Source organism: Numenius arquata, chromosome 12 (genome assembly GCF_964106895.1).
Source record: "Numenius arquata chromosome 12, bNumArq3.hap1.1, whole genome shotgun sequence".
In the NCBI taxonomy this organism is placed as follows: domain Eukaryota; kingdom Metazoa; phylum Chordata; class Aves; order Charadriiformes; family Scolopacidae; genus Numenius; species Numenius arquata.
In genome coordinates, this window is record NC_133587.1 from 10821195 (window position 1) to 10944816 (window position 123622).

Sequence of the window (123622 nt, forward strand, 5' to 3'; positions counted from 1 at the left end):
TGCCGATGGGACCAGCCCTGGTTTCTCACACCATCGCTGTGCCTGGGTCTCCGCTCACTGCTGGGATGCGTGGGAGAGCACGGCATGGCGCTGGCTGCGTTACTGCTGTGTCTGCAGCCCAGGCACAGCCCAGGCCATGCCTCTTCTTAGCCTCCCAAAAACCAAAGTCTAAATTCTCCCGCTGCAACTCATCCCTCCTCCCTCCAGCCCCACACCTCCTCTGCTCACCCCAGACTAGGATTTCCCCGGCATCATGCCACCATCGTCACCAGCTGACTGTCCTCTTGACCCAGGCCAACATGATTCTCGGGCAGATTTGGGGGTGCAGGGGCAAAAGGCTGAATGGCAGAGGGAGATCTCTCCTGGCCAGAGGGAAGACTCCCTACAAGCAGCAGGAAAGGCAGCAGGATGAAGGACGCCATTCACCTGCTCCCCCAGCCCCTGCAAATGCTGAAAATAAAATTAAAGTCAAGGATGCTTTTCAGGTACCTCTTGGCAGGAGGAGGGGAGAGAAAAGAAAAAATATATCTCATTGCTCATGCAGTAAAACATTGCTTACAAAGAGAATTATTTACTGTGATCATCTGGTGCTCTACCCGAATACAAATCACTAATTCAGCTTGATACAGGGGACGTGGTGAACCTCTGGCAGGCAGCGAATCACAGAATGAACATGGCCTGGTCTGCAGCTCTTGTTGACTTATTTCACCTCCGCAATGGCTGTGCCAAAAAAAGTGGTGACACGAGGCTCACGTAGACTTTAAAACCACAATGTTCCTCGATTGACACGGATGAGACATGAGACATGTCCTGTGTACTGAAAAACCTGTTTTTAAGCCAGTTTATATTTAAGCATATTGGGACACAGCCACCAAGGCAGGGTGAGCTGCCAGCAGGGAGTGCTGCCGGGCCTCTCACCCCCTTCCCAAATCCTGCCCAGCCACCTCTGGGTGATGGTAAAAATCAAAAGGTCACTTTTTAAGCAGCAACCTGTAATTTTTATCTCAAACAGAAATGACTCAATGCACCTCTGCTATAATTTTCTTTTTTTTTTTTCTGCAAAATGTCATTTCTCCCCGATTCGCTGAGCAGAAAACATCTAAATAATGAATTAATGAATCCAAATAAATCAGAGTTATTTTTCCCTAAGAATACAGGGAAATCAACTCTTGCAATTTGATTGCCAGTCTCACAATATTTGCTATTCCTTCTAAAGCTCTGCTACCCTGGAAACATGGTTATTTGAGGATCGGGTTTATTGCAGCCTCTGATACAGTGGGTCCCAGGCTCTGCCTGCTCTTGTGGGGCAATAGAGAAATACTCTGCCACCCCCAGATTATTATGGTCACCTGTAAAGATAAAAAAATAAACCCAAACCAGAAGACAACTCACCTCTGTCCTCAAGGCATACTGGCACATCTGCACACATAAATGGCATGTGATTTGACAACCATATTCCTGGACCAGCGGTGAGCAATAGATCACAGCTCATTTCGGTGTAAGAACACTCAGCAGCTGAAGGAGAAACCGTGCTACTGCATGAGTAAACAACATGCATCAGAATTTTTTTTTCCCCAAGCCATTCTCATGACTGATGATTTTTAAATGCATGGAGTTGGCTGAGAAAGGCCTGGATGAGTCCCTCATTAAAGCTAACCATTTTCAGCTACCTCCCCAAGCACAGGAATGCAGCGCTCGATAAAAAATAGTAGATCAAGGCGCTTTTTTTGCTGTTGAAGAGCCTTGAATTGGTTGCCTGAAAGCCCCATCACTTATGTTTGCTACCCCCAGGATCTATCCAAGCCCCATGCTTTCACACTGCCCTAGATGCGCTGGCAGCAGCATCGCTGCCGTGTGCCAGGGCACTGGAGGGGAGCATCCTGATATGGGATGATCAGGAAAGAGCTGGGTGGTAGCACCTCTATTGCAAGTGAAATCATGGGTCAAGAGGACACTTTAAACACACAAGAGGCAAGCACGGGAGAGGAGAGGAGCTGTGCCGCTACGTGAGTGCCTCCAACAGGTCCAGGGAGCACGCAGGAGAGCACGGGGCTACAGCCAGGCACAGGCAGTGCTCCCTGTTCCCTGACCTGCTCCTCTCTTCCCATGGCAGGAGGTATCTAGCACCAAGCCTTCATTTTGGGGACCCAAGACAGTTTTTCCCACACTGCTGAGGGCAGCTTGTGACCCTTCCCGTGATTACAGCAGTCTTCCCAGCCAGCTGCTCTCTCTGCCTCAGTTTCCCCAATGGTTGCTGGTCTGGGACAAAGGGAACCATCCCAGTTTGTTCCTCTCATCTTGCTGCACTTCCACATCTCCATAAAGTTGCTCTGCAAGTGCCACCCTAACCCCAGGCAGCAGGAGCAGCTGAAACACATGGAGGCAAAGGGGGCAGGAGCAGGGCAGGATGGAGGACTGCTTTCCTGAGGGGTGAGCCCCCATGGACCCCCTCCTCTGCCGCTGCCGCAGGAGCACAGTCCCACCAGAGCCTCTGCAAACCTCAGAAAAGCCATATCCTCACCCCATGGAAACAGCTTTTAAGCTTCACCTCTTGGGGTGAGATTTTTATCATGTAGGCAGGAAATAATACACAGCCTTTCCTGTCATTTATCAATCATCTCCATCGAGCGCTTTTTGGAGTCAACACGCACCGATACTCACAACACGCAGCTACCACCACCCCACATCTTGGGCTTCCCTACGCTGTCGCCGACCTGCCGTGCCTGAGCACGGTCCAGCAGTGACCTTCGGCTGCTTCTAAGGAGGGAAGGGCAGTCAGGATGGCTCAGCAGGACTTACCCCACTCCTTCCCCGCTGGCAAATGAGATACCAGCCTCTATCCACCCCCTGCCCTAGATTAAGTTCCAGGAAAACAGGTGGCCACAGCCCTTCTTGGGCCCAGCCCATCAACTGAAGTTGTTTTGCGAAGGTCATTTCCCTATGGCTTGCCAGGGTAAACCTTCTCCCTTCTGAACGCTGGCATGTTTACTCCTGCGTCTGAAGATAAAGTTATTTCTGGCCTCATTTACACAGCAGCAGCTGCTCAGCAATGCAAACGGGGGCTGGCTTCCCTTGGGGGTCCTCCTTGGGGTCCCTGGTTTTAGCTCTTGCCCCAACCTTGCAGCAGCTGGGGTGTCTTCTGCATGACATCCCCTGCGACAGGGAAAGCAGGAGAGGAAGGTCACAGCCTGGGATTCCTGCCCCACTTGGGTCAAAGAGCCGGGGGCAGGGAGAGGATTTTTGGGTAGGGATATAGAAGGCAGCTGCAAGAGTAGGATGTTACTGTGTCTTTAGGGGAGTTCGGCAGGGAGCAGGGCTGCTGGCATGGCTGCCTGCTGGAGTGGGGCTGGCAGCACGAGCCCCATGGAAAGCTGCCAGCCTCCACCTTATCCCGGTTCCCGGTGCTCCGGGATGAGCAGCGGGGCCAGGAGAGTGGCTGTCAGGAGTGAAGTGAGGGGCAGCTCATGGGGTGCTGGCTTCCAACCGCCCCCCCATCTGGAGGGATGGGGGGGGCTCTCCTCACCCCGAGCGGGACAGAGCAGAAGCAGGCTGAAAGCTCTGCCCCCCCCCTCTCCCCGCATTGTCAGGCATCTCCCCCCTTCCCTGAGGCAGAGCCCCCTCTCCTTGCTCCCTTCCTCCACAGCGTCCAAAATAGCCGTGGGCCTGCGCGTCCCCGGCGTCCGGCTCAAAATATCTCAAGTGGGCTGGCGGCAGGCGCCGGGGGGAGCCTGCGGACACCGGGGCTCCCGGCTGAGCCACATCCTCCCTGGGCTCCAGGGAGAGCCCTGCGCCCCAAAACCCCCCAGCTGGGGCCCGGCAGGAGCGGGGAGCGCAGTCCCGGGGAACTTGGGGCCGGCTCTGGGCCGCCCCGCCCCTGCCACCACCGTCACCGCCCCGGCAGCAGCCACCCCGCTGTGTGGGACCGGCCGCCACAGCACCCGATGGCCACCGAGGCTCTCAGCTGGTGGCCCGGCAATGGCAGCGGGGCCCTGTGCCCCGTGGACACCGCCTTCGCCCAGCGCTTCTTGCCCACCGTCTACCTGGTGGTGATCCCCCTGGGGCTGGCGGGGAACGGGCTGGGGCTGTGGCACCTCTGCACCGGGCCCCGGCGGGGCACCCGCCATCCCCTCAGCCTGCTGGTGGGCAACCTGGGCACGGCCGACCTGCTGTACGTCAGCACCCTGCCCTTCCTCGTCAGCTACTACCTGCGGGGCAGAGCATGGCTCTTCGGGCAGGGCTGGTGCCGCGTCACCCGGGGCCTCTTCCACCTCAATCTCTATGCCAGCATCGGCTTCCTCACCTGCATCAGCGTCCACCGCTACCTGGGCATCGTGCACCCGCTGAAGGTGCGGGGCCGGTACCAGGGGGCAACCTCTTCTGCATGGCTCAGCGTGATGGTCTGGCTGTGGGTCATCGCACAGGTAGCTCCCGATTTCGCCTTCAGCAAGATGGACAACACGGGGACGCGGTGCCATGACACGACGGGGCACGAGAACCTGGGCCTTTACTTGCCATACAATGTAGCCATCACCGTGACTGGGTTCGTCATCCCGTTCCTCATCATCATCGGATGCTACTGCCATGTGGTGGTGGTGCTCTGCAGAAACGACACCGTGGACCTCAGCCTCAGGAGAAGAAGCATCAGACTGGTGATTCTCGTGATGGTCCTCTTCTCCATCTGCTTCCTGCCCTACCACATCTTCAGAAACCTCAACTTGTTGTCTCGAAGCTGGCAGCTGCAAGGATCCTGCACACAGGCTTTAAAGAACATCTACATTTCCTACCAGGTGACCCGGGGCCTGGCCAGCTTCAACAGTGCCCTCAACCCCCTGATCTATGTGATGACCAGTGAAGACTGCATGACACGTATGAGGACCATCCGCCAAAGAGCCAGCCGGTCCCTGGGGTTCACCTCCAGCAGGAAAACCTCTTGCCAGGCGGATGAGAAGAAGATGAACATCATTCTTTGTGAGGAGGAAGCATCTGATGAGCTCTGAGGTACCCAACACCCCCTCCAAAGGATGGCACCACTTCAGTTTGCGTTTGGCCCCTTCTCAGTAGCAGCCCACCTGCCTTGACGCCTGTTTTGCGGAGAGATGGTGATTGCAGCATCGCTGGCTCCAGTCTCACACAAGGGACAGACAGGACTGCTGGCGTCAGAGAGCAAACTGGGACCAGGTTTGGAAGCAAAGCTACTCAGCCCAACCATTTTGCCTGTAGTATGCCTGGAGATGGAAAGATATGAACATTGCGTTTGCTCCAGTCCTGAAGAGTTTCTCAGTCCAGCCTCCAGTGCAGTGACCTGAGCTGGTTAACACCCCCCTAGCTCCCTGGAGGCTCATCGAGCTCCTCAGTGAGTGAAGGATGGGGATGAACGATGCCCTGTCCCTGCACTGCGTCCCCTCTCCCCCAATGGGTTTGAGACAGGATTCCACTCTTCACTCAAGGAGAGGGCACCAGGAATTAACCACCTGCATCGCAGAACAGCTGAGAGGGTGAATTTTTACAGGGGGAAGTGCTTTGGAAATGGAAATATTCATAAAAATATCAGGTTTTGAATATATGACTAAGCTGTGCCAGTTCCTGGGTTAGCTGTTCCTGGGTGAGTGAGCTGCTTCAGGATCTGTGTTATCCTCTGCTGCCCACATCCTTCACAGAAGAAAAAAAAAGTATTTTGGCATTACTCACTCTTTTTTGGAAGAGCATACAGCAGACAACAAATTGGCATTTTAAAGTTTCTGGAGGCTGTTGGTTGGGGGTTTTTTGCAAAGCGAATGACAGCAGTAGCCCAAACCACTGCTTTCAGCAGGCAAATCCCAGGAGAGTTTTGAGATCTTTGGGTGGGTGGCTGCAGTTTACTCTTGCATCCAGCCTTGCGAGGGGATTAGACACATTTATTAAAAATTAGACCTGCAAAAAAAAAAAAAAAAAAAGAGAGAGGCAACGCTGCTTTGAAGGGTTGTGGAGGCAAGATTCAATGGTAAGGGCAGTGCGTGTGGCATCGCTGGGGGGCCGTGGGGATCTCTGCTTCGGAGGGGGAGCAGAGGCTCCCAAGCAGCATTTTGGTTTTTGCTCATGATGCTCGCCACCACAAACAGCTTGAACATTTCAGACCTTGTGAAAGGAGCAACGTGATTTGCAACAGCAGATCTTGCAGCTCAGCTGAAGGAAGTGGATTGTGAGTTAAAATCAGCTGGGAAAGTGCCGACCCACAGATGCTGCACTCTTTGGACCAAAGCCCGATATTTATCACGCTCAGCCACTCCTCGCACTGACCCACCTTTGCTGCTGCGCAGAGGGAGCCGCGGCTGACTTTCAGATGGAGTTAATGTCTAAAGTGCAAATAAACACCTAATGCTTTCAGTTGTGAGTTGTCTGGCTTCTTTTAAAGCTTTATAGGAACTCAGGAGCCAGCTGGCCTACGGGGTGGAGCAGGGGCCCGCCTCCTGCAGGGAGTGGTGATGAGTTTCCCAGGTCTCTGCAGATGGGGAGCTGCAGGGAGCCCTGCCTGCACAGCCAGACCGCAGGCAGCTGCTGGAGAGCAGTGCTGGGCCAGGCATGCACTAAGGTAGGTCCCCAAAAGCTACTCAGCGAAGCCCTGAAACTTTCAGCTCCCACCTCATCCAGAGGAAATCAAAAGACAAAGCTAAAATACCCAAATGAGATGTTCTTCTATCTCTGCAGTAGGGAAGATCTTTGGGATGTTAGGAACGGGTCTGGCCTCTGCTGCTTGCGCACACTCCACAGACCTGGGCTTCTCCAGAGCTCTGAACTCTTCTTCTTTCCTGAAAAAACACCCACACTTCCAAAAGCTCTCCAGCTCTTCCATCTTCACACACGGATCCCATCCATGAGGTTACAGCTCCCCACAGCCCACCTGAGCTGCAGCACCCTGTCACTGCACCCACTTTGGGCATGATTAATAGAAATAAAGCATCTCGGCATCCTGAGGCCGGAGCGCTGGGTAGGAAGCGTCAGCAAACTCTGCTCTCACCTCCTGCATTGCTGTCCCCAACTCTGTCTTCTCCAGTGCCCCCTCACGTCATTGGCAATGATGATTTAAAGAGCTGTATCCCAAGAAGCACCTCTGAGCCCCAGGGACAGTAGCAGCCATAAAGCTGCTCATCTTTCTGTGTCCTGCTTCTGTCAAATCAGCAAAAGCCATTAAGGACCTGCGTGTTGGGATGATGGCCCCAAGATACAGGCAGTTTTTGGTATCTCATGCTTTGCAATCCCCTTGATTCTCAGATGCTGCTGCTTCCCCTTGTGAACTAAAGAAATGAGCTCCTTCCCTTTATTAGCTCTATGTGTAATTAAGGGCCAACTGCTGGCACATGAGCCTGTGGCCAGCTTTTGCAGCTGGTGATGGAGCAGCAGAGCAGCCCTCCTTCCTCCAGCCCTTGCCATCAAGGGAGGCTTCTTCTCTCGCAAAGAGCAGCTGCTGCTCTCTGCAGGACACTGCAGGTGCATGGTCCCTGCTGGGGGCCCCCCAAAACACATGGGCACTGCTGACTCCTCCAAACCTCTTTATCCCTTGGGAGAAGAGGGGTGGGATTCTACCTGGAGCAACAAGCACAGGCAGGTCTTGCTCTGTGCCGGTCCCCACTCGTGGCATGGGGAAGCGAGGAGGCAGCACATGTTTCAACAGTGAGTGAGGGGACAGAGAAGGTGGGGAGCTGCCATATTCCTCCTCCCCCTTCTCCCAGCAGCTCTGCCAGCCCTTGGCAGGGCCATGCACAAGCTTTGCTGCTGGCAGGAGGGGTCAGTGCCCACCGGAGCTGCTGTGCATCCTGACCCAGGCATCAGCCTCGGCTCCTGGCTGGCACAAGCGCGGGGAGAAGACCCGAGCAGAAGACCTGTGGCAGTGCCTCGGGGGCCGGCTTTGAGCGAGGTCCTTTCCCCACTGCTGCAGAAACCTTCCATTGCTGTCAGGTTCCTTCACACGAGCTGCATATCCTCAGGGGGTGAGATGGCTCCGTGGGAAGAAATAAATTAATTTCACCTTCCTTCTGGGCTCCTGGCTTAAGATGATCTGAACATTCCTCTTTCCCTCCCCCGGCTATCTGTTGCTGGACTTGAAGATGCCTAAAATCAGGCAAGAGGAGTCCCACCTGTACCATCTGCTTTTGTCACGGACTCTCTGGCCCAGCCAAGTGGAGCAATGAACTTGTCTGCAAATCCAACCCAGACGCAGATTTTCAACTTCCTTATGCAGATTAGACCCAACCAACAAACCAAACATGGTGGGAACTCTCCCGCTGACATTAATGGGATCGGGATCAAGCCTGGAAATTTGGCAGCATTTTTTGCTTCATTAAATAAACGCCTCTTGGTTGAGGATTTGTTGCAAACACAGTCAAGCTTTGTTACTTTAAGGAGAACTTTTGAGCTGACAGCCCCAGGAAGCCATTCAGGCAGAATTAACAGGCACACATACAGATGCACAGATGTACCACCACTTTCTTTCCCTAAAATGCAAAACTGTTTTTCTTGGCATGCAAAGCACTCTGCAAGAAGAAAATATCGCTATCGGCAGCAGCTGAATGCTTAGGTCTCAACTCTGTTTAATTCTTTATTCCACTTCACACAGATTTCTAAAAAGAGACTAAACGCATCACGTTTCCAAGGTCTTTTTGTTTCCGGAGGCACACAGCAAAGCGAAGGGCGAAGGCTGCCCTGTGTGAGCTGGGGGGGAGCAGGAGTGAGCAGGGAGTACCGCAGGAGGCGCAGAAACGCCTCGAGTTCAGCCAACTGACGGCCAGTTTAAGAGCTGCTGGCTGCAGAGGTACCAGGCGTTAGCCCCCAGCGGCGAGTACAGAGTTCATGGCATGTGATACATGGCCTCTGGCTGGAATCTGGCTCTGACCGAGCTGCCCACCTCGCTTCAGGGGGGTTGGTATGGCCAGTAAAGCCCTGCTTGCTAAACAAGCGTGGGTTGGCTGCCCCTCTGCTGGAAAAACACAGGCTTGCGCATTTGTATCAGAGATTTCCACAGCCTGGGGGAGCGGGAGCTGCTGCTCGGGCAAGGGCTGGGGACTGAGATGATGCATGGGGTCCCTGCCATGCAAACAGGGCATCTCCATAACGCAGAGCCCCCCAGGCCCAGGAGGAGGTGTGAAGACCCCTTACAAAGCTGGAGGAGAAGCAGCGTGAGCAGGAGGCTCCTGCAGGTCTCATCTCCCCGTTACACTGGGTACCGGGCAGCGGGACTTTGTGGTGCATCTTTTACGGCGTGGTGGGAGGCTGCAGCACGCACACAAAAAGGGATGAGTCACTCAGGTCACTAATGAAAGGTCACAGCATCCTCAGATTCAGCGAGAGGCATTTATTTCATCAGCAAAACAATTTCATTGCTAAAGTACCTTTGGCTACAGGGGCAACAGACCTGACAGGTTATCTCATTTACCAAGGATATTGATCAGACTGGGAAAGGAATAGTAGAAGCAATTACTCCAGGTGACCTGGAAAAAATGGTAAATATACCTGGGACTGGGTGCTGTTGGTGAAGATTTTAATAAAAGAGAAAAATCTGAGCCTTGGTCTATGCTACGCAGAGTGTTTTGGCATCTGGGAGACCAACAGCTTGTGAGGAAGAGCAAATCACATAAATAGAATAACATTTAGCGTGACTGTGTGAGGCCATCAGTCTAATATTATTCCTGCAGTGCGTGTGGTTATAAATAGGTGATGCCGTGTCGTGTGGGACCCGGGGAGAGCCGGAGCTAAGGAATGCACTTGCAGCTCGGCGGCAGCACTGCGCAGCTCGCAGCTGGAACAGGCATTGGTATGTGCCTTACAGAGCGACTGCGGCTGCACCCTGCAGGCAGGGATCTGTCCTGGAGGACTCCGTGAGCCCAGGCTAAATAGAGGTGTGTCATTTTTCAGACCATCCCTCTAAGTACCCCCTCCAGCAGCAAGCCCTCCGTGCCCCCTGCCATCAGTGCTGCTGGTTGCTCAAGGCAGGGGTCAGCACGGAGAGCAGGGCAGTGAGAAACCCCTTGGGAGATGCTCTGTGCACCATGGCTTGCGCTGGAGACTATAGCTTAAATTTTGCCCAACCCCTCCGCTCTGCCCCAACCAGGACATGCTCAGGTCGGATCTGGCTCCCTGAAGAGCCCTTCATGCCAGGGCACAGCCCAGCCAGCATGAAATTCTTCTGCTTCTTTGGGCTTATGAGCAAAACGTTTACCCTAAGGAGCATCAGAAAGCTCCCAGGCTTCTCCATAGCACCACAGCTCCTCCCCAGAGAGGCTGCTTCCATGCTGTGCAGAGGACATCCAAGGACAGGAGACAGATTAACTCCATCCTGCCTGCCTTTGCTCTGATGCGGAGGTGCCGCTCAGCAGAGGTGGGGGAGAACTGCACACCACAGCTCCCAGTCAGCTCTTACCAGCCCAGACCTGCAGCACCGCTGTGCCTCCGGTCCACCCCATGAGAAGGTCCCAAGGCAATGGGAAGCTGCTGGCCCAGAGGAGAGCCCAGGGGTAGGTTTGGTGGTGGTGATGCCAGGAGCCAGGCACTCTCACTAAACCAAGGGTTATTCAGTTGTGGAGGCAAAAATCCCCATATAAAAGAGTGTACAGTGCTGGGATGGCAACCCAGCACTGTGCTGGGAGCCCAGAGGAGCCGGGGATGCAGAGAGCCCTTGGGATGCAGCTCATCTGGGTGCCTGGGGCTCTCCTGGACCCCAGTGGATCTGCAATACCCAGCAGATGCTGCAGCCTCCGCAGGGCTGCTGGGGAATGCATCTCTCTTTGTGCAAAGCAGAAACAGTCCCGTCACCACAGCCAGTACCCCACTGCCCTGAGCTGGGAGGTGGGAAGACCTGAGGCTAGTTTGCCGCAGGTCCAGCTGCAGAAAAGAGACACCAATGGCACAAGGTGCACAGTGAAGGAGAGGGGCCCCATGAGCTGAAATATTAGGGAGAAGTCTGTGTTTTAACCCATCTGTCCATAGGGATGAGCATGAGCCATCTCTCCATGGCTGGATTTTGTGGCCACGCCTGGTGGTGGAGGGACCAGTCTCCGGGTGGGTCAGTGTATCTTCTGCCTCCTTGCCAGGTCTCCATTTCATCACTCCTCATCCCCAGATTTACTGCCAGTAGCTCTGGTTAGCCCCAATGGGAGCAAACCTGGCAGCATGGAAGGCAAGAGGATGGCTTATTTTCCTTTCCAGTGCCGCAGGGGTGAGGAGCAGAGGGTTGTTCATGGATGAACCCAAGTAGTAGACTCAGTCCAGGAGTATGGGGCAGCATGTCTCCCAAAGGCACGGCACAGGGATGAGCGATGGACTTGCAGTCGCATCAGCATCTGCAAATCCTGGTCTGGGAGACAGCTCACAGCTCTCCATCCTTGTACATAAAGGGGTCTATTCAAATGCAGTTCCAAAACCAAAAATCCCAAAATGGCCATTTGGGTCTGTTGCCTGGCCCTCTGTGGAGGTGTCCTGGGGGGATATCCAGCAGAGCATCGTCCCCTGTCACTGCTGTGCCTCAGCTCCCATCCCAAGAGACACTCAAACAGAGGACCTCCAAGTTAGCTAAATATTTCTGAACCCAGAGAAGCCTCCAATTTATTTTCCCATTTAGCTCAGGTGGTTTGCCTGCCTCCAGAAAAGCCTGGTGTTAATTTGATTCCCTATAACTGATTCATGGCAGATCTGGCATCCTGATGCCCAGAACAGCTGTGATTCCTGCGCCGCCATCTGCTCTGCCCCAGGGACACGGCACAGACCCCGAGCGTGGCTGGAAAGAAAGGACCAGGGCTGGAGCAGGGCACAAACAGCTGGGCCAGGCACACGCAGGAATATCTTTGCATTTGCAATTCAGAGAGGATGTGTCTCATCTCCCCAATTAATCCTTCCAGAGCAAAGCCTGGAGAGAAGCAGCTGGAAAATCTCTGCATGCAAACAAGGCTTAGTAAAATCTGCAATTTTGAGGTAGAGGAAGAAATATGTCCCCGACGCAGTGCTTTCACCACAAGAGGAAAACAAATATTTTCATTCTGTTGTATTCATTCCCCACCAGGAACCTGCTGTACTCTCAGGCACGGCGCAGCTGGGACCACGTTCACAGGGCAATTCACAGCTCCCTCGGATTGGAAATCGCTTGTGGCCCCAAAGCTGCAGCCCCTTCTGGTGGCTGGGACCAGCCTGTGGAGCATCGCGAGCAGGGAGAGAAAACCCCGTCTTGGTGGAATCAAATGCTGGATCGAAATAAGTTGGTGCCTGGCCGGGAAGCGCAGTCAGCATCTCAGCGCCGGTTCCCTGAGCTTCAGAGGCAGAACAGGAAAGGACATCTTGAGTTTTACTAATAAATGCACTTTTCCCCAGTTAAAGTGCTGGGGCCGATTTGTTTCCTACCGGGTTATTTTTAGCATCGAAACGAGCCATTTGCTGTAAACTGTCTGCCTGGGAAGCGAAGCCCCGGGGCAGTAGATGAGGCTGCCGCAGCTCCCGCGCCACGAGGTCACCGCCCCGGCTGCCGGCATGGCCAAATCTCACCCAGAGCAGGGCTCAGCTCGATGGTGGGATGGGAACCACCACCGTTCCTCCCTCAAGCACACCCAGACAGGCATGTAAACTCTGCCTCCTGCCCCAGCCAGCCTGCGGTGCCCTACGGTGGGACACGCTGCCCTGTGGCTCCCCCGTGGGAAGGAGGGTGCCACGGGGCCCAGGGACATGGTTAATGAACCCACCATGCAGATAGGCACCTTTGGCACTGAAGCCACCTACAGGGCTCCTGGCAGGGAGTGCCACATGGGTTAAGATATGGCACACAGCATGCCACAGCCCATGGCTCACCCAGGGGTGTCCCACAGGGACCCCACAGCGGTTTGGGACCCTTCCCGTCCCCATGGTGCAGTTCCGGCATTGCAGGGGCTGCCTTGCAGGACAGGGATCAAGCTGTCACTGGAGCACCCTCCAAAAGAGCCTCGCATATTTGCAATTCATTCCCAGACCCTTTGGCCCCCCCACCCTCGACCTTCCTGGCAACCCCACGGGCTGTGATGCAGAAATGTCATTTTTAGCACCATGACGCTGCCATGGTGGGAGCAGAGACATGCTCAGGACCAGGCCCTGCTCTCCATGTGGCCAAGGGTTTGACATGGCCATGTTTCTGTGGTTAGTGGCCGTGACAGCTCATGTCCAGATTAGCTGTCCCAGGGAGCGGGACGCTTCTCCAGACACGTTCCCAAAACCTCACTCCTTTGTCACTGGGTCCAGCGGCTCCTCGCAGGGACCAGCTCAACAGCAGCACCATGGAGCCTCCCGCCCCAGAGCCCCAATCCAAACTGGTTTCCAGTTCTGATTTAACAGGCTCTCAGCAAACATTTCCACAAATTATTAAGCAGGGGCATTATTATTTTATCTTATTATTTTATTATTAAAGCTAAGATCCTAAAACCAAATAAATGAACCAACTAAAGTGGCTGAGATCAAGAACTTGCTAAAGCAGAGCAGCACCTTTCCCGTTTGGTTGCGGTCCAGGCACTTTATGGCAGGTACTTTGTGCCTGGCTGATGTTCAACTGACAGCTTTCCAAGCATATAAAAAACTTATTAGGCTGAAAATAGAGTTTGTGGCCATAAACTGTCAAGAGCACTGTCAGCATTTCCAGCCCAGGTCTGCTTCGTGTCCAACTAACAGTCACGGGAGGACGGGGCAGCGCAGCCCCTCGCAGGACCCATTTTGGGTAGGAGGGGTGATTGGGGGAGGCTCGCTAATGAGTTGTGGGGCATCAGGAGGGGGCACGGCTGAGGTTTAGCATGGCTGGTACCAGGCAGGGTGGTTGAAGACAGTCATACGTGGAGCTGTGTCCACCTGTCCTGGGGTTTGAAACCCGTGAGCCACATCCACAGCGACCACGCGGACGCAATCTGCATCTGCAACTAGTTTATACCCAAGGCTTCATTAATTCCCTTGCTGAGCTTCCAGACTACAATGCAGAACAAAGCGCCTGCAGCCGCCTGAGCTACGGAGGGTCAGGGAAATCCCAGAGCTGAGGGAAAGCTGTGAGGTTCCTGAGCCTCCAGTAACCCTGAGGGAAGCCTGTAGGACAGAGACAAGTTAGCAGGAGGATACTTTACAGGAAGATTTATGGAGTCACGGGGCAGAAGGATGCAGTGAGGGACTCTGTGTCCGCAGAGAGGGCATCGCCGTGCCCCTTGCGCCGAGAGGAGGGATCGCTCCCGGAGCCTGGCTCCTGGTGCCGCCTGGCCTGGGACAGCGGGCAGTGCTTGGAGTCCCACTGCCGCCTGGGCAGCTGCAGCTGGTTGTTATTCATATCTCGGTATCTAATCCTTTTTAGAAATGAACTAATCCATTGCTTTAAAAATATCCTGTGGCATTGCAAAGCTATAATCTCGGTATTAAATGGCATTAAAGCCAGAATAGCTGATGCTTTTACTAAGGCAAAAGAAAACATCTATTTGTTCTCTAAAAATAACTGAAAGAAGCAGAGCATGCCAGGAGGGTCCCCAAACCCCTGTTGTGGCTGAAACCTGGGGAAGGGCTGATGTCTGCCAGAGCCTGTCCTCATCCCTGGGTGGGTGGGCAGCGCAGCCAGGGGTGTGATGGCAGCCGGTACCGCACGTCCCGTTAACGTTGACCCCTTTGCTCGGGGACCCGGAGCTGCCTGCGCAGAGCGAGGCGGCGTCGATGCCCGAAGCAGCGTGAGCAGAGCCGGTGGGAGGCTCCCACCTCTCCCCACATACCTCGGGCTGCGGGACCCACTCAAACAGACCCACCCTGCTGGTCCCCATTTAGCATCTTTCATCTGAGACCGCCAAGCAGCTTTGCTCATTTCAATCCATTAAAACTAGAAAAGCTTTTTAATAAATTCCCCGCCAGCCTGGAATTAGTAGATGTGGGCCAATTAGACACATTAATTAGGCACTGGTTTAAACACAGATGAGGTTTGACTTTGTTTACCAACCTCAGAAGGAAGCAGCTTCTCAAAGTTCACCTCCAAAGGACTGAACAGACAAACAAAGTATGTTTGTTCCCGGTCACAGGCCCCTTACAACAGAAACACATCACTTGGACTTCTATTTTATTTTCAGAGCTCTTGCTTTCTCTCTGCCTCCCCATGCAATAAAAATGAGACACTTAATCTCATAATGCAACTTCTCACTGGAAATCAATGATAAAGTACATTATCTTGCCTGGCCTGATCTGGCGGCTCCAGCCTGACCTTTCTCAAGCGCAGTGAAGTCGGGGGAGAGACAAAGGTTGAACTGAAGGAGCTTCCCAGTGGGAAAGCGTGAAACTTTCCTGTGCCTCGGGAGGGACTGTGCTGCATAACAGTGATCTGACACAGTTTGGTCTTGCTCATGCCCCCGCGCTCTGTCCATGCAGGATAAAGCAATGCGTGAGCAGTAAGACCACAGAGCAGGCTGATTTCAGCACCATCTTCATTATGAAGGCTACGACCCCATTCAGAGCACACATCTGTTGGTGTCACTGCCCGCTCAGTCCTGGCTTCATCAGCCCTGGATTTGTTCCTGGGGGGTTTCTTATTAGGAGGTGGATCCTGCTCCCCTAGTTCCTTTGGGGCAGTGTTTATTCCACAGGGGCCTGTGACCTGCAGGAGGTCAAAGCAAACCCCAAAAGGGGAAATCAGTGACGTCCCAAGCCCCCGTGGGAGTGACAGCAGCCATTTCGTTGTTCCTGTTGCTGAATGAGACCCTTTTCCAATGCTGCTCCATCGATGGCATCCCTTTTTCCAGAAAAAGGATTTACCCAGATCTCTGTAACTCTCAGCATAGCAGGGAAAGGCTGTGCCAAGGGAAGACCCGTTCCACAAGACACTGCCAGGTAAGGATTTCTGCTGTGGTCAGGAGAAGGCCTTGGAGCCAGCCAAGGTCAACTCATCACAAGGCCCAAAGAGGGCAGGGCTGGCAGAAACCACACCATGGAAGTGCTGAGAGCTGTTCTTACTGCAGGGGCAGAGATGGCCCCAGACAGCCCCAGCCACAGGAAGGGTGAGATCCCATCCACAGACTCCCCTCCTATATAGGTAGAGCTTTGAGAAGGCTATGCTCTACCATCTCCGCCCAAGCACTGCAGGCTGTCATTGCAGACACGCGTTTGGAAAAAAACTGTGGAGGGTGCAAGTAGTCCATGACCATCTAAGATGGATGCTGCTGCTAAAGGAAACTGTGCAAGTGGCTTATGTTTATCTTCACCCATGGCTGGAGAGCATCTCCCAGGGGTTTGCATCCTTGAACCTGCACTGGCGTGTTGGCCCACATTCGCACAGAGCAGCTGGCTTTGGATAACACTCTACAGAATCAGCTTCATGCTCCATATATTACCTGGGGACCCCAGACTTTGACTTGCAAGGTCCCAGAATCCCTCCTAAAAGATGTGTGACAGGCCCCCGGTGATGTGATCAGTGTAAGATCTCCTTGCTCTGTAATGGAACCAACAGGAGCTCAATTAGCAGCACTGTGCCCTGTCTTCAAGGCAGGATGTCATTGCTGACCAGTGGAAAAAATCACCAGCAGCTGGATGGCGGCAGGTGAGGCGTATGTTCTCTGTCAGGCAGCCCCCACGCTGCCCAGGGTCCAGGGGTTTGACAGCATCCCAGGCCCCATTAGCGGGGCTGCAAACGATGCTGCGGAGAACATAAACCAGACACATTCCCACAGCCCAGGCTTTGCCGCCTGATTTAGGAGGCTGCAAGCGCTACGATGTCAAACAGCGATCCACCGACAGCCTGTGCCGCTGGTGATGGATGCCAGAGCCTGGATTTTTTTCTTCAATAACAACTTTCACTAATGGTGCTGGCACAGAGGCCTGGCAAGGAGGAGGGAGCTGGCAAGCATCCAGGGTGAGAGAGTTCACGATTACAGCGGGAAAGGGCACCGTGTCCCTCGTGCTGGGCATGGAAGTGCAGAGGACAGGGCTGGAAGGGGCTTCAGGAGGGCAGCGAGTGGTCCCCTGCTCCGGGAGGGCATCAGCTCTACCCAGAGCACTCTCAGCAGACATCCAGACATCTGCTTATCTTATTTTTAAACTCCTCCAGGGAGGGGGCTGCCACAAATCCCCAAGCAATCTGTTCCGGTGTGTTCACTGCCTTCACGGTTTAAAAGTTTTTTCTTATGTCCAATTCAAACCTCCTCTGCTGCAATTAAGGCCCAAAGTGTGTTGTCCTCTCCAGAGAGAGGAATGAGGAGGAGTGAAGAGGGATGTAAGCCTGCTCGCTGGTTTGTTTTCCTTGTTTGTTTTATTCCCAGTCAAAAGAAGGAGAGGTTATTTCTCGAAGGAGATACTATCTCCTGCAACATACAACTCGGAGAAATATCTTTCTGTTTTTAAAAGAGAAAGATAAGGGCTATATAAAAGCTCAGGAAACCAGTAATGAGAAACAGGGTCTTCACTTTGTGGGCTCGACTTCCTCCCAAACTAATTCCCCTGCACCTCCAAGGGGACCTGGCCTGTCCAGAGTGCATCAGCGTGGGGGTGCTCTGCTCGCTGCCCCCCACGCCAGCACAGCGCTGGTGGGTCCCGCATGCCCCCGCACCTGCAGCATCTGACGAAGATGTCAGAGAAATCAACAGAAACACTGAACCTGGTTATTTTGTTCTTTTCTGCTCTCCTAAAATAGCACTGGACACAACAGATCGGCTGGAAAAAAGCAGAGAGAAGACAGATAATGGGCACCGCAGCGTGTTCCTCAATGGATGGAGCAGTGGAGGTGAGGGCTGCCCGCCCGGGGATGGCACCGCAGGGTGGTGGTGGCCTGCACAACCCAAAGGTCCCTGCTTCCAGGCATGGCAGGTTGCAAGGACACTGACACAAGAAGCTCCTCTGGCCCAGGAGCACACAGCCAAGTGCAGCTTTGGGGAAAGGCACCATTATTAATGTCACCAGCATGGGATGAAGCACAGTCTCTCTAGGGCTTGCCTGCAGGATGGGGCTACCAGGTCCGGCCCGGTGCTGCAAGGCACGGTGGGCTCAGGGCATACAGGAGCCAGTCCCGGTATGAATGGGAACGGGTGCTGGTACCCGCAGGAGCTGGGGCCTGGAGCAGCTGGTGCCTGGTGCCCACAGGAACTGGTGCCCAAAGCAGCCAGTGCCCAGGGACCTGGTGCCCGAAGCAGCCGATGCCTGGGGAGCTGGTGTCCAGTGCCTACAGGAGCCAGTGCCCGGAGACCTGGTGCCCACCAGAGCTGGTGCCTGAAGCAGCCGGTGCCCGGTGCCCACAGGAGTGACCTGGTGCCCGGTGCAGCCGGTGCAGGGTGCCCACAGGAGCCGGTGCATGGAGCAGCCGGAGCCCGGAGCGTGGGGGCCGGCAGCCGGTGCCCGGTGCACGCAGCCGGTGCGCGGTGCCCCCGGGCCGCGCTGCGCGGTGCCGGTGCGCGGAGCCGGCGGTGCGCGGGGGGCGGTGCGCGGGCGCGCAGGCGGGGCGCGCAGGGGTGGGGGGGGGCGGCGCGGCGGTGCGCGGGGCCGGGCGCGGGGGATGCGCGGCGGGGCCCGCGGGGGGCGGCGGAGGGGCCATGCGGAGCCCGGGCTGAGGCGCGGCGGCCGCCCCTCGCCATGAAGCGGCAGAACCTGCGGACGGCCGCGCTCATCCTCTGCATCTTCTCCTACCTGCTGGTGGGCGCCGCCGTCTTCGATGCGCTGGAGTCGGAGGCGGAGAGCGGCCGCAAGCGGCTGCTGGAGCAGAAGCGCGGGGAGCTGCGGAGGAAGTACCGCTTCTCCGCCGACGACTACCGGGAGCTGGAGCGGCTGGTGCTGCAGGCCGAGCCCCACCGCGCCGGGCGGCAGTGGAAGTTCGCCGGCTCCTTCTACTTCGCCATCACGGTCATCACCACCATCGGTGAGTGCTGGCATCCCGGCGTGTCTCCTGCGCCCCTCCAGCCCGCATCCCTCCATCCTGGCATCCCTCCGTCTCCCACATCCTTCCGTTCCCACAGCCCTCCATCCCCACACCTCTGCACCTCCACAACCTCCCACACCTCCACAACCTCCCACACCTCTACAACCTCCCACACCTCCACCACCTCTGAGTGCCCCACGACATCCCACGGGGGTTGCCTGTGTAGGCGAGGTAGGTCTCACCCTGGCAAGGCTGGGGCATCTCTTCGGGCCACCCCCCGAGCTGACCCCGTGGGACCCCGGTGCCCAGCAGCAGGAGAGGTAATCCATGTTCTGGGGATGCTGCTATGGCTGGGGCCACAAAACATGACATCCACCTTGTTCCAAAGAGGCGGCAGCACACGGAGCTTCTGCAGGCACCTTTGGGGCAGGCAGCTGCAGAAGTTGGAGGTGTGGGAGGGGTGTAGGAAGGCAGAGGTGGGAGCCGCGTCCATCCTCTGTGCAGTGTTGTAGTTGGCGAGCCAGGCTGAGGAGCTGGGCAGGAACTGTTGCCTTTGTTGCCAGCTCAAAACTCTGGATGTTTGGCCGAATGAGACCTGTTTCAGGGAGCCAAGCCAGCCACCAGCCACCAAACCTCACTCTGCTTGCGCAGGAACCCACAGAGAGATGGGCCTCAGCTTGGAGGGGGGTGATGGAACCACATTAAACCCCCAGGCAGACACACTTGCCCAAACTAGAGCCCAGTGCCTTGGTTTGCCCTCTTCAGTTTTGCAAGAGAAGGAAGCTAAATTGAATGAGGATTGCCTTAACACTAGGAGAGATTAGCCACATGGGAGCTGAGCATTGTTTAATTAATCCACTTTGATTAATCCATGCACCCTGAGCATCCCACGGGGGCCAACAGGTGTGGGATCCCGTGCTCTTGTCATTGCCCGTGCTGGGATTTCCATCAGTGTTTTGGAGGCAGAAACCCTGAGGCCAAATCCTGCCCTTCCAGAGCCACCTCCTCGTCTGCAGGACGGGGCTCAGCCTCGCCGAGGGGCTTGGGGTGGGTGAAATATGGCTGGTGGCCGAAAGCATCATCCCTCAGGACACGGGCTGGTGGGATCAACTGCACTGCATCACCAGGGGACAAGACGTGGCAGAAGGGTGGGTACCCCACAGGCCCTGCCCTGGGGGGCTCCGTGTGCCCCCAGGAGGTATGATGTGGGGCTGGTGCAGCTGGCAATGCCCGTGGCCGGCAAGCAGCACTGGGCTCAGGGCACGGTTAGTGTCAGGCCCCAGCGGGAGGGGAGGATGAATGGCTTCCATGAAAGTCTCCATCATCTCGTGACAGGTTATAGCTTCATTTACATTATTTTTCTGTTGACTGTGACAAACAATGGCTACGCTTATCACACACACCAGGCAATAAATAATTTCAGCCCAGATGCCATATTTCTAAAACACTGGTACATCAGATCTCTTTATGTGGGGCTGTGCTCCAAATCTCAGTTTTAATGTCAATGTAGCTGTGTTTACTCTTTCTAATTCTCTTTGTCATTTTGAAAGCATCAGTCAGATGCTCTTTCAGGAGTGTCTCAGGGTACAACAACTGTTTTTCCACTTACTGCTCTTCTGGATCATTATATTTACCTCCTCATTGCTGTCATTGTATTATCTCGTAGCCTAGGACCCGATAATTGCACACGGTTATTAAGCTTGGATCTGACTGGGGTGGGTTTTTTTTTTTGCCGCTGCAGTCTCATGTCTGCTCTGTGTTCTGTGAAATGTGGCATGCAGGCATTAAGTTTATCATTTTTGATTGCGTGGGTTCACGAACAGACGGAGCAATTAGAGACCGGTCCCTTCCTGACTGCTTGCAGTTCGGGGCACAAGACGGATGAAGATAACGCTGTCCTCAGCCCCCCAGCCCTGTCCCATTGCAGGAGTTTCCTGGAGCAGGAGGTGGGCTCGGGAGCCTGGGACAACGTGGTTTTCATCCCCTGGTGGTCCCATCACTGCTTCCCTAAGAGTCCTGGAAATCCACTGGCAGCAGAGACAGAGGTGAAGCCAAGTCACAGCTTGGAGCAAGGCTGAGAAATAAAAGAGGGCGTTTCCCCCCCATGTTCTTCATGCAAGAGTCACGTGGATACCTGGAAAAAGTGAAAATATAGATAGCTGTTTGCATCAGACCCCGCAGCAGTGTGGGAAGGAGCCAGAGCTGTTCTGCGGGTGCTTCCAGAAAGGAAGTTTTCAGCCCTGGTAGTTTCTTAAAGAAGCTCAAAAGAAAGGCTTGGATGCCTTTGGGTGCCATTACTCCCCACGCTGCCTGACTCCCTTGGGCTGAGTTCGTTACTCACCCGCTTCGGTCAGAGGCCACCGGTTCCTGTTAAGTTTGTACAACGAGGCGAGGTGGGCGCAGAATCACTGGAGTCCGGAAGAGTGCGGTGAATACCTCATTACGACTCACAGTGTAATTGTGCGTGTCCTTGAGTCACAGCTCTGAAACTTGGAGCAAGGTGGGGAAATTAAATCTCAGAAGGCGTTCAAGGAGAAGCTTGTCCTCCTTGTCCCTGGGACAAGGGCTGACAGGGCTGCGGTGGCATAAATACTTCCCTGCATTTAGAACAGCACAGCCCTCCCTCCCCGATGATCCAGCGCTGCTTTTGGCCTGAGTCTTAGTGACACTGGAGAAAATCCGGAGTTGCTCTGCAGAAGCCCTCCCAGACTTAGCTGCTCCTGCAGGGCCTGACCCTGTAGCTCCTATCTGATGGTCCACGCAGCAAATGGTCACATAGGAGAGAGTCAGATGCACGTGACACTTGGGGACAGGGGACAGGAGGGGCAGGAGCAGGTGCCAAGGGGACGATGGCTCTGCAGGGCGGTTGTGGATGGGCCTGGCTGGGTGTGTACCTTCCCGCAGGGTGACGGGGCTGTTGGTGTCAGTGTTGTGTGGAGCATCCCTCCTCCCTCGCTGCGGGGGTGCAGGTCACCCCGCACACCCGGGGCTGGCATGGCATCACTGCCTCTAAATGGCTGGTGAGCTGCAGAAGGCCTGCAGACCCCAACCCAGCTCAAAGGCTCTTCTTGGCCCCCTCATACAAGCTCAGGGGCTCTCAGGAGGGACCTTCTCTCTTTAGAGGCCAAATGGGGTTCTGCCTACATAATACTGCGATGTCCCATCATCCTGAAGGATATGGCATCCCGTGGCCCCTGTTACTGATTCATTTTCCACCCCTTCTCCTGCTGCTCCTCTTGGTCCCAGGGCAGCTTTGCTGGAAACCCCAGTGAGAGCTTGACGCCTGCCTTTCCTCTTCCCCTCGCAGGCTATGGACACGCCGCCCCGGGCACGGACGCTGGCAAAGTTTTCTGCATGTTCTACGCCATCCTGGGCATCCCCCTGACGCTGGTCATGTTCCAGAGCCTGGGGGAGCGCATGAACACCGTCGTGCGGATGCTGCTCAAGAAGATCAAGAAGTGTCTAGGCATGCGGACAACCAACGTCTCCATGGAGAACATGGTCCTAGTTGGCTTTTTGTCCTGCATGGGGACCCTGTGCATCGGCGCAGCAGCCTTCTCTTACTTTGAGGGCTGGACTTTCTTTCATGCCTATTACTACTGCTTCATCACCTTGACCACTATCGGCTTTGGAGACTTTGTGGCTCTGCAGAAGAACGAGGCTTTGCAAAAGAAGCCCCCGTACGTGGCTTTCAGCTTCATGTACATCCTGGTGGGCCTGACCGTCATCGGCGCCTTCCTCAACCTGGTGGTTCTGCGGTTCCTGACGATGAACTCAGAGGATGAACGGCGGGATGCCGAAGAGCGAGCCTCGCTGAGGAGAGCCCGCAACAACATCCACCTCAAGCCCAAAGAGGACAGCCGGAGCAGCAACGCCATTTTTCTCCCCGTGGAGGACAGGACAAGCCAGATGAACCTCATCCCGCTGATCCAGGAGGACGCGGAGAGGCAGCGGCGCCAGTCGGGCAACTCGGCGGCCGCCGTCCCCTCCTTCTGCACGTGCCTGTGCTACAGACCTCAGCTGTGCGGCAGCCCCGTGCCCTCCCACCCCGAGACCCTCAGCTGCCACACCAACCCCGTCTATTACAACTCCATTTCCTACAAAATCGACGAGGTCTCCCTCAGCACGCGGGGTCAGACCGGCTCGTCCCCAGGGAGCACTTTATCATCCAGCAGCCCTCGCTGCCGGCGACACCCCCGGCTGCGGAGGAAATCCATCTAGGAGCACGTGCCGAGCTGTTCTCGGCGCTCGAGTCTTACTACGGTGATAAATTATGAACGGAAACGTCAGGTCCTTCTTACCGCTCTCATTTCTTCTGCTCCTCTCCCCTTTCAGCTGGCAGCCAGCCCCACGCAGGCGCCTTTAAACCCAGTTGAGAAATAATCATTCCTTTTCGCAGGCACTGAATCACACTGTTAGTTTTCTTTGCTTTTTGCTCCCAAATATGTTCCAGCATTTGGGTCTGGGAAGAAGCCCTCCCGACGTGAAGGCCGGCAGGCTGTAGGTTTGCTTCCCCACCTCCCTGCTCCCCAGACGGAGGTGTTGCTGCCCCCCACCCTGCCCAGCCTTGGCTGTGGCCATGGCCAGCACCCACCTCTTGTGACACGGGCTGGATGGCACTTGCTGAGAACGCACCAAAGCCCGTGTTAGCGAGCCCCACAGGGCTAGGGATCTTTAAGTTCTCCCCTGGCAGTGGGTGCAGGTAAGTGGGTGCCGCGCAGCAGGTTTGCAGCTGGTGGGTGGGCAGGGAGAGGTGGGCAAGAGGGGATGGGCTGCGGTCCTGCTTCTCAGGACACGGGGACAGCTTCGTGGCACTGTATCTCCCGTCACCAGCCCCCTGGGTCTAAGCTCAGGCTTGTGGCTGGCTCAGGACTTTTGGAAGCTAGTGGTCCACACACTCACCCACTGACCCACCAGCTCACCTTACCCCATGGCAGCAGGTCCCCCAGGCTGAGCTGGCTGGTGGGATGCAGCATCCCATTCCCGGGGGAAGCTGAGCTCCTCCAGCCCAGCCACAGCCCTCCTCTGGGATAAGCCCAGACCCTGCCGAGGGCACAGCCCCAGGGAGAGTCTCACTGAACTCTGTAGAGCCACCTGCAAAGGGTTTGGCCCTGATGAGGTCATTAGCTAAAATCACCCTTTCCTTCACCGCCTTTCCCCCAGCTGCCAGCACAGCACATGTGGTGGTTTGGGTTTGTGCTCGTCGCTGCTGGGGTTATGAGAGATGGGGTGAGCCCATCTCGCTGTGTCCCCAGGTGGGATGTGGTACCCACACACCCCCACTGGGGAGGCGGGATGTGGTACCCGCACACCCCCACCCCGACACGGCTCGCGTCCATCCTGCCTCATCTGCAAGAAAACAGGACTGGGCTCTGACGGTGGCAGCAACTCCATTTCACTTTTTTCCCCCAATAAAGGGACATTTCCACTCTTAGTTCTACCTAAAATACCTTCTGAGGGTGTTTTCCCAGAGGAAAATGCCCTTTTCCCGGTGGGGAAGGCATGCAGAGCGCCGGTGTTGGGAAGGCCTCAGGGCAAGCTTTGCTCTCTCCTCTTTTTGTTCTGGGCAGTTTAATAAAAGGTGAATCCAGCTGCTGGTGGTTGGTTATTTGTCACGAGGGCGAGCAGAGGGACGTGTCCAAGCCCCAAACCCCATCCCTGCCCAGCTGTTGGGATACGCCAGGGCTGGCTCCCCTGCCAGAGGGCGTGGGCAGTGTTTATATCCAGGGATATCATCCCTGGGGATGTTTGCTGGGATGTTTGGGAGGAGGGAGTTGGAGTGACTGTCCCAGAGCTGGGAAGGAGCTGGGTCTCGTTGCCCGTCATGAGATGGTGTCTTTGCCTCCACGCGGAGATGCCCTGGGTTTCTCCACCCTCCCCGGCCACTGACCTTCCCGTTCACAGCCTTTCCTGGTGCTTGGGCTTCCCTGGAGGCAGCTTTGGGCTTTGATGTCACCCCAAATCACTGTGAAGGCTTGTTACAATCAGGACTTTCTTGTTCCAGACTCTAAAATGGCTGGGATTTGGGCTTGGAGACAGGTGATGCCCAGGCAGGCAAGCACAGGGACAGGCAGGAGGCCCGATGGCCGGGGTTGGTAGAGAGCAGGGCAGTGCCAGCGGTGTGGGGCTGCAGTGGGGCTGCCACGCTGCCGGGGTAGGCGAGGGGGGTTCCTTGACGGGTGACTTGATTTGGAGGGGATGCCCCCTGCCAGGTTCTCCATCTGGAGATCCATCCTGCCCGCCCCCCGGGCAGCAGGGCTCTCGTGCAAGATGCTCGTCCCTTCCCGGCCTCAGCTTGTCCCCTTGTCCCAGATGAGGGCAGGGAAGGGACAGTGACAAAGCTGGGAGCACGGCCCCAACCCACAGCCAGTCTCCCACCACCAGAATGCCCCGGGTGCAGTTCTCCCCGTGCTCAGCAGCTGCATCGCTTGGCACCAGAGGCCCCAGATCTGGACCAGATGTGGGTCTTGGTTTAAATAGAAAGGGGAAGGGGTGGGTGTGGGGGGAAACAGGCCGTGAGCGTATAAAACAGGCTTAAAAATGAGGCTTTTGTTGGCTTCTCAGCTCCTCAGCAGCATCATTTCATGCTGATCCCACCAGCTCAGCCCCTTTGTCGCCATGTCCCACCTCCCCCACCCTTGCCAGGCTGTCAGCCCGAGGCTGGGAGTGCTGTGGTGGCCTTTGCCATCAGAGCTGTGCGGAAGACAGAGATCTCTCACCCTTTCCGTGCCAAACCTGGGACACCCTCCAAGCGGCCAGGATGGAGCCAGCACGTCTCACCCTCCTTCCACTCCCCTGCTTTTGGAGGCTGGTGATGGTCTGAGGGTGGGAGATGCTGCTCATCCCCACTGCCGTGCTGGGCTGGGCTGTCCTGACCTCCCACACACTCGCACCGCTGGAGAAATCCTCCTCCTCCTCCTCCTCCTTCCTCCACCACCGCTCCCCCTGGGGCTGCAGCCAGGGCTGGGGGGTGGCTGGTGGGGAGCTGCCCGGCCCCGATGGCCTGCAGAGGGATTTGGAGGCATGAGAAAAACCTTTAAGAAACTCTCAATGAGGTGGGATGCTGTGACCCCTCATAATTCCCATGGGAAAAGGGCTCGTGGGAGCTCCCTGGGGAGGGCTCCCTGTTCTCACTGCCCCCTCCTGCAGACCCCCGCAGCAGGAGTCACCCCAGAGCCCCCAAACGCTCCCTGCTGGAGGGCATCCAGGACCAGGCAGTAGCTGCACACCCAGTAACACCCACGGGTCTCCTTCCCCGAGAGTCCCCAGGCTCTCCCTGACTCTACACGGACTCCTGGAATTCCCGACAGCCTGGGCCAGGGATGTTTTTTCTGCCAGCAGCGTCTTCACCTCCAGGGTTTCGAAACCAATCTCTCATGCCCAGTGTTGACCATGAAGGGTCTTGAGAAGAAAACTGCAGGAGCAGAAGGCTTTTGATTGGGGTATTGAGCGGAGCAGAGGCTGGGAGCAGGCTTAGCTCTGTGCCTGGAGATGCCCACAGCCACGTTACATCTGGAATCGGCACAGGGAAATGCAGGTTTGAAGCCGGGGTTGATGCAGAGAGGGAGGGCCCTTCACTGGAGAGCACTGGGAAGGAGCCTGGGACGGTGCTGGGACGCACCAAGCTGACTCCTCTCATTCCCTTCAGGCACAGGGAGAAGGGATGGACCAGCTGAAATTGTAGGTAGAAGATAACGGGCAGAGACACTCCACAAAAACCCGCCAACACACCGCAGGAAAAAAAAAAAGAAAGGTTTTATTATCACCATTATCAACGTTTTCATTAGCTTAACACTGAATTGTAAATCACTCAATCATTACATATTGTCTGAATAAAACCTACAGACAGGAAAAAAGTACAGCAGAATCCTCTCCCGACTACAGAGCAGCGGCCGGCGTCCCTCCGGCGCTGCCGGGCCAGCCTCCCTCCTTCCACCCAAGGCAGCCCACGCACCTCACAAGCCACTCGCCACGGTGGCAAGCAGGCTGCCCGGCTCTATTGCCTGTGTTCCCTCCGGCTCCACGGAGATTACATCTCACTGGAGGACGTTAAAAAACCTCCAAAAAGTTTTGGAGAGGGTTACAGAGGCCAAAAAAAGAGCAGATCAGCTGCCCCCCACTCCTACGGAAAGGCAAGAGGAGAGGTAGCAACCGCGTGGTGCCCCTGCAAAGCTATGGGTTTTCATGGAGCAATTAGTGAAGTAAAAAGGTTTAACCCTGTGAAAGCAGATGTCCTCACCGTGGCCAGGCCCCAGGGCACACGGCAGAGTGCTGGGACACTGGCGCCGGGGAGGAGAGAGCGCGGATGGGCTGGAGGTGGTGGCTCCATCCCCGAGCAGAGGCCAGCTCTGCAGCAGCGCCCCAGGGCTCCCCGTGGGATGGAGATGCTGCGGGCAGGCTCGGTCCCCTCAGGCTGGAATAAGGCCTCGTATCGAGAGGGAAGGGAGAACCCACGTATGGATCAGCGCAAGGGAAAGCAAAGGGAAGCTGGAGGAAAGCTTGCTAGGAGCTCCCCTTCTCCCTGGCCAGCACAGAGCCAGCTCCCTGCCTGTCCTTGCCTTCGCTGAGCCCCTGCAGAAGACACCCAGCTCCTACCAAGGATGGGAAAGGAAGGACCCCCCTGTGGCCTGAATCCAGGACCGTCACAAAACAGGGACACTGGCATCCCAGGAGGGTGGCAGGCCGTGGCAGTGCTGTGGAGGGAGGAGCGGGTGAGCGACTGCATCCCTGGGATGCCCTTTCCAGCCGGCACAGGGAGCAGGAGGAAGGCGAGCTCAGCGCGGTGAGGCTGAGGGAAGGGGCCTTGGATTCACTCTCCAAACCTCACTCTTCCTTGCTCCAACCAAAGCCAAAACCAGCTCCAGGGCAAGGAGACGGAATCACCAAAGCAGAGACCAGTGAGCAGCACTGAGTAAGGAGCAAGAGCCCCAAAGGAAAAAAAAAATCTGCTGCCGGATTTAAAGTTCCAGGCTGGTGGTTAGTGGGATGTGGAGCCCCGGGGGGCAGCTATCCCAAGCAACTACAAAAACTGAGCTCCTGGGAAGCTTGTGGGCATGGCTTCAGCAGAAGGTGTGCCTCGATTCTTCTCTCGGGTGGCTTCTGCCTCTGTCACTGCTCAGTGAGCAGAGCTCACTGCTGTCCACGCGCCCTCTCGGCAAGACTAAGCCCTTTCCTTCCCAGGCGAGGGGGGTCTGAAGCCCACGCGAGGTGCCCAGCGCGCAGTGTAAATGCAAAGGCTGTCTGCTGACTGGCAGTGGGGTTTCACAACACAGCTTTGGTTGCCATTTTAGGTACTGGAAAGTCACGAAGGGAAAATCATTAGGTCGTAGCCTCCGTTTGCTGGTGCTCTGTAAAGGGCTGGTGCTGGCTCCTTCTCTGTTTCAGCCACTAAAGTGCAAAGAACCAGATGCTACAGGAAATGCTCCCCGGTTCCTCTCCTCCACCAGGGTGAGAGCAGCTACCAGAGGGACAGGAGGGCAGAAGGGTGTCTACACCATGAGAAGACTGTGAGGTTCCCCAGGAAGGAGCCTGATGCTGCCTGTGGTGAGTGAGCAGCTGGGGCCAGGGACAGACCTGTGGCTGCTTGGCCACCGGTATGTTGGTCACTGAGCAGAGGGGAGTCTGGCAGTGCGAGCTGAAGACTCGTTAGCCATGTTTTGAGAATACCTAATCGCTTGCACACTCCCCGGGGAATTACCACGTTCACAGACCATCAGATCCAGGCAGGGTGCAGCAGGAGCCCAGCTCGGGGTCTCTGCCGTGCTGGGTTTCACCAGTGTCTCACAGACTTGGCTGAGGGGTCTTGGGTGGGCAAAGGGCTCGTACAAGGGAACGAGACATGGATTGTACAACCAGGCAGCCCCTTCAGAGAGGGCTCTCCCTAAGGATTTCCCCTCCCTAAGGGAACCTGGCATTTTCCAAAGCACTACTGCGCGCCGTGTGCCTGTAGACATACAGATGCACACCTATGGACATCCACAAACATACACGCCTTGCCAGGTCTGCACTGGGGTAAAAGTGAAAAGGCTTTCAGCGATCAGCCTCTTTTCTAACTTTTTTGGCTCAAATTTGGTTGCTGCAAGTGAAAAAAATTTCATTTTAGATGCTTGCTCCAGGTCTCAATACGCCCTGGCTTTCTCTACTGACGGCACTTTGCATTTACACGTCTCTTTTTCTCCTCAAAGCATTTCACCAAAAAATGTGGATTATTTCATCATTTGTCAGGGCTCCTGGTGTCACCGGGTCAGCGACCTGCTGCCTGCATGGCCAGTGAACCGGCAATCTCAAGAACAACACAGAGACTTTTCCTCTGGGGAAATACTGCGAGAAATCCACAGGCAACGAACTGGGATGCTGTTTTGAAGCCGGTTTATTTTATGCACTGCATCAATGATAGAGCTGAATTAAAATCCAATATCCTGATCCTGCCACTTTGGAAAAATCTTTAGATGAGCCCAGCGTTAGCCGACTTCTGAAGAACGGCACAGAACAGCCTGTTCCTGCTTCACATGTTAGGCCCCCTGTAATCCTCTGCGAAGGCGCAATCTCTCTGCCTTGGGTGGAATTTTCTAATGCAATGGACAAATACCACCTAGGAAGTGGACAAAATAACCCACAAAGCCTTGAAGGAAGAGCAGCTCAATCTGCTGCTCTGAAAAAAAAACCGCTCCCTTTAGCTTGCCCCTGGTATCTCGAGGAAAAATAGGCAGCTGTCAGGCAGAACTCGTGTGGCCCCAGAGTGCAAAGGCTTTTTTTGCTTTATCAGGGCTACAGTGGCAGTGGGAACCGTTCTCATCGAGTTACAAATTCTAGATAGCCTAAGAAAAACAGGGAGATTGAAACAGTCGTGAAGTTTATAGTGAAACTACTTTTTTTACCTCTGTAGTATGAAGTCACCTACAGCTGTTTCATTCTTCACCTAAGACAGATTTCATGTCGATGGGCACATATACTCACAGAGAAGTCTATAGGATGAATATATCTCACAAGGCAACGGCCCAGTCTTCGTTTTTTTTACAACCAAAGTTAATATGGATCGCTTTCAAAAGTGATGGCATTGAGATTAAAGACAATTATAAACTGTATCAACAATATGTACTACAGCCTGCAAGTCACAATCTGTGCACACCAAATGGAATATATTATTGCTTGTTAGCCTATTAGACTTTCTTTATAAAAAGATTTTTATACAGAGTACAGGATTATGACAAAACTAGCTAAGTAGTTCTCATCTTGAAAATACAACATCAATTCTTTCAACAAAGGCTTGAATAGTAGCTGAGAGTTAATGAACAAGAACAAATATTTACTAATAATTTTATGGCCAGTTTGAACAGAATTTCTTATAGGACTCTTTTCTGGTGTTTATTTACATATGCCTCTTTTCTTTTGGAAAAAAGTTGTTAAAATATAACAAGGAACGTAGAAATCAAAAGAATGAGAAAACTTCATACCAAGAACATTAAACATTTTTGAAAACACTAAATTATGTCATCTGTTAAAAAACATACAGCATTTTGTCTTTAAAGAAAAATATTTTTCCTGTTTTAAAATATTACCAACAGCATGTAATAAACTAACTTAAAATGAATTTCATAAAAAAGTTGTCTTGCTGTCTAAACGTTACTAAACATGCTTAGTTGAGATTCTGTTAACTGCCTCAACATCTTAAAAATAGCTCCTTTACAGGAACTTGTGATATTCATACTCCAGAAGACCTGCAAATTTAGAACAGTATATTGATAAAGGATCCGGTAGATAGAAACACTAAATATCTATTTTCGTTCAAAGCAAATAATTCTGCAATGTCCTTTGAAACAATCCATGGCCAAGAAGTGGAGATGTACTTGGCTGAACAATAAAGTCACCCGGCCCTTACCCTGCCTGTGGACACAAAGGCCCCCCCGTGGTGCCAAAGGGATGCTCCAGCCTCCCCACGTGGCTGCGGGACCAGGACCCACAGATTGAAATGCAGAGTGAGGACCTTGTGTTGGCTCTGTGGCATCCCAGCTGTGCTGGGGCAAAGGGACAGCAACACCAAGAGACTGGGAAAATACCACATTTTTTGCCTGAACAAACCAGGACTAACTACGGTGACAGCTGCTTTTTGCTCAGGCACAAAGAGGACAAAGCGACGTGCGCGGCACGGTTTCCGTGCTCTGCTCTCCCTGCGTGCGGGGGATTCCACTGGGGAGAGATCATTCTGCTTTCAGCATCAGAATGTCTTTGTTTTCCACGGTAATAGTAGTGCAGGTAACACTTAGGCACCAGCTCTCCAGTTTTTTTGGCAAGCAATCCTGCCATTACCATTAAAATGTAGTATTTCATGCACAAAAAACAGAGAATCAACCGTGAGCTGGGCAGGTGTTTATCTCTCCTCAGTCTCATCCCTCATCATTGCTCACAGACCAAAAATATGATGAAGCCTGTTTCTTTTTTCAGTCTCCTGCTCTCCCTCTCTCCCCCTCCCTGACTGTAACTAACAACTAGACTCAGACACAGGAAAAAACTCAGCTGGGACTTGCAAAGGGGACTGAAGTTCAGTTTTCAGCTGCTCGTGGCTCTAAAAACCTGCTACTTTTTACACGACTGCGCTGGTAACCCCAACTGTCCTATCACATCACTTTAGACAGAAACTGCTAAGTCAAATTTGGGGGGAAAAAACCCACAAAAGGTTAGGCTTTGTAAAAATAAGCTATTCCGAGCCTTTGACTTGCCTTGGATGCTATACTGGGAGCCTTTAAATTAACGGATAACTACAAGAGTTCTTTTTTAACTATAATAAACCATGGCCAGTGCAGGAATTCAGACTGCAGGTACCCTGCAACTCTGCTGGCCTCACTCTGTGCCCTGCGGGTGCTCTCAGCGGGGCTCCTCTGACTCTGCTTTAGGAAGGAAGATCGCCTGCACTCGCCAGCTCGCCTGACTTTGCTGTGCGTGGCAGCCAGGGGTTGCAGCGTTCGCTTACTGGGGAGAAACAGGACTTGGAAGTGAGTAGAAAACAAAAGCGAGAACCACTGGACTACAACCAACCACAGAAAAAATGCAGAAGAAAACAGGATGGAGCAGTCTGTTAAAACTGCCTCCAAATTTCAGAATCTGAGATGTTAACAAAAATAACACAAGTAGAACTTTTATTTTATTTTTTTTTTTACCCTGACAGTGACCTTTTAGCATGATTAAAAACATACGGAAGATAGTCCTCAGTGTTAAGTAACTAAACTGATCATCATGGAGCTTGCAGAGGGGTAGGATATAGAGACATTTGCCAGGCGAACAGGAACCGAGCTTTTCAACGCACAGTCATTAAACAAAGGCTTTGGGGGGGAATATTTTTGGCCTATGTAGTCTCCTACACCCTATTAAAGACTGCAAAAATGCTGCATTTATCTTATCGGACACAGAAACCCATGATCTATTACTGGTAGATAATGTCCAAACTGAGTACCAACAGAAAGGTTTCAGCATAACTTAAGACAGAAGCGCTGTTACTCAGCTGCCAGGTCTGGGATGTACCCGGAGCTCCCCACGGTCCTTTGAAAGACGTAGTTATTAAAAGATCCAGTGCTACAAACCACTAAATCTACCTAATCTATTCTAGTTCATACACATATTATACAATATTGCCTAGTACTCACTACATACCAAGAGGAAAAGATGCTGACTTGAATTACAAGTAAATGTGCTTTTTTTTTTAAAAAATAAAAATAAAAGAGAGCCACAACATAGTTTGACCAGCATGCAACAAACTTTCTTCAGCTAATATATAGAAATTGTCTAATACGATTAGAAAAAATAATTAGTGAGAGGCCAGAGACGTATTTGATCAAGGAAATTAAGAGATTTATCTGAAATGTTGAGGCTTTTGCCACTGAAGACTCAAAAATCTATTCATTCTATGTCCCTTATCCTCCTTCCCTCTCCTTTATATTATACAATTTTTTACAGAGATTATTGTAAGGCCTATTATTTTTGCATCTATCCTGTAATTTATCTCAAAATAACTGAAAATGCCATAGACAAGCTAGGACCAAAAGCAACTGCTTTTACCATCCACTCAATGCTCATGCTTTTATTCTAACGAAGCTGAGGTCCACATGCAGAAATAAATGTTCAGAATGCCTCTACCACAGGTCACAAATCTGCTCATTCCTAAACGTGACATGGGACCCTCACTTTTAAATCACAAAGTAAAACATCTCCAAAAGCTTCTTCTGAGACAGCAGTCATCAAATCCTCATCAAGAACTAAGACAAAACCTAGCCAAAAGAGGTCTATCAACAGAAAATCTTTGGAGATTCTCTGTGATTTTGGATAATATGTTTTTAATTGTCTGAAGGATCTAGCGCACTTACTCCAGCACGTGACTCTGCTGCCAACAGCTGCTGCACCTCAGCAGCCCAGAGAATGTGCTTTACTGGCTTCATCTACACAACTCGTTTACAACTAGCGTTGCACTTTAATTAACAAAATATACACGCTGTGACCACTGCGTCTTCAGATTCCTCACCCACTACCTCTCCAGACTTTGGGGATCACATCTCCTCTTGCAGGACACTTGACAATGTTTGTGGACTACCGGGACTGCCTAAAGCACCCTTCTCCTCACCAGGAAGGTGATACACTCCCCAGCACCTTCTCCTCAGATGACAAACTGAGGTTTCTTTCTTCTGCACCCCCAGAAACCTCAATCTCCTCTCCCGTGGCAGAATCAGTCCTGTTTCAGGTCAGTCCATAGCACACCGGGAAGGGCAGCATCTCCAGCAGATATGTACCAGTACAAAGGAGATGGAAGAAAAGCAGGGGACAGAAGACACTGTGACTGTAGGACGCACAGCGACAAGGGAGTCAGTAAATTGCAGAACGTTGTATCTGACAATACAAAACATATCTCAAGCTGCAAGTCTGATGTTCAGCTCCCACTTCTAGTGGTTGGTTTGTGTTTTTTTTTTACTGAGCAAAATTGCAGTTAATTAGCTGGCTAAACCTGAACTCTGTTCAAACTGTCTGGTCTAAGTAGGTGCTACTCATTCTCCCACCAAGTATGCTTCATCAGCAGTGTTAGACAAGTAATGCAGGAAAGACACTTGCTGGTAATTTGGCACAGTTTGAAAACACAGCAATGACACCGTTACAGTTAACATGACTCAGCGATGGGGAACTGATTCTAAAGAAAGAGTTGCAGGCTTCTGTCTTTTTCTGCCTTTCAAGAAGAAAGGCCTTATAAAAATCCTAACGCTTCCTCTTAAACTTTCTGCTCCTGCTCTTTTCAGGTCAGATATTGGCCTCTGAATTTTTCAGGTACTTTCTCATGAAAGAATCCGTATTAGAAATTTCTAAGACGCACAGTCAAGAAAAATTCCTTCCTTACTCCCCCCGAATTCCTTCAAATGCTGCAACTTTCCAGGGTTAATACTGATCTGAAACAAAGGTCCAAGAATGACAGCGAGAGAAGTGAAACAAGAGGTGTATGTCTAATTTGACAACTAGGACTCATGCCCCACGGCACCTCCTCCTTGGATGGAGAGGGCAGAGCGCCCTCCCCCTCATCTTCTGTCTAAGGTCACTGGTTTATCCTCCTCTTCCAGCTCCACAAGAACTGATTGAACATGCATTGCGCTTGAGGTCAGAGTTCCAGCAAACAAAACCTTGACAGCATGTTTAAAAAACAAAAGCAGTTCCCCCTTCCTCACTCACTAAGACCTGTCACAGCAGGGTCCCACTGTGCTCTCCAGGGAAAGCTGCGAGGACTGACGCAGGAGCGGGCCCGTAGTGGGATCCACCATCGAGGAGGTTGGGAAGAGCTTGTACCAGCCGATTGCTAAAGTTGACAAATCCAGTTCTTCCAGGAGGACCCTGGCGACTCCCATGAAGTGCTTGCGTTCCATGCGTCCATAGTTTCCCCACACTATCACCTTAGGAACAAGAGGGGGAACACAGTTAATTCTCCAACCTCCACATGTGATTGGGAAGCACAAATCTGATCAATCCTTCCTTCTATTCATCCAACTTCCCGAGGCTTTACTATAATCCGAGAAGAGCAGAAAGGTTTATGCCACCAATCTGGACAGGTGAAGCTCTGGCTGGTGATTTTTACTTTTTTTTTTTTAAGCACAGTTTTACAAATCGTAATGTTATCAGTCTTTCCCCTCTACCATGGAAAAGAAGTGAATGCACATGTGGATTGGACACCATTCTGCTGTTCTACCTGCTGGGCAGGGACAGTGCATGCACAAAGCATCCCTGGAGCTGCAGCTCCAACACCTGCAGGTAAAACCTGGCCCTGGCACCGTAGTGGGCCTTGGAAACAGCAAAAGGTGGCCTGTGGGAAAGGAGCAGGAAGGGCTCCTGATCTGGAAAAATACACCAAAAAAAAAAAAAAAAAAAAGGTGGGCAATAGCTCGGGTCAAGAGCCAACATTCTGAGGAAAAGAGGATGTCTTCATTCCTGCACTCGGAGCTCATGACACAGCGCAGATGGAGACGAGGGACAGCTACTCACCTGGAGAAAGGGCAGGAGCCGAGCGCTGGCAAGTGGGACTGGTGACGCAAGGGACACACATGGAGTGGCATGCAGGGGAAGCAGAACAGACTGCCAAGAATGGCTTGCAGACGCAGAGGAAGGTCTAATGAAAGAGAGCTGGCAGGCGAGCAGGGAAAGCTGAATCACACTTACGACACGATGGAGACCAGTGGGTGGAACAACAGATGTAGTGAGGGTCATGGGCTTAGGCATGCTGGAGGTCTGCAGGTGGCCAAGTGGCCCTATGTGGCTCAAGACAAAGGTGACGACTGACTCCAGAGCGAGTCCATGTTCTGAAGAGGAGAGGATGAGGACGATGGGTTATGATGGTGACTAGTGATCTCTGGCTAATCCTGGCAGCTTCTTTCCCTAGGCTCCCAATAACCAGAACATTACAATTTTCTGTAAAACGAGGTAGGAGAGACAACGAATGCCAACTAAAAGACAAAAATTAACGCTCTAGGTCAGCATGAGATGGAACAAGCCACTGCAGAAGGTTGGTTTGGTGGCACGGCGGCTGGCAAAAAGCAAAGCTCCTCATTTTATTCTCTTGGAATAAGTGCCTTTCCTGGCAGCAAGGCAGCAGGTAAGAAACCCATGCGAGGCAAGAGCAGACCAAGCCAGGTCCCACCCTGTTTCAGTCAAAAACATGCATTCTCGTTGCAACAGGGGAAAATGTTTCTAATCAAGGTAAATGAGGAAGAGTTCAGTGCTGAGAAGGATCATCAGCTCAGCTGGCAATTCATATGCCAGTGGAGGTAAGCAACAGAAACTCGTGGATTAATTACATCAGTATTATCAGTGGATTGTAGCCAGGCTTTATTGGATGGAAATGATTTGGGTATGAATTAACAATGCAAATCACTCTCTGCTCTGGAAACATAGATGCAGAAAAATATAAGCATGGCAGTAAAAGAAAAGAAGTAGAAAAAGGTAGGATATGTGACTGGGTGATGGCCCAAGCAGAGTGCTCTGAATGGATACAAACACAGAAGACAACCTACACTGCAAGACTGCTTAGCATCTATAGGTACTACCTGTCTCCTCACTGGGGGAAAAAGAATTAAAAAAATAAAAGTCAACCTTTTCCTGTTAGGCAGTAACGTTACCTGACAGGGTGTCAAATAATAATCAGTTTGAGTATGAAAAAAAGGTTTTCCTTTCCATTTGCTATGTTCAGATTGAGTGCATTTGGTTCGATATGTAAACATTGGCTTTTTCTCATCTACATTAATTATTCAGATCCCTTGCCAAACTTAGTATCTTCCAGCAAAGGTGGAAGAGAGAGATGGGCAGACCTGAGAGTTGCTCATCTTACCTGTAATACTTTGCCCTGTGGGCTCTCAGCAAACAGTAACACCTGATTGTACAAAGGATCTAATGATTTGCGAGCCACTTTTGTCTTCTTTTTCGCAATGCACACGCCATTCTCTAGCAGGTAAGCTTTGATGTAAGCAGCTGGAAAAAATAAATACGGTCAAATATGAAAAAATCTTCATGCTTACTTTAGAAAAGACAGAGTGCCAAGTCTCAGGTATTTCTAAAGAACGCATTTACAGCAGTGAAAAGATTTGCTCAACCAGCCTTATTTTCAGTACCACATACAGACTGCTTAGTTCTGCAGAAGCCAAGCGGAATTCATTTTTTTCCTATTCACAAGCATCGCAGGAGGCTGGGGGTCAGTGAATTACTTTAGGACGTCAAAGCATACTACCTGGCAGTGTTTTGGAGCCGGGTTTTGGTGTCAGTCCTCGAGCCTGAATGATATCCACTTCTAGCTGCCCATTTCGCTCTTGCAAGCCAATTTCCACATCCCCTAAACCAAAACGTCAAAATAGACACAAGACTTTCAAAACGATATACCTGTGGGCTACTAGAATGTTATAAAAAAGAACAATCCTCATGTCATTCCTGCTACGAGCTGCAACAAACCGCAGGCCCTGAGTGCCTGATCTCCTCCTGCGTTACTCTGGAGCAGCTCTGCAGTGATTCAAGCCCACATTTTCAAAAGCAATCTCTTATGTCACCCCTCTAACATGGCTTCGGGTGACTCAGTCTCACACTGTTCAGTGGCAGCCACCCTCTCACCTCTCCCAAACTGGAGTGCCTAGAGCTGCAGGCTGCTTTGGAAAATGCAATTATGGTGGACCATAAGAAAATCTTTACAGAGCCTGGTGGGCCTTAGAAAGCGAGTAAAATACAAAGATGCACAGGATGCATTTTGAGGATTTTAGCTGTGTTTTACTTAGTCTCTGCCTTTTGGATCTGACAGAGGAAAGCATAAAGCTGGTGCTCTCCTACGAACACCGCACTGGCAGCGATCAGCAAAACCTTTCAGCCAAGCTTGCTTGATTTAACAGAGAAACAGAGCGGAGGAGTGGTAGAGCAGCAGATGCTGGACACGTTATTAGGTGGCTTGTAGGAGCAGGCTGTTCAAGATTAAATTAAAGCTACCTAACATCTTTGTGTGCCTTACCCATCGAGGTGGTGGCCAAGGTCTGACGCCCAACAAATTGTGCAGGTCCCATGCTCCCCAGGAAGTCACTAAACTGCCCAGCAGATGCCAGATGGACTCCACTGAAATTCAAGCTGCAAGAGAAATTGATTTTGGCAAGTGGTTAATTTGCATTTTAAAGCAATCCAGTAACTAAAGAACCAGATTTAATACATCGTTGAAATGAATGACATCTATAGAAGCCTTTTTCTCTTGCAAAACTCCCTGATTTCTTGGCAGTTTAGTTACATAGAATCCATTTAAAATCCCTTTACTTGTACAAAACAAAAACCAAATCAGTAATAGTTGCAGTCACCAGCTGGTTAATACTTATTCAACTATAACTAATTGTCTGTAATGAAAATCTCTGCCATCTCAGGCTCATATGCAGCCTGTCACCTATTCCAGGTAGCGTTAGAATCTAAGCAGCTTCCTAGTACAGCTTATAGGATCTCTCTCGGTAGCTGTCCCTTCCCAGTCTTCATTTCAGGGGAGGTGGAATAATGTCTGTAGAGCAGCAGTTAAAAGTGAGATGAGGGGTGCTGGGGTCAATCCCATTGGGACTCAATTCCCTATTTATTTCTTACACACACACAGAGCCATGCATCTCCTTAACGAGAAGGCCCCACTTCTTACTGCTCAACACAAGAAGCGCCCATCACATCCACTGTGCAGTTTTCATACCTGCTTCCATGACCAGGTCTGAAGCGATCATGAAGTGGACCTGAAAACTGGTGCAAGGCTAAAGGGACAACACCCTGAAACACCAGCAACGACTCTGCTGCAGTGACTGCAGCAAAACATGGAGACACAGCCCCCAAATCTATTCACCAGGCACCTAAGGCTGGTCTATGGCACAGCTACAGGTGCTGGTCACCCACTGGACATGGGTGAAGCAACTCAAAAGGGTCAAACTCTGTGGTACACTGATACAAATCAAGGTTTACCCAGTTGTACCCTGATTTATGCAGCTGTATCACAGGCTGTGGGAAACCTCGCTGCCCTACTTGCTGTGAATATTTAAGGAGGAGGCTTGAGGCCATCATTCGACACTGACTTTTGTCCTACAGGCATCTGCCAAGCTGAAACACAGCTGCTGAAACACAGGTCAGGGGCTTTGTGCCAGGGTACCCACGCTACCACGCTGAGTTTTGCTCCAGGGAAGCTGCTGCACACCGAAGTCAGGCACAATTAGGAACCTCCTGCACTCTTCCAAACGTCCTTGGCAGGGGACAACTACCCACATCATGACACAGCTCCCTGCTGCCCCAAATTAATTTCTTACAAAGGAATATTGCGAGGAGGCTGCATGTTCGGTAGAAGCGAAGCCGGAGAGGGAACCCTGCCTGCAGGGCGGGCTGGGGACCGCAGCCTCTCACGCAGCCTGAGTCAGCCACAAAGATTCATTGATTCCCCCCTGCAAGCCAGTTACATTTAAAAGACATTTTTAAAAAAGAAATTTTTTTAAACCCTATTCAGCCAGAAGGGTGTTAATTTCAGGTTGGGATTTCATCTCTTATTAGCTATTTGCAGACCTGGTCTCAGCCCCACAGGAATATTTATTTATTCCTACAAGGAATGAGGAAGGCAGCATACACACCTCAGCATCTTGCCACACACGGGACTGAAGAGGACACGTCACTGGCACATGTCCTCGTGACAGGTTCACGGGGTGGCTCAGCTCACTGTGATGGGGGCACTGAATTAAATGGCCAAACTTTTCCACGTAGCACTGCACCTCCCCTCTCCGCTGACCCGGCTCTCTGAGAAACCTGGTTATCGCTGCTACACAGGGAGCTGCTGAGCCTCCAGCATGGAAAATCCTGCCCTTGAGCTCTTTACAAATGTCACCTTTGTGAAAAGCGATGACAGAGGAGGCTGCCTTGGCATCCTGGAAGACAGGCTTGGGAGAGGCTCTGCACGGGGTGGTTTTTCCCTGATTTGGTGTTTTTTCACCCTGAATTCACTGTTTGCACAAACACTCCAGGTGATATTTTGAGATACAACAGGAACAGTAGGATTTATAATTGGCATTATTTACAGAGAAGGCTTAAGATTTTTTTGGGTTTTCAGCGTCACTGACTCCTCAGATGCATATCCTCAGTGCCACCGTCCATCCTGGGGGCAGAGCCAGCGTGGGGTACCCTGTGGGTCCACAACTCTTGCCCCATCACCCAGCTGTATCTGCTGGTCCCGATGGGACAGACCCCTGTGGGGAGCAGCGTCCCACGCACGGGAGCAGGGCAGAGATGCTGGGTGTGTAGCAAGGCTGCTGGGGACAGACTGCGCAGAGACATCCCCAGGGCTGGTAAATCTGCAGGGACAGGGACATGTGATGGGGAAAGCAGGGAAAGAGGGAGCCCGGAGCCAGGCGGTCTTTATCAGGCTCATGATTTGCCCATAGAAGGAGGGAAGAAGTGAGTCCTGGTGCATGCGAGGGCCAGTGAGACTCGTGGAGACTGCTGGCTCGGGCATTTTGAGCTGCCCATAGAGAGTCAAAAACCAATGAAAACTAGTGCTTAGAGAACCCAAAATAGTTCAAGAAAAAAGGAGACCTGACAGAAAGAGACATAAGATTCAGCAGGAGATGAACGGACTATCAGCCAGAAGGTAAATGTTTTCTTTATTCTCCTCAACTCATGGAAGATAAATGGGCCGAGCTTGGGTCTCACTCCTACCCTGGGGAGTATGTGACCTGAACGAGCATGTAAATAACAAGCTGGCAAGACAACCCACAGCCGTTCAGGGAAATGTTTGCTACTGCGCTCCAAACAGATGCTCGGGCTCATTAACAAGATGCAGAGGACCAGGACAGCAGAGGGGAAGCCCAGGACCGAGACAAGCCTAGCACTGCAAGAGCCTGCAGCACACTCAGAACCAGGTCTCGGAGACATCCCTCTCTGGGGTGAAGTCCGGCCACATTACTGCAGTGGGGACACAAAGCTGGGAGAAAACACCCACAGAAACTCCACTCGCTGCAGGACAGCAAAGAAGAGACACCCTTCTGGCCCCTGAATACTCAAAATAATTCACAAAACCTGCCACAGGGGACCACTTCCCCTTACCTGCTGGGGAGAGAATCATGTCTAAGGCTGATACCAAGTATTGGTCGGCGCTTGATATGTGCGTGGAGAGAAACCACCTGCGCTCTCACACACCAGCTCACCTTCCTTTGGGCAAACACCGCTGCCAAAGGCTCTGCCCAGCAGCTGGGGCAGCTCTGGAGGAAATAAAAGCACCTCGTAACAGAGCAGCTGATGCTGCAGCCTACATCAGTGATAGCAAAATACCAGGAGAGCATGAAGAGCTGGATTTAAAAGCAGGACAAGAGCTGTTGGGCTAAAGGTGAAGCAACAACAACTGGCAGTGTTTACCCCAAAGCCAACGTTGCTGTTACCTCCATACAGATGGAGAAGTCAGAGGGCTCAGGATGATCTTGAAATGATGAATGCTCTTCAGTGCAAACTACAGGGAAAGGGCAGGACATTCCTGCAGGGACACCAGCATGGACCGTCTCAAGGAGAGTAAAGGAACTCGAATGAAGCTGCTGCCACTTTGTAGCACCAAAGCGGATGTCCAGAGGAACGGCAAAAGCCCACTTGAAAACACAGGCCAAGGTCAAGGCTCCGGCAGTTTGGATAACAGCCTCAGTTAATAGGTTTACTAGCACTATATGAAACTCAATATTAGGTTAGACAGTTAATGTTCCCCACCCTTGTTAGATTTGACTGGGAAGGGAAGATGTTGGGAATAAATTCTTTAATAGATTATGCCATTAGCTGGTGGGACCAGCTGCTATGTTGCACAGAGGCTGACCTTTTGCAATGCTGCTTTATTAGACATTAGAAGCAGCAGCTCTAAATCAGGCTCCTTGGCTTTGACCGATTCCTGGACATATATTTGGGTATTGCCAATAACCCTGGAATGGAAACAATTTCTGTCTGGAAAAATCATAAGCTACCTCCAAGAAAGCCATTGCTTCTCCCTTGAGAGGAGAGGGAAGGGAAAAATAAAACTGCAGAAATTTAGTATGAAGGTGAATTAAAACTAGCAGGAACCATTTAGTTGCATTGGCTAAATTTAGGATGCTCAAATCCAGCTCAGTGAGCTCTGTCTGTCAAGTGCTCGGGGAGAAGCTGGGATGCCGAGGTGAGGGGGCTGCATATGGTGTAATTCTGAGGTTGGTGGGACAGACCTTCCCCATTCACTCACTTGCTTTTCCTGCAGCAAAAGAAGGGAGGAAAAAAGCTCCAGGGACCACCGTGACTTCTTTCAGGTCTTTAAACGCAGCCTCTGTGCTCCCAAGGGCCCTCCCCAGCCACTCTGCCGCATGCTGCACGCTCAGCAGACTTCTCCCGCCTGACCTCTGAAGAAACCCAGCCGTTTCTCACCTGCCCGTGATTCAGCCATCGGCTCTCCAGCTGAGCCACCACACTCTGGATGAGCTCCCCAAGGGATCCGCCGCAGGTGACGGTGGCAGCTCCACCTTGGGTGACAGCCAGCAGATGGGTTTCACACACGCTGGAGCAACCGTGGAAAGCCCTTCCTCTCCCATCGCCAAACACACCTCTCCCTTCAGGGGAGAAATTGCAAGAAATCGCTACAACCTGGTTATCGCCGATACGAGATGTCTTTTTTTTTTTTTTTATTCCTGCAATCTAAAAAGAAGTGCTAAAAATAGCTGGAGGAATAAAGTGGGAGCGTTTTGCAGCTGATTTGCAAATAGCGACTGTCATAACCAGCAGTGCCCTGGGGAGTGGGGCTGCGGCAGGACCCTCTCGTGCTGACAAACAGCCACACACAGAGAAGATTAACAGGTGACACTCGTCAGCCTTTTGTCTCAAGGGCACAAATCCTCCACTGAGCGAGGGCAGTGCAGCCTTTTGAACAGGAAAGAGAAATTAATTATCTCTTCTCTGGCCCTCTGCTTGCACTAATCATGATTCATGGGCTCTGCTTTGCTACAGCTGAATGAGAATGATTTTAATGAAGTTGAAGATGACGGGGTTTTGCTGGGGAATTGGTTTTAAGTTGAACGTGACTGTTATTGACCTGAAGGCACAGAGAGAGTACAGGGAGGTCAGTGACACCTCCGGGGTGCCAAGGACAAATGAAGGACATTTTGCCGAAGGAGCCACAGAATACGGCTCTCGGCTGTAGGTAAGGAAGCAGAGCAGGGGTAGCAGCAGGATGACACTCTGGAGACCCCTGGATCCTGGGATCTCCAAGCCCTCTAAATGCATAGAAGCGTCAGCAGAAACCTGCACAAACATTGATTTTATTTGCACAGCTACCACTTCCACTCCAAGGCTCAGCACAAGCTGCAAACCCCTTTTCAGACACATGGATAAAACAGCCATTTCTAAGCTCAAGCTGTCCCTAGCACAGCAGCCAGCTAGCGTGGCGGCACGGCAGCAGGGGCACCCCTGGGGACAGCAAGGGACATCGGCTCCCGTTGCAGTCATCTAGACACCCACGAGAGGGAGACAAGACCACGCAAACACCGGGCTGCGAGGTGACAAGGCCAGCAGAGCCCGCAGCCCAGCCCCAGGCATCCCCATGGAGAAAATGGACTTCATCACCATTCCCACTACATGAAAAATTTGATTGCATTTAAGAAAAAAAAAAAAAAAAAATTTCTTTTGCTACGCGTTTATATGCAGAATAAAACTGTGTGCTCAAACTGGGGCTGAGATTACCTAGATGTTCTTCTTTTTAAACATAACATTCATAATCCTGATTATTTAGCAAATCTGTGCAGCAATCTCTGAAGACTGTGCTCCTGCACTGCATGCTGTAGGTCAGGGCATATGAAATCTGTCCTCTGTAGTGTAATTTAAGAGTGGCTTAAAGGCTCTTTGCCAGCTGCTTTCTTCTCTGCTCTCTCAAGGTAGCAGCATTTCCCAACCTGCCCGTTGCAAAGATCTGTGTCCTCCCTCTCCACGTGTAAAGCATCGAGCAGTCTGTTCCTTCACGGCAAGGTCGTTTTTCCTCAGATATATTCGAATGGAGAACTAGCTTTTCAAAGTTGTCTTGTAAACTGATCAGGACTTGAATGCCTACACGGACAATGCTGGTTTCCATATAAAATGATATAAAAAAAGAATCAGAGCCCCCGTGCCGATGCCTCTCATACTGCATTCGTGGCTCTGCTCAGCCTTCTCCCGCACCCCTCCTGTCGCTGCCTGCCCATTAGCATGCAGAGCGTGTAACAGCACAGACACATTTAGGGAAAATGTATCATTAATTTCTTTTCCTGTCCATGCGGAGTTTGTCTGACCTCTTTTCTAAACCTATTTTTAAATTGCTTCTGGGACTCTGCATGCCAGGTATACCATTATGCTGCTGCAAGCGTCTGCAGAATCAGCTTGTCAAAACCTTGTAAAACTCACAGGAAATATGGCAAGAAAGCATCTCCACGGGTCACCCACCCCACGCCCAGGGCCAGAGCAGCTTTATTTACATCATCCCTGACAGCTGCTTGTCTAACCTGTTCTTAAAATCCCTCCCTAGAGAATTCCTGTGCTTTGCTTGACTTTTTCCTTCCAAATCCCTTTCTAGTCCCCCCTCTTTGCACATTAGTCCCCAACACCACCCATGAGTTATCAGTTCAAAGCACAGACCAGCATATTTCCTTTCTTTTGTCCTTGATACAGTACTTTTTAATTCTGTTTTACAAGACTTTGTGACCGGTGTGGATTGTACCAACTTGTAATGGCCACACACTGGATATGCAGAGCGAGGTGTTCATTGCCTGCTCCCTTCACAGGCTGGATGTAACCCCCTTTTGCTGAGGAGTTCTGTCAAGAAGAGGGGTATTCTGAGAAGACTTTGTGTGTGTGCCCCTTGGACCAAACCCCCATTACTGCCTCTCTATTACACTTGAACATCTTGACTTCTGCAGAGCTGCTCTGCTGTGGGTTCAGCCAGGTGGGACAGTGGTGCTTCAACACAGCCATCCCCTGGCACACCCAGACAACAGCTATTTTCTGAAGATAACATTTTGTCTTGTGCTTTTCATGGATTTATTCACACTATCCACACAACCGCCTATTTGCCATCAACTCAAGCCTTTAGAAGCAATACACTCTTAAAGAGGTGCTCCGCTGTGCCCAGCACATACATGGGATGTGTTTGAGCCCAGGGTTCAGAAATTATTGTTCTGTTTTCCTAAATATTTTCTAAAAGACTTTTTTTTGTCCTCTCAGCACACAAAGTTGCAATCAATAAGCAAGTTGCCTAAACACAGCCCTGCAACTGAATGGTTTGACTTGCACAGCTGAACTGAGAAATGTGCTATACTCTACACGTAACACATACCTAAGTTCTCCAGATCTGGTTTTAAAAACCAGGGACGGCAACACATACTTCCTTCATCCAGAAGAAAGGTTGGGGCAGAGTCTCCTCTGAGACTGATCACGTATTTGACAGTTATTTTATTTGAGCATAAAAAAAAACCCATCAGAACTCAATTTCAGGAAGCAGTAATATACTGTGTAACAATCACACTCATCCATATTGCATGCTAAGGTCTTTTAAATTGCATCTTACATGCAAAAAACATGTAGACATCTATCAGGTAAGGAGGAAGGCAGAACTGGTTAATTTAACATCCACTGTCCCTATCTTTAAAATATTTATGGTGCACATGGGGAATTATTAATGCAATATGCACCTGAGTACTTTGTCAGGGAACTGGGCACACAGCCCCTTTACCCCATCAGAGTTGGTGTGAACACTGCAGGAGCCTTCACTTTGGCTGGAAGGGTTTTCTACAAGCATTTGTCCCAGCAGGACCCAAAGCCAACCCAACCCCACCAAGCGCACACCTCTCCTCTGACAGGCAACATCCCCGTCTCTGCCTCTCAACAGGCTCCACTTCTCTCCCGGCCACTCTGCTTTCTGTAACATTTTTAGTACTATGATGTGCCGTCTTATGTGCTGTAACACCCTGTACTCCGCTCGTGTATCCGACTCCTTCTGCTGTATGAATTCTGCCACCTAAACGGAGCTATAAAAACTATACAGTGAATTATGTACAAGGACCTCCCCCATTCCCTTACCAGGCTAACTCCATTTTTAGCAATCACAAGTCATCTCAGACGCACTGAATAAGAGATTGCTACCTGCCTTCAGAGAGCAATTCTGCCTGTTCCCAAGAGGTTGCTGAAGGTGGGATTCACTGTATTTACCACTGTAACTACCACTCTCAGGGTCGCATCCTCTCTGAGCTCTGCTGGTCAAGCTTAACAGGACGAAAGGATGTGCTGGTGCTCATATAGGCTGACTAATTTCTTGGTGTATTGCAGAAACAATCTCCATGCCTTTCCTGGTTTCCATCTTGAAAGGCCTTGATTTCTTACAGCCTGAACTGTATCAACAACACAATTCATTCCATCTTTTAAAAGGACTTGGATAAAAGGAGACCCCTAAAGATAATATGGTACATAAGAGCCTAGAAGTCCCCTGGCTTTGGACACCAGAAGAGAGACATTCAGTGAAGAGCTATGACATGGATCTCCTGAATGGTGCGTTTAGGAATCAAGTCTTTTGGTAACTCCTGAATCATGACGGATAATTTTTGGTGAAGGAAATTGAGTTTCCACATGGCCATATGGTCACAAGCCAGGTCAGTATTTTCTCCAGCCTTCTTTTAGTTACCACTCCACAGCAAAGCAGTGAAGGGCAGGCAGATTCCCCAGCCTAAGTCCCAGTACTGGCCCAGCCCTGTAAGCACAGATGGGAGAACTGGTACAAGCCATAGCCTGCAGAAACGGCATGAGACAGAACAAAGCCAAAAGGCAGGAGATGCCCACTGCCAGGCTGCGTTCTGCCTCCAGACCTTGTCACAACGGTGGCCTCAGGCAGGGCTCAGGCTGCTGCCGCCCGCACGATGGGGAGAGAGGATATGGCTAATGACAAGATGCTTCCTCGCTGGACGGGCAGACTCATCTGAGACAGTACAAGAACAATCCTCTAAGTCTTTGTGAGTCATCACCTACTGTGCTTTTCTAAGGTAAAAATCACCTTAGCTCTCCATAACTTAATCATCTCAGCAGTAGCCAGCAAGAATGAAAAAGCCGACGAGTACCACTTATTAGGGACTATGGCAGCTAACAGTCTTTTGTTCCAGCTCCATTTTTGTCTTTCTGCTCCATTTTCAGAAAGAAAAGTGGTTGGCAGGAATAAGTTACACATAAGTCCAGAATCTGAATGTTGTACATGGTCTCGTGCAGCTGCAGCAAAACCCAGCCAAAACAAGATGTAGCTTGTGCAAGAGCCAGGATGGAGCCGGAGATCTCTGTTGAATCTCAGGGGTTTGTTTGTGAGTTATTCCTATATTCAGAATTTTATCGTTGCAGTAATCTTGGTGTCCTGAGACTACCCAGTGGGCACTTGCTACAGTGGACAACTGTCTTATGCAGATTTTTAAGTACATACATAGACCAAAACACTCACTGCTGTAGAGATTTGTAACCAGGACTAAAGCTGGTCTGGATGAATAATGAATAGAAACACTTGTGTGTACAAAAGCACAACCAACCCGTCAGCAGGAGACCTGTCCTGTTAGAGAGCACATCGCTTCCATACCTGTCAAAGTTAGAGAGCACATCGCTTCCACACCCTGTCCGAAGGCAGGCTATCGCCATAAAGATGCCCCAGAGAAGGAAGCAAAAAGGTAGCAGCATGGCTTAAGATCTATGGAAACTGAAAAAAGCAAGACCCTGAGGTGAAAGATCACCCCATAATAACAGGTTAAGTCCTAGAAAGTGCAAGGAACAGTCCAAGAGCCAGCTGGTTGTGCAGAACAAGTCAGAAGACATAGTGAAGGCGTGACAGATGGTGTCCCTGGTCCCCGGCGACAGCACCTGGATGCACCAGGCTTGGTGCCTGCATGGGGCGGGGAGAGCGCCAACGAGTGAAACCTGGGAGTGTGAATGACTGAAAACAGCTTTGTTTAGAATAAATACCACCTTCTCCTTCTATAAGGTCTTACATTGAGTTTTATTATATTAATTTCCTACACTGGTGCACAACCGCTGTGCAGTATAAAAGCTGAGTAATACAGCCGGGGGACTTTTTGTATGGCAAAAAATTAAATGGAGCGGTGTGTTGACATTGTTAGCACTTACTGGCATGTGCTCGAGCTTAAATTCTAGGAGACACATCCCTTAGACCAGCTAATCTTCAGTACACTTCATCTTCAGGTAAAACCCTAAAGGGAATATCTTCTTGAAGGAGGACATAGCATACCCGAGAAGTATATCCCTACATAATAAGCCTCTCCATAAAAAAACCACTGCGGATTTCATGCACTCTGGTATTCACAGGACAAGCAGCATTGCTCAAATTCATGCACTACAGAAAATTCTTCGACTGGGATGCTTCGCAGGGCACCGAGCAGCTGTAGCTGGGCACAGCCAGCTTGTCACGGCAAACATGGGAGCAGTCCATCTGCACCACTTCCAAAGCACGTTTGTATGACTGACAGCAGGTATTTTAAGACCTTCTGCAGCAAAGGTTCACCAAATCTTTGATCATTTCAGTGTGCCACATTTGGAAGTTGTCCTTTTAGTCTTTAAATTGAAAAGGATTATAAAAACACATAGAACTTAGGAAAACAAATCCTCTTGGAAGATGACGCTTTGAATCCATTTTCTTCCCTGTATGAACATACCAAAGAGATGGATGGGTAGGAAGAATTAGGGCAACCTCGTCTTGCTGAAAACTGGGTTTTTGACAGTCACTGGTGAAAATTGTCTCTGACTTAGGAGTATCTGCATCAGTCAGAAACCCAGCATTAAAAAGAAAATCAACTTGCCACAGCTAACAGAGTCATACGAATCTTCGTTTTGCCTTCCTGGGAAAACAGCTCCAGCAAACGAGAGAGGTCAAGAGAAATCTGATTTAGGAGAATACATTTCTGTTCCTCAAAGCTATTCCCCAAACAATTCATTTCTTTATTGCAGGAAAAGAAAGCAAAGAAACTGCCCTCTCACCATGTTTCAAGAGAATAGAGCCCTCTCAGCTCTTTGTACTCTCAACCATGTTTGCTTATCACTTCCAGCTCAGCCAGCCAGCTGCAATTCCCACTGGCTTTCCAGAGGAGATCAATTATCCCACCTAGGAACAAAGTGTCCAGGAACCACTTAATCACACTTTTCAGAGAAGCAAGAGGAGAAACCATCCCACCCCTGGCAGAGGGGCTCGTGAGGATGTCCTGGCAGTGTTCAAGGTTGGAATACCAAACGTTAGACTTATTCTAATAAAGACATTTGGATTGTCAGACAGTATTTTTCTTTCTTTGTTGAGCTGATAGCTACATGCCGCCTGCCTTCAGGGTAAAACAGCACTTGTATGGGTGCAATATTTTGTTGGCAGAAATATTCTCTCTCCAGGAAAGCGCAATCAAAGCAACCAGCGTATGCAATGATAGGACACAGACCTTTCAGAGAATTATACCCCTTCCCAGGAGGGTAAGCTATGTAAATATAAAAAGGAAAGAATTCTGCTCTGCACGAAAGCAGATTCTTGCCCCACATTGCCAAGGGATTGAACTTAATCACTAATCCTCTGCATCTCGTAGCAGAGGCAGAACTCCAAGCCACAGGACTGTGCTGGTGTAGCAGGAATATTTCCCCGGAGACAGCAGCTCACAGAAGAGATAAGGTACATCACAGCTTGGGAGTGACAAGATTGCTATCGCAGCCTGTGCCTCATTACTATTTCCAACCTTCAGCACAGATCTATGATGCCTTTCCAGGATTAGCCTACTTCTAAAGCTAAAGAAAGTCTCTCTTAATTTACAGCCTGTTACTTATTTAACACCAGAATCACATTAATTGAGAGTGTCTTTGGACTATCACAGCATTTTAGCAGTACAGTGTACTTGGAATACCACGCAGGACTAGAGAGTGTACAGAGTGATGCCAAGTGTGGTACTTGGCTTAAACAGAGCATGGTTTAGGTACACAAACATTTTGGCCTCATAGCTAGAAGCACGCAATCTGATAGTATATATTGCCCCTTTTTTAAATACTGGTTGGTTTTTTTTTTCCCTAAAGATTCCCATGAATGGTCATCTTAATCAAATGATGATAATCTCCATATATGGCTTCAAATAATGGAAATACAAAAACGAGACTTGGAGACACGTCAGCCCCCAAAGTTCTGGCCTAAGGGTCCCCTGCTTTACGTTGTGGTATAAAGCCTAAGCACAGCAAAGCATGTTATAACTTTTCCTGGGGTCAAAAACCGTGTCTAAAATACATTCATTTAGGACACCATAACTCAGATGAAACAAAAGAAAGCTTCTTACCAAAAGCATACACAGGCTTCTAAATATGTATTTTGATGTAAGAATGACTATTTTTCTACTTGCATCCTTTACACCACCTTGGCATTTTTTTCCCCCTCTCAGAGGTCCCTTCCAACTCAGACAATTCCGTGGAGAAAAAAAAACGAAAAGGGAAGATGGACAGCGATTGCGCAACATTAAAGACTACTGGCTTATAATTTATTACCAGTAATGAGCCTCAGCTATTCACTCTGAATTATTCTTCTAAAGGCAAAGCAGTTAAAAGTAATGGGTATATGCTTCAGCTCAGAATAACGAGGACACTAAAAAAGTATATAAACAGCTAGAGTATGTGCCAGGTATGCAGGCAGAGAGATCCGCTCTACTCTAATTGAACGGGCAGCACAGGCAAGTGAGACAAACACATCATCTATCACGCCGGAGAAAAATATTAATAAGAGGAACAGTGCATCCCACAAATGATTACCCAAGCTCCCTTGCAATGACTTACTTTCCCTCTGATCCATAGCTGTTCATGCTGTCCTCAATGGACTCATGGCTGGCTTGACGGACAGTCCGGCTGGGCATTTCGACAGCCAGCCCAGTTTCTGTGCTCCTTTGGATGGCTCCTTTCAGTCTCCGACCATCCCCATCTAGGAACAGAAGGGGAGAAAAGAGAGTCAGCTATTGTTCCCAGAGCCTTTTGACACGGCAGAGTCAAGGAGAAGGAGAGAAGGTCTTTCAGATCAGGCTGGCATCTGGCAGCCAGGCAGTATTTTGCACTCCCAGAGCGTTTCGTTACTCAGCCCTGCTTCATCAGCAGCCCCCAGTGATCTCTGGAACAAACCCAGTGCTCCAGCAATCCAGGGCCCAGCAGAAACCCAACCCATACACACCACCCTACCTGCTGCAACCGTTTGTACCAATTAATTATGCATCGAGTGCAGGTGCACACAGGCACACAAGCTGGCTGTACGTGGAGGTACCCAGCTGGGGAGCACAGAAGCAGTAGCCACGGTCAGAGCAGAGGTGTACAGCCTCACCATGCCTCGAAATGTTTCCTAAATCCTGTTACTAATTCCTAAAAATGTTGCTGCCTCAGTGCAGAGCAGCGAAGCGCTGCAGCTCCTGGTGAGCATCAAGGGAGCAAAGGGGAGGAAAAGGCCGGGGAACACCAGAGGTGCTGCAAAGGCAGGAGCCCTCCCAGACAGGCCTCAAGGGAATAGTTGGGCACAGCCAAAATGTTCCCTGGTGGCACCTGGAAAGTCACCAGCAGTGGAAAACCCTGGAGAGGACTATTCCCCTTCACACCCGCCCTCGGCCACAGCGCAAAGGGAATTAAGTAGGTTCTGGTCCCTCCTGGGTGCAGTCTTCAGAGGCTCAGCCCTCTGAAATTAACAGCTGCTATTTCCATCCTCCCTCTCCAGCAGCCTGTTTCCCAGAACAAACCATCTTATGTAATGAACATGTAATGAATACCATTACTATTAATTGCTTTAGCTAGTGTTAGGAGGCTCCAGATTTCATCCCACATACAGCACTCATCCTGAAACACATCTGCTACAAGTTTTCTGAACAAAGCAGAATTATCTAAATCCTTTAAAGATGCCCATCCATTAACCTAGATTCAGGAAACAAACCCCTGACCCACAGAAACCCACCAGTGTTTTGAGTACCACCACTGGAGAAGAAGTGACCCAGCTACTGAGTCTAGAGAACTTGGATGCCCAGATATTAAAGAAAACCAGTCTTTCCCAACTGCTTTGGAAACACGAGGATATCTGCAAGAACCTGTCTAAAATACGTGGAATGTTTTTATTTGTGCGGCAAGCTGCTTGACCTAAAATACTTTTCTTTAGATCTTGGTGTGAACAGGCACTTTTAAAAAAAAATCAGTAAGGTATCAGAAATGCTTCCTATTCTACTTCTCAAATTATACCTACGCTGAAATGCAAAGACAAAAATTCTCCTATAAATACAGCTATAAAGTCCCTTTTCCTCTGGTATCATGAGGCTTCCAACTGGGTAAACGTGCTGGCCCCAGGGCTCTGTACCAGCTGCTGCCCCCACATATGGTGCAGCGTGTGTATGTGTGTCCCCATGGGCTACGAGGATAGAATATGCATGTTCTGGGTTAACGTTAACTATAGTGTGGATTGTTTGTGTGCCTAGAGCAATGCATGGAGCACGTTGTATAAATCAGGAAGTTACACAAACGTAAAACATTTTTAATGTGCTTTCAAAATCCAAACCTTCAGGCAAGAATAATATTATAGGCATCAATAAAACAAAGCCTGATGAAACAGCCTCACCTACTTTCCCAGCCACTGCAGAACTGTTCCCTTTGACGCACCTTCTATAATCCTTCTACAGCTCACTGGATCCTCTGATAGGGTTTCTAGGTTCCTCTCAGAGAGCATCCCATAGCCTTGTGGGCAGACTTGATGGTCCATTTAATTTGTCTCACTTCACCTCCACAAACAATCTTTTAGTCATCTACATCCATCAATGCGCATCCTTCCTTCACGTGTGCTCTCTCAGAACACTCATCCTTCCGCACCTTTTAGTTTAGTCCTTACCAGAGCCTTGGCAGGCAACCAGAGGCAAAGCAGCAAATGACATAAACATAGGAAACAAATTAAAAATACCCCATTGCCCAACTATGCAACATCTGTTTTTAAAAAAATCTCTTATTTCTCAAATCCAATGAGACATGTCTGGAGACATTCATACCTAGAAGACTATGCATCCACATCTGGCAACAAACTGAAGGTTTGGGACGGAGCAAGGCTTTAGAGCAACCCAAGGTGCTTCCTTGCTTTCTATCAGCCCCATCCTGATGCAGAGCTAATTGGATAAAGCAGAAGGGCAAGGGCCCAAAGACAAGGAAAGGCAGCACTGTGGAAGACAGGCAGTCCCAGAGCACTGTAGCAGGGACGATTCAGCTGACACCGGGCACGTTCAGCTGCACCACCACATGCACTGCTTTGCACTGCTGGCTTTCTATGAGCAAGTGGTTTTCTAGTGTTCCTGATTGCTTTTACAGCTATAACACATGGATATTCTTACTAAAAATAAAAAAGTAAAAAAGGAGAAACTCTGGAAAACAAGACGACAGGACTAAATGACAAGAATCCTTCATTCCTCCCTCCTCTTCCAGACATAGATGCACAGCAACTCCTGCATCTCACAAACCATCTCTCATTATTCTGGAGAAAGGTTTCTCCAGCCTTTTCCCCCTCCAGTCTCTTTTTGCCAAAAGTTTCCCTTGAACGGAAGGCGAGGAAACTCTTTTGCCAAAAAGGCAAGCTCCCAAACCACTGCGGCCAGAGTCAACACTGAAACAGGGTAAGACATTGGCATAAACACCAGCGATGCCATCAGAAATGGGACATCAGTTCCTAAATCACTCACTTAAACCTTTTAGTCAAACTTTACCCATAGACAGCACATTACAAAAATCCCTTGAGTTGGGAGAGAAGGGCAGATCAGAAATAGCACACCTGGAAAGGAAATAAATATGTACAAATCTGCACTGCTTGCCTGTGGACCAAAAATATTTTAGAAGCCATATTCACCTACCAGCAACCTCCTCTGGCCAGCGCGGAGCATCGTGTCAGGGCTGTGCCTCCTCCCCTACCTGACATCATGTGCTTCAACATCTTTGCAAATCAAGAAGGTAGATGATTTGCCTCTATGAGGGTGTTGCCCGGCAAAAGCATTTATCTTAATTTCATTGTTAGCAGTATCTAGAACAAGTAAAAGCAGTATTGACATTTTTCTGCAGTGTCCCCAGATTTATTCCCTGCACCTTTTCCAATTAAGCAGGAAACACTAAAGGTTAAGCAGCCGGTCGAGCCTGCAGCACAACACGCAGCTGAAGAGCAGATTCAGCTTCAGAATGACCTTGGGAAGAATGATTTCTTTGCCCGAATACCAAGGCTGAAAACACCCAGCACCCCACAGATGTCATGAACCAGAAGGGACCAGCAGACGCTTTGCCAAGTTTTCTGTGTTGACAGGCGCTTCGATTTCCCTCTGCCCAGCCAAGCAATTTATGTTTGGCTAAAGAATATCTTCTAAAAAGCTCCCCACTCTGGATTTGGAGATATCAAGAGATGAAGAATCTGCCATTTGCCCGTGCACTTGATTTTACTACCTGACATTTAGAGATGTGACTTAAGTTTGTCTGGTTTCAGCTTTCAGCCATCAGTTTTTTTAATACCCTTCTCCACCGCGAGAGCTGCTTTGCGTTCTCACTATAAAGACTCTTCTGCAGCGTAATCAAGTCATCTCTCACTCTCTTTTGACAAGTTAAACAGACCGAGCTCTTTATATTTCTCACGCTCTGGCTTTTTTTTTTTCCTACCCTTGAATCTTTTTAATGACCTCCCCAGGTTTTAAATGCCCTTTTGAGAACGCACACAGCAGAACTGGAGACTGCATTTTAGTGCAAAAACACGTACAGGGGTAAAAATCAGCTTGTATTCTCATCTTCCCTGCTTCTGCTTGCATCTCCCAAGACCACAGTAAACTCCTGGTACAACATCACACCTCTCCTGGATGCTGTGCGGTCCCTGCCTGTCCTGCTGGTACAACATTGTAGAACATTATATTAAGAAATATGTAAAAAACCACATTTTATTTGAAGGGAGAGAGCAAAAAGTCCAGACAGCTCTATATAACTCGCCCACTCTCAATACCATTTACTAACCTGCTAATGTGCACATCACCTGCGAATTTAGTAAGGTTTAAACTCATGCTTGCTCCAAATCAAATGAAAAAGTTAGATTGCACCCGGCCCTCAAAAGAGCTTCCTGCCTTTGAGACTCTTCCTTGATAACTGGTTTTTGAGACGTGAAGTAAATTTCTTATCTATTTATCACTATCAGATTTTTTCAGGGTCATGTTGTTCTAGGACAAAATCCTTACATACTTACCACATTTAGCCAGATACCTGCTTCTACTAAAACTCGGGAGAAAAAAAAAAAGAGCTGACAAGACCCATTTTCCCTAAATCCTACTTGACTGGTATTAATTATATTACCATAATTTTGTTCTTTATTAATTGGATCTCATTATAATGTTTCCCCTAATTCTGTCTGGAATTGACATCAGACCAAATAACCAAAGGTTTCTTCCAGATGACCCAGTAACGGATGAAGAGGAGCAAGGTGACAGTGCAGGACCTGCGCAGAGCAGAGCATCCTTTGGAGAGGTCCCTTCCTTAAATATAGTTCCAGCTGTCAACTGCATGGAGAGGCGGCTCTTCTTAAGAAGGATGCAGCATCTGTGGCAGAACTGCCTGCCACCAAGAATTGTATTTGCTTTAATCTTGGGCGTGGGAAGTGAATAAATAGATAAAATAAAAGAGCAGCATTGTCCCCTACTCTCCCCCAAGGAAAGAGTCACCGTTTCTCACATCCTCTTCTATGTCAGCACAACGCTTCCAAGCCCTTCCTCTGCTGCTGACAGGTCTCTCCATGCTCACAGGACATCAAGTCTTGAAAAAAATCTATGCAAGTTCTGCAATAGTTTATCACAAGGTCATGATTCTATAATTATTACTATCCAATAGATGTTTATTGAGTTGATGTTTCTGAGGGATGGAGCGTGCCCCTTTCACCACCTCCTCTCTTCTTGTTTCCTTTTCCCCCACCCAGGTGTTTGGTACCTTCCTTCTTCCTTCTCTTTTCCAGCTTGGTTTCAATTTTTTCCTCCATGTTTTCACAGATTGCTGGATGCTACCAACACAAAAAGAAACCAGCATGATACATGTTCTATGGATCCTCCCATACTTTAGCATTAATTGATATTGATTTAACCCTGAGATGAGGAATTGACGAATTTCAACTCAATCAGCTTTGCTCCTAAATTAAGCAACTGCTCCCAAGCACAGAACACGCTGGTACCCAAAACACATGGCCAGGCAGCACCAATACAGGCCACCCCGTACACACCAAGGCACAGGCAAAACAGCCTGGTTTGCTTTTTTTGCTTCCCAAACTTCACCTTGGGGTGCAAGAGGAAAATCAGGAAGGGAAATCAATTGGATGCTTACTTTCACTTGTTCCTACTGCAAAGCTCTGGAAAAGAGGAAAAGATAGCATGTTGTATTTTCCAGGAAAGATTAGTCCAAGCCTGAGTGAAGAGATTGCATTTCTGTTGCTTTTCTTATGCAAGCCACGCAGTCTGCATTGATCTCCATCCATACATGTTGCAGGGTATCGACCTGGGCAGACTTTGGTCTCTGACAGCACACCTGGGTTCCTCAGCAAGAGAAATATCTGCTTTGCTCCAAAATGAGGTCCAGGTACAAACCAGCATTTAGGAAGGATGGAGAATTGACAATCCCAGTGGGGAAACAGAGCAAAAAAACCCATCTAACGAAGTCAATGTACCCTTCAGAGCATGTTGTAGATCATGTAGAAGCACAGATGAGAGGGATGGACATCTGTGACAGCAGAGTGTGTCTGCAGGCAGCATCCAGGGGACTGGGTGGGACAGGACCTGCCTGCCTGCAGAGGAGACATGCCCTGAGCTATGCAGTAGTTTACACCAAATCTGCCTGCTCTATCCTTGGCTCCAACAAGGACTCACAAGCCTTTCGTTTCCCACATCCATAAACTTCACTCAAATACAAAGAGTTGCTTATTGCTTTCTTCTCCGTGAAGGTTTGCCACAAAAAAAAAAAAAAAAAAAAAAGAAAAGATGATGCAAGGCAGTTTGGGGCTGAAAATGAACAAGGAAAACACCAAGTACCCATCTGGATATTAACATCTGCTGAGATAAGGAAGAAGGTCCCCAAGTCCAACAACTGGTCCTCAACATGTCTGTGGGTGCACAGCAAAAGCAGCAGCAGGATTCTCAGCACCTCGTGAGACTCTGCTGCAGCGCTGAGCATTTTACCTACTTATTTTCAAATATTCTGAGAAAAAGAGCCAACATGTTAGCTTCTCTGCTTCAAACTTTGTCACTGCATCGTTGTTCCTAATAGGTTTAAAAATAAAAGATTTCTTTCTGTTTAGTCAGATGCTGAATCCCTACAGACATGTGCTAAGATTCGTGCCATGAATCAATTCTGAGATGAATAAAAAATTCCATTGTTCGGCTTCAAAGGGGAAAAAAAGAAAAGTCTTCCCACAGCCTTGCAAGAATATCCAACACCTGTGACAGCCTGGCACACCCTGCACAGAGCGGCTGGCGGGGTGGGCATCGCAGCCCTTTTACATCCATGTCTGTGTTTGGAGCAAGCCACACTGCTCTCCTAAGGGGATGCTACTGCTAAGGGAAAAAAAATATATATAAATACTGGATTGTCATTTCAGAATGCAGTTTAATGAGATGAACTCAATCTCATCATGCCTAGCAAGCTCTGACATCCTGCCAAGTATTCCCTACATCGACATCCTAATGGAGTGTGAATTATGAGCACCTAAAGAGAGGCAGTTTGTACTGTGCTCCAGAACATGCCAGGCTATCATCACAGCCTGAATGATCCACCAGAAATGATGGAAAATGGCTGGGGATAAACAGGGGCACTAATCAGGCTGTTTGCTTCGTTCCCCTTGTCCTAGATTCAGACTCTAATAAAATCACACCCTTTCTTTCCAACTTAAGCAGAAAATCTTCCATGGGACGGGGAAAAAAAAAAATCAGCATGTTAATTCTTAATCTGTGCAGATTAAGTACATCCACAGGGCTGGGAAAGGTCAGTCAGCTCTTTAGCAACTATTTGTCTTGCCATGACAGCCCCAGGTGAATGCCGAGCGGGGCCGGGACACCTTACCTGCATGGGCAGCCTATGGAGATGCCAGCAAGACATCTCCTCCGAACTCCCATCAGTAAGGCAGCCACGGGCACATCCCACCGCTCCTGGGACACTATCGGGCATTTCAGCACAAGCAGCTTTCTCTCATCCCAGCGTTCAACCCTGCCTTTCCTCGCCCACACCGACAGGCAGTGGTTGTACCCATGCCCAGATGCCTGAACATCAAACCAACTTCCCCATAATCCTTAAGTTTTTTTCCTTCCTCCTCACTGTTAAAGGAGGACCAAAAACCACTCATAGGGTTATTTTTATTAAGTAGGCACCTGGCAGCAGTCTCAGAATCTGTCTTCCGCTCCTTTACCCACTGAGCATGAGACTCGCACCAGAAAACTCGCTCTAGCCCGCAGAAGGACGGCTCATTACGTAGCTGTGCACGGCCCAGGAGCTCTGCAAGCCTCCATAAAGCAACAGCCCTATTCTTAAAGCCTAACAGAGCTTAATTAAAGCAGGACAAAGTAAATCTTCTTTCTCTTCCTTCCTATAAAAGCTAAAAACAGAACACAGACCTGAGGCTGCCCTGCGCAGCCTGTCCTTCCCCCCCACCCCAGCGAGACAACCCTGGGAAAAGAGCCTTTCACCCTTTCCTCCTCTCCCATCCCACCGGTGTGGGCAGCGGGAGCACCAAACCCCACACGGGGGTTTTTAGACTTGTCTGTACTTCCTAACAACCCGCAACCCAGCCCAGATCCCAGCTCCTCACCCACTTCAAAGCAGCATTTTCTCCTCCAGGCTGCTCTGAGCTGCAGTTTATTTTAAATCCAGCTCTATGTCCGTATTAAAGCAGGTCTCCACCCCCAGTCAGATGTTATCAGCTCTTGTGGGTTGGGTGGAGCACTGGTAAACCATTGATTTTGCTTCCGATTTTCTTGAGATCTGTTTTGATGTTTTAAACTAGGAAAGTATGATAGATTTTTCCTGCTCCTCTTGAGGTTAAAAGCAAACAGTTCAGTTCCCATGATACTATTTTTAATTTTGACCTTTTTGATAATTCATCTATATTAAAAAATTAAATGGCCAAAATTTTCATTTAAAAATGAATAAAGAAAACGTTCTGCAACCAACATGTAGCCAGGAAAATTCCTTTTGAGATTTTTTTCCTTCACTTACAAAAGTGACAAAAGGTAAACATACATATTCTACTGTCAATGACTTTTAAACATATTTTTGACTGCCATAAAAAATTTGTTTAGCTTTTCACCATAAAAAAGTTACAGTACCATAACACTACAAAAACGTTCATTTCTTTCAGAGGGTTTCATGGGAACTACTTTGCAACTAGATCCAACTCTTCAGAATTCTTTCCATGTCTCTATTTTGTTTGCAGCAGCAGGATCCAAATAGCTTAATCTGATGGCTGCTTCTGCATTTTTATTTTTATAAGAAAATGGGACACACTGCCCCCTTCTCTTCCCCCAATCTTTCGTGCCTGCAGGCAAGAGTCTGATTAAATGAAATGTCCATATGCACACAGAAAATTCCCTGCTGGAAGATTTCTTCAGCAGCCGAGCAATGAAACCCCAACACTGCCCCGTCCACAGGGTCAGACAAGCACGGGACTGCTGATTTTAACTGATTTTATTTAAACTACTACGTCATAATATTTATTAGAAACCTGGGGAAAAGGTCACACCACCAACCAGCAGGGCTTTAAGTGTTCGCAGTTCAAAACTCTTACACTTTGCCAACTATGAAGATCTGGGCATCAGGAAAACATGAAAAGCCAAGAGGTGGGTGGCTAGTTTGTCTGCCCGGGCCACCCCAGGGCCTCCTTCTTACTATTTCACAAGAAGGACTGGAGGTGGAGCAGATCTGTGTCCCTGTGGCTGGAAGTCCTCCAGCTGACCAACATAAGTTATGAAGACCAGGTCAGGATCTCTACTTAATTACAAGAGAGTTGAACCGGAGCACTCTGTCCTAATTCTGCCGTCCACCTCACACTATTAATAAACTCTGAGGATGTTGCTTAAGTCCAGGATCTGAAATATGAATGAGCCTGAGCTGCAGAAAACCTCTCAATTTAGAAGAGGATCACAAAAAGGAGGTGACTTTACAAAAATAAAGCAGCTAGAAAGCATCGCTGTAAGAGAAGGATGGCATGAGATGAAAGATCTGCCGACACATCGCTAAGCCAGGAAGTTTCACATGAGGCTGTTTTGCCCTTCCTGAGCCCGCTGGACCTGCCTGCTCACTAATGGTACCTCCTGGGAGGGTCTGGTGTCCTGCTCTTCCCTCTATAACTCTTGGGAAGATTAAGCAGCCTCTTTGCAAGCTGTGTTTCCCCGCGGCAGAAGAGGACTTGGGTCACGAGCCTCCTGAAGCCATCAAAACTTCTCAGAGAAGGACGCACCTTCACCTTTCCATCCAGGGGATTTGTAATGCTCAGCTCCAGGGTTTTGCTTCAACTCAGCAGAGATTCTATATCAAACATTTTCTTCTGTGGGCACTAGTTTGAGTCTTTCTCTCGACCCAGAGCCATCTTTTCACAGCATTTGTGGAGTCTGCGTATCTTCCACTTCTCTACCAAATTTGGTTGAAACTGGAAAGTATGTGCTACACAGGAATGACGGAGGGAGGGGAGAGGGTGAGGACAGGGCTCTGGCTTAAGTATTGAAGAAACAATCCCTCCCTCAAATTCGCAGGTGAAGTTTAGTTTTGGTACAGACAAAATTCCAAGGGGAAAGAGCAGATTTATTAACAAGGTATTTCCCTTTTCTTCTGTCCCACTGATGCTCTTTTAGGAGCGAGGAGCTTTGTCAAGGCCATGTGTGTGTTAACACAGAGAGGGAGCAATGGCCTTGGCACAGTGAATGAGTCATGTAACCTTTTGTTCATTTGTTATAAACACAATTAAAAACACAGCCACATTTCTTTAACAGGCATGAAGCCACAGAACCCTGGAGTCATTCATAAACTAGAATCATGGTGCAGAATCACGCTTAGAATAGCATTTGATTTGTGTTTAGCTTGGGTTGTAATTACTTCATCATATTTTCCTTAAGGAAACGAATGATCAAATTCACAAGGAGTTGACTTTAATTATACACACTGCTTAATAACTTGCGTCCATTTGGAAGCAATTATTTGATCCACTGCGGAAGCAGAGAGGGGGAGATGATGGTCTGGGTTCCAGAGAAGACAAACAATTTCAGGCATTCAGTTTCCAATTCCAGGCAATTTCACCAGATGGTACACCTATCTGTGTCAGGCTTCCCCAAAGGTGCTTCCATGTAATACCTGCAGCCAATGCTAAGGGAAGGAAACCAGCCAGCACATTTTCTCCCTCTAATTCTACACATTGCTTTGACTCATGCAGAGACACCCTTTGACAGGTCCACGGCTGTGCACTGCCCATTGTGCCGGGCAACTACCGCATCCCACCGTAGGGGCACTAAAGGGAACCATTTTTTTCCTCAAGTGGTACAAAGAACAGTATGAGGATCACTTGCAGCATCCCTGTGATGCTGAAGTGTTGAGCACAGAGGGCGGTGGTGTTTCCCAAAGGCCTGGGGGGGAAGAGCCCAGGGCAGGCAGACAGAGGATCTGGCACAGCAGCAGCCCAATGTGCTCACTGGCTCTTCCAACCCATGACTGAGAGCTCTGCCCTTCCAAATGGATCCCCTGCACTTACACTGGGTCTCTTGTATGGATCCCTTGGCAGGATCTGGGATCACTTTAATACATCCCAAGTGGCTGGTTCTGCTTGGGTGGAATGAAGTGAGAGCACCCTGCCCTTCATGACCATGAAAATTTGGCTGGAGGCATCTCTGCACAGCTAGAAGTCAGCGTCAGGCTTCGGTGCCCAGAAGCAGGACAGGAGCAGCAGAACCTTACGATGTAAAGTGATTCATGGTGACTAAGAAATCAAAGAGGTCAAAACAATGGGTTTCATCTCATTGCAAACAGCCCTGCCAGTCATACATCAAATATCTTCAACTGGTAAGAAGTCGAGCCACTAAACATGGAAAACACCATCCAATACCAAAACCAGAGGCATTGAAGTTTAGCCAGCAACCTCCTAAAAAAAAAAAACCACAAACAAAAAAAAACAACAAACCAAAAAAACCCCAAACAGACCACATTCAAGCAAAACTTTCACAGCCTAAACCCTGAAGAGATGCACACAGACTCTCATCTGAGTGGTCAACTCTCCGACATGTCTTCTGCATGCACAAAAGCAGCGCTCAGATATAAAACCACCCCAAATTATTTGAAGGGAAATTCAGTCCACCGTTTCTCTAAGCAGAGTATTGAGCTTCCAATAGAGGAAAAAAAGTCCTTTGGCCAGAGATGGAAAATAGACATAATGTCTTCATTTCTGCTGAAAGATAGCAGAGAACATGGGAAACCAACCAAAATATCATGCCTGTCTGAAGACTACTGAGGATTAGAGAAAAAAAAAAAAACAAAAAAGCCATCAATGGGGCAGATTAATATGTTTTAGGAACAATATCAAGATCTAGTTTTCTCAATGACTAAGCACTGGATGAAGGAAGAATAGGTCCTTCGTCAAAAAAAGGCAAGCTACGGTGTTCATTCAGTATTGTATTGAATGGAATTTGTATTGATCACTCATAGTGTCAAGCGGTCACACATCAGCCCAGCTTCAAGAGGAGCAGATGGCTGTTTGTAGCATGGCTACTCCGTGGCACATACACAGCAGGAAGTTCACCAAAATCTCATTATTTGAGCCAAATATTTCTAAACACATTTTGTAGAAGGAGCAGGGATGAGCAAAATGCTTTAGAACACCTTGGTGATTTCTCTCTCTCCTATGAGAGCAGAACAGAGAATAGATGAAGAAGAAATAAAGAGAAGTATGGACTTGTGATACAGCCAGTATCAGTCTTGCAGACAACGCTGCCAGTTCAGAAAGATCAAACATGCATTACAGAGCAGTATCTATCTTTATTTAGGAGTGAAACAATAGTTTTAACATAACTAACAGAAAAAAATAAGTTTGATGGGAACCTCTTTATAAGATGTGCAGGCAACAGCTGACCAACAGTAATGAAACAAGGTCAGAAGAGGACACTGTGCATTAACCTTGCTTACGAAGCACATACATCTGCATAACTTGCTTCCTTCTTACACCTGCAGTTAACTTTTACATTTTTATTCTCATATTTAAAGATCGGGTTGACATAAGAAGGCCTTGGGTTTTCTTGACATGGTGCTGGCAAAGTCAGAGAAGTTCATTTCAGATGCAGCACCTTCCATCACCAACTGCTCCGTTTCACTCCGCTACGTACAGTAACAGCACTAGTGACCCGCGTGCCTACAGCCACCTACCCTGTGCCAACAGGCTCCAGCCTTCACATTGATTTCAACATGGACAAAAACGTAAGGAGATAGGACACACAATTGTGAAAGCGAACTTTAGAGAGAGACCCTCAGTTCCAACTCATTCACAGTCCCCAATCACAAGTCAAAATTACAAAGCAAGCTCAGGAGTGAAATAACGTCCGTTCCTCTTCCTCCTGCCTGTGGAGCCACAAGTTCAGGGCTCTGTTTCCTTGGCAACAAAAAAGAGCATCACAACAGCCTCCTCGCTAGCAAATGGCATATGAAAATGTGTCATTTTTTTTCTCTCTGGTATTTTTTATCATTAGGGAATAAGCCTGAAGTCAGAACTTGCCACTCAGCAAAGATGGAAATAGGTATCCATTATTGCTATTTAAAACATAAGTATCTCTGGAGCCTTTAAGCTTGTCCTGAGATAGGTAGTGAGTAAGGGATTTTAATTTATTAAGTTAAAAAAAAAAAAAACCACCCTTGCTGAAGTTCACCTTTAAAGACAAATTATAGAACTTGAGGAGTTTGGGGAAAAAATGCAGCTCATAAATTTAAGATCTGTACTTTAGATTCTGTTAATATTCACTTTTGAAAAGCATTAGAAATGAAGATTACAAATTTAATAATGTAACATGGGATGAATTATTCTCCTCCCCATTCAAAAAGGCAATTTGTTCTTGCCTATAAATTGACTTTCTATTACTATCATTAAACCGGCATAATGTGCTAAAATTAGGGTCTGCCCCACCACAGCTCTGCGGCAACCCACAGCCAAGAACTCATCATGCCACCAATTGAGAAGACATCTTAATGAGGCGAGAAAGGCAAATGGACACTGCTCCCTGCCAAGGGGCGGGTATCTCCTCGCTGCAGGACTTTGTGGTCCTGCAGGATATGGACAAGGGCTCAAAAAGCAACAGGACAAAATTAATGAGGAAAAAAAAGTCAGGAGCAGAGAAAGTCCCCAAGCCAGGAGTCAGTGCAGGCTGGGCCAGCATCCTGAAGATGCATCCCAATAAATCTGGGCAGCTACTACTCGCAGGATTATAAGGTGAGCACTCATAAGAGAGGCCAAACTCATGGCTGGCAGAAGTGGGGCTCTCTAGGAAGAAGTCGTCCTTCTGCGTTCATAGATTCATAGATTCATAGGTTGGTCCAGGCCGGAAGGGACCTCCAAAGGTCATCTAGTCCAACCTCCCCGCAGTCAGCAGGGACACCTCCTACTAGACCAGGTTGCCCAGGGCCTCATCGAGCTTCACCTTGAATATCTTCAGGTTTCACCATCTCCCATTTAGCTGTGCGTTACACGGGGATGGTGGTAAACCCACACTGCTGGTGATCGGGAGGTCAGGCTGATGCCTTGTCCCAGCACTCATCTCCCTCACAGGTTTCCTCCATGGTGTTGGACTCGCTTACCATCTCCCTCACTTTCTCCAGACACTTTTGCAGACACAAAAACCTCTTACTCCTTCCATTTTGCCACAACACAGAGAAGTGAGATCACAGTCCTCAGGCTGTAGTAGGCTCCCATTCACTTCCTGAGCGCCTTCCAAGTTTTTCTCCTCTATATCTTGTGCAATAGGTTTACTGGATGCCCTGTGTCATCTCCCCGCTCCCTCTGTGTCCAGCCCACCAGGGCAGGCCCTGTCCTCCCATAGAGCATCTGCTCCTCCACTCTCACTCAACATGCTCATGTCTAACTCCACATGTATGTGGACCATCAGGGACAATGCTGCAATGCCCGCTTGAGAACTTGTCTAGCAGCACCAGCATTAAAATCTATATTCAGTGATCTCCTCAAATGGGCAACTACGTATAAACAGCTCCATTGGAAAAACGTTAAATTGTACTGTCAGGTCTGTACTACCCCATGTCCCACAGCTCTTCTTCTGTCTCTAAGTTACTGATGGGTTATGACACATTTCAATAAGAGAAACCCTCTTTGCCACTTCTCAGCACTGGCACCATTCCTCCCTTTCACTAGCAACGTACCTGCACAGCTACACGTTAATTGTGTCATTTGCTTTTTTTCTTTTTTTTAACCTGTTTCACCCATACTTTATGGAGCAGGCAGTTGGAAGCCTTACTCACATCTTAGTTACTGCCAGAAGAAAAATGAACAACTAGCACTGGGGGAGTGAGTTTATAGCATCTGCTGATAGATCTTGCCCTTTCTTTGCTCATGAATTGTCCAGAGTTTTAAAACAAAGAAACCGGTTCTTGTTAGAGATTACCAAAGAGTAACATTGCTCTGCGCACCCGGAAGCAAGTGCAGGTTGCATGTTGGGCCAGCACAGGACCTTCAAGCACTAATGGGTGGCTTTGACAAGATGTGCCCTTTGCTCTGTGACAGGCTGGTCTTCGAATGCTGGATGGCTCTAAGAGCAGCCATCAATATTTGCTTAAAAACTTCTTATTTACCCAACTGTTCATGCAAAGAAGCTTAATGGCTGGAAATGAACAGGAAGGGGACTTGTGATAACCAAAGCGAATCCATTAGCGAGTCTGACACATGCACAGAAAGCACTTTGCAGTCTCCCCCAAAGCCTGGCTTCAGTCTCCCCGCCAAAGCAATTTCTAGTTCGTAACACGTGCAGATGTTTGGAGGTCTGTGCTTTGTCCTTGGCCTAATTTAGAGAAAGACGTTATGTTTTGTTTCTGCTCTGACTGCACATTTCAATCAGAGAAACTATAAGACTGCGCTTGATTTTGAAGTGACTACTACATTTTAGTCCTCTCAATCCGTGAATGACTAGTACATCCCTCTGGTAACCTGTAAGCCATATTCCTGCTCGAAGCATCCTCCTGTTGTATCCATTCTCCTTAAAAAGTTCACTTTACCAAGCATGACTTGGCCCTTCTGAATGCTACCCAATGTTTGTCTTCTTCATGTGTTTTCTGCTGCAGATACGTGACTTTTCCCCCCGTATTTTACTGTTGTGTAAAACAGCTTTCCCTTTCACCAGTCCCCCCTCCTTTGCACAGCTGCTTAATGAATTCGAAGTGTGACATTTTGTTTTCCACAGTGAGGTATAAGAGAATCTGTAAACCATCACTGTGAGATGAACTAGAAAACACAGAAGGCAGCAAGCCCTTCCCACCAGTCAGCCACAGTTCTCTCAACAGCACCCACTATACATTGCAAGACTCTGCTTGTACTCAACTAATCAACAAACTTCACTAAACAAATCAAAATGTCAACTTTAGGAGGTACATACAAGCTTCTATAAACAATACAGTTTCACAAGCCCCAAAGAGATTCTCACAGAATCACAGAATGATATGGGGCTGGAAGGGACCTCTGGACATCATCTAGTCCATACTTGATGTGCCATCCCTACCTGGGCACTTGGATGCTTCGCTCAACACAACAGTTCCAGGATCCAAGTGGATTTAAAGCCTAGAAAGACTTTCCAGAGCACTGCACAAATTACTCTGATGTCGCCCACACAGGAGGCTACAAATTGGCACCAGTAGTTGTCAACATTTTGTTTTGATCTTCTGGCAAACAAATCCACCCTCTGAAATGTTTGCAGGATGCAAAGATAAAAAGCCATAATGAATAAAGACCGAAGAAGTTTGAAGGGTTTATTTTTACCAAGCAATCAATACCTTCTGGCAGCCTTCCTCCAGCTCTAATAATACCAGTGAGGACAGTAACCCTTGGCAGGTTTTATATGCCGCTCGACAAACATTATCTAATTAACCATCACAATCCACTTCTGAAAAAAAAGGAAGCATGATCTGAAGTTCTACAGCAAGAGAGACACAGAGAGATGATGAGTCTCGGGAAGGGACACTGATGGACAAAACACAGTCAGAGTTTAGGAGCTCCAGCTCTTGCATGCTCTTGCATGCCCCGTCAAACCACGCTGTCCCTGCGGGACCAGCTGCAGGGAAATGGGGTATTGGTCAAACAATACGTGCTCCCGTTTGCAATCTCTGCTTAGCACAACCCTTGCTTTCCCTTTGCTGTGATAAAACATTAGGACAGATGTCCAAGCCAACTCATTAATAAATCAAATGACAATAAAGCAGTTGGAGGGAGATGAATTATTGAACTCAAAGCAATTTAGTGCTCAGAGACAAAACTAAACTCCATAAGCTGGGAGCTACTACACGGAGCCTGATTTCCCTCGAAACAGCTTTACTGACACGCTGTACACTGCCAGTCCAGCGGAGACCTCAAAGAGGAAACGCCATCTCATCTCTTCATTAAGCCCAGCTCTAACACCGTGTGACCTCCTCTGTAGGTAAGCCAGGACACGGGAAGGTAAAACTGGTAACAATTCACAAGTCTCACTGGAGGACTCTCACTGGTCTTCTGGACATCGCTTGCTGATTAACCCCTGATGCCCAGCAGATGATGGGCAGATGACAGTAACCCATTTACTGATCTCTTTTCTATCCAAACTCAATGTATATGACTAGCCCTGCATAAGCATCAGCTGAAATTTCTTATAGAAGATCTAGTCCTTGGGATGTATTCTGGCTACTCCCATTGCAATGCAGCACGGGCACATGTATCCAGGAAAGAACCAAAGTCTTCTTATTCCTACCTGCTAAAATCAAAAGCACCCTGCACAGACTGTTGCACTACAATGGAAAGATTTTCCTATTCAAAGCATTATAAATAAAACAGCAGTTGCATTAAATAAAATCTTTTTCTTCCGTATTTGTGCCCAACAAACACAGAGCTACAGACAAAGATCCCAGTTATAAAGCAGTGTATAATACAAATCCATTTCTCATATAGTCATTTGTCCCACAGCGACAGAATATGTTTCATACTGATACAGTTTATATAGATGGTTTTACCTTCGAAGAGTAACAGATTCCTAATACACACCTCTAATAATGACTTCACTGACAAGATGAAAGTCACTGCAGACATTTTATTGAGAGCTAATTATTTACCACAACTTCATATTATTTACACTTCGCACTCCAGGCCTCGGACTCCATGAAAGGTCTGGAGCTCCCCGAGGCCCACAGCCTCCAGGAGACTGTGGGACTCCCACTGCGGTGAGCGAGGAGGGCTCAATCTGCCTGCGGTCCCTCCTGCCCCACAGGACGGTGTGCACTGGCCACCTGTACACAGAAGGGTATCCCTCAGCCTCGCATCGCTTGAGGTTAAAGGTCAAAATCTTAAAGATGTTCAGCCTTTTGACAACGTGGACAGATACCAGATCGGTGGGAATTAGCTCATGAAGCACTCTTTAAAGCTCCGGAGGCTCTTTAGGTGTCTAAATACCTTTGATAATCCAACCCTTGCTCTAAGCACAGAGCCCAGGAGCAGTAGTTTCCCTCTCCACAGAGGAGAACCTTTTCAACGGAGCTGCCTCTGGAAACAAGACCCACCTCTCCTCTTCACAACTTCTGAACATTTGAACTGGACAGAAAGGTCAAGTTTCAGAGGTAGCACATTCCCAAAGACTCATGAAAATGAGCACCCGTGGACAGAAGAGAGATTTGAATTACTGCCTCCACCAAAGGAAACGCCTGTTTGAGCCTCTTACTTCCAGAAGCAGCAAGAGCCAGGACAGCAGTGAGGAATGCTCCAGCTACGCCCAGACCGTAGCCTGCACATCCAAACCCTGCGGATGATGGCAGGAACTTGCAGAGCCCCAGTGGAGGTGTCTGGGAAGGAGAGGTCTAATTAGTTCAGCTCTGCCTGCAACACTCCTTAGAAGGCAGAGAGGAGCGCCTGAATTGAAATGCAGACTTCCAAAAATGAGTCAAAACCAGTTTAGAGCCCTAAATCTGTCCCCTTCCCACTCACACATTATTCCAGTTCCTGTGATCTTTACAGTCAGACTCACCTATTTGAAAAAGTTTTTCTTTTCTCTCCCAACACAACATAAAAGCCCCCAAGAACCTGGTGGGGAATTATTCACCCTGCAGGGAAACAGCAACTGAGTGTGCTCTTGCTGAAGAAACAAGAAACTTGTAACTACATACCATTATTTATATCCAACTCTGTCGTCACAAATAAGCAGTAACAGGAAAAATGTTACTTTTAACAGTAACAAGATTTTGTTTAAAAAAAAAAAGGAAGAAAAACAGAGAAACTGCTTCCTCCACTGTCAGCGATGTCCTTTTCAGCGAGGAACAGGCAGCAGATGCCCTCCATAGCTCCCTGCCCTACTGGAAGCACACACACCAACACATACCACCCATCAAAGGTTACAGAATAATTTCACGGGGGCTCCATACTGCAATATTAACAGCAAAAGTTCTTCCCGACAGCCAAAACCAAGCACTCAGCTGCATTCAAAATTCCTCAACCCCGCAGTTCTGCTTCGATGCTCCCAATGGAAAAATTATGTCAACCACAAATCTTTGGTCAAAGTATCTCAATATTAGGATGGCACTTACGATTCTGTTGGCTTTTATCTGTTTGAGACAAGTTTTAACTTTAAAATGCATTAATATACTACTTTGTTTCTTCTAAGACACAAGAGAGCAGATCTGAGAATGGCTGTAGGCCCAGACTGAAGGGGAAGCACGGCTAGAACACGCACACACTGATCCTGAATCAGCAGAGAGACCCAGATACTAGAGAAAAGAGAAAATTCAGAGTTTGCTCAAAGTCCTCAACAATATATTTACTAAACGCATGGAGGAGCTCAGTATCTCCTTGAAAATCAGAATTTAAGATGCAGGGATAAGAAACCAGAGATAAAATCCAGTCCCGGACCAGGCATTATACAAAACACATGACAAAGTCAGTGTTAGACAAAGAGTGAAGCCCAGAGCTCCACGTTACCGAGAGCAACTCCTGCTTACTCCCCTGAGCACAGCATCTTCTTCAGATTCTTTCTGCATACACAAACCAGTTTTATAGAACTGAGAATAACAGTCCCAGTACAGATATAATTTCCTTTAATATCAAAGAGCCACCGATTCTCTGTGACTCCAGACAGCTCTGATACTCCCACCTGTACCAAGGCTCAGAAGGGGAATAAACTATCTTGCAGTGTTTCACTGAATTTTCACTGAATTTTTAGAGTTGGAAGGGACCACAGAGATCATCTAGTCCAACTCCCCTGCTGAAGCAGGACTCCCCTGTTTCAGTGGGGTACCTGGTATTTTGATGCTGATCATTAGTATTAAAGATGGAAGATGAATCTCAGGTCATCAAGTCAACCAGGAAAGTATTTCAGGTGATGCTCACCTTGACCTAAGCCAAGTCTAAAAAACAGGTCTAAACTTGGAGTCAGCATGTGTCGATATAAACCCACTTCTGGTGTCTTCAGAACAAACTATTCTCTATTACTTCGGGGCAACCATTACAGAGTCACAATATTTAGTCAACCTTTTACTTCTACAGTCATTAATCATGCACCATTTAACTACTGGTTTGTCATTTACTCTCCTAATCCTTTTCAAATCCTTCTGCTTATTTTCACATCTTTTTTCAATCCCATTCTATGTGTCTTACTAATTACACTCCTGCACTGTCATAGGCTGTTCCAATGCCCACACGTTGAGCCAGAGGTGGTTTGATCACTTGCTGTGTTATGTACCCAACGAATCATTTGCTATTGCGACATTTAAAATATAAACAACATTGCCAAAAGGTGATCTACTGTACTTAATTATGTGGACATCTACTGATAACTCTAGGGCAGGAAGGGTGAAGGACCATTCGGTGGTGTACTTGAAAACAAGGTTTCTAACCCTGTAGAAAAGAACAATGAGAAAGATGAAAAAATATCTAGGATATTTCCATCTTCTTAAAATAAGGCATTTTGCTCCCTTGCCGGACTGTTTTCAAAGGACTGTGATTTGCAATTTTGCTGCATCCTGAGCCATCATTCCTGCTGGTCTCAGGAGACTCTCTGTCTCCAGAAGTCAACACACGAGGCCAGCCCAAGAGTCACAGGTCAGCAAAAGCAAAGTCACATCCAAATGACAGACGCCAAAAAACGGGTGACAGATGAATGAGACAGAGCAGACATCACCTGAAAACTTAAACACAATTGAATTATTCATGGCCAAAAGGAAGCGAAGAGGCAGCGTGATGTATATAAGAGACAGAAGGGAAAGAAGGAGCAGAGGGACAGGGATGGCTGCCTGCTGTCAGGAGCAAGGGACCAGCTCCCAGAGGTACCCACAGCATTAGAAATCTCAGTGCAAAAGTACACATCCGCAGATTTACTCCCATCAACAAGTCTGACTACACAACTCAACATCAAGCCAACGCCGTCCTGAACACGTCCTCTCTTGAATCTCAGTTTTCATTTCACTTGTACAACAATGTCTTGATCTATCTCGCCGGTGATGCAAACCTTCAAACCACATGTATGTAACGCAGGGATGACTTTACAAAGAGCCTGGAAGAGTAACTGACTCATTCACCCCAGAGGACAGTTAAGGGAAGCTGGTGAGGACCAGTTATGCGCCACCATCGTTATCTACTAATTCAGTTTCTTCAAAGAACATGGTAGGAAGCAACGAACACTTCCACCTCCTCCGCGCCAATCTCCTCAGAGGTGGCTGTCAGCCCCCACTGAGGAAAGCAGGCAAAGCTCAAAGGGAAGCTGAACTCAGCACACTTAGTACAGCCTGGAGAGTACTGTCTAGGTATGGTTTGTCACAGCAACATGTCCCGCTGAAGCCAAATATTCAACTAAAACAAGTGAAGGACCAAGCGCCTCCCAAAACATCATCAGCCCTATGCAGGAATTGGCTGGGCAGCTTCCACTTGCCAAGAAAAACGCTGTGGACACAGTAACTCCCAAATACACTCACATCACGTAACTCCATTATATCAGGAGCTCCTAATTAATTTAGAGTGTGGATCAGTCCTCAAACACCTTTTGCTATCAGTAAGACCTACTGGAGGGGATGAAAAGGAATCATTATGCGTAACACCTGCAACAACTTGCTGTAAACACATTTGGCAGCCCAGGGAGGTTCCTTTATGGCATAATCCATTTTTATATACACCTAATATTTTCAGGTTTTCAAGCGATTGTCAGTGTGTTTGTAGAGGCTGTTAATGAATCTCATTGCTAAAAGCAGTTACAATTCTGTAGCTATTAATACAACGTGACACTGGTTATGTCAGCTTCCGAGTGAATCACAGTTGCAAACTTGTAGGTGTTTGATAGCTGGTTGTCAAGTCAAAATAGAACATTGTTAAATATAATCCAAGTCTGTCCTAGTTTTGCAGCTATTTCCCCCTTTCTGCACTGCAGCCTTAGTGGACTCAGCACCTGCAGGTCTGAAGAGATAAGCACAGGAATATCAAGGGGAAAAACAGGTCGACTATTAGACCACTTAGATCAGCAAGTTTGAAAATGTTCACTTTTGACTGCAATTTCCTCTCAAATCTGATGACTATAAGAGCTTCAGAGAGCAGGTCACTAAATCTTTTACAATGTCTAAACCTTGTAAGATGTACTCGTATCAAGATGTTAAGCTTCCCCCATCGCCCCCCTCCCTCCCCTTACAAACTGAAATAAAAGGCTGAGAATCTTTCCTGACATAGTAGTTTTTAGCATTAGAGCTGGCAAAATACAGTTTTCAAACCATTTACTGAATATCAGAGGCCAAATACTGCTTTAATCTACATGACTGACACTTGCAGAACACTTTTGTATTGGTCAACCCATACATAAAAGCACATTCTTAGCAAAGCTGATAGATGGCTTGGAAATTATTAATGAACATTTTGATCCGTGAAACATTTTCAGGTCATCATGCTGTCACACCTTCAGGATTCGCTTCCCTCCCCGACATTTTTCATGCAGTTAATACCCTGTATGGGCCACCTTTGGAAACCCATTCTTAAGGCTCTAGGGGAAAGGTGTTTAAGGGAATAAGCAGTTTTCTAGATTTCAGGAAATTAAATGAAATTATGGCCCGAAATAAGACTTCCTGATTTTCACAGTCAATCTGTCCCACAAGCTTGCTGTCTCTCTGCAGCAGATGGCTGCAGTGAACAGACTGTGAAAACAGAGAGTCAAATTCACCAACTAAAATGGACTGTGGATAATTTGCCTGGTATTATTCCTAGAGCAGCAAGCCAAATTTTGCTTCAACCGACCATGCAATATTTCATAGAGCTCTCTAGTAGGTAAGCCAGGCAGTACTGAGACAGAAATAGAAAAATAGTGAAATGGGGCCGACACAATGCCAGGTTTGGAGGCATTTGGCCTGGGTTGGGTCTTGAGAAAAACTGAGTTTAGGATGCAATAGCCGCCTCCTGTCCAGGAGCAGTAAGAGTGTTTCTGCAGACACAGAGCAGACAGGTCACAGCAACAGACCTACTCTGTTACTAGGCAGAAGCCAGGAATTCAGCGGAAACAGATAAAAAAAACAAGTTTATAGAAAGATAACTTGGGACTCTGGCATGGCTCAAAGCACAGCCCTGGGCAGAACGGGAGAGCTGAGAATTATTGTTGTAAAAGAGTCCAGAAGTGGGTTCTGAGGAACAGAAATGATCAAAAGACAAGTTCTGCTCCCTCCCCTATTCCCAACCTGCGCTTTCTCAAGTCTCCCTCTTATTCTCTCAGTCTCTTCAAGTGAAATACTTTAGACCAGAGGTTAAAATCACAAGCCTGAGTTTTATCATACATGACCTTTTATGCTGCAGCACAGCTGTGTGAGAAATAGCCTTGCTGTGCACCCACATATCTAGTTTGCACATCCATCACTTATGCACATTGGGTAGGCAAATTGTTAGTTAAATGACTGCCTCTTTACTCAAGCAATTTTCAGAACCTACACACGCACAGTAACTAAACCAAGATCTCTCTCCTGCTCTTAAAAAGTACAAGGCAGAAGTGAAAAATGTGCAGTGGAGGAAGGGCCATGGGCTGCCTCACAGAAAACATATTTACCTTTATTACTTCTTGCCAAAGCTCTAGCTTATCAATAAAATATTGAGAACAGCTTTCTCTGTGTCAATGGAAAGGAGCCAATAAACATGCGTTGCCTGCACAGTGAAAAAAAAAAACAAAACATGATGCTAATTTTGGAAAACATCACCTAGAGGAAATACAGAAAGAAAAGGGGGAAAAAATACAGAAGGAATACTGAGAATCCTAGTGGGACGTTATTACTGCAGTGTAAAATATCAAAGTATCTACAGGCGGAAACCATTGATCAAGACACGAATGAAACCAGAGATAGCCTTGGATGAAACTGTACCCAAAGACCTCAGGCTGTTGTCCAAAACCAGCCCCACAGGCAGCAGTGCCCGAAGCAGCTGATGGCTCCTGCCAAGGCAGTGGAGGAGGGAGCAGGGCGCTACGGGGCTCCAGATGGACATCAACGTGAATCATTCTCCAGGCTGAAAGGATGGGACCTGAAACAAGACTGGAGCGTCTTCATGAATTGAGTGATCTTGGAGCCGCCTGGCAAAGAGCTGTGAGATAGAGGAGTGCGGGTGCCTGTGATGCCAGGTATGAAGCAGCCGTTGCATTGAGCTGTCTGATCAGAGAGAAAAAGCTCCTAAAAAGTAGCACAGCAGAAAGCAAAAAGAGGTGCCTTTAAGCTGAATTATGCGAGAGTTGCTATGCTAAAAGCAGGAATACCTGCCTTATTTAAGAGAGAGTACCTCTTCCACCCTCAGCCCCATAACTACGAGCCTTCACTGAAGAAATCCATATGATCGGTACCTAAAGGCCCCAGATGGAGGAAGAATGTGCAACGATGACAGCATGCACTGACACCGCAGTACAAGAACGAGTGTCATGGGATGCTAACGTTACCATGGAAATGTCCTCATACCGCGTAACATTTTGACACTGCCTGTTTTCTGTGAAGCAGCAACGGTGTGGCAGCCTGCAAAGCCTGCATGAAACGGCTGTTAGAGATTCGCCACGGTTATTACTGAAGCCGGCAGCCAATTCAAACTGTCTGGGTATTGGATTTTGACCAATCTGGCAGCTCCGCTTTCTAAAGTGCACGAGGAAGCTTTTAACAGAAACAGTTCCATAAATCACCCTGATTTAATATGCACTGTCTGCCAGGCTGAGCACTGGCCTGCGTGCCTGCTTTCGGCATTGCTTGCCCTGCTTTCCAGACCAGCATCTCCAATGTTCCTTCATCAACTTGCTTGAATCGGCGAACCCAAGGCAGAGTCTGCTCCTCCGCTCAAGCTGCCTTTGCACGATGAGAGCACCAGTCTCAGCGCCACACTCCCAGGGTGATTTTCTGAGCTGCTGAAGGCAAGTACTGCCCCAATTCCCATTCACTTTCAACAAATACTAGAGACCAAAACTCCCAGGCATTTTTGAAAATGCCCAATTTTGCATATTTAATATTTAAAACAAGCACAGACTGCTGTCAAAACTATGTTCATTGCAGAAAGATTGGTTTTATCTCAAGACACAACAAGGAATACTACCTGACCTTTTCCTGCCTACTTACATTGAAACAAAAATTCCACATCTGGAAGGGATGCAACATGTGATGTGATTCACAAAGGCAGCTGTATGGGGATCAACCCACAAAAAAATGTGGGTTTTTTTGACAAATGCACCAAAATCACCATTGAAATGTAACACCGTGTGACAGTGACACAGGTTGTGACAGCAATTCCTGCAATTCCTTTTGGTTTGGGTGGACCTAGGGGGAAGCAGAATACCGTCAAGCCTCAAAAGTTAGTCTGGACCACTATCCAACTTTATCATAAGTTTAATTAAAACTACTATAAAGGCCGAAGAACTGCTGTAGAGCAATCGCTCTAATCCCACAGGTCACTGGTGAGATTTTTATGGCAGTCTTCAGCCAGAGGGACGGCAGTGTGAACTGAACACAAGGGACAAAGAAAGCTGCTGGGTCTGATTCGTCACGATACCACCCTCCAGAAGTGAACCTGAAAGTCTAACAGGTGTCAGAAAGAGGAAAAGCCTTCTCATTTATTTTCCTGACAATCTGATTAAACCCCAAATACAGATATAAAACAGCAACCTTAAAACCTTGAATCAAATTTTCCTAACTTTTCACTACTGCTGTGATGTCACACATCTAGTACAAGAAAGGAAAGGTAAATAGTAAAAATAAAAGAGAAAAAATCACCCACCCACACAATCCTTCCAGGATGCTGAGAAGTGCTAAACAGGGAGCTGGATTTTCAACAAAAAAAAATATCTTAATCTTCTTAGACATCTTGGCTGCAACACAGTTAACGTTTTCCATCCACGTGGCAGGATACATTCCCTGCTAACTGTAAATACACATACTGCTGGTGGGCAGCTGGCAAGAGTCCCACACCACTGGGAAACTGTCACCACTGGGAAACTGTCACCACTGGGAAACTGTCACCACTGGGAAACGTCAGTCTCATCCATACTGCCCATGGAGCCAAGCGAGGGACAGGCTGTGCCCACACACCCAGTGTCAGTGACACCTGTCCCACACACCTGTCCATTGGTAACACTGCTGTTCCCTTGCCAAGGTGGGTCATCCCACAGGTCTGACCCCACCAAACGGCTGAGCTGCTGCACCGAGGAGGTCAGCTCCAGAGAGGGACACAATCACAGGAGGGACACTATAACCTCTTAGATCAGATCTGTCACCAATGTGAAGTACCATTAACCCCAGTTACCTTTATTCTAGCTACTAACTGTGAATGACCCTTCAACAGTCCCTTGAACCTCATTGCAAAATGAGGCAATGAGAAGGTGCCTGAAAAAACAGGCCACTCCAGATGCACCGAAAGCAAAGGTTTCCAAGGATGCTGCGCTTCACCCACGGATCCTCAGTTACACAGGATCTCCTCCAGCTGCCAAAATCATCCACATAACGATGTAGTATTTCTGGAGCCTGGTGGAAAAAGCACCTTATCAAGGGCATTTACCCCACCTCCCAACGCCACAAACATCCCAGCAGCACGAGTCTTGCTAAACAATAGACACAGAATTCAAGGTGATACCAAGGGGATAAAATAGCTCACCCCTCCAAATCAGAATCAGAATCAGAATCGTAGTGGTTGGAAGGGACCTCAGAGATCATTGAGTCCAACCAACAGTAAAAAAAAAAAACAAACAAAAAAAACAAAAAAAAAACAAAAAAAAAAAAACCACCACCCACCACCTGAACACACAACAACAACAACCAAACCAAAAACCATCACCCACCCACACAGCACCCCACCACAAACCAGTAATCTTGGACACTAGAGCATGCCCTGAAGAACCATGTCTACACGTTTCTTAAATACCTCCAGGGATGGTGACTCCACCACCTCCCTGGGCAGCCCATTCCAATGCCTGATAACCCTTTCAGTAAAGAAATGTTTCCTAATATCCAACCTGAACTTCCCCTGGCGCAACTTGAAGCCATTACCCCTTGTCCTATCATCTGTGACTTGGGAGAAGAGACCGACCCCCGTCCCTCTACAGCCTCCTTTCAGGTACTTGTACAGAACAATAAGGTCTCCCCTCAGTCTCCTCTTCCCCAGACTGAACAACCCCAGCTCCCTCAGCCTCTCCTCATAAGACTTGTGCTCCAGACCCCTCAACAGCTTCGTTGCCCTTCTCTGGACCCGCTCCAGCACCTCAATGTCCCTCTTGTGGTAGGGGGCCCAAAACTGGACACAGTACTCGAGGTGGGGTCTCACCAGTGCCGAGTACAGGGGGACAATCACCTCTCGGTCCCTACTTGCCACACTGTTCTTGATACAGGCCAGGATGCTGTTGGCCTTCTTAGCCACCTGGGCACACTGCCGGCTCATGTTCAGCCGACAGTCGACCAACACCCCCAGGTCCTTTTCTGCCAGGCAGCTCCAGCCACTCTGCCCCCAGCCTATAGCGCTGCCTGGGGTTGTTGTGACCGAAGTGCAGGACCTGGCACTTGGCCTTGTTAAACCTCATCCCGTTGGTCTTGGCCCATCGATCCAGCCTGTCGAGATCTCTCTGCAGAGCCTCTCTACCCTCCAGCAGATCAACACTGCCACCCAGCTTGGTGTCGTCTGCGAACTTACTGAGGGTGCACTCGATCCCCTCGTCCAGATCATTGATAAAGATGTTGAAGAGAATTGGCCCCAGTACCGAGCCCTGCGGGACACCACTCGTGACTGGACGCCAGCTGGATTTAACTCCATTCACCACCACTCTCTGGGTCCGGCCCTCCAGCCAGTTTTTAACCCAGCAGAGGGTATTCCCATCCAAGCCATGGGCAGCCAGTTTCTCCAGGAGGATACTGTGGGAGACTGTATCAAAGGCTTTGCTGAAGTCCAGATAAACAACGTCCACTGCCTTTCCTTCATCCAGCAAGCGGGTCACTTTGTCATAGAAGGAGATCAGGTTTGTCAAGCAGGACCTGCCCCTCGTGAACCCGTGCTGGCTGGGCCAGATCGCATGGGTGTCCCTCATGCGTTGCATGATGGCACCCAGGATGATCTGCTCCATGATCTTCCCAGGCACCGAGGTCAGACTGACAGGCCTGTAGTTCTCTGGATCATCCTTCCGGCCCTTCTTGTGGATGGGCATCACATTTGCCAGACGCCAGTCGGCCGGGACCTCCCCAGTTTGCCAGGACTGCTGGTAAATGATGGAGAGTGGCTCCGCAAGCACTTCTGCCAGTTCCCTCAGTACCCTCGGGTGGATCTCATCTGGTCCCATAGACTTGTTTGCATCTAGGTGTTGGAGCAGGTCCCTCACCACCTCCCTTTGAATTGCAGGGGCTTCACTCTGCTCCCCGCCCCTGCCTGCTAGTTCAGGGGATCAATATAAGGAAAATCAATAAAGGCACATATGAAAAGCAGTAACTTCAAAATGCTGAAAAAATGAAATGCACAAATGGCGGCAAGGGAACGAGCAGCCAAGGCAGCAGTTCTGCAGAGAACGATCTGGAAAGCGGCACGGATCATACCCCATATGTGAGTCAGGAGTGGGGACACTCCTGCAAAGCACCGTATGTATTTATAGGAACACTGCACATACTGTGGGAGATGGTTATTCCTCCCTCCCAGGAGCCAGAGCCCTGTCCGCACCGCTCCTCCTGCAAGATCCCAAGTCTGGCAACAAGGCCAACACGGTGCTTGTTTTCCAAGCTGTATGCAAAGAATTCATTCAGGCTTCTTGGTCCAAAAAGCAAAAGGAGGGGCTGGGATGCCAGGCAGTGATGGTCATGATTACGGTCATTTCCTGGCTTGGGATTATCATCATAGGGAAGAACCGTTCTGTGATGTGAAGAGTTGCTCTGAAGCCAGCAGCGATCAATTGTTTCCCATGTGGCTGGGAGCAAGACAGTAGTATTTGCTTAATTTCCATGCAGATTTAAGCAATATTTTAGGTTAGTTACTTGGAGAGCAGACACAAGCGACTCCTCAGGACCCCTTCTACCTCCACATTTCTAAGAATAAGGACATGCAGACATTAGCACGAATTCTTCTTACCCATAAAACAGTTTTGAGAAAAATGTGACATTTATCTCTGTACATGCTGCACTCTCCAAATTGTTGACCACTCAAACGTTTTAGACTGACTTCTGAAAGGCTGTACAAGTTCTTTGTGTATTACAGTGACAGAAGTGATACAGTGATATAAGGTGATGTAATACTCCAATGGCACAAAGCTGAACAATTACCTGCCACGGTGATTTAACTGCGGCTGGATTTGGTTGTAAGACAGGGCTGCAGAGCTTTGCTGTATTCCTGTGTGAAGTTAGGCTCTACCTGGGCTTCCCAGCCTTTACATGTGTGCTGTTTCCCAAAAGCAAAGCCAAAGAGAAAACTTAAATGCAGATCCCAAGGCAAGCAGGGTTTGACAGCAAAATCAGAGCGCACCTAATTTGTGCATGTCATCAGCAGATGATTTAAGCAACGGCACCTGCTGAGGCATCGTTTGTGTTGCAGGATCCCCATCATGATACCTGTTCTCATACAGTAGAGCATGGTTTTCACACCCTCTCCCAGAAAATAAAGCCAAACCTCAAAGGAACATCCCTTGGATAGATGGATATTCAAATTGCATTGAGCAGTTCCGCAGAAGACCAGAAACCCTTATTCAAATATGCTAAGGGTGCTTCACGACAGACATTTGTGGGGAAGAGAGGAGACGATGGCAGGGCTGAGGAGCCTGCGAGAGCCAGGTCTCACTGCCCCACTAAAACAAATTAGCAACTTGCAGACCTTTTCCTAAATTAAAATCTTCACATTTCTAATCTTAACTGAAGTCACTCAAATGCGAGCAGATAGTGCTTCGGAAAATAATTGCAGAGATAAATTATTCCTCAAAACAACTACTTCAATCAAACTTAATTCTTCCCTACACAAAGCAGATACACACATTCTGTCAAACAGAAATGCTGAAGCGAAGTAGTTACAGCATTTCACAACTTGTCCTGATGTAGGAATCTGACAGAGTAAAGATAATTTTTTTAGCCTGGAGAACAGAGTGCTTTTGAATTAATAAATGTTGCATTAGAATTAATTTAACACGAAATAGCAGCAGTAAGGAAACAGTCTCTCCTAGACAGAAAGCTTTCCAGGGACAGCCTCTTCTATTTGGAAGTAAATTGACACCAAAATAAGAGAAAGAGCTATCCTTCCCCTGCGGCTGGCAGGGGCCACGTATAACCAGCCCTCTACAGCTCCTGCACACGTGGCTGGAACGTAACATCCTCCGAACACCTGTAACACACGTCAGGCTAGATTCAGTCCCCTTCGAGGGAAGGAAACAATACTGTGCTTCCCCATGACTGCAAGTGTGGGCTGCTATAAGCAGTGCTCAGGGGACACCATCATGCCACCATAAGGAGGCCCACAACCTCATCCATGCTCCCTCTCCCCAGTAAATCCACACCCGATGACCACCAAGGAAATGTCCACACAGCCCTTGGTGGCACAGTGCTTGAGATCCCCGGGTTAGCTGCTACCTCTCTTCTCCCCCATCGTACATCACTTAAAGCAACTCCTCAGCCTACATCCAGCACCAGGTGGACATTCCAGGTTGGGGCATGCTCGAGGCTCTGTCGGGGTGCCCAGCGGGAGAGGGGAGTAGGTGCAGCTGGTGGCCCGGGAAGGCTGCCCGTCACACTGAGCACTGACCGATACCACGTCATCCTCCCCCTGCGCTCTCCCATCTGTCTCACTGTACCCATCTGGTGGGTTTTGCCACAGAATGTAAGCTCTTTGGGACAGAGACTGCCACTTTGCTTTGCGTTTCTACCAGCACAGCATGAACTTGGCTGAGGACTACGGCTCTCACAGGTGGCCACATCACCAAGAGCAACACGAATGAGAACAAGGTTTCAAATCTCTTGTTCCTAAGTGCTGACTCGTTCACAGGGCTCCTGCTCTCACCTGGTCTCACACAGCCACAGGAGAAGACAAAAGCCACCCTCTGCAATTGCAGTCTACCGATCACATATGCAGGTAACAGATCCAGAGAGCAGAAAGCTGCCTCTGGTGCCCAGGAGATGTAAGGAACAGCACGGCTTACTCAGCTCTGCACCAGCGAGGCACATCTGCTGTGTAAGAGTCAGTCGTTGCATTTATGATCTGGATTAACTCATGACCAGGTGCGAGATCACCAACCCCTGCAGGTACTACCTGCAGCATCTTCTTTCAGGCTATCAGTCCATTTCATACCACTTCCTCTGATGAAAGACTGATTTGACAACCCTCCTAAAATTGTTCTGCATTTTAATCCATTTATAAAACAAACACCTGCTTACCTAGAGCCACAACATGCCCAGCAGGGAGAGGCATTTTTTCCAATCTCTAGAATAACCTATGGCCAAGGATACACCCCTGACTGTGCAAGAAGAGGGAAAACTCATGGCTTCAGCTGCCTCCTGCACCAGCCAGGAGAGCTGGCGAAGTTCACAGCAGGGATTAGGCAACAGGCAAACTCCCTACGTACTTGTATATTCCAAGACTGATTCAGATTTGTCCCGCAGCATCCCTGGGGTAATGCAGATGAGCCCTTGAGTTTGCCTTCGCAGGGTTAAAGGGATGAACTATCATTTAATTTGTAAAAGATTAATAGGAAAAACAGTTAACAATCCAGCTGTGTGAAGAATTTCCCTTGTCCGCTGTATCTTTGCCACGTGAACATGGTTACCTACCAAATAACTAACAAAACTGGTTAAAGGCTTACAAAACTTTAAAGGTAAGTTTGGATGAAGCGGAAAGAAACTAAACACCAAAAGGACTTAACACACTTGATACATATACTTTTTAAAAATCTACAGATTGACTAGTTAAAAAGACTTGAATCATCATTTTCTTTAAAAATCATATGTACCCAAATTCGATACAGCACTGCAATTGAGAAATATCCATGGCAACATGAAAACACACATAGGGGTCTCTCTATTTAATAACTTTGTGACGCTTTAATGTTCAAAATGATAGAGAAGTTTAATGTTTAAAATTATAGAGGAGTTCAATAGATAAAACCCAGACAAAAGAGTATTCTAAACTAAACTACACGTTCCCAGCACAGTCTTCCATCCCAATGTTTTTATCAATCCATTAAATTAATATTTCACATAGCTTCTCTTCAAAGCAATTGATCGTAACACAGTGCATCTGCCAGGACTCGATAGTGTGCGAGAGCAGCAGCCTAGGCTGAATTTTATCTCTAACTCAACTCTTTTCTGAAAGAGCAGCTGACACAAGGAAGGCTTACCGTCAGTATCTAGGAGACATTTTGACTTTGGAAACCATTTTCTCTCTGCCAGACACTTGGTTCCAGGTGGCTGAGACGCAATTTCACCCTGCCATCTCGCAGCCAGGGCAGAGGTCTGCCAAGCTGGACAGTCTCTGTGCTGGAGTCCTGACCCATGGGACCCTTACACGTCCCTCGCAGCTATTTGGTACCTTCCCCTGCTTCCTGATCAAACCCTCCCTGCCCTCCACACTCGCATGGGTACAGGATCCCTGTAAGGAATATGCTTTTCCCCTTCTGCAGATGCTCAAGCGGTACCTGGACTTCAGGGCAGTTGCATTTGCAGCATGACCCACGGCCAGTCTCCCAAACACCCAAGTCTGCATCCCTGTCAGGGCACACCTCAGATGCCTTCTGCCAGTGCAAGAGGGTGTCCTTCCCGAGGAAACCAGGACATAGGATGACACAGAAAGGAACTGGAGCATGCCTGCATCTCGCCCACTTAGGCCATAGCACAGCTGGAGCACACACCCAGGCCTCAGAGTGCTCCTGGATCCTGCATTTAGGCACAGTGGCTTAAGGAAATCCCACCCTCTGCAGTGTTTTTTGGTATTTCCCTACCCATTGTTTCTCTAGGTGTAGTCCTTGTCCTCTGCAGTACACAAGAGTCCTCACCTGGAAGCTCTCACCTCTTCAGAGCTGAGGACTGCTTCTGGCTTCCTGACTCCCAGCAGGTCCACCATTACACTGACTGTCCCGGCTACTAAAACCACCTCCTCTCTCCTGCCCAAAGCTTGCTGGGTTTTGCTTGTGCAGCTCCGAGTCAGTTGCTGCTGCTCTCTACCAAAACCTCACTTTTTGTTCTGCTTTTGCAAATTTTCCAAACTCCATGCATGGAGTAAGCTGGTTCTCCTCCACACCAGCAAACACATCCCCATTAACCTTAAGGACATCCCTGATCCTGGACTGGACAAGGCTGCGCTAAGGCCCCTGTCAGTCAAAGGTGGATTTCACGTACCCACATTCTGTGATCCTGTGGTTTTAATTGTGAACTGCACCCAGGACTCACAGAGCAGGTCCCCACAGCCATCATGGATCCTCAACACCCCATTAATGACCCACACATACTTGCCACTTAGCAGTTTGGTCCCTTCCGACGTGTCGCCACACGAATACCAGCATACCCAACGGCTAAGTCCAGCCAAGACCAAGCCTACGGCAGATTCTCAGGACAGCTAAGATTTGTGTTCACGCTGTTAGAAACAGGCACTGGTTTAATGCTCATCTTTCTAGAAACATGCCCACAAACAGCACATGATTGTCTTTTACCTCTTTTTAGTCTACTACTCCATAACTGAAAAATTATCAGAGCTCAGGGCCAACATTTGCATAAGTTAAACCAACAATTATGATGATAACCGCAGTTTCAAAATCCTTAACTTCCCCGACATTGCTGGGGACCTCAATGGAGCGAAGATAGCAGCACTTGGCCAGCAGGAAGGACAGCAAGACTACCACGCTGAGATCAAAAGAGTTATTAACCTGGAGTCCTTACACTATTGAGCGCAGACAGTAATTTCTGTTATTTCAAAGCCCCGCTGCAGCTTACTGATGAGCAGAGCTCCCCGTTTGCTCAGAGCACCCTCTTTGTACATGCAGCTGAGGAATGAAAAGGGTATTTCAACACAGGAGTGCAAGTCCATATCCACCTCTTTGGAGGGACAGGCACGTGGCATTATTTGCCAGAGGCCACATCTGAAACTCAGCCACCCTCACTAGGGGATGATTAGCTCTGGAAGCACTCAGAAGAGATCCAGTTTCTTGCTCCAAGTCCTGTTGCTACCCTGCCTATGCTGGCCTCCTGCTTCTGCGCACGAAGATGTAAGTGGGCACCATCTGCATCCACTTCATGGCCGAGAATTCGGTGCGGACACCCCCGGTGCCGTGGCAGGCAGAAGAGTTGTGGAAGATGAGAAGAGTCTTCTCACCTAATGTCCAGAAGGTGAACAGTAAAGAAGAACAAAAAGGCCAAGGCAGAAAGCGAAATATTCTATAAGTAAGAAATAAGGCATTTTTCCAGAACTAAAGTGGGAAATACTGGAACCCAGAGGTATCATTAGCGCTGGCCAAACGGGGATAGCTACGTTTGCACATCACCACGGCTCTCAGCACAGGCACTCCTGCAAATTCCCTTTCACACTCCTTTAATCTGGCCCACCCGTAGTAAGTTAAATGAAACACCTCAAGAATTTCTCTCGTTTGCAGATTCGAGCTTTCATGAGGCAGTTTTCCCTTTTCAGAGGAAAATGTCAATTTTCCTTTAAGCTTGGCCATTTATCAGCTTCTCTCCTTTTTCCATAGGATGACTATTCTCTTAAAGATGTGGTTCTCCGCTTCAGACAAAATGGATGATGTGTCTGTTTGAAAGAAGATTGTTTACTTTGTCAATGCTCATGGGATCATTTTTTTTTCCCCTGCCATCTCCTATGGAGAAAGTGCAGTATTCATCTCCCTGAATGGGCTATCAAGATCTATTTTTTTGACAGAAATCACGCTGCAACCAAAACTGGTCAGAATCTCCCTCAGTTTCAGAAGCGTGCATGGGTATGAATAATACAGAACCTTATCTGGCGCAATTTCAGCATTTCTTTTATCATTCCTCTTTCATAACATTTATTTTCTTGAGAAAATTATACGCTTGTAGTTTTAACGCAAAAAAAAAAAATACAAAGCAGCACACAGTCTTTCTTTCTGTTTGCTCAGACATGTCTGAATACACACTCCTGGGCACAAAACACAGGAGCAATACTGTAATGTCCCCACTGGACTGAATGTTACTCCAAGCAGCTTTACTAACGAGACTAACTCAGGCAGGCGAGAGCCACTAATAAGCTGCTGGAGAATGAGGTCTTAATTGCAGATTTGTTTAATTCAGAGACAAGTACTTGTGTTGTATTAAGAGCAGCCTATTAACATTCATGCATGAGCATTCAGTAAGCGCTAAGAAATACAATTTAGCACAAAACCATTTTTATAAGCACTGGAAGAGGAAGCATTCAGTAAAAGTGTCACCCTGCTCTGAGCAAGAGGGGTCGGACACCAGGGAATGAAACACTGTTCAAGGCATTGTGTCGGGTTCTCGTACTTGAGCATGTCTCGCTATCAATCATTTCTGAAGCAACAGCGCCGAGACTTCCCAAAGCTCCCGTTATTGTCTTGTACACTCCCCAGCATCCAAACCAAACGTGAAGCGCAAATAAATCATCAGCAAAATTGTGAGAACAAAATCTAAAAAAAACACAAACAAAAAAAACCCAACAAAAAAACAAACCCAACCATCCATTGGAGGATATAATCTGCCTGACACCCCTGCACAACGCTGATGACAATCCTAGGTTAATCACACAGATGATGAATTTATTCTTACGTCAATTCCTTTAAAAACAACAGCGTTACAGGTGTAGCAGCTAGCGGGCTGATCTGCCCGTATATTCCAGCTGGCATCTGCACATCTCAGGGATGAGCCGCTAGACAAAGGAGCATGCCGGCATTTTGAAGGATGCAACCATGACAGCCAGTGTTAACACAGGCCGTAGTTACCAACTTTCATTGTTCGCCACTCAGAAGATCCACTTACAGGTTTGGTCTCCGGTACAGGGTGTACTGTGAAAAACATCCCTCCATTATAAGTGAGCGGCCGGGAAGGGACAAAGTGCTGATACACGGCTCTCCATCCGCTCCCTCATCCGTCCTCCTCCCTTCCCTGCCCACGCAGCTGCCGAGCTGCCCTCTCCTCCCAGCACCTTCTCCAGCACCCAGCGCCCTTCCTCTCCCGATCAAACCCGTTTCTTTCCTACTTTTCCTTACCAGTGGCCCTCTTTGTGAAGCTTGGTCTTATTTTATGTCAATTGCCAACTCTTTAAGGCCAGAAAGGTCTTTAAGAAGAGGGGAAAAATCACTGCATCCATCCTGAAAGGTTTTTGTGTGTGTTTTGTGATGTACTTCACCCTCGTTTAAACGCAGCCCCTTTTATTCCCCTCTCTGAAAGCAGCATGGAGCTAATGACCCCTCAGGACAATTAACCAGAGAGTTTGGTGTGTAAATCAGTGGCAGGCTGGACACCAGGTTCAGCTGAATGGACGCCTTCTCCCAGCTGGGCAGGAGAGGATGACAGCCACCTCAGCCGCTCCATCTGCACCCACCCCGGGCTGGCTATTGAGGAGGAACGGGAGCGCCTTCCATCGCCATGAACAAATCCCCACTTTCAATCTCTTCAAGCTCCCCTGCACAAATCCCTCATCACCCTGGCCGCCGGGGGCCCCCAACACCCCAAACCCACGGCTGACATACCACAAACCCACCCGCTCCTGCCCACACCGTCTCCCCTGGCTCCGACAGCACCCGTGGGTGGTCATGGACACACACTGGAAACCGGCCCCACCGACCCCCCCCCCGGGTCCCTCCCTGCTTTGGGGCCCCCCTACCCCTCCCTCCACGCACCCCCAGCCTCACAGGTGACCGAGACCCACCGGCCTTGGCCGCAGCCCACCCACCATCCCCCCGCGTACCCGCGTCCTCCTCGTCGAAGCTGTTCATGCAGGGGAAGTAGATGGCCAGGGCCTCGAAGGAGGCGGAGAGGCTGAGGCGGCTCTGCGACCGCTCCATGAAGAGCCCGGGTCCGGGGGCGCCGCCGGGGGCCTCGCCCGCCGCCGCCGGCGGCTTGGCCAGTTTGGCCGCCCCATTCTTCACTCGGAGCACGGCCCGCGGCGTCTTGGCGGCGGCGGGGGCCGCGGTGAGGCGGCGGCGGAGCTGAGGCGAGGCGAAGCGGGAGCGCGGAGCCGAGCCGAGCGCAGGCACCTGCTGCCGCCCGGCGCTCTGGGCGCCGCCCCGCTCCGCCGCCCCGCCTCACGGCCGCCAGCACCGCCCGCCGGGGAGGGACGGGCCGCGGCGGGCACCGGCGCTGGAGCCGGGGAGAACGGAGAGTCGGGGGCTGCTCGCCCCCGCCGCCATCTTCCTGAGGGGGGCCACCGGGCAAGCGGGACCGGCTTCCCCACGCGGCTCCTCACACGGCCCCCGGCCTTGTGTGTGACCCCCCCAAAATCACCTTGAGACTTTCAGGAGGTTTCTTCCAAAATGGGGGCCAGAGATAAGCGACACCGGTGTAATTTAAGGAGCTGTCCGCCCCCCCCCACCCCCCCGGCCCCACGGTCAACCATCTTGGGGGGCAGCAGGTTCCTCAGGCGCCCATGGAGGCCGAAGGCCAGATCCATCCCTCCTGCTTCCAAAGGGATGTTTCAGCCATTGCCCACATATGAAGGCCCTTGGTCTCCCCAGAGGAGGCTGTTCCCATCCAGGTCACCATAGCATTTAATTCCATGCGTTAACCTTCCTCCCCTTTCCTTCACCCTCATCCCAAGGGTCATGGCCATCACCACCCACCAACACAACAGCCCTCTCCCCAGGTACCAAAACCCCCAAATCCACTGTTCGGAAGTACACAAGCTCCCAGGCAGGAAGCATATAAACCAAGAGGTTTTCCTTGGTGATCGATTGGAGGTTTAAATTAAATTGGAAAGCCTGCTCTGTCTCAGCATTTAAGCCAGTTCTGCAGCAGGACGGGTGCTGGTGGGAACTTGGGGTGCTCTGCGAAGACAGTGAGTTTTGAATCCTCTCCAAAGGGCCTCTTGTATTTCTTTTCCAACAAGCCTGATGGAGAATTCCTGGCTTGAAAGTACCAGCTGTCCACAGGTGCTGTCTATGGCACAGACATCGGTGTCACCCGTTCCTGCTTTGGGGAAGGAAACCCAGCATATCCTCATTTGTTCGGTGCAACAAAACCTGGGATGAGATGAGACAGAGCATGTTTTCTGAGAGCAACTCGGTCTCCCCAGCAAGGATGCTGTCCCCTCAGGGCACAAAGGAAGATGTTCCTCATGCACTTGGTCTGTCCACCCATCACAATAATCAAGTGCCATCCCACCAAACTCATGGAATGACAGGCCTGTTTGTGCTGTTCCAAAAATGCAGATTAAAGCCTAACATCTCCATAAGGAAAGAACAACAGCCTGAAGTAGAAAAGTATTTTCCTCCTCCGGTGCTGGAGCCCAGCTGGAGACAACCAGAAGATGACACTGTGCATCCTGGCATTAAGTCATTTGGCTCAACCTCACATGAGCTTCAAAGCTAGAGACCTCATACTTACAAATACTGCTTTTGTTTTTATCTCCATGCACACTAAGCCACATAAGAATTATATCCCATAATATAACCTGTACTCTTCTCTCAAACAGTTAATAAATCAATCCATTAAGAGTTTTCCATCTACTGAAAATCCTAGCAGAGCTGTAGTGTGTTTGTGGCTGGAGCACCAGGAAGCAGCGAGAGCAGGGCAGCTCCGGGGAAGGGGACCAGGAGCAGCCCCGGCACAGGCAGACACAGTCCCACACCACGGGAAGCAGAGCAGGGTGGTGATGGCAGTGGGTCCCATCAACACACCAGCTCCAAGGTCAGCCAAGGAAAGCCAAACACCAGTTTAGGAACAGGTCTGAGATAGATTCACCTACAGCGTGGCCCCAACAAAAGCTGAAGATTGTCAGGGCTGGAGGTTAAATGGAGCCCCTGGCAGAGGGGGTGCATGTGAGCCTCAGATGAGACTCATCAGGGCAATTAAGGCTGATTAGTGCACTCCCAGCCATGACATCCAGAGTCTTCATTACTGGTGATGCATCCAGAATAGCAGAAGTCATTTGAATATCAGATACCAAGCTGAGTTTGCAGAGCTTCCAAATAGAAAATATGTTTTTTAATTCAAAGACTAATCAAAATTTGCTCTGGAGTTAGTGAATTACATGAATTCCTTCATCAAAGCTAGGCTGGGCAGGCAGTAAAGCGGAAGGAACAGAATGAACTTATTACAGACAATGATGACTCCAGGTCTGAGTTTTGAAAGGCAGGGACATCAGTGAGGAACGTATTACCATATGTTTAAGAAGAGATTTCAGTAGCAGCAATCACGGCATTAGCAGAAGCTACAGGGACAAATCCAAGTGCATTAAAGCTGTCGCGACAGCTCCCGTCTACTGGTCCTGGCAGCACATTTGATCAGAGGAGCAAGAGGCATCTGTGAATCAAAATCTGCTTCCAGGTTCCCAGGCACAGGACCTACCTAGAAGTGCTGAGAGCTGCTTTCTATTCATTTAAAGCATGCGAGGAAAAATATAAATGGGGAATAGAAATTTAATCACAACTTTATGCTGGGGTCATCTAAACATCTCCTGTTTCACTACATCTTGAAAGCATAGTGATGGCAGAGGTACCAGTGTCTCTTGACCACACCCATGGGACCAGCCTGCTACATTTTGCTCCTCAGGACAGGGACCGACCAAATTCGTGTACTGCAGGGCTCCTTGATTACTGGTTGGGCCAAAACATCCTAAACCAAAAACATCTGCCTTAAAGTGAGACAAAATGCATTGACAGCTGGAAATCAGATGGACAGTTAAAGGCGTAATGTCCTCCAGATGCCTGGAGGAAACAGTTTGTTTTGGCTGCCTCTTTAAGGGAAATAAGGATTTGCAGTGAAGCTGGAAACCGTTAGTCCGTAAGTGTTCTTCTTCAGTGATCATCATGGGCAGAAAGATCCTTGGGAGAAACTTAGAGAAGTGAGGATAAGCAAGGAGGAAGATTCCTGTGATGTTGTAAATAAGCTGAGAGTGCAACCGAGAACAAATAAACTGAAAGATTTACTACCTCCAGAACAGCACGTCTGTGGCTGCTCTAGTGGCAGTGGTTAATTGATTGTTTCCCCAGTGAAGCAGGCTCTGACTGATTGAACCATGGAAAGCTCTGATAGATTTTTCCTGCTGGCTCTTTCTCTTCCCACTAGTCACGTAGCTTATATTTTTGCCTTGAGTCTTAGGAAGTTAGTTTTTATACACTGGAGTGAGAGGATATGCTGCCCTCTCCCTCTTGCACTCCCCTACGGTTCTGTGTATGCCTGTTTGGAAATAAACCCAAACTCCCTGGGTCGTGTATGTTGCTCTCTCTGCCCTGTCTGCCCACCGCTTGCTCAAAAAAGAGTCCACGTGCTGGGAGCTCAAATGCAGTGGAGAAGCAAACCCTGCTAGCGAGAACACATCTCATGTGTAACTCCGCTCAGAGTAAATACAGCATCCCTTTGGGTGAGGGGAGCTGAGCTTCTCCCGGTCTCATACCACCCCTTCCTTCCCCAAGGCAAAGCTGATGCTGGAGCTGGGTGGTTCATGGTTGGTACGCAATGTTCTCCAGCTCCCAACGCAAATGCAAACCTGATCATTCCTGCTCTCCAGGGCTCGAATTGATTCCCTTACCTGATTCATGTTCCCTTTGGTCTTTCTGGGTAGGCTGGAAGGCAGGAGTGAGACATGCTGAGCATGGATATATAAGTTTATTCACATAACCAATGAATAAACCCCGCAGAATGGCCTGGCACTGCCGCCTCCGGTCTTGTGGCATCGCATCAATGTGGGATGATGCTGAGAGATACTGACTCCCATGCCCAGCTACACCCAGTACCACAGGTTCACTGGGCTTGGTTGTTGTACACTTGTATAACAACATGCATTTTAACTTATTTATTTTTTGTTGTTATTTGTGTTGAGGGAATATTGCAGACTGATGCCCTGAAGAACCAGGCACAGAACAAATACAGAGCGAAAGCCTTTCTCTTCCCCAGGTGATCACTGTCTAAGCAGTCAAGACAAAGAACAGAAGGCAGCATAATTTTTCTTATACAAGCTCAGGATGCAAAGCATGGGAGTTTTACTTGTCTTGCTCAAGACCACATAAGGAAAGTCTCTGTTGGAGCTAGGAATTGAATGCAGATTTCCTGCCTTAATCTCAAGACCGCCTTCTGCTTTTCACTAATATAAGCACTCGTATATTCTAACCTTAGCAAAATTACACTGTAAGCCAGACAGGCTTTTACAGCATCCTTTGTTGGTTGGGATCCAGGCAAGCCAAGAGTGCTCTGGTTTGTTGATAGCCCAGCCACACACGTCCTGCTGTGGCGCAGCAAGTGCTGCCCGAAAGAGCCAGTCAGAACGCTACGCTGTGTGCACCGTGTCGTGTAAAACATGCTACACTTGTTTAAACCCAAAACCCCATCTAGGAGCAGATTTGTTTTCAGTCTTGCTGTTCTTCCACCCTTCTCTCCTAATATCCTGTTGTCTTAGACTCGCATCTCTCTCTCCCTCTTTAGCTACTAAAAATGAGCCCACAGAGGTGCTAAACCACTAGTGAGACAGGGCCAAGGGGATGAGTAATGAGATGCTGAGCCGTTAGCCTTGGGTTCCTTGCGAGCCCTGCTTCATCTCACATTAGTCTAGCCAGCCTTTTCCCCAGGGTTAAGAGAACTCGAGGCTTCACAGCACATTCTACATTCTTTTTCTCACTGCTGACTTCTCAATCTGGACGGGTTTAGCCCATTCAGTGGCTGCCAACCCCTGGGAGCAGGAGTGTGGGAATGGGTTGGGCACTGCCATGGGGTATAACTCAGCAGACCGTCTTCTGCTTCACTGTGCCTTCCCAAATGTTGGGGGTTTGGTTGGGTTTCGTGTCTTTTTTTCAGTTCAGACAGCCAGGATGGGTAAATGGATGTTAAATCAGGCTGATTCTTTTCTGATGACTAAAATAGGGACCCAGACTGATGCGGTAATTTGCAGACACATGCTGTCTGTTGCAATATTCAGCCACAAGCAAAAGGGAAGAGGAAACACCTGCATGTAGAAAATGCTGTTAAGAGCAGGTACTTACCCCCTTCCCTGATTTATCATAAACCACCACCTCACCAGGGGCTGTGCTGTTCCCCAGCTCTGCAGGCTGGGAAATGCCAGGCACAGTGAGGAAAACCTTGAGAGACCTGGGAAAAAGAGGATGGAAGAGCAAAAGCAAGAAGGAGGCCAAAAATGCTGAACTGGAGGAGGCACAAGAGGAGAAGGAAAGAACTGGGGAATTTAACCAGTCAAAAGAAGTTTTGCAGCCACAGGCAAGTTCAGGAGAGCTGCAGAAACGGATTTGGAGCACACCGTATGGCCAGGAGCAAAAATGAGACACTAAGTAGGAGTGCATGTACATGAACAGCCCATTTAGCTCCTCTAAAAAGCTTCATAAGAGAAAAGCCCACCTGGACACTCGGTCAATGGCCATAAGTGTCTCTGTATTAAAGCAGCAGGTAGAGGGGCCACAAATGATTGAGGGCTGCAGCTCAGTCAGGTGAGTGTCTGTCCCGCACGGGTGTGAAAACAAAGAGGCTGCTTCTGAAAACCTGAACAACAGTGTCTTCATTCTACAGAGCATACTGTAGAGGAGACATTTTGCGGAAAATATCCCGAGGGTTTGGGAGAGGCGAGTTCGCAGACAGTGGCTGAATGAAAGCATGGAATCGTGCAGACAAACCGCTTCCTTCAGTCCTTTCATTCATACCCGCTTGTGGCGTTGGCATTGTCACAAGCGGGGGCGATGCTGGGAGTGACAGGTGGAATTTAGTGCATTTGAATTTTAATCAGCAATTATTGTAAAACACAATAATGCTTTGACTGCTGGGTAATTTAGCTCCAATTCCAAAAATAAAGACTCATCCACTCTAGCTGTAAATTTCCAACGGTTTCGTCCAAGCGAACTAGCGTATAGAAATGTATGAATGATAACCAGTAAAGTAATGATGGCTGGAGAATTAAGATGGCTCGGAGCTACCCAGCCAAATTACATAGCAATGTTATGGCACCCATCCCAGGTCATGCTTAGAAAGATTCAGTCTCACTTCTCTTCCTGACACTAGAACTGTGACTCTACCTGATTCCCCTGTGCACGCACTCGAGCTCATGTCTGTGTGTGTGAAAGGAGGGTAAATGTTTAAATGCCGTTGTAACGTCAATATTCAGTGCCAAGACCGGGAAGTTCTGCTGCCTGTGCGACCAGGCCATTTCCTGGAAGGAATACAGAAAACAGACATCTCAGCTTTCTGATATTAGCTTCTGAGTTTGAAAATGTGAATCTAAGCTCAGGCTGGGTTCGTCAGCTGCCCCCACATGCTGGAGGGCGGCAGCCCTTGGTGCAGAACACCCTCCAGCCCCCCTGAAAGCATCCCGCAGTGGGGACCACCCCATGCCCTGGGCAGCCCCAAGGCACCGAGGCAGGTTCACAGAGCTTGGGTAGCTCAGCCCCGAGTCAGGAGGCCAAAAACTAACACCACCAAGTCCACCACTAAACTATGTCTCTAAGTGCCACATCTACATGTCTTTTAAATACCTCCAGGGAGGGGGACTCAACGGCTTCCCTCGGCAGCCTGTTGGCTTTCGGACTACCATCCGCTTGCGCACACGCTCTCAGCCTGGGAGGGGACGGGTTTGTGAAATATCTGTTATAAATGAGTCTGCTGAGCCTGTAATAAGAAGAGGACAGAAATAATCCCATGCGTGGCTTCCTACAGATGGGCTTTAGTACTTGTAAAAGTTGTAGCGAATGGATTTGCTCCGGGCTTGGATAGACATTGACAGATTTATAGAATGAGAGGTGATACAGCAAAACTGCGTCTCAGAGGGAGAAATCACTGCAAGCACTTGAGGATGCTTAAGATGCATTGCCGTCTTGTGCCTGTGCCTGTGCTGAGGCTGGTCTCAGCCAAAGAGGGCTTTTGTGTCCTGCAGTGCTGGGCAAGATTCTAGAAGCCAATGGGGAAAGGGAAGAAAGCTTTTTCTTCACCTCAAATGCCAGCAACAGTTTGGTAAAATGCATTTCTATTTTTACAGTACTGCCACGAAGGCTGCTTTTACCCTTTTCTTGTTTTGCTTTGCATTTTCCCTCCCTCCTTCCTCCAGACCGCGATAACCGTGTTCCAAAACAAAAGGAAGATTCACTTGTCTGCGGTTACCAAAGGGGCTAAATTTGTTGTACTTTATGCGCATTTTTGAGGATGCAGCATTTTTTGCTGAACTCGAGAGGAATCATGTTACATAAGGAGCCCCCAACAGATTGTTTATAGGAGAATATACAAGACAAATAATTTGAAGCTGTGACTCAAACTGTGTAACTACAAACCGAAGGCAAGATCAGTTATGATCAACCGAGTGAGAACACAAGTTGTATCATAATACCCTAAAACATTGCATCAACTTGAAAATAAATGGAGATCTCCATTCCCTGCTGGTGTCTTCACCAGCAACCTCACATTTAACTTCACGACTCTCTTCTGTCTTCTGACATAACCCATCCCAGAACCAAAAATAATGTGCTCTACCTTTCAAAATGCCTTATCAATATATGCCAGCACCAGACTGCTCTTTCAGGTGCTGTGACTCCTCTCTTCATTCTCAGAGTATAGAAAACTATAGGAGGAAATGTAAGGGATTTTGTACTGGGGAGAACTTATATCCTCTGAAAGTTTAAAATGAAAGAAGCATATGATAAAATTCCCTACAAGTGTATCTTGGAAATTTCACATTGATTGCTTTAGTAGTTCCAGAGCTATTATATTTCTTATCATTGTCTATAAAGATACATTGGTTCTGGTAGTACCAATAAAACCCCAGATAATGTTTTCATGTTTTTACTGAGACTATATTTCACACCAAGCACTTGAATATTTCACTCCATTTCTTATCTCACCAGCCTTATTTTTATTCCCCTCTTCACATTTAATTTCAACTTGTTTTTTAACATTTGCAAATTCATCAAACCATTCCCCTTTGTCAATCTTTTTGAGGGCGTCGTTGTCAACATCACGAAATGCATTTCAGACTGGGTTTCACACTTTTTGCCAAGGAGAATTTTTCAAGTTCATCCAAATTGCTTCCAACCTTCAAAATATTAGGCCCACTCGTTCAAATACTAGTGAAAATACTGTAAAAAACAGTTTACCATATTTTTTTACTTTTTCTGCCAAAAAGACTCCCTCACTTTCAGGTTCAACTATTAAAGCGTTTATCATTATTGCCTGAAAACCTGCCCTTTTTTACTTCAATTCTTACCATTAAAGGCTTGATGTTCCCATTTTGCAAAGGTACCGCATTCAATTTCCTTGACTGTGGTGGAAAACATCCTCCGTCTGCTTTTGAGAAAATGGAGTTGCAGCAGCAATTCAGGGCTGCTGAAAAGCTGCTTCAATAAAATAGGACACTTGTCATATAAAAGAAAATATGGTTTGAATGCATCTTACAGGTCAATAAATCTGCTGCTGGCTGGTGGTAGAGATAACTACCTTGTCTTACAAGGTCCAGGAATTGCTTTTAGTTTGTTGCAATAAAATTGTGGGGGATGTGGAAATGTGGGAAGGAGGTGTTCACCGCTCATTATGCATCAGCATGGACCGTACCAGCTCTTCTTTGGGTCCCGTGTGGACTGGGTGGACGGTACAGTCCCCACCACGGAGGCTGAGGTTTAGAGGGCTTTTTTTGTTGTAAACACCGTGTTTGTTTCTCTCCCTCCTGCTTGTTCTAGAATTCACATCACCACAGGAGGCAGGAATTTTGTTTATCCAGCAGCGTCTGCCCAAGGTCTTCCGTGTCCAGGTGACGTGCTCCTCAGCATTTGTACCAGCTCGCTGTGGGGATCCAGTGGCTCAAATCCACTCTCATTTCTTTCATGAACAAATTGCCTAAATAAACTTGTATGTGTCATGATCTCACATGTTGGTTCTGACAGATGCACCCCGTGCCACTGAACCCCAGGAAATCACTGACGGCGCCCTGGTCCCATGCAACACCCCTGCACCACCGACTGCTCCGCTTTTAGCTCGAGCACAGAAGGGCTTTTTCTTCAGCAGATGCGTTGCTGCCCTGGGGCAGATCACTTACTGGAGCAGTTGCTTATTTTTGCTTTTCAAGGCTAAATACGCTGATGCTGGAGCCCTGGAGGGATTTGGGAGAAGGTGCTCCCCCCATACACACTTCCCTCAGTCCCCAGCTGATGGCTCTGCAGGCATCTGCCCATCTTCCCTGTGCCAGGGGCTCTACTCCCTGACAAAGCCACTTTCCATAATGCCAGCGAGAGTGAGAGTGGGCTTAGACATCCAAGTTTTTGAAGGAAATGTGAAATACTAACATATGAAGACATGAGATGCTTGGGTAATTGAAGCCCGGGCTTAAGCACAAGGCCCTGAATTCCCAGAAAACTCTCATATAATGGACTTTGCAGCAGAAACCTGTGCAGCCTGAGAGCTGTACCCCAGCCCTGTGGGGTTTGCTCCCATCGCCGGGGTGCTGTGGCACTCAGCCCTGTTGTCCCCACCTTGCTGGGATGGGGCCCTGGCATGGGCAGTGCGGGAGCTCTCCTGTCCCCGGGTACATCGTGGGTATTACGGGCATTGATGAGATGGAAGAACCTGCCAGGTTCTTCCTCATGCAGGAGACAGAGGCAGTGGTTGTCTGACACCTCTAAGACATCTGCTCTTGTCACAGCACAAGGCCTCTTTGTCCCTCTTCAGTGTACAGCTTTATTCTGCAGGTTGGTCCCTGATGAGAGGAGGAGCATCTCCTCACAGATAGCGGGGTTTCCCTGCTTTTGCCTGTTTTCCTTAGGTTTTAGCTACCTCTTGTCACCTCCCTACTCTTCTGCTGTCCCCCCGGTGCAGACACGGGGAGCTGGAGGCGAGCAGTGCGGTGCCAGCACTGTGCTGGGTGGGATGCCCGGAGTGGCACTACCCCCCTTGGCTGCCAATCACAGCAAAATCTGGACACTGGATCCGTCTCCAAAAGACTTTGATTTTTTAATTTGCTTTCTGCTTGATTTAGCTCTTTTCTGAAACAAAAAATCTCTGCAGTGAAAAGCCTTTTCAGAATGGAACAGGAAGGTTTTCTTTCTCCTGAAAACGCTGAAACAAGATGTTTTGATGCTGCCAGATCTTTTTGTTTGTTTGTTTCATTTCAAAACAAAATTCCAGTGAAATGCAGTCAATTTTGTGAAGTACTTTGATTTCGCTGGGTCTGTCTATGCTGGCTTAAATATTTTTCTGGCTCTCTCCGTTTGGGAGAAGCAGGGAGGGGGGAAGGCAAGACCAGATGTCACACAGTGTGTTGCAGAACGGGAGATCTGGCACCCATCTGACAAACAGCCTGAGGAAGTGTGGGAACATGGTGTGGGTGCAGCCGGGGCTCAGGAAGGGACACACTGGGAAGAAGGAGAGTCGGGGAAACCATGATGAAAACCATGGTCCGTGGAAGCCACCGGTGGCCTGGCTCTGCTACCGCCCTCTGCTACTGACGTGCCAAGTGACCTCAAGCAAATGTCTCTGGCCCAGTGACCTGTAAGAAAGGGATTAACAGAGTGACCCCTTGGACCGCTGCGCCTGTTCAGAATTTAGGCTTTTTAGGGCTGTGACACCTTTTTCTGTTGTTATTTTGAACATCAGCTTGAAGAACACAGCCCCTGTCTAGGTTGTGGGCTCTTTGCTCTGTGCAAAGCAAGCAAGAAGAGTAATAGCCTGGACCTGTGAGTTTTTGTTGAGACAGGCAGTGGCAGAAGAATTTAAATGCAGATCCCAGCATCCTGCAGACACAAAAAGAAATCCAGGCTTTGCAAAGTCAAAGAGAAGCGGTTTTGTCCTCCTGGGAGCTACAAAATAGGTTGGGATGCCAAAAATAACCTGCTACTAGTTATAGATGCTCCAGCCCTTTTACTGAGACATAAGAACTTGAGCTGGGTTTAATACAAGACACTTGTTTAGTGTCACTGTGACCTTCTGCAGTTTTCCCACCCCAGCTCTAACCAAATTACAGATAAATCCATCCTGTCACTTCATTGCTTTATTCTGGCTCTTGCGCTGAGCTGGGCTCCTGCTGCAAAGCTTCCTCAGTGAGATTCAACTTGTTTTTGTAACAGCTCCATTTCCTCCATGGATTCATTTGCATGGAAACCTGGTTCCCAAGCCGTGGGTCCATGTCGTCAGGGAACGGAGAGGAATTCGGGCTCCAGTTCTCAGAAACACCCAAATGAAATGGAAGCTGCTCACAGGTGGTTACAGGGTTTGGGGTCACTGCTCCTATCGATTTAGGGTAGGGGACCTGGCTGGCTTAGGACATTTAACAGCATCACACACTGCATCGACAGAGCAGCAACCCACGCCAAATTCCAGAGAGAAAATATTCCAGAGAGAAAATAAGAAGAGGCCCTCTTAAGAGAGTTTTGGCCCAAGGATTTTTTCTAAAGGAAATTATCTAAACCACAAATCAAGCTGGCAACTTCCTCCTCTAGAAACCGTTCTGTTGGATGCAGGGAAAACAGAGGAAACCCTCTGAGAAGAGTCACAGAAGTGGCCTCACCCTGGGGACATTTGGGTGCCCATAGTACTGGGGCTCGGCGTGCTGGAGTGACACAGGGAGCACCCACGCAGGGTCTCGCAGCCAGTTCTCTCTCTCACCAGCTCCTCTCACCTGGTGCCCAGCCTGGCTCAGTCCCATCAGAGTTTGCTCCAGCCAAGCCAGAGTGGACCATCCGTGTGTCCCTCCACCCCAGGACATCCCTCTGGCACTCAACAGGAGGGTGATGCCTCAGCAGCCCCGTCCCGGATCAGGCACAGACCTTCCCCAAGCTCCCTCCATGGAAGTGGAGGAGAGTAGAGTCAGGAGGTGAAGGGAGGGAGGGGGTGAGATGGGGAGGTGAGTCCTTTTCCTCCCCACCTTTCTCATTCCAGCTAGTATGTATTTCTTGTGCTCCTTTCCCAGGAGCGCCAGACCCCTCTCAGTGTTTTGGAGGAGCCATGAGCTGGACGGAGGCAGGGTTTCAGCTGGGGAAGGGATGGCTTGGAGGAAAGATGAACAGTCTGCTGTTTGGGGCTGGGAATGATCCCATCTCCTGCTCCCTCTGCCCTCGCTCCGGCAGCACCCGAGTGGAGATGAGAAGAGAGGCAACGAAGGAGGTCACTGGAACAAAGAGAGATAAACAAAGGATAATCTTTCAGGCAACAATTCATCATTTAAAGCCAAAGGAGAGGAACAATTTCCCAGCTAGCACAGCATTAAACAGATGGACTAAACCACTTCAGCGGCAAGCAGGTCTCTCAGGGCTCAGAAAACCCATCGGTCCACAGCCACAGGGTGATAATCCTGGATGGCTCAGGTGTTTCCAATCCCAGACAGCCAAATCCTTCACTGCAGCCACTGCATTTGTTGATTTATTTATTTGCACAGAGGGCCAGTGATGCCTCTGGAGGATGCCTGCAGTGGTACAGCCCCTGCCTGAGGAACAGATGCTCTCCTGGCGAGTCATTTCCATTTGCAAGATCTCACATCAAGAGAGCAAATATGAGCCATTCGTGCTGCCTTCGCCCCAGCCTCCTCTGTCCTCAGCTCTGCCCTGACCTTGCCCTGCCCCTGCCAGAGCTGCTGTTTCAGTGTCAAAGCATGCAATAACTGGTTTAGTTCCTGCTGATTTGCCTGGTTTGCTTCAGGCAGAGCCCTTGCTTCGATCAGGTCATGTCAGAGGTGGCACAAAAGCCAGCAAGGAGAGGGGTAAGGCCCAGGAGGTGGTTGGCATCGCAGTCTGGCACTTAGCACATTCATGAACTTTCAGAAAGAAGCCATGGAAGGGGCCATGGAGCACTTTGTTAGGAAAAATCCCCCGTGGAGGTTTGGAGGTGTTTGTACAGCACCTGGCAGGTGCTGGGCTGGAATCTGCTCTGCTGTATCCCACCTGCAAGCAGCTCTGCTCCCCTCCATTGATCCCCTGCCCTCCTGCAGACCTGGCTGAGCTGATGGCAAGGGGGGTCAGGGCTTCAGGAGAGGGAGGTAGCTCCAGGCACCTTGCCCTCTCTCTGCCAGGATGTCTCCATCACGGAGGTACAGCAGCTCCATAGCCATGTGGCATCCAGTAAGTATGAAACCATCTTTTGTTTCCTCCTCCTCCCAGGGGTTTCATGGGCAGGTCGGTGCTGGGGCAGCCTGCTCCTCTGCTCTGAAACCCCAGCGAGGAGGAGGAGGAGAAGGAGGAGGAGGAGAGCTCAGAGCTACCCAGAGGCGGCTGATGCTGCTGTTGCCATTGGCAAGCTGTCACTCTGACACCTCGCTGCGCAGAGCTCTGACGTCAGATGCCTCTGACAAACTTTGCTGTCAGTCAAAAGCCTTTTCACAAACAGAGATGGTGACAGTTTGCGATGCAAACACCAGTCCTCAGCCCTGGCTTCTTTCCCTTCTTTTCTTCTTTTTAAGCACACAGATTTAAATTTTCAATTGCTGGTCCGTTAATGGCCTCCTGAGTGAGTGAACCTTCCCGTGGTCTCTGGTGTTGCATCCTCCCCTCTGCCTGCCCTCTGCCCCAGCCCTTGGGACTGTCCCTGGCCCCAGGAGCCTCCCTGCAGCAAGCGAGAGCCCAAAGCCTTGGCTCCACCAACACCATGAAGCTCTGAGGAACCAGGAGTGTGGGAGATGGTGACCGGAACAAAACCCTCCATCTCCTGAGGCTGGTCAGGCTTAGCAGATGCCAGAGATCCTGCAAACGCTCATTGCCTCCTTCCCCTCCTATTCATCTTTCTTTCCTTTTCCCCTTTTCCTCCTTGCTGGAGGAAGCAAGGCTAGACCCTGCCTTGGAGATCCTGGGTCCTGCAGTCTGAGGGAAGACAGAGATCACCAGGATTTAGGCACCCGTGCAGGGAGGCAACACAGCCTTTTCTCCTCAGTCCTGAGCTATGCTGGATCCCAGGAAGTGTAATATTTGCTCGAACATGTCAGTAAATCCCCCCTGTGCTACGGGAGGTCACCTTCCCTAATCTACGATGTCCAATTGCGTAACTGAGATACTGAACAAATAGCTTAAATTTAATCTTTGTTTTCTTCCATCTCAAGTGTGGCAAATCAATTCCTGGGCAAGCATAGCTTCAGCGCAGGGCTGGGAACACACACTGGTCACGTTAACCTCCAAAAGAGCAGAAAAAATGAGATGAAAAAACCGAGTGAGGTTTTACTGCCTGTTGCAGGACCTTTCCCTGTCAAACATCACTCCTGGGCTGGGGTTTCACTGCCTTCAGCAGGGCATTTCCACCCTTGGCTGCTCAACAGGGCACTGCAGGTGCAGGGCTGTGTCCAGGTGAGGTCCTGGGGCAAAGACAAGAGATGAAGTCCTGGATGTCAGCAGGTGGGTGCCTTTTTGAGCAGCCTCATGTCACTGTGGTGAGGAACCAGCTCTCATCTTCCCTGAAACCCTCCCACCCCAACCAGCACCAACGGGAGCCTGGTTCCCGCCTTGATGGCTTAAAGACGGCAGAGAAAGGCATGGGACAAGGGGCAGCAGGGCTTCAGCAGGGCTTGGAAGGTGTTTTGGTGGCAATGCGGATGGCAGGAGGCAGAGAGAAGGATTTGGTTCTCCTGTTTCCCTCCCCGATCATTTCATTTTTCTTTGGTTCATTAATGACCTTTCATACGACAGCAGGGATATTAATAGGATGCTTCAATTCCAAATGTCCCCATCTCCCCCCCCTGCTCCCTCTCCCTCACCGCTTTCTGGCACTGTGGCAGCTTCCTTCACATTAATTAGAACAAATAACAACCTTATACATCTCATCAGGGTAATTAAAAAACTAAACATACCAGCCATCTATCACCCCAGTCACTATGGACAGAGGAAAACCAGCTCTTTTCTCCCTGCCATCGTTTCTCCCTTGCCCTGTTGGGATAAGGATGTGCTTTAAATGTCCATCCTCTGTCAAACACCAGGGTGGGTGGGAAATTCCATGCCTCTAAGCCCCCGCTGGGTCCTGCCTGCTCTGCTCTGTCACGAGCTGTCACTCTCCTCCGCATGGCAGGGATGTGCCAGGCGCTCTGGACCCGGGTTAGCAGCGCCACGCTCCCTCCAGTTCAGCTCAGGGCTGTGTCTGCCCCTGCTCTGCACCAGTATCTCGCTGACTGCCTCTGCTATCCCTTTCCCAGGGCGAGGGAGGGATAAATGGTACCCGGCTCGCTGCCGTTTGCAGCCAGCCCTTAATGCAGCCTCCCGCTGAGCCCCTCTGCCCCGGGGGATGAAGCTCAGCCCTTCGCAAGGCAAGCCCAGCACAGGACTCATTGCCTCTTACGGCTTATTTCAAGCACCACAATTCAGGAGCAAACTCATGTTGCCTGTTCCCTTAGTAGAGAGTCTTAGCGTGGGCTCCTGTCAGACAGTGGGAGGGGGTCAGCACGGAGGCATTGGGGGGCTCAGACCACTCTCGTGGATGGGAAATAATTCTGCAAACAGACCCCAAGCAGCTGGAGTCTGTGTGGGCACACGCATGACAGGAAAATCCCTCCATGGCTCCGAGCCTGGTGGTACCAGTAGGCAACAAGAGTGGCTGGCATGGGCTTCTGAGGGAAAGACAGCAGAATTTGGGTGAGACAGAGCACATACTCCTGTCTCCATGGCTGGGAGGAAGCACCAAATCTCTGCCCCTGGAGGCGGCCAGGGAGCAGGGGGCTGCTCCCCACCCCACAGAGCATCTTCTGCACATGAATTAAAAGCCTTAGCCTCAAATCTCCTAATTTACCCTGAGTTTTTCTCTTTAATAGTATTCATGGTGGGAGCCATCTGGACCAGGTACTTTATTAGCTTAGAATAATTCAGCTGCTTTTCTAATCTCATCTCATTTCATAGGGTTCACTCCAGTTTCCTCGTGGTGCAGCCTGGGACAGGGCAGTGCTGCTGCCCTCATTCTCCTGGCTGACGGCTGTCCCATCACCCAGGGACCCACAACGGGGTGGCCACCTCCATGCAGGTCCCATCCCTCCAAACACAGGCTCACAGATTTCTTTAATGGCTCCGACTCTGCAGGCAGTCGGAGGGTGCTAAATCCACTGGGGTTTCCCATTGGCGCGAAGAGGGGACCACAACAGGTCCCTGCAATCCCTCACAAGGCCTCCCCGTCCCCTGCCAGGGACAGAGTTTGGCAGTCCCTGATGGTTCGTCCATCCAGTGCCACATCCTACATCAGGGACCTTCCCCAGCCCCCCAGGAGCCCAGCAAGCCAGGCTTCTCCTTGGCCACAGCAGCTGCTTGCTGCCCCATACACTGGCCTTGTTGCAAAGCCATAATTGAGCCCTTACCAGCCTAAATGATTAAATTGCCCACTATTGAGAGAAAGCAATTCACCAGCAAATTCCATTCTGCTCTGGCTGTAGCACTAAGTGGTCTGCAGGCTGGTGCCAGGCTTCTTGAGGACGCAGGGAGGGACGGCTCTCATGGACATTGTGTTCCTCTCCTCTCCTCTCCTCTCCTCTCCTCTCCTCTCCTCTCCTCTCCTCTCCTCTCCTCTCCTCTCCTCTCCTCTCCTCTCCTCTCCTCTCCTCTCCTCTCCTCTCCTCTCCTCTCCTCTCCTCTCCTCTCCTCTCCTCTCCTCTCCTCTCCTCTCCTCTCCTCTCCTCTCCTCTCCTCTCCTCTCCTCTCCTCTCCTCTCCTCTCCTCTCCTCTCCTCTCCCCCATCCCTCCGCTTTGCTGGAGAAATAGCAGGAACCACGTGAATGAGATCATCTGCTCCAAAATTACTCACACTGAATTAATCACCCAGAACGGCAGCAACCGCAGCGGGAGTGAGCCAGGGTCACTGGGGAAGGAGCTGGTGGCTCGGGGAAGGGGAAGCAGCCCCGTGGCGGGGACGGTGCTGCCCTGGCAGAACTGCTGGAGGGAACGGCCCTCACTTTTAACTTGTCTGCTGCTGACCTGGGGCTTGTGCAAGGTGCAAGCTGTGGCAGGAGTTGCGTGGGAAGCCCAGAGGGCACAGCAATGGGCACAGACGGTTTTCCCTCCCGGGGGAGCACAAGGTGCAGGGGGTGTCAGCGCGGTGTGCAAGGTGGTCCGGTGCTGCAACCCTGTGGGGAAACAGCGCCGGGTACATGGGAGCTAGCACCGAGCCTGCTGTGTCCTGATGGAGAGCCTGCCCGCAGCCTTGCTGGGGCCATTTCCCGATGGGGAGCCTCATCCAGCAGCTCCCTCCTCGCAGAGACACCGCTCCACACAACGGGATTAAGTTATAGCTGGTAGAAGAGTGTGGCCACCAGAAAACATCAAATTACTTCCCTCTGTCACCATAAATTAGAAGTGCTTGTCCTGCCGGGAGAATCAGACCTCTCTCAGTGAGAAGCCAGCCCTGAACTAGCAAATGTTTCCTTGCCTGCATCCTTCCTGCTGCCCGGGCAGGGCAGAGGGCAGTGGGCTGGGAGGATGGTGCTGGCCCTGGGAGGATGCTGCAGCCAGCATTTGTGAAGCTGTTGGACAGAAAGGGGACATTGCCTCGATTGGTCTGTAGTGGCAGGGGACCACAGGCACGGTGACAAGGAGGACAAGCCCTTTCATACAATTCCTCAAATAGGGTTTAATACATCCGTGGTGGCCATGATGCTCTCAGCGGGTGCAGCTCCTTGGTACCCGGGTCAGGTCAGTGCATGCCGCTGCCCTGGCTTTCCTCAGCCTCTCCCAAAGCAAAGAGGAAAGGGGAAAAGGTCTTTGGGACCTGGCACAAGCTGGAATTGCCCAGACTGACCCGATTTGGGAAACCATGTGAATTCCAGCAGGAATAAAGCAATTGCGCTGGGCTGGAAAGGGCAAAGCAGCAAACGGAGCCGGGGACAGTGACCCATTAACGAGCAGCGGGTGAGCCGGTGGCACAGCAGCGAGAGGCGACAGGGAACATATCTAATGCCGCTGTGTCAGCCGTGACAGTGCCCAGCCCCAGTGGGGTCTCGGCAGCAGGCACAGAGCTGTGCCCATGGGGAGGTGGCACAGAGCTGTGCCGGTGGGGAGGTGGCACAGAGCTGTACCCATGGGGAGGTGGCACAGAGCTGTGCCAGTGGGGAGGTGGCACAGAGCTGTACCCATGGGGAGGTGGCACAGAGCTGTACCGGTGGGGAAGTGGCACAAAGCTGTACCCATAGGGAGGTGGCACAGAGCTGTGCCAGTGGGGAAGTGGCACAGAGCTGTACCCATGGGGAGGTGGCACAGAGCTGTACCCATGGGGAGGTGGCACAGAGCCGTACCCATGGGGAGGTGGCACAGAGCCATGCCTGCAGAGCGGTGGCATGGAGCCATGCCTGCGGGGAGGTGGCATGGAGCCGTGCCCTCGGGGAGGTGACACGGCTCCGGCACAGACAGAGCCCTCCTCCCCACACCACACCAGACACCACATGGGCTCTGGACCAGTTTTGCTCCTCACCTGGCAACTGGGCTAACGGGGAGCCTGAGTGCCGGAAAACGCATTTCTTCGCAGCTGAGGCTGAAGTGTTTCTGGTGCCACAGATTTGACCCATGAACCCTTCAGGAAGTGTGTGATTAGTATTTTGCTCCCTATCCCAGACTTCTCCTTCCTGCTCCCAACTCCGGGCCTCTGTGGTTCATTTAATGACCTGCCATCTATATCCCTGTTCACCTGGCAAAAACCTGCGTTCCCGGCAGATAAAACGATGCTCACATGCTCAGGTCTGGCCACAGGAGTGAGGTCTTTCCCACAGAGGATCTCAAAGCACTTTGCATTCATCACCCCACGTACAGAGGAGCAGAGACATGAACAGGTTTGTTAACCATCACCCAGCAAGATGAGCACCCGGGTGACGGGCACCGAGGAGGGGCTGCAGGGAGCTGCTGCATGGGGACACAGGGGCCAGCACTGCCTGCATCACGCCAGGGACACTCAGTTTTGCTTCCCCAAGTATTTTTGCAGGCAGTGTTGTTCTAATAACATGGCATTACCCATCACACAGCAGCAGAGGGAGGCCACGCTGTTGCTGGGGACAACCAGCTCCATTCGGCTCTGAGCTCAGCCCCCGGTCCCAGTGTTGGCCACCAGCTGCATAAAGCCACCCAAATCTGAGATATCAAAGGGGAAAAGTGTTTTTCCAAGCACCTGCCCTCTCCGCTACAGTGATGATGCTGACTCTACATTCCTCTTGTACAGATGTGTCTCATAAACACCAAGGATGATGTGGGTCCGTCTGGATTAATTTGTTAGGCGGAAGATAGATATCTGTGGTCCCAGCCACAGCCCCCGGCAGCCCCCGAGCCCTCTGCTCCCCACCTCCCCTGGCTGCCACAAAGCCACCGCTGATGGAAAAGGTGGGTTCCCAGCGAGGGGTGCGTGTATGTGCTGAGGGTTTGTTTGAGGTTTTAGAGATATGAGGAAAATTAGGTAGTTTTTGCCTCCTTTTGGTGCTTTCTGGAAAATCGCATCCCTTAATGAAATGCTCATGTGTGAGCTTTAAGTAGTCAGCAGCCCAAATAAGGTCCAAATCCATTTTGTTCATGTTTTGCCTGTTCCAGAGAATCTGAACTATTTTTTCTGGATTTATGCCCATCATAAAACCAAGCTCCTGTCCCAAAAGAGCCATAATAAGGTATGGCTGAAAATATAAAGATTTATTAAAAACTTGTGCAGTAATTTGGCTCTTAATCCCAAACACAATCTCTCCCCCCGGATAACTGCAGTCCCGGCAAGATTAAATTCTCCCTACATATTGTTTGTAAGTCTGATACCTTCTATCGAGCTTAGCCGGGTTTTAAGTTCTTAAATCATGGCCCTGTAATTGCACATCTCATTCAGTTTGCGATGCAAAGAGTACCCATGGAAGCTTTTGTAAAGATTCCTTTGTGTCTGACGGTACTGTGTGACACTTGTGTGTATTTTGAAAGCTACGCAGTGCGGGGAATGCAAGAGGTCGATGCTTTCTAAAAGCAAGAGGAGGCTGCGGCTCGTGTTCTCGTTTTACCACTGAGCAGCAGGTCCCAGAAAAATCAGGACATCTGCAAACTGTTCTTGAACTCACTGCTGCATGAACGATGGGGAATCTGCTCCTTGGGTGGAAGGGGCTTGGGGAAGGTAGGAACAGTCACCCCCCTTGCCCTGGGCTTCATTTTCTTCCAGTAATTAGCAAAATCCCAATTCACAATGGATAACTGAATAGAAGTTTTAAGTGTGGGCTACGAGGAGAAACAGACCAATGATGAAAAGAGGCCTGAAACTCAGGAGACCTGGTGCAGCACCAGACTCTCCCAGATGACCTCCTGCAAGTCCTTTGATCCTTATATCTGCCCTGGAAACATGGATAAGGAGCCATCCCTCTCCCCCGCTCTGTCAGCCTGGGCTGCAGCCCCTCGGGGTGACGCATGCACTCCAGACTGGCAGGACAATGGCCCACGGCCAGCTGGATCTGTGGAGTGAAGGGTATGCGGCTTATGGGGTGGGATGCTCACATCGTCTTTGGTTTTTATGGGCTTCCTCAGGCCAGGAACACTCAGTGCTCCCTTCACGGGGCTTAGTTTGCCTTCTGCAGAGAGGGTGGCTGGCAGGAGAGGCCAGACACAGTCAGGGCTACAGCTTCCATCATCTCCTGCAACTTTATCCCAGTCCTCCCTTTCCTGGGGTCTCATACAGGAGCCTTTTCCTTCCTCTGAGGACTGATTCGGGATCCAGAAGCACATTGCTGGGGCCCCAGGCAGAGGCGCAGGGATGGGAAATTACTGTAGGAGAAGCCTTTTGGGTGAAGCTCAATCCTAATTCCCTGTTTGGAGCAAGAGGGTTTGTCTGCATCGGCGAGAGGGTGCCTGTAACGTGGGCTCTTCTCAAAGCAGCTGCCGGGGACAGCAAGAAAACATGGCCTCATCACAGAGAAAAGATCCCCCAGCTTTATTGTGCTGTGCCTGGACAAAAGCAGGATCCTGCAAAGGAACAGTCACTGTGAAGGACCGGCTATATGGGTTTTGTCCACCTAATGCTCTCCAAAACACCTCCTTCCCCGGGGCTCGCTGCAGAAATGCTCTGAAAACTGTGTCACTGCAACAGGCAGGTCCTCTCTGCGTCTCGCTGACTCAGCAAAACGTCACAGCCAGGTTATATTTAAGTCCTCAGCTTGAATATCATTGTCGTAACCTCCCCTGCGATCTGCCTGGGCACTGTCATAATTAATGGTGCCCTTGCTCAGAGTACAAGTGGAACATGTGATGGCTCAGCTAGCTATAAATCACGACAGAGTTTCCATCTGGTCCAGCATCTATTTATACCTCACCAGCCCCAATTAACTTTGAAACTTGGTGCTGGTGGTTAAGGAGAAAAATAGTTCTTGAAAAGAGTGATGGCATACGCAGCGCTGTGGATGGGAAGGAGGAGATGGCAGCGGCTGCTCCCTTCTCCACAGAGGGAACTGCATTGCCCGGCTCTCTGGAGGACACCGAACTGAAGCTCCTGAGACCACGTTTGCCTTTGAATCAGTTCAACACCAGTTCTGAGATCCTGAGGGAAACATGGAAGTTCAGGGTGGAAGGTCAGTGCCTGGATCCTAACACACATCCCCTGATGCCAGCTCCTTGCCTGCCCTGGGCACTGCTTCCTCCCCCAGCCATGGTCCCATGTCTCAGCCAAAGCCAAGGAAATGGCCTCAAGTTGCACCAGGGGAGGTTCAGATTGGATAATAGGAAAAATGTTTACACGGAAGGGGTTATTAAGCCTTGGAATGGGCTGCCCAGGGAGGTGGTTGAGGCACCATCCCTGGAGCTATTAAAAAGACGGGTTGACGTGGTGCTGGGGGACATGGTTTAGTGATGTGTTTTTTTGATTTTGTTTTGGTTTTTTTCATCAGGCTTAGGTTGATGGTTGGACTAGACGATCTTAAAGGTCCCTTCGACCTGTACAATTCTATGATTCTATGTTTTTAAAAGGAAAATGGCAACAACTTGTGCAGAAAGTGGCCTGAGACGTCAGGAAGCGTTCCCTCTGCCAAGGATGGAGGTGAGCAGCAGTGTGAACAGACAAGAAGGGCTGTCACCTCCTGGGACTTTCCTGGGCAGCCCCAGGTGAGTGTCAGACACAGCACCGGAGCTGCCGCACGGAGGATGATGAGGGGTCGGTGGCTCAAAGGCCTGGAAAGTGCTGCCTGGAGACTGGGCTGGCCCTTGTCCATGAGGACGGGCCGGGTTTTGCCTTGGCATTTCCAGACCTCCAGAGCTCTTGGGCAAGGAGGGGCACCACTTGCCCCAGTGTCCCATAGACACTCTGCAACGCTCTGGGCAAAGGCCACTTGTTCAATGATGGCAGGGTTGGGAAGAACCGCTTAAGACAGGGTGAAAGTCTAATGTGTTGGGTTGATTAACTTTGGGGGGGCGGTGTATGTATTGAGTTCCCCCCCTGCTTTAAGTGGGCTCGTCCCCAAGCCCACTGTGCAGCCAGCACGGGTCAGCGGTTGCCATGGCCCGTGTTCCATCTGCAACTGCCGGTGCAGATGTGCCAGTGCACAACAGACCCACTCCCCTGCGCCCAACCCAGACCTTCTGCCCTGCTCCTTACAGCCCGGACCCACCACCCAGCCCTTTCTGTCTGCTCCCAACGCCCTAATCCCATCTCTGTTCTGGCATCATGAAAGCCCAGGTAAAGAAGAAGATTGCGCTGCCAGTGCTACAGCCCGGCTCCACGCAGATGGGCACCTCCAACTGCTTGGGGGACCGGGAGCTTGGCTCGCCCGCTCCCCCCACTCCTGCAAGGCCAGGGGCTGGGAGAAGCCCTTCTGGGCTGCTCATGCCCTGCTGAGATCGAGCATCCCTGCGCGAGGGGACACATCCCTGTGGGATCCCAGGGCGCCCTGGGCTCATGCCACAGGGATGCTCGCTGGGAGCAGCCGGGTGCTGCCCGGAGCCTGAGCCGGTGCCTTCTCTGCCCCTTTCCAGGCTGCAGCCATGGGAAGTAATCCCTGCCCAGCGATCAGCGCCGAGCCCAAGGGGTGCCTGCATAAAGTAAGGAGCTTCTGGGCAGACGCGGGGCTGGGGTCTGCCTGTGGGGGTCCGGGGTCTGTGCTCGGGGCCCCATGGGGCAGGGGGCAGGGCCACTCACCCCTGCTCTCTCTGCTCCGGCAGGTCAACAAGACCTTGCGGCACTCCAAGGCGCTGAAGCTGCAAAAGAACCGGAGCCTCCAGCTGCAGGCACTGGCCCAAGACACCTGGTGGGTGCTGGTGGCCAAGGAGCCACCCAGGTCCCTCCAGCTCCTGCGGAGGACGTGCCCAGGGGCCCCATCATCCCATGGCTCTCCCTGGGCGGTGAGAGGGATCAGGGGTGCCGAGACCCCTGTCCCACAGGTCCGCTTGGCTGGCCAGGGCAGGACCAATGCACTTTTCTGCTTGCCTTTTGGCTTAGGCTGTGCCAAATTGCGCTGGAGGCTGGGGAGGAGGCGGCCAATGTTATCGATACAAGAACAGTGGAAGATATGGAGATCGACGAGAAGGAGGAGGTGGAGGAGATGGAGGTGGATGAGGAGGGGGAGGAGGCAATGGATGTAGACCCACCACCAGCAGCTCAGGCACGTGTTCCCCATCGACTGCCTGCAGTGAGGGAGGGTCTCCTGCCACCGGGCTGGGGCTGGAGTGGCTGGGTCCCCGCTGCAGGGACACGGTCCACAGTCCCCTCGTATGGCGGCACAACCACTCACACCGCGCTGCCCTGAGCCCCCGAATGCTTTGGGAAGGGAGGAGTTTCTCAGGGCTGGGACACCCAAGTGTCAGCCGGAGCCCATCTGGGCTCAGCGCTGGCGGCAGAGTCCCGCTCTCCCCGGCGCGTCCCAGGGCTGTGGCCATCGAATGCCCGTCCGGGCCAAGCCCGACCCGAAGCAGCTGCTGCCGCTGAGCCGGCTCGGGAAGCCCCAGCTCTGCTCGGCGAGGCGCTGCTCGTCAGCCAAACGGCCGTGCCGCTTGCTTTGCTTCCAGGGCCAGCAGAGGAGCGGGGACCAGCGGCGAGGGAGCGGAGCCAGGAAGAGGAAGAGTTGTAAATAGTTGTATGTTGTTGGATTTTTGTTCCTGAAGAGTTGTGTGTTTTGTTGTTCCTGAAGAGTTGTATGTTTGTTGTTCCTGAAGAGTTATATGTTTGTTGTTCATAAAGAGTTGTATGTTCGTTGTTCATAAAGAGTTCTGTTGTTTCACAAATGTTTTGTTGTTCATAAAGAGTTGTGTGTTTTGTTGTTAATAAAGAGTTGTAAGTTTTTCAGACCCAAGCTCTCTCTGTGTGTTTCCTTGGGCACCCGCAGCGTTTGCGGAGCTGTGGTTTCCACTTGCTGGGGGTTTGCGGGGCTGGAGGGGGCTGGGGGTGCTGGCAGGGCCGCCCTGGGGGCCAGGGGTTCCTTGTGCACTGAGGGAGTCCCGCTGGTTCAGGTGACGGCACTGGGCACCAGCGGGGTTCATGGGCTGGTGGAGGGTGGTGTCCCCAACAGCAAAGGTGTCCCCAGCAAAGCACGAGCTCTGATGTGACAGACCCCTGCCGTGATGCCATCAAAGCCGGCAGGAAACGTTCTGCTGCCCTTGCTGCTGGAGGGAAAGGAAAAGGACTCACGGGGCACCAGCCAGGGTCAGGTCACCGAGATGCAGAATCCCCCACCAGACTGGTGTCAGCAGTGGGGTTGGTGCCCACTGGCAGAAGTCACTGGGCTGCAGGCGGTGGGAAACACGAGGCGACACCAGCCCAAGAAGACAGAGATCCTCGTTGCCAAATCTCCCCGGCGTGTGGTTGTGACTGTTCCCTCCACTCCTGCTTGGATTTGGCCTGCCCCAGCTCCTTCTGAGTCCTGAACGGTGCTGGGATCAGCGCCATTAGGGCAAAGGCAGAGCACCAGGTGGGCAGGACAAGTGGCCAGAAAGAGCCAAAGGGCCAGCATGCAGCCAGGATGAGCCGCACGGTGCTGCCTCCTGTGGCCAGCATCTCTGGCAGATTGGCCAAAAGCGTGCTGATTCATGGAAACGGTACAGACCAAACCTGCAAGCTGGAGCGTGTAAGACATCAGGTTCCCCACAAAGCTTTTGTAGCTTTGGTGCTTCCCGGGGTGACACAGGGGACGCCCGCACCATGACGGGGGAGGACGGATGAGCACTATCCCCATTGGCTGGGTAAAGGATTTGTTTCTTTTGTGCTCACGGGTGCACAAATTAGTCATAGAACCATTGAATGGTTTGGGTTGGAAGGGACCTGGAGGATCATCGAGTGCCACCCCCCTGCCCTGGGCTGCAGCAAACCGGCCCTGGGGCGGCTGCCCCCGTCAGTGGGCACACCAGCAAAGCGGGGAGGGGGCAGCTGCGTGGCAGGGTGGGTTTGCTCCAAGTTGTTCTTGTGCACCCATTGCTCAGGTGTTTGTCTCTTCTCAACACTGTTTTGGAACAGGATGAGAGCAAGCGAATCCTTCAATGAAGTCACTGGGGTGATGAGTACGTTGCTAAAATGTTGTTGTAGCTGAAGGTATAGCTAATAATGACAACAAGAAAGCTAAAGAACTTTATGATTTCTTTTTTTTAAATAAACCACATCCATTCAAGATTCCTATAACTCATCTGCATTTTTTTGTAACCAATAGTTCTATGTTGCAGTTTCATTTTGTCAGAAACGAAGGTGTAAATGACCAAAGCTTGCCGATAAATGTTTGAATCTTCATCTTGCTAGGACAAGTAGTCAAGAAAATGATACAAGAGAGGAGGAGAAGACAAGTGGGGCTGCAGCCCCTGAACCCCGTGGACCGTTTGCCAATTGGCAAATTTCCGCTCTTCGGGTGCTCCAATGGTGTAACTTTGAGAGTGTCCTTGTCACCTTGGATGTCTTCTCAGGATGCAGGCCTGGCCTTGGAGACCTGCAGATGAAACAGCGGTGGCAAAAATAAAAACCCTGCAGAGATCTAATTCCTGGGTTTACTGTCCCCTGACGGGAGAGGGCAAGGAGGGGATCAGTTTTACTCGAGAAGGAAGGCAGGAAACGTGGGCAGCCCTAGAGGGAGACCCAAAGTGTCCTTGTGCCCATCACCCCCAAACGCGTGGGGCTGTAGAGAGGGAAAACTCTCCAATGTAAAAGGAAAATGGCAACAACTTGTGCAGAAAGTGGCCTGAGAGGTCAGGAAGCGTTCCCTCTGCCAGGGCTGGAGGTGAGCAGCGGTGTGAACAGACAAGAAGGGCTGTCACCTCCTGGGACTTTCCTGGGCAGCCCCAGGTGAGTGTCAGACACAGCACCGGAGCTGCCGCACGGAGGATGATGAGGGGTCGGTGGCTCAAAGGCCTGGAAAGTGCTGCCTGGAGACTGGGCTGGCCCTTGTCCATGAGGACGGGCCGGGTTTTGCCTTGGCATTTCCAGACCTCCAGAGCTCTTGGGCAAGGAGGGGCACCACTTGCCCCAGTGTCCCATAGACACTCTGCAACGCTCTGGGCAAAGGCCACTTGTTCAATGATGGCAGGGTTGGGAAGAACCGCTTAAGACAGGGTGAAAGTCTAATGTGTTGGGTTGATTAACTTTGGGGGGGCGGTGTATGTATTGAGTTCCCCCCCTGCTTTAAGTGGGCTCGTCCCCAAGCCCACTGTGCAGCCAGCACGGGTCAGCGGTTGCCATGGCCCGTGTTCCATCTGCAACTGCCGGTGCAGATGTGCCAGTGCACAACAGACCCACTCCCCTGCGCCCAACCCAGACCTTCTGCCCTGCTCCTTACAGCCCGGACCCACCACCCAGCCCTTTCTGTCTGCTCCCAACGCCCTAATCCCATCTCTGTTCTGGCATCATGAAAGCCCAGGTAAAGAAGAAGATTGCGCTGCCAGTGCTACAGCCCGGCTCCACGCAGATGGGCACCTCCAACTGCTTGGGGGACCGGGAGCTTGGCTCGCCCGCTCCCCCCACTCCTGCAAGGCCAGGGGCTGGGAGAAGCCCTTCTGGGCTGCTCATGCCCTGCTCAGATCGAGCATCCCTGCGCGAGGGGACACATCCCTGTGGGATCCCAGGGCGCCCTGGGCTCATGCCACAGGGATGCTCGCTGGGAGCAGCCGGGTGCTGCCCGGAGCCTGAGCCGGTGCCTTCTCTGCCCCTTTCCAGGCTGCAGCCATGGGAAGTAATCCCTGCCCAGCGATCAGCGCCGAGCCCAAGGGGTGCCTGCATAAAGTAAGGAGCTTCTGGGCAGACGCGGGGCTGGGGTCTGCCTGTGGGGGTCCGGGGTCTGTGCTCGGGGCCCCATGGGGCAGGGGGCAGGGCCACTCACCCCTGCTCTCTCTGCTCCGGCAGGTCAACAAGACATTGCGGCACTCCAAGGCGCTGAAGCTGCAAAAGAACCGGAGCCTCCAGCTGCAGGCACTGGCCCAAGACACCTGGTGGGTGCTGGTGGCCAAGGAGCCACCCAGGTCCCTCCAGCTCCTGCGGAGGACGTGCCCAGGGGCCCCATCATCCCATGGCTCTCCCTGGGCGGTGAGAGGGATCAGGGGTGCCGAGACCCCTGTCCCACAGGTCCGCTTGGCTGGCCAGGGCAGGACCAATGCACTTTTCTGCTTGCCTTTTGGCTTAGGCTGTGCCAAATTGCGCTGGAGGCTGGGGAGGAGGCGGCCAATGTTATCGATACAAGAACAGTGGAAGAGATGGACATCGACTTGAAGGAGGAGGTGGAGGAGATGGAGGTGGATGAGGAGGGGGAGGAGGCAATGGATGTAGACCCACCACCAGCAGCTCAGGCACGTGTTCCCCATCGACTGCCTGCAGTGAGGGAGGGTCTCCTGCCACCGGGCTGGGGCTGGAGTGGCTGGGTCCCCGCTGCAGGGACACGGTCCACAGTCCCCTCGTATGGCGGCACAACCACCCACACCGCGCTGCCCTGAGCCCCCGAATGCTTTGGGAAGGGAGGAGTTTCTCAGGGCTGGGACACCCAAGTGTCAGCCGGAGCCCATCTGGGCTCAGCGCTGGCGGCAGAGTCCCGCTCTCCCCGGCGCGTCCCAGGGCTGTGGCCATCGAATGCCCGTCCGGGCCAAGCCCGACCCGAAGCAGCTGCTGCCGCTGAGCCGGCTCGGGAAGCCCCAGCTCTGCTCGGCGAGGCGCTGCTCGTCAGCCAAACGGCCGTGCCGCTTGCTTTGCTTCCAGGGCCAGCAGAGGAGCGGGGACCAGCGGCGAGGGAGCGGAGCCAGGAAGAGGAAGAGTTGTAAATAGTTGTATGTTGTTGGATTTTTGTTCCTGAAGAGTTGTGTGTTTTGTTGTTCCTGAAGAGTTGTATGTTTGTTGTTCCTGAAGAGTTATATGTTTGTTGTTCATAAAGAGTTGTATGTTCGTTGTTCATAAAGAGTTCTGTTGTTTCACAAATGTTTTGTTGTTCATAAAGAGTTGTGTGTTTTGTTGTTAATAAAGAGTTGTAAGTTTTTCAGACCCAAGCTCTCTCTGTGTTTCCTTGGGCACCCGCAGCGTTTGCGGAGCTGTGGTTTCCACTTGCTGGGGGTTTGCGGGGCTGGAGGGGGCTGGGGGTGCTGGCAGGGCCACCCTGGGGGCCAGGGGTTCCCTGTGCACTGAGGGAGTCCCGCTGGTTCAGGTGACGGCACTGGGCACCAGCGGGGTTCATGGGCTGGTGGAGGGTGGTGTCCCCAACAGCAAAGGTGTCCCCAGCAAAGCACGAGCTCTGATGTGACAGACCCCTGCCGTGATGCCATCAAAGCCGGCAGGAAACGTTCTGCTGCCCTTGCTGCTGGAGGGAAAGGAAAAGGACTCACGGGGCACCAGCCAGGGTCAGGTCACCGAGATGCAGAATCCCCCACCAGACTGGTGTCAGCAGTGGGGTTGGTGCCCACTGGCAGAAGTCACTGGGCTGCAGGCGGTGGGAAACACGAGGCGACACCAGCCCAAGAAGACAGAGATCCTCGTTGCCAGATCTCCCCGGCGGGTGGTTGTGACTGTTCCCTCCACTCCTGCTTGGATTTGGCCTGCCCCAGCTCCTTCTGAGTCCTGAACCGTGCTGGGATCAGCGCCATTAGGGCAAAGGCAGAGCACCAGGTGGGCAGGACAAGTGGCCAGAAAGAGCCAAAGGGCCAGCATGCAGCCAGGATGAGCCGCACGGTGCTGCCTCCTGTGGCCAGCATCTCTGGCAGATTGGCCAAAAGCGTGCTGATTCATGGAAACGGTACAGACCAAACCTGCAAGCTGGAGCGTGTAAGACATCAGGTTCCCCACAAAGCTTTTGTAGCTTTGGTGCTTCCCGGGGTGACACAGGGGACGCCCGCACCATGACGGGGGAGGACGGATGAGCACTATCCCCATTGGCTGGGTAAAGGATTTGTTTCTTTTGTGCTCACGGGTGCACAAATTAGTCATAGAACCATTGAATGGTTTGGGTTGGAAGGGACCTGGAGGATCATCGAGTGCCACCCCCCTGCCCTGGGCTGCAGCAAACCGGCCCTGGGGCGGCTGCCCCCGTCAGTGGGCACACCAGCAAAGCGGGGAGGGGGCAGCTGCGTGGCAGGGTGGGTTTGCTCCAAGTTGTTCTTGTGCACCCATTGCTCAGGTGTTTGTCTCTTCTCAACACTGTTTTGGAACAGGATGAGAGCAAGCGAATCCTTCAATGAAGTCACTGGGGTGATGAGTACGTTGCTAAAATGTTGTTGTAGCTGAAGGTATAGCTAATAATGACAACAAGAAAGCTAAAGAACTTTATGATTTCTTTTTTTTAAATAAACCACATCCATTCAAGATTCCTATAACTCATCTGCATTTTTTTGTAACCAATAGTTCTATGTTGCAGTTTCATTTTGTCAGAAACGAAGGTGTAAATGACCAAAGCTTGCCGATAAATGTTTGAATCTTCATCTTGCTAGGACAAGTAGTCAAGAAAATGATACAAGAGAGGAGGAGAAGACAAGTGGGGCTGCAGCCCCTGAACCCCGTGGACCGTTTGCCAATTGGCAAATTTCCGCTCTTCGGGTGCTCCAATGGTGTAACTTTGAGAGTGTCCTTGTCACCTTGGATGTCTTCTCAGGATGCAGGCCTGGCCTTGGAGACCTGCAGATGAAACAGCGGTGGCAAAAATAAAAACCCTGCAGAGATCTAATTCCTGGGTTTACTGTCCCCTGACGGGAGAGGGCAAGGAGGGGATCAGTTTTACTCGAGAAGGAAGGCAGGAAATGTGGGCAGCCCTAGAGGGAGACCCAAAGTGTCCTTGTGCCCGTCACCCCCAAACGCGTGGGGCTGTAGAGAGGGAAAACTCTCCAATGTAAAAGGAAAATGGCAACAACTTGTGCAGAAAGTGGCCTGAGAGGTCAGGAAGCGTTCCCTCTGCCAGGGCTGGAGGTGAGCAGCGGTGTGAACAGACAAGAAGGGCTGTCACCTCCTGGGACTTTCCTGGGCAGCCCCAGGTGAGTGTCAGACACAGCACCGGAGCTGCCGCACGGAGGATGATGAGGGGTCAGTGGCTCAAAGGCCTGGAAAGTGCTGCCTGGAGACTGGGCTGGCCCTTGTCCATGAGGACGGGCCGGGTTTTGCCTTGGCATTTCCAGACCTCCAGAGCTCTTGGGCAAGGAGGGGCATCACTTGCCCCAGTGTCCCATAGACACTCTGCAACGCTCTGGGCAAAGGCCACTTGTTCAATGATGGCAGGGTTGGGAAGAACCGCTTAAGACAGGGTGAAAGTCTAATGTGTTGGGTTGATTAACTTTGGGGGGGCGGTGTATGTATTGAGTTCCCCCCCTGCTTTAAGTGGGCTCGTCCCCAAGCCCACTGTGCAGCCAGCACGGGTCAGCGGTTGCCATGGCCCGTGTTCCATCTGCAACTGCCGGTGCAGATGTGCCAGTGCACAACAGACCCACTCCCCTGCGCCCAACCCAGACCTTCTGCCCTGCTCCTTACAGCCCGGACCCACCACCCAGCCCTTTCTGTCTGCTCCCAACACCCTAATCCCATCTCTGTTCTGGCATCATGAAAGCCCAGGTAAAGAAGAAGATTGCGCTGCCAGTGCTACAGCCCGGCTCCACGCAGATGGGCACCTCCAACTGCTTGGGGGACCGGGAGCTTGGCTCGCCCGCTCCCCCCACTCCTGCAAGGCCAGGGGCTGGGAGAAGCCCTTCTGGGCTGCTCATGCCCTGCTCAGATCGAGCATCCCTGCGCGAGGGGACACATCCCTGTGGGATCCCAGGGCGCCCTGGGCTCATGCCACAGGGATGCTCACTGGGAGCAGCCGGGTGCTGCCCGGAGCCTGAGCCGGTGCCTTCTCTGCCCCTTTCCAGGCTGCAGCCATGGGAAGTAATCCCTGCCCAGCGATCAGCGCCGAGCCCAAGGGGTGCCTGCATAAAGTAAGGAGCTTCTGGGCAGACGCGGGGCTGGGGTCTGCCTGTGGGGGTCCGGGGTCTGTGCTCGGGGCCCCATGGGGCAGGGGGCAGGGCCACTCACCCCTGCTCTCTCTGCTCCGGCAGGTCAACAAGACATTGCGGCACTCCAAGGCGCTGAAGCTGCAAAAGAACCGGAGCCTCCAGCTGCAGGCACTGGCCCAAGACACCTGGTGGGTGCTGGTGGCCAAGGAGCCACCCAGGTCCCTCCAGCTCCTGCGGAGGACGTGCCCAGGGGCCCCATCATCCCATGGCTCTCCCTGGGCGGTGAGAGGGATCAGGGGTGCCGAGACCCCTGTCCCACAGGTCCGCTTGGCTGGCCAGGGCAGGACCAATGCACTTTTCTGCTTGCCTTTTGGCTTAGGCTGTGCCAAATTGCGCTGGAGGCTGGGGAGGAGGCGGCCAATGTTATCGATACAAGAACAGTGGAAGATATGGAGATCGACGAGAAGGAGGAGGTGGAGGAGATGGAGGTGGATGAGGAGGGGGAGGAGGCAATGGATGTAGACCCACCACCAGCAGCTCAGGCACGTGTTCCCCATCGACTGCCTGCAGTGAGGGAGGGTCTCCTGCCACCGGGCTGGGGCTGGAGTGGCTGGGTCCCCGCTGCAGGGACACGGTCCACAGTCCCCTCGTATGGCGGCACAACCACCCACACCGCGCTGCCCTGAGCCCCCGAATGCTTTGGGAAGGGAGGAGTTTCTCAGGGCTGGGACACCCAAGTGTCAGCCGGAGCCCATCTGGGCTCAGCGCTGGCGGCAGAGTCCCGCTCTCCCCGGCGCGTCCCAGGGCTGTGGCCATCGAATGCCCGTCCGGGCCAAGCCCGACCCGAAGCAGCTGCTGCCGCTGAGCCGGCTCGGGAAGCCCCAGCTCTGCTCGGCGAGGCGCTGCTCGTCAGCCAAACGGCCGTGCCGCTTGCTTTGCTTCCAGGGCCAGCAGAGGAGCGGGGACCAGCGGCGAGGGAGCGGAGCCAGGAAGAGGAAGAGTTGTAAATAGTTGTATGTTGTTGGATTTTTGTTCCTGAAGAGTTGTGTGTTTTGTTGTTCCTGAAGAGTTGTATGTTTGTTGTTCCTGAAGAGTTATATGTTTGTTGTTCATAAAGAGTTGTATGTTCGTTGTTCATAAAGAGTTCTGTTGTTTCACAAATGTTTTGTTGTTCATAAAGAGTTGTGTGTTTTGTTGTTAATAAAGAGTTGTAAGTTTTTCAGACCCAAGCTCTCTCTGTGTGTTTCCTTGGGCACCCGCAGCGTTTGCGGAGCTGTGGTTTCCACTTGCTGGGGGTTTGCGGGGCTGGAGGGGGCTGGGGGTGCTGGCAGGGCCGCCCTGGGGGCCAGGGGTTCCTTGTGCACTGAGGGAGTCCCGCTGGTTCAGGTGACGGCACTGGGCACCAGCGGGGTTCATGGGCTGGTGGAGGGTGGTGTCCCCAACAGCAAAGGTGTCCCCAGCAAAGCACGAGCTCTGATGTGACAGACCCCTGCCGTGATGCCATCAAAGCCGGCAGGAAACGTTCTGCTGCCCTTGCTGCTGGAGGGAAAGGAAAAGGACTCACGGGGCACCAGCCAGGGTCAGGTCACCGAGATGCAGAATCCCCCACCAGACTGGTGTCAGCAGTGGGGTTGGTGCCCACTGGCAGAAGTCACTGGGCTGCAGGCGGTGGGAAACACGAGGCGACACCAGCCCAAGAAGACAGAGATCCTCGTTGCCAAATCTCCCCGGCGTGTGGTTGTGACTGTTCCCTCCACTCCTGCTTGGATTTGGCCTGCCCCAGCTCCTTCTGAGTCCTGAACGGTGCTGGGATCAGCGCCATTAGGGCAAAGGCAGAGCACCAGGTGGGCAGGACAAGTGGCCAGAAAGAGCCAAAGGGCCAGCATGCAGCCAGGATGAGCCGCACGGTGCTGCCTCCTGTGGCCAGCATCTCTGGCAGATTGGCCAAAAGCGTGCTGATTCATGGAAACGGTACAGACCAAACCTGCAAGCTGGAGCGTGTAAGACATCAGGTTCCCCACAAAGCTTTTGTAGCTTTGGTGCTTCCCGGGGTGACACAGGGGACGCCCGCACCATGACGGGGGAGGACGGATGAGCACTATCCCCATTGGCTGGGTAAAGGATTTGTTTCTTTTGTGCTCACGGGTGCACAAATTAGTCATAGAACCATTGAATGGTTTGGGTTGGAAGGGACCTGGAGGATCATCGAGTGCCACCCCCCTGCCCTGGGCTGCAGCAAACCGGCCCTGGGGCGGCTGCCCCCGTCAGTGGGCACACCAGCAAAGCGGGGAGGGGGCAGCTGCGTGGCAGGGTGGGTTTGCTCCAAGTTGTTCTTGTGCACCCATTGCTCAGGTGTTTGTCTCTTCTCAACACTGTTTTGGAACAGGATGAGAGCAAGCGAATCCTTCAATGAAGTCACTGGGGTGATGAGTACGTTGCTAAAATGTTGTTGTAGCTGAAGGTATAGCTAATAATGACAACAAGAAAGCTAAAGAACTTTATGATTTCTTTTTTTTAAATAAACCACATCCATTCAAGATTCCTATAACTCATCTGCATTTTTTTGTAACCAATAGTTCTATGTTGCAGTTTCATTTTGTCAGAAACGAAGGTGTAAATGACCAAAGCTTGCCGATAAATGTTTGAATCTTCATCTTGCTAGGACAAGTAGTCAAGAAAATGATACAAGAGAGGAGGAGAAGACAAGTGGGGCTGCAGCCCCTGAACCCCGTGGACCGTTTGCCAATTGGCAAATTTCCGCTCTTCGGGTGCTCCAATGGTGTAACTTTGAGAGTGTCCTTGTCACCTTGGATGTCTTCTCAGGATGCAGGCCTGGCCTTGGAGACCTGCAGATGAAACAGCGGTGGCAAAAATAAAAACCCTGCAGAGATCTAATTCCTGGGTTTACTGTCCCCTGACGGGAGAGGGCAAGGAGGGGATCAGTTTTACTCGAGAAGGAAGGCAGGAAACGTGGGCAGCCCTAGAGGGAGACCCAAAGTGTCCTTGTGCCCATCACCCCCAAACGCGTGGGGCTGTAGAGAGGGAAAACTCTCCAATGTAAAAGGAAAATGGCAACAACTTGTGCAGAAAGTGGCCTGAGAGGTCAGGAAGCGTTCCCTCTGCCAGGGCTGGAGGTGAGCAGCGGTGTGAACAGACAAGAAGGGCTGTCACCTCCTGGGACTTTCCTGGGCAGCCCCAGGTGAGTGTCAGACACAGCACCGGAGCTGCCGCACGGAGGATGATGAGGGGTCGGTGGCTCAAAGGCCTGGAAAGTGCTGCCTGGAGACTGGGCTGGCCCTTGTCCATGAGGACGGGCCGGGTTTTGCCTTGGCATTTCCAGACCTCCAGAGCTCTTGGGCAAGGAGGGGCACCACTTGCCCCAGTGTCCCATAGACACTCTGCAACGCTCTGGGCAAAGGCCACTTGTTCAATGATGGCAGGGTTGGGAAGAACCGCTTAAGACAGGGTGAAAGTCTAATGTGTTGGGTTGATTAACTTTGGGGGGGCGGTGTATGTATTGAGTTCCCCCCCTGCTTTAAGTGGGCTCGTCCCCAAGCCCACTGTGCAGCCAGCACGGGTCAGCGGTTGCCATGGCCCGTGTTCCATCTGCAACTGCCGGTGCAGATGTGCCAGTGCACAACAGACCCACTCCCCTGCGCCCAACCCAGACCTTCTGCCCTGCTCCTTACAGCCCGGACCCACCACCCAGCCCTTTCTGTCTGCTCCCAACGCCCTAATCCCATCTCTGTTCTGGCATCATGAAAGCCCAGGTAAAGAAGAAGATTGCGCTGCCAGTGCTACAGCCCGGCTCCACGCAGATGGGCACCTCCAACTGCTTGGGGGACCGGGAGCTTGGCTCGCCCGCTCCCCCCACTCCTGCAAGGCCAGGGGCTGGGAGAAGCCCTTCTGGGCTGCTCATGCCCTGCTCAGATCGAGCATCCCTGCGCGAGGGGACACATCCCTGTGGGATCCCAGGGCGCCCTGGGCTCATGCCACAGGGATGCTCGCTGGGAGCAGCCGGGTGCTGCCCGGAGCCTGAGCCGGTGCCTTCTCTGCCCCTTTCCAGGCTGCAGCCATGGGAAGTAATCCCTGCCCAGCGATCAGCGCCGAGCCCAAGGGGTGCCTGCATAAAGTAAGGAGCTTCTGGGCAGACGCGGGGCTGGGGTCTGCCTGTGGGGGTCCGGGGTCTGTGCTCGGGGCCCCATGGGGCAGGGGGCAGGGCCACTCACCCCTGCTCTCTCTGCTCCGGCAGGTCAACAAGACCTTGCGGCACTCCAAGGCGCTGAAGCTGCAAAAGAACCGGAGCCTCCAGCTGCAGGCACTGGCCCAAGACACCTGGTGGGTGCTGGTGGCCAAGGAGCCACCCAGGTCCCTCCAGCTCCTGCGGAGGACGTGCCCAGGGGCCCCATCATCCCATGGCTCTCCCTGGGCGGTGAGAGGGATCAGGGGTGCCGAGACCCCTGTCCCACAGGTCCGCTTGGCTGGCCAGGGCAGGACCAATGCACTTTTCTGCTTGCCTTTTGGCTTAGGCTGTGCCAAATTGCGCTGGAGGCTGGGGAGGAGGCGGCCAATGTTATCGATACAAGAACAGTGGAAGAGATGGACATCGACTTGAAGGAGGAGGTGGAGGAGATGGAGGTGGATGAGGAGGGGGAGGAGGCAATGGATGTAGACCCACCACCAGCAGCTCAGGCACGTGTTCCCCATCGACTGCCTGCAGTGAGGGAGGGTCTCCTGCCACCGGGCTGGGGCTGGAGTGGCTGGGTCC

General features: G+C 50.4%; 3 protein-coding genes across 3 annotated transcripts; 2 read left to right on the forward strand and 1 right to left on the reverse strand.

Annotated features, from left to right (window-relative positions):
• The first annotated feature begins 3941 nt into the window (after positions 1 to 3941).
• Positions 3942 to 4997, forward strand: LOC141471248 (P2Y purinoceptor 1-like). The gene has a single exon (XM_074157673.1). It carries the CDS (start codon positions 3942 to 3944, stop codon positions 4995 to 4997), a length of 1056 nt encoding a protein of 351 aa, XP_074013774.1.
• Positions 4998 to 18534: 13537 nt separating this feature from the next.
• KCNK15 (potassium two pore domain channel subfamily K member 15) lies at positions 18535 to 23047 on the forward strand. The gene is made up of 2 exons (XM_074157463.1): positions 18535 to 18826; positions 22134 to 23047. The coding sequence occupies exons 1-2, from the start codon at positions 18544 to 18546 to the stop codon at positions 23045 to 23047; spliced, it is 1197 nt and encodes a 398-aa protein (XP_074013564.1). The 5' UTR covers positions 18535 to 18543.
• A 7230-nt stretch (positions 23048 to 30277) lies between these two features.
• On the reverse strand, positions 30278 to 87730 carry RIMS4 (regulating synaptic membrane exocytosis 4). The gene is made up of 6 exons (XM_074157362.1): positions 87411 to 87730; positions 50651 to 50792; positions 37824 to 37936; positions 37062 to 37163; positions 36666 to 36805; positions 30278 to 34740 (listed from the first exon to the last, which is right to left on the reverse strand). The coding sequence occupies exons 1-6, from the start codon at positions 87505 to 87507 to the stop codon at positions 34522 to 34524; spliced, it is 813 nt and encodes a 270-aa protein (XP_074013463.1). The 5' UTR covers positions 87508 to 87730; the 3' UTR covers positions 30278 to 34521.
• Positions 87731 to 123622: the final 35892 nt, after the last annotated feature.

Coding starts and splice junctions, on each gene's coding strand:
- LOC141471248 (XM_074157673.1), top strand. CDS start 3,942: ATGGCCACCGAGGCTCTCAGCTGGTGGCCCGGCAATGGCAGCGGGGCC.
- KCNK15 (XM_074157463.1), top strand. CDS start 18,544: ATGAAGCGGCAGAACCTGCGGACGGCCGCGCTCATCCTCTGCATCTTC. Junction 18,827..22,133: donor CACGGTCATCACCACCATCG/GTGAGTGCTGGC, acceptor TTCCCCTCGCAG/GCTATGGACACGCCGCCCCG.
- RIMS4 (XM_074157362.1), bottom strand. CDS start 87,507: ATGGAGCGGTCGCAGAGCCGCCTCAGCCTCTCCGCCTCCTTCGAGGCC. Junction 37,164..37,823: donor CTTGGCCACCACCTCGATGG/GTAAGGCACACA, acceptor GTTTTGGTTTAG/GGGATGTGGAAATTGGCTTG. Junction 36,806..37,061: donor CGGCTCCAAAACACTGCCAG/GTAGTATGCTTT, acceptor TATTTTTTCCAG/CTGCTTACATCAAAGCTTAC.